Source organism: Lissotriton helveticus, chromosome 5_1, assembly GCF_964261635.1.
Source record: "Lissotriton helveticus chromosome 5_1, aLisHel1.1, whole genome shotgun sequence".
In the NCBI taxonomy this organism is placed as follows: domain Eukaryota; kingdom Metazoa; phylum Chordata; class Amphibia; order Caudata; family Salamandridae; genus Lissotriton; species Lissotriton helveticus.
The window spans coordinates 881,763,301-881,907,479 of NC_136065.1; positions in this window are offsets into that span (position 1 = coordinate 881,763,301).

Sequence of the window (144,179 nt, forward strand, 5' to 3'; positions counted from 1 at the left end):
TCACTAGCCAATGGGCCAGGAACCGGGAAGATGTGTCAAGCTCAAATGCAAAGGCGGGGCCCACGGGACACTCGCGGAGTGTGGGTGCCTGGGCTTTAGTGCAAAACAGTGCTAGGGGCTGGGGCCTCTCGTACCCCAATGCAAAACTTACTCAGGCTTCAGGAAAGGAGTGCAGGTTGCAAAATGCAGGATGTCCAAGATGTCCAGTCACACGTCTCTCGTGTCTGTCACGGGTCTCAGCTTTGCTGTGGATATGGGTCGGGGTCATAAAAGTCTGGAAGTCTAGTTCTTGTGTCACAGAGTCTTCCGGTTCCGACGGGAGCCTTGAAACTGCAGACTGGCAAAGTTGCTGTTGGTGCCTGTTTGCACAGGGTGGTCACTCCTTGACCAAAAGGGAGATGTCTTCCATCTTCCAGTCAGAATGGAATGTTGATGGTCCAAGATATGTCTTTCAAAGATGCGTCCAGGATAATCTAAAGTCTTGGGGACACAACTCCTATATACTTATACTAAGAATGGGGGCTGGATTACCTGACTAGGTCCCTCCTATGAGTGGACCTGAGAAGGAGGTGGTTACCCCCCTTTCCCTTTGTCCAGTTTCACGCCAGAGCAGGGCTGGAGTGCCCCAGCAACTGGTTTGAACCGGGCTATGCATGGAGCGCCTTGTGTGCCCCAGGCAGTGTCTGGAGAAGCATCTGCTGATGCAGCCCTCCCTGCCCCAATACACAAAACCCTGTCTGGGGAGGTGCTGGCACCTCCCAGGACAGGAAACCTATTGTGCAGGCCTCCCCTGCCACAGTTTCATCCAGCAGCAGGAGGTCAGACTTGTGTCTGTGGCAGCAGCATCCATTTTGTGATGCTGAGGCTCTGTTTAACTTTAACCGGGTAAAGCAGTAACTACATGTCTTCTCCCTCTAGAAGGGTGGAATGCTACCCCCACCGCCAGGACTGCTGGGGGGTAGTATTCCAAAGTATTTGACACCTTACACGACATGTTTTGATAAAGCCAAACCAAAGCTAGCATTAACCTCGAGGATTATAATGCACTTTAGAGTATATGGTATGGCTATATCATAGAACAGCAACAAGGAGATGGTTCCGAAAGCTGCAGAGGGACTAAGCTCATGCTAGGGCACCCTTTCACATAAAACCAAGCACTCTGCCTCCAGGATTGTCGAGGCCTACCTTAGAATTGGCTTATAGGTGTATATGTGTCTATATATAAAGGTATATATAGATATACTATATCTAAGTAAGGGGTGATTACACGACCTTACCCAGGCTGTGTGAACAGACCTGTGGTGTCAGTTTGGAAGGCAAACCAGGGGTGGCACAATACATGCTGCAGCCCCTGGTAGGCCTAAGGTGCACCTATGCCCTGGGTACCTAGGGTACACTATACAGGGGCTCCCAAGGGTGACCCAGTAATAATAATAATAAAAATAATAATAATAATACTTTATTGTATAGTTAGTAAAAACCATTACAAAGTATAAATACGACAATATGCTAAAACACAGAAAGTTTACACTGCTCTGCGAATAATAAAAAGTTATTAAAAATAAAGAAGTCTTTCAAATTTGAATATTAACATGTTCCAGATTCAAGACTTTGCCAGTATTCTTTGCTTTTTCTCAAAAATGTCAATGAATTTGACTGCCCTGCAAATGAGTTGCGGATCTACTGAGCATAAAATTTGTATGATCGCAGACCGGCAGGTACATATTCCATATTCCTTAAACTTGGTTTTTAACCAACTCCAACGTTCCTGGATCAGAGCCGGGCAAATACAAATCAGGTGGATAAAGTCTTGACTTCCTGCGCCACATAAACCGCATCCATCACATTCTTGGGGCTTCCACTTTGGTGACTCGGCATTTGTTGGGAAGTTACCCAGCCTTAAATTGAGGTGTTTACGTTTGATGAAAGGCGAGAAAGCAAGGTCTAGGAAGGCTGCCGGTACAAATTTTTTATAAGATTGAATTGTCATCCAGGCATGGGACCGATGACTGAAGGTTATTTTATCGTCGAGCAACGAATGCCTGTTGGCAGCCTTCTTTACCAACTGTTTAAAGGAAGGTACTGGAAGCTTAGATTCCCAGAGAGCAACCAACTCGGTTGATTCTAATGACAGTTTAAGGTATTTGGCGTAATGAGAATTGGGACTCTTGCTAATTGTTTCCCACATAGCACGATTGATCGCTATCTCTTGATTCATCCATACATTGTACCAAAATTTTATGGTCTCGTACTTTTTCAGCAGCACTTGGGATTGCAGACCAAATTCAAGTCTTACTTGTGCGGGTGATGCATTTCTTGGTAACGCAAATACTCGCTTGTAGATTTTCATTTGTACTTTGTCCAGAAGTTGTGCACTCTTGCCATGATGTAATACTCTCCCATAAGCTATTGTTGGGAGTAACTTAGCTTTCATTATTGTTAGCAAGGGGAGACCAAAGGACCTTTAAATTTGGTCGCTAGGGTACTAAAGGCATGCAATAGTATTGTGCCCTTCTTTTCCATGCTGTTAAATTGCATGGTGAAATCGAGACACTTGTCCAGTAGTATCCCAAGATACTTGTAACTTCCAACCACTTCTAGTTTAACATTGTCTATTGTGAAGGTTGGTGGCACTTTGCGTCGTCGGGTTATAATCATGATTTTTGTTTTTGTACTGTTTATTTCTAGCAAGTTCTGTTTTGTATAGCGGGTCAATTTGTTTAGAAGACGTTGCAAGCCTATTTTTGTCTGGCTTAGTAGGACCACATAGTCGGCATAGGATAGGTGTGTTACACGGAGATTACCTATCCGCGGCGGATGAGCATTTGTCCGGTCAAGGCTTACTGTTAGGTCGGCCATGAATAAATTAAAATGGTGGGGGGCCAACACACAGCCTTGCTTTAGTCCATCAAAGGTGTTGATCTTCCGGGTCAGCCTATAACCATTGTCGATCTTTACCTGCATCCAGGTGTTACTGTACAGGTCGATGATCAGCGTTAGGATTGAGTCTGGCAGGCCCTGCTGCTTCAATTTTGTCCATAGTAATTTTCTGTTGACACGGTCGAAGGCCGCCTTAAAGTCAATGAAACAGGTGTAAAGATCCTGATGGTTTTGGAGACTTTTTTCACCCATCAAGCATAATGCCATTGCATTTGCCATGGTGCCTGTTCCGTGACGAAACCCTGTCTGATTTAACAGGATTTTGCTGTTCGTATCCGACCATTGTGCTAGATCGGCTAGCACCAGGGATGCGTAGTATTTTGCTTCCGCATCTATCAGGGCTATTAAGCGATAATTGATTGGATTTTTGCGGTCTCCGCCTTTGTAGATGGGATTGATGATGGCACCCCTCCAGCTTTCCGGGACCCGACCTGAGTCGCTAATTGACCGAAACAAAAGATTAAATTTGCATGCCAAGAACTTGGGGTCCTCTTTATAGATTGTCTGCGGGATGCCGTTTGGCCCCGGCGCACTCTCTTGCTTGCCTTTCTTGATTATTAGTGATATTCGGCGATCGTCATCTGTCCACATTAGTTGACCCATATCTTTCTGGAGGTAGATCGTGCCATTGGTGCTAGAAAGAGCCATGACGTAATAATCTGGTGTGCCAATGGTTTTGTCGAGAATGTGTCGACTATGTGTTGGGCCCAATCGTTTTCATTGATGCATGTCATACTTATAGGTTGCGCTGTTCTATTAATGGAGTTGACTTGCATCCAGAAAGCCCTGGAGTCTGATATTTTTATGTTATGCAACAATTTAGCCCAGAAGTCATTGGCTTTGTTCCTTTTTTCCATCCATACCAGCTTCTTGTATTGTCTCCTTATCGATCGGACTTCTTGCCAGATGCTTGGGTTTATCTTTGGACCTTGTGCCCATCTTGTGAGCTTCTGAAGATGTTTCTTCGTATAAAGTGTAGTTTTTGTGAGTTTGGTATCGGACGTAGGATAGGTCTCCCTTTTAGCATTGCTACTGGACCTTGGTAACTTTTCCAGGAAGTCAGACCAGGTTTCTGAGCATAAGTCTTTCTCTGCGATGGATGTTTTAAATAATTGAAATAATTTCTTAGCGTCCAATGCTATTTGAGGCAGTGTGTTACTCGTCCACTTTAACCGCTTCAGGTTAATTGTTGAGATTATGCCTGGTATGGTTGGCGCCTTTATGTGTCTAGAAAAATTCAGTTTCATCTCGATATGTTGCATTGAGTGATCACTGTCTAGTGAGCAGATTATTTGGAATTTTTTAATTGGACTCAACAGGGGTAGTGTTACCAATGTATAATCCAATAAGGAACTTGTATTATGGCCTATATAGGTTGCGGCAGGGGGTTTATCGTGAATAGCTCTACCGTTTATTACCCGTAGGCCAAGGCGTTCAAAGTCCCACATCAGTTGCCTACCCACTTTATCTTTCTTCATGACCTATACAATCTCCTCAGGTTCAACATCCCACATTTCGTTTGCTACTGAGATGCCGTCCTCATCTTCCGGTTGATGTAAAAGGTTGGTGTTGAAATCACCCGTAACGATAATCTCCCAGCTTGGTTGTTCAAGGCGGGTGTTGGCTACAATATTAACAACACGTTGGAAGAGTTCTATTTTGGCTGATTTTTCCGGGTGGGCGTATAAATTAATTAGGATGATTATTCTCGTCTTGCCTTTTATTGTGCTCTCCAGTTTAATGATTTGCATATCTGTTGCTGATGCAGCCATTTGCGAGGCGTTGATCTTCAGTGCAGTGGATACATATATTGAAAGTCCCCCCTTGCTCGCCCATAGTGCTGCGGACGCGTCGCACTTTCACGGAAACATAGTCTTCCTGGTAAGTCAATTGGTTCCATTGTCCACGTTTCCTGAAGTGCTATGATGTCATATTGGTCCCAGGTAGCTGTTTTTCTACTATGGTTTAAGATGTTTTTCGCTCCTGCGATGTTCCAGGAGAGCAACATTATTAGGATTTCTTTGGTCTTGCCTGCCTCGCAGTGGGTTCAGTTACCATTAATGCCCAGTGCCTGTCTCTGGTGATTGTTGATGGGAGTTTCTGCCTCCCTGGCGCCCTGTAGTACTGAGTGAGTAGTTTGGTTTTTGTAGTCATCTCTTTTCCCACATCTTCTTAGCAGGGGTGACGGATAGCCCTTTTTGACTGAGGTAGCCTCCATACACTATTAAAGCCCAACAATTTCTGCGGCTTTATGCCATACGATTTTGGATATGGAACCAGGTTCACATAGGCTTGATTTGCCCATGACCATTTGGTATTGCGAGCCATCTGCTAGGAAAAAGAGGAAAACTAAAACGGTCTATTCCTGGTATCTCTAAGAAACAGGAGCCTACTGATCGTTCCACTACCAGTGCACAGAAGTCTACTGGAGCTAGTATTCCGCAGGTGGAATTGACATCAAGTATTGATCCTGATGTGAGAAGGGTCTAATTATCTTGGGAAACTATTCTAGCTCAAGTTAAAACTATTGTATCCTCTGGGAACACTCCGTTTTCGGTCACTATAAGAGCCTTGGAAAGGGTGTTCAGGGAATTGTCCTGCAAACTAAATAACCTACTGTCACTTACAGTCCCTCTGCAAGTACATGATCGAGCGCCTGCAAACAAAGGTCCCAGCACTAATAAGATTAATTGCAATATAGAACAAAGGCCCATGTTCTCTGCAGAGTCATCTGCTTCAATTGCAAATACGCATGATTTAGCACCAGGGGCAGGGCCTATTGCAAGGATTCTGCTCAGGAACAGAGCTATGCTTGAGACCATAGAAAATCATCATGTAGGGACTGAATCACCATACCACCTAAGTATTTGTGATCCCAAGTCCGACTAGCTACAGAGTCTCACTTGCTCTCCTAACCTTTCCAGAGACCCAAATAAATTGGCACACCAGAACATAACACTCTTGACCCTAAGATAAACAAGAGACACGAAATAAGCTAATAATATTTATTTAAACTATCATGCTCTAAGATGCATTATTTGCGCCACAATTAAAAATCAAATGCAGACCAAAATTATCATTGGCATGGTTAACAAACCATATACTATAAAATTCCCTGTCATGTTATGAGATAGATTAGCTTAAACCTCCCCTTACCTACTGAAGCTAAATGATTATAAATGATAGATCTCTGGGTTAATGGCGGACCCCAGACCTCAGCATACATAGATGGATGCTCTACATCTCCGCTGATGCAGTTCTTTTGCCTCAGGACCTTCATTCAGTGCTTGTTTTTTCAGAACCCCTGTCCTCAGTTATATGACAAGATATATGTGCTCACAAACAGCAGTTGCATTCTCTTGTTATGTCTAAGTGATAGTGTCTGACCTGGGAGAATAACAAGGGCATTATTGTTTGACCTTGTCTAGTGTGTTCAGACCAAATCCCAGGTAAGGAACAAAATACGAAAACATGTGCAGGTTCTGTGTGAAAATATAATGTGGCACAAAGGGAAGCATGTTCTGTAGTAATGTGTGCAAAATCAAGGCAGCCTACAACATGCACAGTTATGCTAATATAGAGAAAACTACCATGGGCCATGCAAGAAACACACATCACCCTACCTTTGCTCAGGATAATAGCACAAGAAAAGCACTAAACAATATGAATGTAGCTAAAAGATAAACAAACTCAAAGCATAACTTTGAAACTCACATTCTGTAAGTTAGAAAAAGTAATTGTCAATTTGTAAAAATAATCAAATCATGGTGCTTTGGAGAAATCCATTGTGTCACTCACCAATTCATAGGCCAGGGACTCCATAAAGGAGCCTGATTCAGCACAAGATGACTGATCGACAGCCCAACTCACAAGTTTCAAAGAACAGACATGATCCTTGTTCCCAGCCAAAGATGGAAAAATACCGGGCCACCTGCACCCATCTAGTAGAGCTGGTATTCCATGATCCATGTGTCAATGCCATATTTCCTTGAAAGTGAGTGACTCAAACCTCACATTGTGAAGAAGTCACACACCCAAAGGACGGTACTGAAAATGGGTCACTAAGGGACTCATTAGCAGTTCAATGTCCAAGGCAGTGAGTGTCTGCAGAGCCAAGCAAATATCCATTGCCCATTCAAAGGGCAATGGATATTGGTACTGGTTGTACGCCGGTAAATGAGGCAGGCAGAAATGTTAGGGACCAGTCAAGATCTAACTCTTACAGTAGGAATATTCCAAAAAGCTGAAGAATATGCTCATGATAGAATTGAAGCCTTTGTAGCTCCAGATGGCTTTCAAAAACAACATCCATTGCGAAAAAACGAAAATAAGATGAGAATGCCACAAATGAGAACTAACAGCAATGGGAATCCTCTGAACACACTGGAAGAAATTGAATGTATAAAAGCTGATATTATTCCAAAGAAAGTTTGGAATAAAGTGACGAGGACGGGGGCTGACAACTTAAAAAAAGTATGTGAGCTTGGCAGTATTAGAGGCATTACAAATTTGATGCACTAATTCGCCAAAATGCAGGTGAAGGTTTATATTTAACAATGACTGTATTTCACTAGAAGTTCTAACCACTTGCAATTCATCAATGCCTGTTCTTTCACTAGAAGTTCTAGCCACCTGCAATTTGAAGGTTTCATGAGCAGACGTTATAGCTACTTCATGTTGAAACAATAATGACTTGAGTCTGGTTAGCTTGTTGAAGTCTACCTTCAAAGTTAGAATAGAAGGACACAATGACCTTACTACGATCACATGCGGAGGGGGAAACAAGACGTTGTTACAACAAATGACGAGCTGGGAAACAGATAAATGATAGAGGGCTCCAGCTTCCATCCCGCAGCAATCACTAAGCATTAAGTAAATCCCTTTTTAAAGGACTGTAATAAGGGGAAGAATTGTGGGTACTGGAATTCCTTTTAAAAACCAGGCCAAATTTGGCACTGAAAGATTGCATATGCTGTTGATTTTAATGCGTTTGGAAACCAGGGAAGTCCGACAGAAGAGTTATATTCTTCTCCAGTAAGGAAATCTTCCTTATTGGCACATTCACAATGATATGTAAAGGGAAGTGACAATAGTTCATGAATTAAGCTGTTCCCAATGGGTTCATATGTACCAAAAGGAAAATGTTGTGTGCAAGCTGTGAACTGAAATTATGTGATAGGTAAAGAAATAACGCTGTGTGTCAACCACACAGCTGAAGGTGTTTCAGCTATATTAAATGGAAGTTGTTCTAATTTATCTAAATGTAGCATTGTGTAAGTAGTGTCTTTCATCGCCATCAGTTGTTATTTACATGTCAAATTAAAGTGCAGGAATAGATTACTGCAATTAAAGTGGTGCCATGGTACACGCTCATTTTTAAGTGTTCCAGCTAAACTGCAAAATAGATCTAAGATGACTTTGCCCATGATACAATGTTGTCATGTCACTTTGCATTACATCAATAACAGACGACACAATGTTATTTGAATTATAAATATAAGAAGACAACATATTAAAACAATCATCAACAAGAGCAAGCACTTTATCCAAATTATCTTGGTCAATTTGTTCTAAAAATGCAGCAGCTTCCAACTGGGAAAATTACCAAATTTCATTTTAGGTAGCATAAATAAATCTTTTCGAATTTAGAGATTTGGGACACAAAAGATAATCTGATAAATTCATATCTTCAGACAGGAGAGAAAGTTGTAATTTCACTGCAGACAGTGTGGAATGCTCCAACCATTGTTGACACCATTTTCCCACTGAATAGGTGGTAACAATACTGCAATGAGGTTATTGAGAGTATTGGGGATCAGGTCTGCTTGATCTGAACCCAGGTGTGGAATTAAGAAAACAAGCATGACAACCATTATTGTCTACTAGTCACAATAACCAACTGCTAGGACCTGAAAGTGTGGAATTGAATGTACCATTCTGTATCATGCTATTGAGTTGGTCTTCGGTATAATTTGTAACATTTTGCTAATTATCAAAGAGGGTAATAGAGAGAATTGTTAGAGCATTACTCTCTTTCATTTTTGCAAATCCCAGACATGTGGTCTGCTGGATCGTGTCATTCAAGAACATTATTTGTGTGGGAATTAGGCGTGCTCAAAATAAGGTTTCTGTTACATGGATCTGCCAAGATTTTGTTTCCCATATTGATTTCAAATTGAATGTGTTGTTCTAGTAGGCTAAATGGTTGACAAACTAAGCTGTATATTTGAGCCTGGTCTGTGCGAGCATATATTTTTGGGGTGGAGTAGAAATTAACTTGAAATAATATGACGTTGGGTCTGAGGTGTTCTATTCTTTAAAATACATGATTTGTGAGTTTTACAACTCCTTCGTGGAGCAATTGGACAATGTTCTCATTGTGTTAAATTAAAATGTGGACGTCCACTACCGGCCCTGTGTAGGAAGTTACATGTCATCATAGTTAGCAGAATTAAAGTCTAGATCTTATGATTCTAAAATAGTGTAATACTACACCTTTGAAAGCATAGAATTTACAGTTTCAACATCCCAATCATCTGAATGTAAACCAGGTACTATTACATCACCCATGGAAACTTTGAACACATATGGTATCAGCAGGATCTCCGTAGGGTCGAATATAATGAAAGTAACTTTAGCCCAAACAATCCCATGGATCACTGGAATGGTTAAAATGTTGACAAGGGAAAAGTCTCTTTTCAGTTTATGCAAAACTGAATGGGGAGGCCAACATCCCTTCGACCTGCTCTGTAGCAGAATGTCAATGAAAAAACAGAGATGGTCCCCACTCTCCAAAGGAACAGGGCAATGTAATCAGACTATCCAGTCAAATAGAAACCCCTTTGGTTATCTTAAAACAGATCTCACACACTCTTCATACTCTTCATGCACTCTTACTCATCACTTCTTATATTCCCCAGGACATATCGAGATAAAGCCCCACAGAAAAAAATCTAAGACCCACATGCATCAAGCTAATTTGCGACCGGAACCATTGTGAATCGGTAAAAAATGCTGTTTCAGATCGCAAAATAGCTAGTTCTGATGCATTAAGCAAATTCGCAAAAATGTGTGCATTTCGCAATTTTAGCAATTAAAAAACATACAGAATCGGTAATACCGATTCTGTATTTTATGAAGCGCAATTAAGAATTCGCTAAATGGGATGCATCACTTCTTCGCAAATACAGAACTAGCCAAAAATCGCTATTTGCATTCCTTAAACTAGAAGAAATCAAATCAGGTGGTAAAAATTACACATGAGCAAAAACAGGTGGAATCCTCAGCAAACTACTTAAACAGTCCTAGAATGCATCACAATGACCCACAATAGCAGCGCTCTACGTTGTGGCGAGGAGGATGAGGCTGAGAGTAGAAGCGCACAGGAAAGAATATTTAGAGTGCGTGTCACATTGCTAGGGCAGACAGAGGAGGAGATCTATGATAAATATAGGCTGAATGCTGCAGTTATCCTAGATATAATTGCTGAGTTAGACCCTATAATGCAGCGGCAGACCCGCAGGGCACATGCCATACCCACCCATGTGCAGGTCCTGTGTTCCCTGCATCTCCTAGCTTCAGGGACCTTCCAGCGAGTAATTGCAGCAGCTGAAGGGGTCTTCCAAAGTGCCCTGTCGCGCTTTTTTAACAGTTTCCTAAATGTCATGTTGCAGAGGATACACCACCACATCAGGTTCCCCACGACACCACAGGAATTGATGCAAACCAAATTAGATTTTTATCAGGTTGCACAGTTCCCACATGTGATTGGTTGTATCAATGGGACGCATGTACCCATGTGTCCCCCTGCAGTGAATGAGTTTATCTACCATAACCGGAAATCTTACCATTCACTCAACATACAGGTAACATGCAACTCCAAAACACTCATCACTGACATAGTGGCAAGGTACCCTGGCAGTGCACATGACGCCTACATATTCCCGGCACAGTGGTATACACAGACGTCTACTTTTAGGGGAGTTTAGAGAAGGATATCTTCTAGGTAAATATAGCTAATGCTGTATTTCAAAACCGTTCGCCATGGTGACACATAGCAAAGACTAATGCATGTTCATCTCTCACATCCTGTAGGTGATAGCGCATACCCTGTGAGGTCTTACATACTCACCCCATACCTGAATCCTGCCACACAAAGGGAGCGATGTTACAATTGTGCGCACGTAGCGATGTACAATGTGATAGAAAGGACATTTGGGGTACTAAATCACGATTTCGCATCCTACACAAGACCGGGGGTCAATCAATCAATCAGGAGTTTGTTAAAGCGCGACTACTCACCCGTAAGGGTCTCAAGGCGCTAGGGGTGGGGGGGGAGTTGGGGGGGTGCAGGTTCCATTCCATCAAGGAGGGGGTCTGTCGAAGAGCCAGGTTTTGAGGTTTCTTGCGAAGATGGGGAGCGATGTTGTCTGTCTGAGGTGGAGCGGAAGGGCGTTCCATGCCTTGGCCGCGAGGAAGGAGAAGGAGCGGCCTCCCGATCTGGTCTTTCTGGTGCGGGGGACCACAGCGTAGGAAAGCTGGGCTGATCGTAGGGTCCTTTGGGGTGCGTGGAATTTGAGTCGGCTGTTCAGGTATGCTGGTCCGGTGCCGTGGAGGGCCTTGTGTGCGTGGGTGAGCATCTTAAAGGTGATTCTCGCCTCGACGGGGAGCCAGTGGAGTGTGCGCAGGTGCTGGGAGATGTGGCAGTGTTTTGGCAGGTTGAGGACCAGTCTTGCGGCGGCGTTCTGGATGTTCTGTAGCTTGCGGATGAGGTTTTTGTTTATTCCGGCGTAGAGTGCGTTGCCGTAGTCGAGTCTGCTGGTGACCAGGGCGTGAGTGACTGTCTTTCGGTGTTCAAGGGGGATCCATTTGAAGGTCTTACGAAGGAGGCGGAGGGTGTGGAAGCAGGAAGATGAGACAGAGTTGATCTGGCGGTCCATTTTGAGCTCGGAGTCCAGGACTACAGTATAGTCCAGAGAAATGCTGTAAGATTGTGGCAACGTGTGCTATGTTGCACAACATAGCCACCAATAGAGGCATACCCTTGGTGGACTCTGATAGTGAGTCAGAACAGGACATACAGCCGACACAACCACCCCATGCAGCAGGCGGCCCAAATGCAGCAGAGGGCAGACAAAGAAGAGCAGAAATCATGCAACATTACTTCTGAGGTGAGTAAGCGCAAGACAACACAGTATTTGCTTGAAGGTTTAATGTGACAGTTGTGTGGTTGTGTTAATGCACACATACCATGTACAGACAATTACTTTCCATTGCCTTGGGACAGTGGGAATACGCAACACATATCTGGTTGCCTTACCAGATTGTTTGAATGTCTAACACCTCCTGTGACACCCTCCTGTGGCCCTTGTAGTAGGCCCAGCTACATCTGACATGGTGACTTCTGTGCCTGCCTGACATCTGCTACTGCGCCTCCTGCTATGTGCCACAGGCTCAAGTAGGCTGCTAGGGCTGGAGGCCTCCTCACTGTCCCCCCTCCATGCATGAGGTACCCACTGGCTGCTGCTGTCTGTAGCCCTCTCTCAGCAGTGGTGACCTGGATTAGGTCCCTGGCCACATCCCAACAGCAGTGGGTCAACTCAACCTGCATGCCGACTGCACACCTGTAAAGCTGAGCTGTTGTAGTACTCAGCCTGTTGATAGCCCTGGTGTATCTGTACATGGCCCCATAGAATGTTGTTGCCTCCTGGCATTAGAGACATGCTCAGCCAGGATGACCCTGCACATCAGTTCAATGGCTGTTGCTACGCAGTCAAGTTTCTCACCGTGTGCCCTGAGCCCCTCAACAACTTCAGTTGTCTGCTCCTTCATGCAGTCACGTATACCACCCGTGTGTGTGACCATTGTTCCCAGTTGCTCCTGCATAATACGCATGTTCTTTTGTTGCAGGCCCTGGACCCTCAGCATCTTGGACTCCAGCACACTGCAGGCAGCTTCAACATCATCCCCAGCAGACCTCAGAAATGCACTTGGCCTTCGCCGGCGGAACGGACTGTGACGTTGCGGGGTTGTTCCCTCTGGTGGTGAGGGTGGTGGTGAATGGGCAGTGCCAAATGCGGGCGCTCCTGTCTGGGTGTCGTCATCACTATCCAAATCCGGCAGTGGTTGGACTCTTCTCCTGCGATGAGTGGGAACAGGTAGGGGAGAGGATGCTTGCATTTCTAGTTCCTCATCTGGCTGTTCTGTATGTCCCTCAGAATCATGGACGTTTGGCACGTCACTCTCCTGTGTTGCATCTGTGAGGGGAACAGTGCAAGATCATGTTTTTAATAATTAAATTGAGGGAGAAATCTATTCATCCTGAAGAAGCTTGCTCTAAATACTGGGAATCCACTGAAATGCATTGATGCAACTTGAACACTAAATCTGATAACTATTGAGTGATGCAGTAGATATTAATGATTTTATCGAGATTCTGCATTTTAAGAAAGAATGAAAACAGACTCATGTTTTTAGGAAATATGTGATTGTCTAATTCTCCTGTATGTTAGTGTTTTATATTTGTTTTCCATTTGAAATATTGGGATTGTTGTTTGCACAGGTCCTGTTTTAGCAAGTATCTTGTGTTCAAATTATTGTCAGTGTTTGATATTTGAAATCTTTTCATCATTGTAAGTGAGTATAACATGGTGAATTTGTATTTGTATATGTTTTAATTCTTAGGACCATGTATCCTTTTTTGGCAATATATTTTGAATGTCTAAAAGTGATTGTATTATTGCAAATTCTAGACATATTGACTCTTTATATTTAAAGAAATTAGATTTTTTTATGTGGAGCTTTATCTTTTTTTTTTTTTCCAAGACCTTTATTGCATAGTTCAAAGTGACACAGCATAGAGCCTACAACCCCGAGGGCCAGCTGCGCCACATACAGGTACTTAGTAAGATACCCTGAGCAACACAGCCATTCAGCCGACATCCCGGAGGTTCGGCGGCGTGGTAGTTAGGCGTGCACAGAATAGTCAAAATCATGTACCGGATAGTCCAGAGGTCTATGATATTTTCATTGCAACCAAACATATCAAATCGAAGCAGAGGAAACAAGTATATGAGCCATTGCAGTCAGCATTCATCGTCACAGAGCACACACAGCACGGTAGCAACAAGTGCAACACTCACCGAGGGGTGACCCGCCTGGTCATAGCCATATCCGCCGTCGTGGAGGTACATAAGTCGCCCCTATAGGTATTCCATCACCCCCATTTCTTATCCCAGACTCCGGGACAACCTCTAGTTTTATAAACTGATTTTTCTGACAACATGCACACATCCATTGCAGCCACCCACCGGAAAAGGAGTGGTTTGTGTGGTGTACCCCACTGCATGGCTATCTCACGCTTTATGAGAAGGAAGCTAAGGTTTACCCAGCGCTGTTCTAACGCAGTTAGGTCTGTGGGGTCCCATATAGTAAGAAGCGCGCATTTGGGAGACAGGGGGACCGGTTTCCCAAGGGCATCAGTCATTTTCAGGGTCGCACGGTTCCAAAGGTCTTGGACTGCCGGGCATTCCCACAGGATATGATAGAAAGTGCCCGTTGAGCCACATTGACGGAGGCAAAGGTCAGACGGACGTCGGCCTATTTTGGCTAAGAGGGGACCCGACATGTAAGTCCTGTGTAGTATTTTCAATTGTATCAAGCGGATTCTATGATTAATGGCTGACTCTCGTGGGGACATCAATGCTGACTGCCATTCTGCGTCTTCCATATCGCCAATGTCAGTCTGCCACTTAGCCCGGAGGAGGTGAAAAGAATTTGGCATGTTGTTGCACAATTTACGATATGTGTAAGAGATCGCCTTAGCTTGTAGGGGTTCGGACAAGAGTCTATCCTCGAGGGGTGAGGACTGTGGAAGGGAGGCGAGGTCTGGGATGTTGGTGAGTATAGCGTGTTTAATTTGGAGGTAGCGGAAGGTCTCAGAAGTCGCCAGGTTGTATGTGTCCTGGAGGTCTTTGAATGTCAGTAATGTGCCCTTGTGGAGTAGGTCGCCAATAGTGGATATGCCTATTGTTTCCCATTTATCAAAGCCACTACAATGACAAAGGGTGCCAAGTTTGTATGAGGTCCAGAGTGGTGTGGATAGCGTGAAGGTGTTAGTCCACCCGAGTCGCTTGTTTGCGCGGTGCCATATGGACAGCGTGTGGGACATCGGGCCAATATAACGAGTACGGGAGTGTTTGCCGTATAGAGCCTCGAGGTACCCACCGCAGCTTGTCTGGTATTTCTCCAAGTGGAAGGCAGGGTTTGTAGGCGTGCTGTAGAGCCATGAATTGGTGGCGACCAATTGGGTTGCCCAATAGTAGAAACGGATGTTGGGGAGGGCGATACCCCCGTCATACCATCCTTGCGTGAGAGAGATGAGGGCAATGCGGGGGGAGCCGCCATCCCATAGGAGGAGGCGGATGTCACCTTCGATCAAATTAAAGTAGGAGTCCGGTATTGAAAATGGACAGTTTTGCAGAGCATAGAGGAACCGAGGAAGTGCAAGCATTTTAAATAGGGCAGCTCTACCGGGGAGAGAGAGGGGATGCGACCTCCAATGTGAGACGTCTGTATGGAGTTTCTGAAGTGGGCCTTTAAGGTTGCGGTCATGAAAAAGGTAGGGATCGGGGGTGACAAAAATCCCCAGATATTTAAAACCATCCTGGGCAATTTCGACTGAGTAGCCTCTCGGGAGGGGGGGGGTGGACCGCGAAGAACATACAGCACTGATTTCGACCAATTAATGGAGAAGCCCGAGTATTTGCCAAAGTTAGTAATCACGTGCAGCAGGCTGTTAAGGGAGGACCGGGGGGAGGAGAGATATACTAGAATGTCATCTGCGTATAGCAAAATCTCATCGACTATATCAGCACTCCACCGAAGGCCTCGGATAGAATTATCAGTTCTAATCCAGTGAGCTAGGGGCTCCAAAGTGAGGGTGAACAACAAAGGAGACAGCGGGCACCTTTGTCTTGTACCTCTGTGAAGGGGAAAGCGCCTGGATGTATGACCGTTGACATAGACCTGACCCCAAAGATCGGTGTATAGTAGCTGAACCCACCGTATAAATTTAGGGCCAAAACCAAAACGTGGGAGTACTTCAAAGAGGTAGGACCATTCGATAGAATCGAAGGCAAGTGTTGCGTCGAGGGAGAGGATAACTGCGTCTTCCCGGAGATGTTTTATCCTACTCATGACATTATGGACACGGCTGAGATTGAGCGCAGTGTCGCGACCCGGGAGGAAGCCCGATTGATCTTGGTGTATCAAGGCGGGGAGGACGGTCATGAGTCTAGTGGCTAGGAGCTTGGCAAGGACCTTTACTTCAGCGTTAATGAGAGAGAGAGGGTGGTATGAGCTGCAGTCAGCAGCTGGCTTATTAGGCTTACGGATAACCACGATCGAGGCCAATCGCTGGTCTTGCGGCGAGCAGCCTATGTCCCAGCTGTCTTCGAACATTGCTTTAAGATTTGGGAGGATCTCGCCCGCCATGCCCTTCAGGAACTCAATAGGGACGCCGTTGGGGCCCATTGCCTTGCCGGATTTAACAGAGAATAAGGCGTTACGGACTTCTTCCGTTGTGAAGTCCGCCTCAAGCTCCTGCATTTCGGACTCAGAGAGAGCGGGGAGGCTCATTTCGGCTAAGAGTAGTTTGGATTCTTCCGCACCATAATGGGCTTTGGCGGTGTAGACCCCCTCCAAGTGGGTGGCAAAAGCCTCTGCTATATCGCTCGGGTCTGTGACAGTAGATCGGTCAGGAAGGGTTAATTCCGGGATCCAACGGGAGCCTTGCTCACGTTTTTCAAGCCAAGCGAGCATCTTACCCGCTCTGTCCCCCAGCTCGTAAACCCGGTGGCGGGTTTTGAGGAGTTTGGCTTGCGCCTTTTCAAGAGTCAGTGCCCTATGCTCCAGTTGTTTCGCTTGCAGGCGAGCCGACACCTCTTCAGAGGGGTGCACGTTGTGGAGGGATTCCAGGTGAAGTAAGTCTGCTTTTACATACACCAATTGTTCATTTTGTTTACGGAGGTAACCGTTCTTAAGGGCCAGCGCTGAACCTTTGATTACTGCTTTGTATGCCTGCCAGAGTGTCGTGGCCGAAGGTACAGACCCCACATTCTCGGCGAAGTAGTATTCGGTGTGTGCAAGCAGGCTATCGTGCATGTCAGGGATTTTTAAAAGCCAGGGCGTGATTATAATGGGACCCCGCATCCTCGGGCGGTGATGTGTGAACTGGATCGTGAGGGGGAGGGGTCGGAGATTCCTCTGGGGAGCCCCTCTGGATGACGGAACAATTGTAAATCAGTAGTGGGTACGAAGAAATAGTCTATACGCGAGCTGCTATTGTGAGCGTTGGAATAGTGCGTGTAGTAAGATGTGTGAGGGTGGGAGCGGCGCCAAAGGTCCTCGAGCCCCATCAAGTGCGCAAAGTTGGATAGGTCTGAACAGGACTTGTGTGAGGGACGGTGGGGGTGTCTGTCTACGGCATCGTTCATTGTCATATTGAAATCCCCCCCAATGAGCAGGGGCCCCTGCGGAAGATCGAGCATTAGGTGTTGTAAGGTCTGGAGCGCATCCGCACCTAGGGCTGGAGGGACGTAGAATGAAACAATATTCAGTGGTTTGCCTTCCCAGGTGGCCTCTATCGCTGCATATCGACCAAGGGGATCAGCCCGCGTTTTTGTGCATGTCAGGGCTACACTCCTGCGCACCAGAATACCGGTGCCCCTGGATCCGGAGGTGAAACCGGCATCCACCAGCAATTTGTAACCGCCTCGGTTCAGCGCCCGGCACGTATTACCCATGAGATGCGTCTCTTGGAGGAGGACCAGGTCTGGAGAGCAGCGTTTAAGATATTGCATTACCACCCCCCTTTTTATCTTATTGCCAAGACCATTAACGTTCCACGTCATAATGGTCAGGGACGTCATCGGAGAGGGCATCATGGCGGTTTAAACAAGTGAGAATGTGCACGGATTAATGGTGTGTGGCGGATAGGGTATCGACCAGAGACAGGAGTTCCAGGGGAGTGGGTCACCCCAGAATTCGGTGGGGGCCCGGCAGGGCCGAAGTGTGTGTAATAGGTAGATCGTGACGGTGTAGGGTAGCAAAGAAGTGGGTCCAACGGCGAAAACTCGCCAGAGGTAGCATGTGGGGTTGTGTTGCGCCGCGCGTCGCGCTCTACAATCCAGAATCCTCTGCAATGAATAAGCAAGAACAAGAACAGAGACCATAAGAGTCTCGACTTCAACTTCCCAACATTCCCCATCCCTCCCAGTCCCTCCCCCCCACTGTTACCCCCCCAACAACCCCCCACCCTGCGTCCCTGCCCGCCGACTTAGAACTATCCACTCCCCAACTAGGCAGAGTGCCTGTCGCCCCCCGAACATTAGAGAGGAGTGTGGAGAGCCAAGGGTGCCCTCGTCGGCCAATAGTAGGATAAGGTTATCTAGTGCGAGTAAACAACTAACAGAAACAAAAGCATTCACATGGTAGATGTCATTGAGCAAAGTTAGACGGGAGCCGGTCCCGTGCCCGGGGTCTCATGGTGGCTAAGCGCCGCTCAGTCTATCATAGGGCATTCAGCAAACCACTTGATAGGGGGAAGCAACATATATAACCAAGTCCGGTGATCGCAGGCTTACCAACCTGCACTGCACAGTATCTGCGGAGCAACCCCAGGGGCCAAGTGTTCTCCCTCATTGTGGGCTCTGACAGGGAGGACCCTCTCACCAGTAGGAAGAGTTCAACAGTGATATGACTAGGTCGAGCAACAACAACGGGTATGTGGACCCAGGGGAGGAAAAACCATAAAGGATACATAGGAGTCAAAACTTGGATGAGGTAGGAAGTAAATTGTGCTTCAAGTCAATGAGTCTCTGAGGAAGATGGTCTGAGATATGCCGTCTGTCCGATAGCGGAGTCGGTCCGCCAAAGTGGAAAGCATAGCAGCGCGTAGAGGAGTGGCTGAACTGTTCAATTCAACTTGGGATGTTCGACGTTACTCTCCCTGCACATTGTCCGCGAACAGGTCTTGACTTTCCGGCAGCGCCTCCTCGGTGGAGCGATCAGTGGACCCCCTGTGTCGGGGATGAGTGGAGTTCGATTGTCGCCATCCCTCGAGCCAGTCCCAAACATCAGCAGGAGATTCGAAAAACCAGGTCTTACCCTCCGCCGCAATGCGGAGTTTCGCGGGGAACAACATAGCATACTTGATGGATTGTGCCCGGAGTACCTTCTTCACCTCGAGGAAGCTGCGTCGATGGGCCTGCACCTTCACGGTGAAATCTGGAAAGATCATGATGTGTGCATTGTCTATTCGCAAAGGTGGTCCCGCACGCGCTGTTTGAAGGATGACATCCCGGTCTCGGAAGTTGAAGACACGGGCCACGATGGGGCGGGGAGAAGCGCGCGGCTTCGGCTGGCCTCCAGGAACTCTGTGGGCCCGTTCTATGGAGAAATAGTTGTAAAGGTTCTTCGGTTGGAGGTGTTGGAGGACCAATTTCTCCACAAAGAGGTCGGTGGCCGGCTCCTCAAGGTGCTCGTGAACACCAAGGATGCGGAGGTTATTGCGTCGGGCGCGTCCCTCATAGTCATCCAGGAGCACTTCCATCTGGCGTTGCTGTTTCTGCAGATGGGCCACCTGTTGCTGTAGTGTGGCGGTGTCATCGACAAGAGCAAGAGTCTTAACCTCAATGTCTTTCACCTTGGAGTCCATTTTCCGCAGGTCGGCGCGTAGCAGCGTCACCTCCACGTTCACTGAATCAATCCGGGTCTCGAGTGAAGAGCGGACCCCCGCGATTGCCTCCATAACGTTGTCCAATGTGGGGGAGGACTTTCCCTGCAGAGGGGGGGTTGGCGGCTTGAGGGTGGCATCTGGAGTCACCTCTTTGGGGTCCCCCCTGGAGCCCACGACAGTTTATTGATTTGCCATTGGTTGGGGGGTCTGGTACCTTTGTTGGAGGCCATCGTCGTGTCGGTCCCCGCTTGAGGATCCGGTGGGGGAAGTACGGAGGCAATCCGGATGGAAATAGAAGAGAAGGGGGCGAGGAAGAGCCCCTCACGGAGAAACTTGGGGGAGGCGAATGAGCGTGGTCCGCGTCCGCAAAGCCGTGGTTGAGGAGGGGGTCGCAACTTCCAAGTTCTGATTGGCGGTGGCCACGTGGAGCAAGGAGTCGGTGAGGAGTAGTGAATCAGGTGGACCCCCTGCCGCGGAGTCGGCAGGCTGAGTGTAGGCCAGCAGGAGGCGTCCAGTCAGGCCAATCGCGGGGGGCCGCCACGGAGCCCACTGTAGTCTGTCCAGCCGAGGTATGGAGGAGTCGAGGGGGTGGAGAGGAAGGAGAGCATCTTACCAGGCCTCAGGAAGTCCCCCCACGACGTCTCGGCTGGCCCCCTCGATACAGCAACCCCTCTCTGTCAAGCCCCACTGGGTCCGGGCCAGCGGTAGGCCGTCAGCAGTGGAGCGAGACCGTTGGCCTCAAATTAGGGCAAGTCCAGGGAAATCGGCTCCGGGAGTCTGTGTTTGTCGCCGGCGCTAGGCCCAAGCCGGGGACTTGCCCAGACGGTGGTGCCGGGCGGGTGGGGGAGGTCGGCTCAAAACTAGGCTGGATCTGCTGGGCATCGCCTCCTGGACACTCGACCAGGATATTTGAAGGCGCCGGAGACTGGGCGCGGGCCGGAGCAGCTCCGTAGTAGGGCACTCGGGTACTGTTTAAGCGGCGGCCATCTTGGGCCAATAGGCTCTGGCCGTCGGGACCCGTCCACGTCGATACCGGCTAGGCAGGAGGCCCCAGAGGTCAGCCGGGGGCTGCAGTGGGGGCACAGACAGATGCTTGATCGACCCCGGGCGAGGCAGCAGCACTAGCGGAGGTCTGGAGGTCGATTGGCCGTTAGGGCTGAGGAGCCGCCTCAGAACACGACCATTCTCCTCGGCAGCTAGCCACGCCCTCCATGTGGAGCTTTATCGTGATATGTCCAGATGAATATAAGAAGTGATGAGTAAGAGTGCATGAAGAGTATGAATAGTGTGTGAGATCTGTTTTAAGATAACCAAAGGGAGTTTCTACTTTACTGGATAGTTTGTAGCAGAACGTTCCAGGTGAAAGTGGCCACTAATCAATAGTTTCAGGTTTCTTTATTTTCTGCAATGTTAATTAAAACCATTGCAATATTAATACCTAACGCCTTAACCGTGGTGCCGGCGTTCTAAAGGGTGAGCGGGGCTGCGTCGGCCATTGGTTGTGCGCAGCACTGGGGAGGGAGTGCTCGCGACTGCCAACGGACGACGGCAACAGGGAAGGGGTGACAATAAAAATACAATTTTCAACAGACTGTCTGTATGATTTCGTCCACTTTTGCTGCCTTTTGTGGTTTTGGAATTGTAAATGGCAATCTTTCGATAAGACCAGTAAAGACCCAAAGGTAAGTTCTTTACATATATAAAATCTGAATTAATTATGTTCATAATAAATGTCATTAAGTAGCTGTATACTGTGAGTTGCAGTCTCGTATTTTTTTGCTCCAGCCGTGTGTTCCCTTTTATCAAGTTGTATTGAGTGTGTTATTCTTATTGTCTCCATTTATTACAGGGATTATCCCTGTGCTGCTGGCGGTATGTCCTTAGAGTGATCCGGCTTAAGACATATTTCCGACAACAGGAACTGTGGTGTCAGTGCCTGATAAAGCTTTTGATGTTTTGGGCATTTTTTGTTCAGCCAGTATAATGAATTTTACCGCTCTGTAGTTTAGTTATATGTTTTCTGGATTTAAACAGGCTAGCACTGCTTGCCTCCTGGTACGAATGCCTTTATGTTTGACAGCTCCTTTAAGAAGCTGTTGCCGTGCAGCAGAATGTTCCAGGTGGAAGTGGCCACTAATGAATAGGAAAAAAAAACATCACCAATCCAATCCATACGAATAAAAAGACCAAGGAGAGTATGGTCCAAACATATATCCAAGACGGAACTAGATAAGTGTGTTTCAACCATGAAAAAAAAACATAAATCTGTGCTGGAGGCAGGTGCAAAACAGAAGAACTGTCCGATGAAAAGTCACCTTGAGGCATATAGTACACGGAGGTTCTTAGCTGAAAAAATGGAGGCTGGGATTCAACATCAGGACTCGAACATCCAATAAAAAAGGATCCACTCTTTGGGGATTGGTATAAATGACATCAGCTGCAGAAAATGCAGTAGTAGAAACAGTCCTTATTTCGGTCATGTTGTTGGCAGAGGACTCAGTCATCCCCCCTTCCCCAGCCGGAAGCAGCCGCATCAGTGGTGCTCATGAGCTGCGAAGGAATGTCTTGTGTAGACACACTAACACGTGGAGGCACACAATATGGAATATAGAATTGGCCACATTGTGTAATTTGACATGTTCGATGAACACAAAGGGTTTGTCCTAAGAACCGGGATGCTGTGGCAAGATCACAGTTCTCATACCTTGTAAGGTAAGGACTCAGACAGTAGTACAACAGGATGGACAAAAACTCCTTTTTATTCATCACCTTCTCTCAAACTAGGTCTCCAACTTTTTGAGGCCTTGCTAGAAAGTGTAATCCTTTTGGCTGCACTCAAAGAGGGAGATTTGGGCAAGTATTTGCTTAATTGAGTATCACAGACCTGTTGTAGGTCCTGTAAGATAACACAATGCATATCTAAGTCAAAGGTTGTGGTAGCCACCACAATGTCTGGACCATCAATTGATGCCAAAAAGTACTTTGTACAGGGTCCATCCACCCAGAGATCTTTTAGGAAGGCTAATAAGTGCTTCTTGAACCTCAGAAAGATGGTTCAACCAACCACACGCTGCAGCTAATACTCTAGCCATTGAGGACTGCTGTAAGTCATGGTTCATTCTTTCCGCAAAGGAATTGCTCTCTGGCTTATATGTAGAAGAATAATGTACCTGCACCCACAGGGTTCTCATTGAATCACAGTACGCTCTATAAGTGAAAGCCAGACCCGGGCCCGAATGGAATGCACAGCATGCATATGTACCAACAAAGACTTGAAAGTCTTTAATAACAGTTTATGCGTCAGCCGAGAACTGTGGCAAAACCCAGAGGAATCTAGAGCAAGAATCAACTACAAACAAAATAAATTTAAGCACAGTATCTGAAATCAGTGGACCACAATGATCCAGGTAAACACAATTAAAAGGCATATTGGAAATCAAAAGGTGTGTCTGTGGTGGACAAGCCATTGTGGAGCTTTTAATCTGTTGATAGATGGCAGAACACAGGACATATTTTCTGGCCTGCTGGTATAAGCTTTGCTACCAATATTGTTGTTGTAGCAGTACAATTGTGGCTGCCACACCTGTATGCATGGAAGCAACACCTTCATGTACCACTACTGCCAAGGCTTGTCTGTGGTCTTGGTTGGGAATCAAATGATTGCCAACTCCAGGAATAGTTACAAAAGGAACATTCTGGTTACTGAAATGATAGGAGTATTTAGAAGGAAAACTCTTTGGTAAAGGGGTGCTGTGTTTAAATGCATTCACAGTTGCCAAAATATTGTTATCAATATGAGTCTTAGAGTGTATAACTGCTGCTCTTTTAGCTGTGGCTACTGCTGATATGGCTGCTTCATGAACCAGAGAATTCACTACAGCGTGTGCTGCCACGCTGATAACTTGGTGTATGTATTACATGAGTTTGTGGCAACCTATCCATAAGGTCCGCCACTCTACACCAAAGCAGTTTTTGCTTAATTATGCTACCCTTACAATCTCGGAATCCATTTTGTTGCCAATAAAGGAGATTATCATTAAAGGACTGTACGCAGTAATATTGTAATTGTATTATATTTGCATTTACATAGTGCTTACTACCCCTGAAGAGGCATCGAAGCGCTTTTTCTGCGGGTAGCATGCTACGCCGGGACCAATGGAGGATTAGTCTTGAATTAGTATATTGAAACATGCAAGGACATTTTAAGTGGTGGATAGGTTAGTCAGTTATTTGGATTTGGAATGATAGCAGAAGGATAGAGGAGGAAAAAGGTTTGTATTCATATAGCGCTTGTTACCCCTGATGGGGTGTTGACGCACACTATTCAGGAAGCCCTTAAAGGATCAGTTGTGAATTAATACGGTGAAATATGAAGTAAGTTCAGTGGTGGATTTTAGTCAGTGTTTTGTAGTGAGAAGGATAGCAGAGGGATAAAAGGGGAAGAAAGGTTTGCATTCATATAGCACTTGTTACCCCTGATGGGTGTTGAAGCACTTTTCTGGCGAGTAGCACACCACTCTAGGACCCATAAAGGATCAGTGGTGAATTAGTATAGTTGAATATGGAATTTGAGACGTGAACATGTTAGGCTGTTAATTTCGATTGAAAAGGATAGTGGAGGGATAAAAGAGTGAAATTTTTTTTTTTTGTTTTTAGCGGTAGGAGGAGGTTTTTAGATGAGTAAAAAGGAGTTTTGGAGGGGAGGAGTCATAGGGAAGAGTTTAGAAAGGTTTGTTTTAGGGGCTCGGTATAGTAAAAGAGGTGTCAGATGATGCAAGGAAGGGTAGAGTAGGAGAGAGTCTAGAAAGGGTTATTTTGGGGATCATAGTAGTGGTATGGGGTTTGGGATAAATGAGAGTGGATGTAGAGGCTATATTGATAGATGTATATGTTGAGAGATAGGGTAGTGCACTGCAAAGAGTAGTAGAAAGATGAGTCAGAAGGTTGGACTAGAAGAGATATTGAACGAAGTATTGACTGAGGAGTACGGTAGTGCATTTGAAATGCTAAATTAGTAGAAAGTGATAAATATATAGATCCATAAGTACAATAAGTTTGTGAATGTGGATGGTGTGGGCTGGGTAATGCTAAATGGGTTAATGGGCAGCATTTCTAGCCCTGGCCCTGGTCAGTCTCGAACAGGCTCAAACAGGCAACTTCCCTTGTCCTCTCTGCCCTTAACAGACTCAAATAGGCAACTGCCCTTATCATCTCCTCCCTTAACAGGCTCAAACAGGCAACTGCCCTTGTCCTCTCGGCCCTTAGCCTCAACGCCCTAACCCTGGCCTTTTATAGCCCTAGTAATCAGGTGACCTCTTCAGCCAATGGGAACCCTAGGCCTAACACTATTCAATCACAACACTATCCCTAAAACTGGAACCAATAGGAAACCAGGCCAATCTTAGCCCTAGTCCAAGCGCCCGATCAGTTAAAAAACCCTGATCTCTATGTCCAATAGAGGCCCTAGCCCTACCAGTAGTCCCGACCCAAGTCCAAGTAACCAATGGCACAGGAAGCCCTAGTCCCTACTTCCAATAGAAAGCCTAACCCTACTCTTAGTCCCACAAATAGTCCAGCAACCAATCACACCAGAAGCCCTAATCGCTACTTCCAATTAAAGGTCTAACCCTAGCCCTAGTCCCCCCCTATTCCCAACAACCAATACCATAGGAAGCCCTAGTCCCTACTTCCAATAGAAATCCTAACCCTAGCCCTAGTCCCAACCCTACAATGATTGAATCACAGACACAGAAACCAATAAGAACCCTCAAATACCCAACCAATGAGGACATTAACCCTAATCCAATAGATACAACCACCAGTGAGTGTACAGATATACCAACCACTAGCAGACCATATAAGGTCCCTGCAAAGAGGGTTTAAAGACAAAGGGCCATATGTAGGTAGTTTAATACCAAAAATCTGTAAATTTCCCGTTACCGCCGGTATTTAGCTTTTTCTAAGGCAGGTGGCTGGATTTAAGGATTCGGTAATTTACCAATTCGGTAATTTAAGGAATCCGTAAATTACCGAATCCTTAAAATATCGAATCAGTAAATTACCGAATCCTTAAATCCTATGTAGGGAGCACTCAAGTGAGTGCATTTTTGATTTAAGGATTTGTTATTTACCACCAACTACAAGTTGGTGGTAAATATCGAATACCTTTAAAAAAGCAATTGTGTGCTTTTTTAAAAGTGCCATGTGGCAGACATACATGCCCTTAGGGCATGTATGGGCGCCACATGTGCACACACGCACGATTCAGGGGTGCAACAGGGTGTGAATGTGACACCCTGCCACCCTTGAATATGCTCCCCCTATTACCGATTCGGTATTTGCCGAATCAGTAGTAGAGAATGGCTTCCCATTCATTCCTATGAGCCCCCAGGCCCATAGGAATGAATGAGAAGGTATTCCTTATTACCGATTCGGTAAATACCGAATCGGTGATAACAAATATTATCGAATCAGTAAAAATTACCGATTTTTTACCTACATACAATTTACCGATTCTTAAAAACCGAATCGGTAAAATTCGGTATTTAGGAATCGGTAAATAGAAGTTACCTACATCTGGCCCAAAGTCTTCATCAACAGCTGTTAAGGATATAGCCCATTGTATCCACCTAGAATGGAGGGCTTCAGCACTAGGAATTCCAGCTTTGGTGACAGCCCTCAATGCTGGACCAGGAGTAACTACAATAATGTGTTTTCTCTGAGCAAGTGTCCATTCTTTAGGGATGGCCACCTGCACAGGAGTCGGTATGTTTTCAGTGGAAGCAAAATGCATTTCCTCTGCAGAAGAAATCTGCAATTCAAATGCTATAGGCGCGGTTTCCCTAATTCGAATTGCGCGAGTAAAATTCAGATGACTAGGTTTGTAGTGTTGACAAATGTAGGTAAGTGGGGTATTTCAAGTAAGTCAGATTGTAAAGAACTGAGCATATCTGTGTGTTCTGTTGTTTAATGTGAAGTGGAAAAATCGGGTTGTATCAATGCATAACGAGGTTTGATGCATATGTGTTGCACATAATCAGGTATCTATATTCGGCCTAAATTCAAAAATCCTAGCAGGGACTGTAATTTTTTAAGTGTGTTCGGAGGTCGCAATTGTGTACATTTCTCCAGAATATAAAGGGGAAGATTCCTTCCCTCATTTGTAAGTTCATAGCCTAGGAAAAGGGCTCTCAGAAAAGCTATATTAGATTTCCTAAAGTTGAACTTGTAGCCAAGCTCAGCAAATCTCAAAATGATGCGATCTACTCTGCCCAAGTGGGGATTTAATTAGTCATCCATCAAGTAAATACCATCTACATAGGAAAGAGTGTCAAGGTTGAATGTCATGAAGGATTGACAGAATTTGTGCTGCAAAAACTCCTGGGCTGTTCTTATAGCCCATAGGATGGCCTCAGGAGCCAAACTGTGAAAATAAAATTGGAAATATCCAATGTGGTTTATCTTTAAAAGGTTACATTGAAAATGGGTATCATACTATGGGTGTTTTGCACTGCTAATGCGCATGTATGACTATTCAAATGTCTATGATCTAATGTGATATGAATGATCTAGTTTTACAACAGGAAAAAGAGGATTAATCATTTGAGATACAGAGAGTTCAATTGCTCCCCTATACTCCAATTGGGAAAGAATTTATATAACAAGCTATTTGGCATCCTGCTTAATAAGATATTGTGGTTGTAGCTATAGGATGGACCGCATAGGATTACTATGGTATGGGGACTCTTTATCCCAACCAAAATGATAATGGTAAAGTGCAGGGGCCAATGCAAGGGCCAATTCGGATGCATAAGTTTGTTTAACTTCAACAGGGACAAGGTGAGAAAAGGAAGGAATAATCAAATCCTCCCCTTGGGGGGATGCAAGTACAAATGCTGCGGTCCAATTAACCTCCACCAAGAAAATGTCATAAGACTTGGTTACATTTTCCCAGAATATTGCTTTAATGGTGCATTGAATGTCACCTTCAATTTGAATGACTAATTAATATATTCTGCCTGCAGGGGCTACGGGTGTATCTGCAGTTTTAATCACAACACAACTTCACGAAGAGGGTCCAAGGGAAAATTTATAGACCTGCACGGATTCAATCCCCAAACACACTGTTGATAAGAACAAAAAGGAATCCGCGGGGCTAATCAAGTTTGAACAAGGTAAGGAGCACAAACAGTATTGGTTTACAAGTGTCCTCTAAATTTAGGAGGAGTCCTTTATAAAGGACGGAATCCCATCCCCACCGAAGTGGCATGCTTCATCATCTGGGACCTCCTCTTGGTTGCAAAACCTAGTGCAAACAAGGGCTACAACCCCCTCCGTAGGAAGGGGGAGCTCAGGGATGTTTCAGATAGTCAAATCTAGGATCTACTAAATCCACTAGAAGCAAAGTAAAATGGATGTTTTATAGGGAGATGGTTGCAGTGCGTGTACTGATGGAGTGAAGGTGATTTAACATTGGATACCAGGCAGAAAAACTCCTTTATTATGATCTATCCTGGTGTCAAAACTAAAAACAGTGCTTATGCAGCTTCAACCAAATAACTACATTAGTCCGAAATAAAAGTCTACATGTTTCAGCCGTTGCGATTTATTATGAACCTGGGGCGGACCCACCTTGCAAGGCAAATTATCGTCCCATCTCTTTACTGCCCTACTTGGCTAAGATACTTGAGGCTTATGTAGCTAAATGTCTCTCCAATTTTTTTGAGGAATCTGGCTGCTTCGACCCCCACCAAGCAGGGTTCCGGCCGGCACACTCTACAGAGTCAGTGGTAACTACAGTCCTGGATACCCTCCGGGACTGTTCTGATAAGCGTTCTCCACAGGCTCTGGTGCTCCTTGATTTGTCGGCCGCGTTCGACATGATCGATCATAACATCTTGGTTGACCGTGTTGGACAGGCCGGCATCAGGGACACGGCGGCCTGCTGGCTGATGTCCTTCCTGGAGAATCGCTCCCAAGCAGTACGCCTCGGAAATCTAGTTGGCTCCAATCAGTCCATCACATGTGGAGTTCCACAAGGTTCCTCCCTGTCACCCCACCTGTTCAATCTCTATATTCTCCCACTAATTCAAGCCCTTAGAGATAAACAGGTGAGGGTTTTTAACTATGCTGACGACTTACAGCTGCTGTTTACGAGTGACAATTCTGAATCGTCCATCTCGCACTTTCAATCAACCATGAGGTTCATCAAAACATGGATGGACCAAAATCAGCTGAAATTAAACCCAGGAAAAACGGAGTTGGTTCTCACCGGAGATAGCCCCAAGCATTGGGGACCTCACTATTGGCCATCGGATCTGGGTGTAGCCCCGACCCCTTCACCATCGGCAAAAACGCTTGGGGTTACTGTGGACTGTGACCTTTCATTAAAAACACAAGTGGGCCAGGTGGTCTCTAAATGTTTTTTTCAGCTAAAAAAAATCCGGAAGGTTCGGCGCCTTCTCACTCTGGAAGCAATTACCCAAGTGGTGATTGCCACCGTCCTGTCACATCTGGACTATGCGAACTCCATTTATTTAGGTCTCCCCCTTTATTTGTCCAAACACCTCCAGATGGTACAAAACTATGCTGCCAGACTGATTTTGAACCAACCCAGGTGGCATGCAGCCACTCCCTTACTCATGAAACTCCATTGGCTCCCAGTCACTCAATGTTGTGCTTTTAAAACAGGTTGTATGATCTTTAAATCCCTGTATTGCAAAAGTCCCAAATTTATTGATCAACTTATCACAAAATATGTACCTTCACGCAGCCTACGTTCATCCAATCTTGGCCTCCTCCAGACGCCCCTCTTTAAACTTAAGCGCTCTGGCGGTCGCAGGTTTGCTACACTGACTTCTTGTCTGTGGAACACCCTCCCTCTTGAGATTCGGACCTGTCAGGACCTCTTATCATTTCGGAAAGCCTTGAAGACCTGGCTGTACAGACAAGCATATCACTAACTCTCCTCCTCACACTCATGACCATGTTCTGTTGATATCAGCGCCAAGAAACTAATTGGTGATAGTGCGCTCAATAAATGACTTATTAACATAACATAACATAACATGATCTTGGCCTTCCTCAGGACCTAGGTAGCAAATTGCTACTGCAATGAAAAAAGTGGAAAATAAATACAAAATAAATACAAAAAATATATCCGATGTATGTGGTTGGAAAAAATACAACCTACATTGTCCTATGTCTTCATTGTTAAGTGTAATGTCACATGACTTTAGACGAAACCTAAAGGAAAAACAAAGAACACACATTTATATCCCGAATGTGAAAAAGTGAAATCAGATTTGAAAAATATACTTGAAAAACCAATACTGTGAAGAAAGTACTCAGCGATGACAACCTCTTTACATCGCTAGATACCCTGAGGTGTATCTCATATCTGTTTTTATAGTTTACATAGAATGTAGCAGTTTTATGCTTACCCTTTGTTTCACGGGTGCACCCCTCACCTCAGCTTGTCCACAGCTAAGGATGTGAGGCACCGCTCTAAATAAACGATAAAATATACAAGCCATATTGCAAAATGCATCAAACATTCAGTAGAGATGGCTATCTAGCATGTGTCAACAGATCACAAAATCATGACTCAAAGTGTGGGTGTACAGCGAGAAATCTGCCACCTATTTCTCTTCCACCCTAGATCTTGTTGTTAATATTGTTATTATCGTTGCCCACCAGAGTAGTTAGTAATCTTGGAAGTGTGGCTCTGAGCTATGCTGGAATGTGCTTCCTCAGTGACAACTTTATAGTAATGTTTGTGATGAGAAGAAGCTTAATTGGCAAGATCCTTATTGCAATGATAGCACCCCAGCGGATCTTTTTTCCGCCTTATTTTAAAATATATAGAAAAACAGAAACAGTGTATTCCATAATGCTATACCGTCCATGATTTATCTTAAATCCTTCAAAAACGTCTATGTCTAAGTGTGCTATATAGAAACCTTTGTCTTACAAACAATGGTTGATAAGGATGCACGCCAGGCACTTTGCTATTTCTAAACACGCCGAGTGAACAATGGTATCAGTAATAACTAAAGATACTCGTGTGCGTCGTCCTGTACATTAGCTCTCATATACAGAGGCTCAGCACTCAACACGTCTCCCAACCCATTTTGGGTTTAATTTTTGGGAGTGCTTTTTTTTGGGTGAGCGTACGAGATTAAAAATTGATTGATAAGACAAAGATTGTATCATGTGGGCATCGGTCAGAGTTATAGTATCTCAAATCATTCATGTTGCTCTGAAATGCCATATGCAAGCAGTATGTTCGGAAATACGAAGGAAAAAGAGCATGCGCATTTACTCACCTGTCAGTCGGTACCCTGGACTGGAACCGGAGCTAACCAACTGCCTGTGAAGCTCTAGTTTAAATAGTGGAGATATTACAATTGAATACTGGTGTGTGCCGGCATTACAGTGCTTTTTTGATGACGTTCATTGGGACGTTTGAATGAAGGCGTGGACTATTAACTACAAAACGGGGGCATAATTGCTGGAAATTGTAGTTCTTTCTGGAGTGCATAAGAAGGCATGAACTACGAACTACAAAATGGGCGTTAGCTTTCTGGGAGTTGTAGTATATTGTGGTCAATGAGACCGAATTTTTCTGAATCTTCAACTGGCGCATAGGTGAACAGATGTTTGCAAAGATTACTTTTTTAAGGGTGTATGTAATCAAAAGTCATTCCAAGCCAATATAGGAATACAAGTTCTACATCGAAGTGTAGTATACATTGAGTGAGCTGTCTAGTTGGAATTTAGTAGTTGTGCACAAAAAACAGGTCTTTAGTCTATGAAAATAAGATCAGAGACAAATCTTATGATTAGGTATACAATTAGATGCCGGTGTGTGCCGACACTGTAGCGCTTATTTTGTCTCGTCCTTAAATGATGTTTAGAACGAGAGCATCAGCCAAGGACTACAAAACCGATGCAGGCTTACTGGGAATTATAGTACTTTGTAACATGGACAAGGGGGCTTGGACAATAAACTACACTATGGGCATTAGCTTTCTGGGAATTGCATTGTGTTGTGGTTAGTGAAGTTGAATTTTACAAAAAGTCGCTTTTATGAAGTTTAAACCTGCGCATGGATGTACAGATGTAAGGAGAAATGTATATTTAAGGATAAAATTTGTCAAAAATGATTCCAGACAGATTTGGAATACAAGTTGTTTATCAAAGTATAGTGTAAAACGAACAAGATATTCAGCTGAAGTTCATTCGTTGTACACAAAAATGGAGTCCTCGGTCTTTGGTGTTCAAGAACAGGTCTTACAATGAGGTCCACAGTATATCATTGTTAAGCCCCTGGGTATCACTTTTAAGTTTAAAAAACCATTTTTTTTCTTTCACATACAGAAATTTTGAAATGTCTGACACATGGGAAATAATAAATGGTTGCTCTGGAACCGTCCATTTAATTTCTTCTGCACAATGTTTTTTGTGTTAAAAAATGTCCAGTAAGTCTGGTGGCTTGATTTTTTCACCTAATGGTGCTTTTGTGATAATTTATCCTCATTTTCACCTTGCGTGTGGTCATACCCACATAGCGAAGTGAACACGGGCATGTTATCAGGTATATGACTCCCTCAGTATTACAATTGGTGTGTTTTCTCTGTATCCATGGTTTTGTTGTACCAATGACTATCGTTGATGAGTGTTCTGTTTGAGGACAGGCAGTGCACGAGCCACATGGATAATACCCCTGGACCACTGGCATATCCCACAGAGTGTTAGGTGTGGTCTGTGATTTTGTCTTGGGTCTGGTGTAGACTCGATTGTCACGAAGGTTAGAGCTTCTTTTGAATCAGAACAGTAATAGGGGAATGTTCTGATTTTCCATGTTTAGAATCCACCAGTTTTTCTTTACACTCTTTTGTATGCCATTTGAGAGTGTACTAAATGTGTTGACAAATGTTAGTCTTGTCATAGGTGGTTTTAAAACTGGTGGTTACAAAAGAGCTTCACGGTTACTGTTGGACGCTCTCTTCAGATTTAGGATAATGTCTGTCCTGTAGTTGTTGAGATAGTTGTTTAGCATGGAGTTGGAATTTTTCTTTTTCAGAACAATTCCTCTGAATACGCAGGAATTGTCCCACCGATAAATTTTCATGAAGTGACCTGGGCTGGGAAGTATTGTAAGTCAATAATGAGTTCCTTGCCATAGGCTTTTTGTATGGTTCGCTTCCCAATCCCAAACCTGAATCAGACGGAAGATCCGAAGATCTAAAAAGGGGAGACTCTCTTTGTTATATTCAACTGTGAATTTGAGATAGCTGTTCCTTGTATTCAACCATGACTGAAATTCCAGAATGGTTGCAGCATCCCCTCACCAAATGACGAAAATGCCGTCAATGTATCTTTTCCATAGCATAATCCGGCCGTGGAAGGGATTGTCGTTGGTCATTATTTGTTCTTCCTCAAAGAGATGGACGTACAAGTTTGCCAGGCTGGGTGCGAAAACGCTGCCCATCGATGTTCCCGATGTCTGAAGGTAGATTGTCTCTTCGCTGCCCAGATTATGAAGCATGCCACTTCGGTGGGTGACGGGATTCCGTCCTTTATAAAGGACTCCTCCTAAATTTAGAAGACACTTGTAAATCAATACTGTTTGTGCTCCTTAGCTTGTTCAAGCTTGATTAGACCCGCGGATTCCTTTTTGTTCAAATCTGCAGTTTCAACTGGAACAAATGTATCAGTTGCTTTCGCTACCAGAAACTCCTGGACATCTGGAGTACTATGGTGACCGCATTGTCGAGGAAAATCACCAACCAACTCCTGTTCAGGAGGAGGGTTCTCACTGTCTTTGGCTTATTTAGTAGTCAAAGCTGCTACTTTCTTTTTCTGAAACAGAGCTTTATATTGAGGAGTTCTGTTATTCTTTATGTTCATGTCAGATGACCGTCGGTTTCACGTACTGTTCTTGTCTGAGGTCTGATCTCCCTCTTCTGGCGTCTGCTGATCAGACGATTTCTGAAAGGAACGAGGAGAACATGTATCAAGAACCAGATACCCGTCTGGAGTCTTGATTTTAGTGGATCATGAAAATTGTACCATCTCTCAGAGGACTCTGGCGGTGGAGAACTTCAGCGAGGTATACCTTTCTGTTGTCTAGATTTATCCCATGTTTTTTTTAGCAAACTCACAGGCAGGTCTGGCATCCTTGTCAGTACTAGGCTTGCCAAGTCGTGCTACTGAAGGTCCGGTTCCCAAACTATTGCGTTCAAGTGACGTATGTACATTAGCAATAACTAGAGGCAACTCATGTTCTTGTTCGTCAACCGCCACCGCGGTAAGTCGATGGTGTATAGCAAAGGAAGCTGCTTCACCTTCAACATTAGAAAGAACAATTTCAGAGACTATGGAAAAATTACCCATCAAGTTCAACCAAAAATCCAGGGCAGGACCCATCCCAGGTTCATTCTGTATCTGTTTGAGTACTTTCGGTAGAATGGCCATCGAGGGAGTGCCATCACAGAGAATATAGACTGTGGCAAAAATAGTCCCCCAGGTCTTGCAGTCTGCTAGAGTTGAAACCAGTTCAGTGGGTAAGCACATGTGCTTGTCTTGCAGTACTGTAAGGGGAAACACAGCTTATTGAACGATTTTTTGGGTAATTCAAAATAGAAGTTCCTCACGATTAGTAGGACATTTGCCTATTACTGAATAAACAATTACAGGACTAATTATAGGCACTGCAGGAAACTGGGCTTGTACTTGCAGGGCCAAGTTTAGCTGGACCAGCCAATGATATGAGCAAAATGAATTGAGTTAGACGTTTGTACAAGACAAGACGAACATTGTACAAACCGCAGGTTTGCAAAAGATTAAAATAGGCTAAATCTGATTATGGTAGAGACCCGGCCAATGTTAGCCTAGTAGTCCCATCATTACTGAGAGGACCCATTCGAACTGTCCAAGGGACATGGGGAAGGGTGCCATTAAAACAAGTCAGGTGTTTTCAGACGGTAGGGGAATTTCAATTAGTGCAGAATATCTGTATGCAGCAGGTGCCAGGGGAATTGCTTTAATGGTGCATTGAATGTCACCTTCAATTTGAATATCTAAGTGATATCATCTGTCTGCAGGGGCTACTTGTGTATCTGCAGTTTCACTGTAACAAATGTATCAGTTGCTTTTGCTACCATAAACGCCAGGACATTCTGGCATACTATGATGACTGCGCTGTCGAGGAAAATCACCAACTAACTCCTGCTCAGGAGGAGGATTCTCACAGTCTGTGGCAAATTTAGCAGTCAAACCAGCTACTTTCTTTTTCTGAAACAGGGCTTTATATTGATGAGTTCTGTCTTTCTTTATCTTCACGTCAGAGGAGCGTAGGTTTCTCTTACTGTTCTTGTCTGTGGTCTGATCGTCCTCCTCTGTCGTTCTGCTGGTCAGACGATTCTTGAAAGGAATGAGGAGAACGTGTGTCAAGAACAAGATACCTGTCTGGAGTTTTGATTTTAGTGCGATCATGAATATTCTACCATCTCTCCGAGGACTCCGGTGGTGGAAAACATCTGCAAGGTTTACCTTTGTATTGTCTAGATTTATCCAATTTTTATTTAGCAAACTCACGATATGGTCTGGCATCCTTGTCAGTACTAGGCTTGCCAAGTGATGCTACTTAAGGTCTGGTTCATAAACTATTGTGTCCTCGTGATGTATGTACATTATCAATAACTATAGGCAACTCATGTTCACGGTCAGCAACTGCCAATGCGGTAAGTCGCTGGTGTATAGACAAGGAAGCTGCTTCACCTTTAACATTAAAAAAAAGAATTTCAGAGACTATGGAAAAATGACCCATTCATTGCCTCCACAAATCCAGTGAGCATTGCTGAGTTTGAGGACATATTATTGGTGAGGAGAAGCAGGTGAATTGGCCAATTATCTAAATCAATAAAGGGTATTGCGTGTTAATAAACTGCAGATACACTGCCTTGGCGCACCACCTGGTTAAACCTGGTTGTAGGCAAGGCATTGTAGGATTAACTGCAAGCATTATTCCATTGCGATTTTTCTGGAGACCTTTCCCTCCCACTCCACTTGGCCTGTTGGCAATGAGGGAGATTAGTTACCATCGAGCAGAAGCAGTGGGTGCCTCTACTGTTACTATCCAAAATAGTTACCCGCCACTTTCAGAATTGGACATTAATGACTGACTTGTTCAACCTTTAGACCAATAGAGGGCCACTGGTTTATTACATGATTTGGAAGCAGGAACTAGCTTTAATGTCATCCAGCACCTGGAAGTTGCTGACCCTCCATAAATTGCACCTGGTGTTGTTTTCCTTGCCTCTGATATTATGTTGCAATTCCCTGCATTTGAAAGCCTCATTGCTGCTCCGTGTGCGTTCACTAGCAGTAATTCCTTGTCCAAGTTTGATCATTTTCCTTTACTAAACATGTCTCTGAAACCTTGCCAAACTGGCATGCCCTTACTGTTGCAGTTTTGTGGACAGATTTGACATGTGTATGTTCCAGGAGACGTTGGCGTTTACTCTCCAATTTCGATCTGGGTTTGCTTGTTTTGATTGACCGGCCTACTCCTCTGGAATGGAAAAAGTCTGTTGTTGGGAGCCTTGTAAGTTTGCTGAAAAACACCTACATATGTTCACCCAAAGTTATTGACTTAGGCTCTCCAGATGTATTGTGTCATTTTGTAATTTCCTGATGGGATTTCACTATGTTTATTGAATGTTTATTGCAGGCAGAAAGGTAGAACGACCAGCTGCTATTGGTGTTATTAAGGCTCACCTGCCTTACCTCCCAGGTGCTGTATTCAGGATTGTGGCGGATGATTTTATCTGTAATGTTTAACCCCTAAGCATCGCTTCCAATGGTATTAGTGGGGAAGAGGGTGAAGTGTGGGAAGACCCAGAGCTATTTCTCAAACTGGTTAAAAAATGTTCTGTTGCTGCTTTGTCACTGAACGCTTTTACTCTCAATCTTGGCCTGTAATGGGAGAACCCTTTTAGACAAAAAAGGGAAGGTCACCTTTTATCGACAAGGAGGCACCAGCTATACAGATTACATATTGATTGATATTAGGTTGCAGCCACAAGTAGTTGACATGAAAGTGGTTTCCCTGCAGGTTAGCGACCACAATGCTCTGGATATTTCCTTGAGTGCATTGGGTTCCTGTATACCATTTCACGAGCATAAACCATTCAATAGGAGGCTACTGTCAAGTAGCAACCACCGGAGATTGAAATGAAGTGTTATTGCTGCCACACCGATTATCCAGTTACAGCTGTATGCAGTACTTGCCACTGCCTTAAAAGCAGCAATGGTCCTGGGCGGGAACACTTGTATATCGCCCATGTGGGAGGATTATACAGCCATTCACCACCACATGTTCTGCTCCCTGAAGGAGCTCCTTATGGTGGAGTCTGTCTCTTCCAGAGAGGGCCTAAGTGGTCCAATGCTACACTAAGGCCTGTAGGCTAGCAAGGCATGACCTAACAGTTGGTATTAAAAAGGGACTAGAGCCTCAATCCAGGAAGCCAGGGCATTTCACAAGGGCACATTAGCCAAGGCCAATGTGAGATTATGAAATGGCCAAATGTTAGTCATTACTGCTGGCAGTAAAATGGAAAGACCACCACTCTTTTTGGCAAATATTTGCCAACAGAGTTCCAGATCCTCCTGTCTCATTGCTTAGCAATAAATTGTATGCCGACTGGGTGGAACATTCCACAGGTCTTTATACATGTGACTTGGGAGTGAATAGGTTGGAGAAATTGCTAGCCACTGGGACTGTAGTGAGTGCAGTTACTGGGGCATCCTAAGTTGCAGCAATGCCCTGTGAGGAAGTTGGTATGACTGCTCCAGCAGAACAGGCAAAGGAAGCTCAATTATTCAGTTTTCCATGTGTGGCAGCTGCTCTCAGCCTGGCTAATTGTGCTATTTGTCTTATCATTGCAAGTGAAGTTGCCAATGCTGTAGTCTGGTTTATTCCAGGGAAAGTGCCAGGGCTGGACAATGTACCAGGTAATCTGATTAAAGCTGGGAAGGAGATTTAGAGCTCCTACTTTGCTCTATACTTTAATAGCATTATGAACGGGCTACCTATGCCACAGCTGCGATCATAGCGGTCTAAGTAAAGGGGTCAAGGTCCTTCTGATCCAACTATCGGCCAATTAGTCTTATCGACAGCTTGTGGAATCTCTTCAATCAAATCCTGTTGAGTAGACTACAAGATTGGATAAATGATGTAGGCATACTGACACCCCTGCAAGCTGTGTTTAGGGCAGGGACAATTCATACTGACCAAGTACTCCAACTAATCTAATGGAAATGTGTTACATTGGGGGGTGGACGCCCCTATGTAATTTTTGTCGACCTATGGTTAATGTTTGATCTCATTCCAAGGGAGGCCCTGTAGAAAGTGCTGACCGACTTGGGTGTCTCAAAATATTTAATAGATGTCATCAGTAGGCTCAACTTGAGTAATTATGCATAGGTTAGGTGTGGTTCCCTTGGGGAGTTGACTGACCCCATTCGAGTGTCCCGGGTGTCCCGGGTGTAAAGCCCCAACCCTGTTTTTGCTATTCATAAATGACCTGGTGTCCTTATTGGAGCTATGCAAAAAAGTATGCCCGAGCCTGGCCAATAGGAAGGTTCCGGTTCTCCTGTTTGTGCATGACAACTGGCTGGTCTCGAAATCATCCATGAGTATCCAAAATTTGTTGACCAGTTAGGTGTTTTATGCAGGTAGAAAGGGCTGGAGATCAACCGTAAAAAAACCAAGTACATGGCACTGAATCCCTTCCTTACATCTTGATCACATCCAGTCTTCAACGGCGTTCCCTTGGAGAGAATGCGTACATTTGAATATCTAGAGTACACTGACAATAAGCATTTTGGCTGGTCTCCCCAAATTCAGAAGTGCAAACTTAGGCCGGAGCAATACACTCGAGGTATCTAGAGGGCGTTACAGGACTCTAGCTTCCACCCAATAGCCCTACCTCTGCAAAATTACAATTTACAAGCCTTGGGAGTGTCATTATATGTGGGGAACTCTGGGGACATAAGAATGCAATTGACATGGAGTTGGCGCAGAACCATTTTATACGATTGCTCACCAAACTTCCTGCTAGTTCATCACTTATCCCACCTCCAGTTAGATCTATGTTTCAGATACCTGTTCACCGAGTTACACTCTGACCCTTTTTGTACTGGTGTAGAATCTGGTCCTCTGCAGATTTAGAGCCCATCCAGATGGGTTTAGCTAAAATCTTAAAGCTCTCTGGGGCCGGTAGGATCCTATGGCTGGGGTATATAGCATGCTGTTTAACCCAGATTGGGCGTGAGTACTTTTGGGTAAACCTAGAGAATGCATGTAGTGTATCCAACCCCACTTTCAAGGGGATGTACTGGAGCCATGTAAAGTGAGGGCTCCACAGGTCCAGGAGAGTGGGCTCTTTGACCTCTGCCTTTCCAGAATTCAAATATGTTCCTTCTCTGGAAGCATACATGGTCGCAATTGAGCCCCTGGATGCCAACACTCTGTATATTAAATTCCAGATTGAGGCACTGAGCCAAAGGAATGTATAGATCATGTCCTGCTTTTCTGTCCACATTACCATGCCTACAGGAGGACATGGATTCTGTTATTGTGTCAACAACTTGGGTGTTGGGGACTATAGAATTGCATCGAGGATATTTAGAACATACTCAGCTCAACCAATTGAATTTGCTGTCTACCGTTTCCTACTACACATGTGGAGATGTGGACAGAAACATGGTTTCTCTGGTGCCACTAGATTAGATTTGGGAGTTGTGTATGCATTCTATGCCTGTAATATCCAATTGGTTCTTTTTACAGGAGTGTTATGTTGTACTTTTGCTATGGATTTGGATCACTAGTTAAAAACAAGAACATATGTGTATTAAGTATTTCTTTCTTTCCAGAACCATGAATGATTGTATATTATATGCTGCTATTTCTTGCTTTTCTATTGGATTTCTTTGAACACTATTTATCGTGACAATTTTAATGATATCACTGCACTGAAATATCATATTTTATGTGCTTTTATGGCAAATTTGCTGAATCAGGAAATTGATTGATATTAGAATACTGGAATTATGAGAACTCCACTGAAAACATTAGAGTGGCTTAAGGACAATATTGGCTAGCACAGACCGGCTGCTCCAAGATTTCAATGTTTGGCTTTCTGTATCTCACGTTTTAATGTAGTACATTCTTCTCAAGTGGGTGGAATGTTCTAATATCTTTATATCCTTTCTGCCTCAACCCTTTAAGATTTCAAAAAGTCAGACACGTAGGACGGACCTTTACCGTTAATGCAGCTTGGATTTGGTATGAATTACCTGGTCCCCTACGATCTCATTCTGACCTACTAAAATTCAGGAAATCACTGAAAACCTGGCTATTCCCTCACTAGCACCCGCTCTTCAGTTTCTTCATCAGCTGTTTTCTTACATAGTGGTTATAGCGCCGGGATATCATTTTTGTTCACAGGTCGCTTTATAAATAACCTTTACAATTATAAAAATGGCTGTTGAAGTCTCTAAACCTTGCTATTGGATTTCGCCTGCAACTCCAGCCTCGAACTCCATTTTGGGGGCTTTAACAAAGGTTATTGCCCTCCGCAGAGGGTTGTGTTGCTTAAGTGGTCCACACTGTGAAGACTGTTGATTGCCCTCATTTGTTTGTATCACAAACAATATGCACCTGTGGAAAAGTTGGATTGTTCGTATGGTTGCACCTCTGCACATGTGCACCCGCATTTCTGTTATTTATATACTTAACTGCTGGGTAACATACATGCTGTCTACTGTAATAAAGATGCTGCACATAACTCATTTTTGTACAGTTGATGCATTTTTTATTAAATTCAGTGTAACGGAGAATGTAACAAACAGACGTTTTGCACTAATTCAAAGCAATGATTTTTACTGTATACTAAAATATTATGAGCACTGTCGACACTCAACTTTCAGAAGAACTATTTTTAATGCCTGAGTCTGGTTTAATTGGTTCATGCATCTATCATTCCATCCTAAACCGAATACCCGGCAATAAATTGACAAAAATATGTGAAAAGTACTTCAGTTTAATATATTTGTAAAATAATTGATCGCTATATAATGCTGTGGGGGTAATTAGTAATGAGATAACTCAGGTTGAGGAAGAACTGGCAGCTACAAATGATGCCTTAGACGCTGCCATGAAAAGGCCGTTAACAGAGGACGGGAGCACGCTACATAGTCCATTAGCCGCAATGAATAAGGGGAATGAAAAGGACCCTATGGTAGAAACCACAAGTGGATGTGGAAACAATACAGCGAATATCACCGGCATTGAAAATCCCTGTGTCTTATCCTCTCCTCTGGAAATCTCAGTGTTATCCGATTCTCTGGATTTAGTTTTCCACCTGCAAAAAAAACTAAACAACTCTCGCAAGCAAAGTCCATGCCTACAGTAACTCAGCCAACCAAAGAAAAATCCAAGTCTAAACCGAAAAAAAGGAGGGAAAATGGTGGGGGTGACAAATAGTCGGGGGGGGTACTGACACGGATAACCATGCCCAAAAAATTCTAAATCTGGAGAATCTTTTAAAAAAATTGCATGGTAAAATGGATAGTATCGAACGCCGACTGGTATCAGAGATCGAATCAGTTAAAAGGGATGTTATACATCTAACGGAACTGGTCTCCGAATTATCTTCTCCATCCCCAAAAATATTGAATAAAGCACTGAGACACAGAAAGATTGCCTTGGAGACCCTACTATAGCAGACAATAAGCATACAAGATCTATGCCCTTTACATCCCCACAATGGAATGACTGGTCATCAGGTCAAACAACTAGGGCAAACAAAGTGGGTACTGCTAATTCAACAACATCTACTAAAGAAAATAAACCAGAAAGGATAGAGGAGTTCAAATCATAAAAAAATAACTTTGGGGAAACGTTGCACTTACCCCCACAGGCGACTCCTTATGTGGTCATTCTGAAAAATGTCCCAAAAGCTATGGAAACTAAAAGGGAAACATATGACACATTGAAGAACCAAGTCGTGCACTGGATCTCTATGAAGTCGAAACTCAATGCTAACCTACTACAGCAAAGCATCATAATGTTGAGAAGAGTGAACTGGGTGGGGAGTTCTAGGAAAACATGTCAGGGAGATTGCATCGTAGTTAATATCCGTAGCAGGGAAATGGTAGGAAATGTGATAGATATTCTTTGTAACACCTTGGTGGAGTCCATTGTATATCCGGGCGATTATATCACTGCTGTTCCGCTTGGACTTCTAAAGGCCAAAAAATGAGTATTGCTACAACAAAGTTAATAATTTGAGAAGGTATGATGCACTGGGGTCTATCTCTATGTACAACAGATATACTCCACTAGAAAGTTGCAGAGATATAGATTGACAGATGATGGACATTACTGGGTCACGAGCAAGTAATTATAAAATTCCTCTTAATTACAATAGAACACAGCACAATGAGTTTTTGTACTGGGAAAGGGGTAGTAGGCCTATTGTTCAAGAGGATTGTGCTAGCCAGCGAACCTGTGAACAAAGGTTACTAGATAGTGAAAAGGAAGTAAAGAGCAATGTACATGAAGATGGTATCTGCCATATTCCATATGGAAACCTACGTATAATGTCGTGGAATATAGCAGGGGTAAAAAATAAATTAAATAATGAAGAATGGTTAAAGAAGCTTGAGAATTGTGCCTTAATTTTGTTGCACGAAACTTGGCATACTGAATCATTTTTTATGAATCGTTTTCAAACTATATGTACACATGCCATACCTTCTAGAACGGGCCGCGCAAAAGGTGGCTTAGCTGCCGTAATTTCTGTATCCTCTCCCCTTACGCTAAAAAAAGAACATACAGCGCCTCAATACTACCAATTACTCTATTTTAAGTTTGAGAAGAAACAGTCCATTGTTGTAATTAATTTTTATAATAATATCTTCGTTAAAACAAGATTTAAGGTAATTAACTCTCTAGATGAGGATTTGGATGGCTCCCTAAAAGGGATGAAGGGCGAACATATGTTTATTTGGGCTGGAGATTTCAATACCGAAAAATATGAAGCCATAGCAGGAGAACAATGTGGGTATCTTGATCACTATGGAGATTGTATTTTTCATTTCCACATGACATCTATGGTGAAGCCATCAACTTTGCCATATATAAATATAATTTAGTGATCATGGAATTAGACGATTCTGGCGGACAGCCATCCATTCAGACATTTGTAGGGGCCAGATCGTCTTCTACCATTGATCACTTTATTATTTCAGAACAGTGTAGGGACTTAGTGGAATCATTTATAGTATCAGCAAGTTTATTTAGCGATCATTATCCCTTAACCCTGTCCTTGAAGCTTAATATATCTCAGCCAAAAAGGGGGAAGTCAGCCGATATTAACATTGAGACACAAGGTAATAACGGAGTGTCAATAAAATGGTTAGGGGTAAATCCTATTCTGTTTATGGATAATCTCATTGGGAAGAAACAGCATGATATCGATACCTGCCTAGATAGTTATTCCACTAATTCAGATATTATTGGTGCTTTCTCCAATATTATTATAGAAATAGCAGATGACTTAAAAATAAAACAAAAGAATAAAACGCATAACCAGGAACCCAGATGTTTTAACCAGGAATGTTCAAGGTTAAACAAAGAACTAAAAATAACCTTAAATACAAAACCCAGGAATAACTCGGAATTAAGTAACCTAAGGAGAAAGTATAAAATTGCTCTGAACCGTAGGAAAAATTAGATTCGTGAGGAGGCTTGGGAAAAACTAATACAAGCTGCAACAACTCACAATACAACCCTACTTTGGAAAAAAATCAATTACACTTATTTTAGAGATATTTTAGCAGCAAAGACAGATGTTTTAGCCTCACCGGAGGAATGGATAACATATTTTGAAAGTATTTTCAACCCAGGAGGTGCCACAGCTATGCAAAAAGAAATGAGGAACTTCATTATAGTCGAGCCTGTTAGACTACCCTGGTTAACCCTAGATGAAATTAAAGGGGCACTTAATAAAAGTGCTAGTGGTAAAGCCGCTGGACCCGATGGGGTCCCAATCGATGTCTTTAAATCTGAAATTGAATTTTGGTCACCCATCTTAATGAACTTTTTTAATGCAACCCTAGATGGAATGCTACCTACATCTTGGGTTGAAAGAATAACAGTTCCCATATTTAAAAAAGGGGATAGAGGGAAGGCTAAGTGCTATCGTCCCATATCCCTCCTTGACTCTACCTCCAAATTGATGGGGAGAGTCTTGCTGGGAAGGCTAGAAGACTGGGCCTCCGAAAATAACATACTATCAGAGGCCCAGTATGGATTTAGGATAGGTATTGAGACGATAGAACAATGTTTAAATTTGGATTTATTGGTGGGAAAGTATACCCTAGAAAAAGGAGGGGCTTTACACCTTTGTTTTGTAGATCTCACCAGTGATTTTGACCTGGTTAACCATGGTAAACTATGGCAAACACTGGTCGAGCTAGGTGCCCCGAAAGATATTGTTATCTATCTGTCCCAGATTTATAACTATTATCCGGAGGTCGTTTTGGCTTAAAGGGTGAATGTACGCAGGATTTTAGGGTAACCCGGGGAATAAGACAGGTGTGTGTCTTAGCTCCCCTTCTATTTTCATTATATATAAATTATGTCAACTCTTTTGTGCAGAATCTCAAGGTTGATGCCCCAAAGGTAGGTGCTCGTCACACCCCAGTGCTTCTTTATTTCAAGGACGGCAAATGGTCTGCAATGTCTGATAGAAAAGTTTGCTCACTTCATGAACGAAAAGGATCTAAAGCTTAATTTGACAAAAACTTTCACCATGATTTGTGGCAAGAATAGAACAGGGATTAAAAAGCACCATGTGGGCGGCACCGTAATTGGCAGAGTCTCAAGTTTTATGTACCTGAGCTTATTGTTCAATGAGTATGGTACATGGGGCACGCATATTAACTTATCAAACTTAAAATGTATGCAAGCAATTGAGGGCATATTTAGATTTTCAACAAAAATAGGAAATAAACCAAAAAGGGAAATGCTTACATTATATAGAAGTAAATCAATCACAACTGCATGTTATGGCGTAGCTTTGTGGGGAAGGTCTAATATTGCAACCCTCATACGACAAGAGAATACGTTTTTAAAACGTTTGATAGCAGTTCCAAGTTCCAAACCAAATTGTCTAGTCCATAGTGAGATGTCTGTCCCTTATATTAGTGATTTTATAAGAACAGTTGGACTTACTCTATGGCCTGGAATATGGACGAAAGAGGAAACAAGGTTTACTAAGGATATAATACTGGATTGTTTGGCTCTGGACAATAGTAGAAAAATACCTTGGCTTGAATATATTCAATCCCTATTGAAAAGCTGTAAATTAACTCTAGAGCGTAAAGAGCCTGTGTCTATACAAGGATATAGTAAAAAAGAGTTAAAAATAAGGTTTTATGCCTCAATGGATTTGGTAAGGGATGCTGAATCAAGCACGAAACAAACTATCATTTCCTACCATGAGCGTCCACTTTTTATTGGCATACAACCTTATCTGATTAAAGTAAGAAATACCCAACATAGGTTCTTTTTAACAAGACTAAGGCTTGGTACCCTACATTATTTAGTCGCATTTCTTAAGTCCAGAAAAAGGTACTATATATTACCAAACTGCCCATGCAACGGAAAATCACCTCAGTCCACTCTGCATTTCCAATTATTCTGTAATTTTCACAGGGACATTCGCAAACTCGTTTTGAAACGTCTTTTTTTAGCTAATACAGTTAATCATTCTAAGCAGGCTTTTAATTTTATCTGTAGTTTTGAAAATGACAAAATTATGATTGCTGCTAGTAATTTTATACAAATGTCCATTAAGATAAGAAAGGCTTACTCCTATCTAGAGGCATTAACTTATGAACACTATGATGACTGAAGTTGGAGTTATAATGTCCTGTATCCTAAAAGTATGTGGCTATCTCGAATCGAATATACTGTATACACTCTTGAGATGTTTTATTAATTAATTACTTTTTATAACCAATTTTAAGGTACTTACTAAAGGCTGAAATCTTTAGATTACTAATCAACAAATGGACTGTATCTATGCACACAATTTTGAAGATGTACAAGAATGAAAGGCATTTTTATTAATCATAAAATATTTTTTCTATTTATATTTGTTATTAGAATGCTTTTATGGTCATGTATAACGTACCAAATAAAGCTTTTTGAATTTTAATTTGATTGCTATATAAATGAAACTTTGCAGTTCAACAAATCGAACAAGCAGTAGTTTAAAATTAAAATACTCGAAATAATACTTACAGCTCTGTACCTTTTATTGTTCATGCTATTAGTGCACGAAAGGGTGCCTCAAAACCGCTACTGCCACTGTTTATGAACGAGTTGAAGGCTCATCTGATTAAAGAACACTACATCATATTGAAGTAACAGTCCACAGACCAAATATTAGTAGTAGTATTTTTACTCGCTCAATATATGATCATTTTCAAAATTACATCAGGCGTTAATAAATAAAACATATATATGAATAATGTAAAATTACCAACATTAAAAATAATAAAAGTATTTAAAAAGAGAGAAGAAAACTACCTCATTAAAAAATGCTTGCAAAGCAACCGTGCAGCTTAAGAAAAAATCACCTCATAGAGGTTCCCCAACTAAATAATATTCATATGCTTTACAGTTCCAGTTTTGCTTGTGACCTGTTCCTAATGCACCAGGCAAAAACTAGGTACCTTGAAAAAGAGACACCAAGTAATTCAGTATTTATTTATTTATAAAGTTTTTTATAGCACAAACATGACCCAAGAGGCTATCATAGTGCTTTAAAGTGATCAGGAAGGAAGAAAGAGCAAAACAAACAACAAAATGAAGAGCGCAACAGGATGTGGTGGGTCACAAAATGAGGCAGGAGACCACCATAGGGACCAAGCCGCACACAAAATATACATGATCATAGTAGTCTAATATTTGACATGGGTGTAGCAAATGTGGGCTAATATGGGAGGCTACTAAAGTACATGAGCCTAAAGTACATTGAGCAAGAACTTGCTCAATAGTGGTACTTTGACTTTTAAGTGACACGTGTGAGGGGTTCCGACTGATTAGATGGGGCAGGTTGCAACAGAGTTAGGAGATGCCCTAAAAGGGGCCCATGTTGATATAGGTAGGCCACATAGTGTTGTGCTTCCATAGTCCAACCTGGTATCTCTAGGGATTGAACCACTGATTTAAAGTCGGTAAGGGTGAGGAAGGGTTTAATTTTGCTTAGGCTGTTCATTTGGAAGTTGGCTCCTTTAGTGGCAGAACTGATGTGATCCTGCATGTTCAGGTTCTTGTCAAGGGTTATTCAACGTGATCTAATTGAATCTATAATGTGTGTAAGGCAATTAAGTGCTGCTAGTTTCTTCATCTATTCTCCGATATCCGAGGACTGTTTGGGTGCGGCGATTTAAGAGTTTTAGTTTACAGTGGTTGCATGTAAGTACATTTTGAGTTTTTTGGAGAGTGTTGTGGAGGAATCATATATTTTCAGGAGTAGAGATTTGCAAGTAAAATTGGGTGTCCACAGCATACATGTGATAGTGGATGTTGGTGAGCCTCAACATTTCAGTTAGAGGCTCTAAGATCCTATCCTGTCCTTGAGCTTTTACCCTTTTCATGCAGCCAACAGCAGCCATGGTTTCAGCTAGAGAGAAGATTACTAAATCCCCACTGTGCTCATCCTGTAAGTTACTCTGCACCTCCCCATCCACATCAGATCCCTTTTTCCCACTGTCCAATGAGTATAGGTTGGTCGTAGTCCAGAGGAAGTCCATGTCAAAGTATTGGTAGTCAAACAGACAGGTGTGCTACAAGTGGCATTGCCACATTTTTGGGAGTTTTCAACCCACTGCCTTAATTATTAAAATTCATTTTACCCAAATATAGTTTGATATTTAAAAAAATAAATAAATATTGACCAGAGAGAAACTAACTGTACAAATAAATACTATACACAATATACAGGTAGTACCATGATTAATACAGTAAAAATTTGAAAATTAATATATTAAAATATGGAAAAAGAGCTTATGCTGTTGATATGTACAGATACATTATTACAACAATTGATTGCAGTGGTTATCCATCCTGCCAGTGGGTAGGAACCTCTACAAAGCTAAAATTACAGTCAGACTCCTGCATTTTATTCCCTGTTTAGTCAATTCAATATTGGGAGCCAGATCTTTTTTCTGCACTTCCTAGCTTGTCACCCATTACATTTTTATAAGGTTTGCTCTAGATGGTGAATGGCGATTAATCGGGCCAGCCATGCTTGGAACGTTGGGGGGGGTCAGAGTCTTTCTATCTAGATGCAATAAGCAGTCTAGCAACTGTAACTGAAATAAATACGAAGCAGGTCTGCCTAGAATCCAGCTCACATCTGTTATCATATCCTAGTAACATTATGGAGGGGGTGAGATCAACCCTCCTGCCCAGTACCTTCTCCCAAAACATCCCCAGGTCACTTTTTAGAGATAATAGTTTGTTATAACCATAAAATATATGTACCACCTCGGCCGCGCCAGTCCCACTTCTGGGACACTTATCATTTTCCCTTTTTTTCCACTCAAATCCTTTGGCCAAAGTAAAATAATGATTAAAACCTGTTTTAAGATGTTGTGCCTTCAGATTAGCTGAGAAAATGTTTTTTTTGTTTTTTTACCAGCTCTAGGTCCATATCTGAATTCTCCAGTTTGCTGGCCCACTTTACTTCACTTTTCTCTTCATAATCTAGCAGTAGATCCAGCAATATACCATATACATGTTTTACCTTACAGTCCATTTTACCAAGTGCTTCTAGCAGGGGGATCTTGACCAGAGATTCCGCCAGTCTGCGTTTATTAAAGAAACGGTTTACTTGAAGGTTTTTGAAATAAGACCTGTCGGGTATGGCATAGTCCCTCTGTAGTTCAGAAAAGGAGCACAGTTGGTCTACTAAGCAGATGTCCCCGATTTTTGTAAGGCCAAGCTGCTCTCATTGTTTCCCCATCATATCATAGAATATCGGGGGTAAAGGTTCAGAGCACCAGAGTACCTGGTATATTTTTCAATCTTCATAAGCTTTTGGATTTTCCCTCCGATTTTCAAAGGCATTGATGATAATTTTGAATCGAACTTTGTTGAAATAACTGGGTTCTAGTTGGTGCCCCTACCGCTTCTCCAACTGCAACTTCATAGATAGTTGGGAGGTCCCCAATTCCTTCAAAGCGCTCGCTGGAGCCTCTTTCACAAAAAGTAAATTCATTTGTTGTAGTAAAGTGGACCAGCAGTACAACGTAAAGTTAGGAGCAACCAGCCCACCTCGCGTTTGAGGGAGAGTACAACATTTCAAGGATCTTCTGGTTTTGCTATACTGCCAGCTGATTACATTCAATATAGATCCTTCAATTTCCACGGGCAGAGACCTAAACAAATATAATACCTTAGGTAGCATTACCATTTTGAGGACATTAATCCTGCCGATGATAGTCAGGTGTAGTGCATTCATATGCCTCAGATCGGATGACACTTTGCTGATCAGCGGGTTGAAATTAATCAGGGTGATCGTCTCTACCTTTGAATTAATCTTTACCCCCAAATATGTCACTGAATGTCCTGAAAGAAAATATTATCTGTACATAATAACTGTGTCTTCGTTTTGTTCAATAAATATCCTGAATTACGGCCATACATTTCAGCCATACTTTCTAATTCTTTTGTAGCCATCTCAGAGTTTGTTGTTATTATATCAATATCATCAGCATATGCTAATACTTTTGTTTCATAGCCGTTGGTGATAGCCGGAGTGATTACCTGGATGTGTGATATCTTCTCCATGAAGCAATCAATATAAAGGGCAAATAAAATGGGGGAACACGGGCACCCCTGCCTTGTTCCTCTGGCCACTGTTATTGTGTCCAATCCTTTGCCCATTAGCAGAAGTCTGGCATAAGGATCTGCATACATTGCCTTGACAGCCATCATTACCCTAGGGCCGAACGCTTTGGCTGTCAGGGTTCCCCATAAATGCTCCCCATAAATACTCCCATGCCACACGATCAAAAGCTTTTTCGGCATTGAGGAGGATCATAGCAATCTGACCACCGGTTTCTCTGGCGATACCAAACACTGCTGCAGCTCGTCTTATATGGTCGGTTGTACCCCATCCTGCTATGAAACAATGCTGCCATGGCGTGACCAGACGGTAAGAGGTAGGGTTATCCAGAGGCTTATCTTTTTTAGGAAAGATGACAATATTCGTGCCCCTCCAGGACTCAGACGGGCAGCCGGTGTATTGTACCCCTAAGAATAGATCTAATAGCAGAGGGGCTAATACTGTTTGAAACGTTTTGCGGAACTCCAATGGGATCTTGTCCGGGCCGGCAGCTTTCTCTGAGGTGAGCTGCTGTAAAGCATTTTGCACCTCTTCTAATGAAAAGTCAGCTTCAAGCTCCTCTTTAGCAGCCACATCTAACTTCCTTCCTTCTTTATACCGATACCCCCAATGGGGAGCGCCTGATAGCCCCTGGCTGCCATCATTAGATAGATCTTGGTTGTAGTCCTGGAAGGCTCGTATTATATCATTGGGATCCGTGTGTGTTTTCTTCTCCTTTTTTATTGAGAAGATCTGATTCTTAACCCATTTTTTGTCTTATCCACAGAGCTAGAAGTTACCCCGCAGCCTCCCCGAACTTTTAGCTCTCAGTCCTGTGGGTCTGATATTCTGCTGCGAATTTCCGAGTATAGTGGGTGTTTATCTCTGCCTTGGCCAACATGAATTCTAGCTGAGTTTGGGCTATGTCTGCCCCTTGCACAGTCCTTAGCAAATGTTCCTTCTCGAGCTCAGTCAGTTTTGCTAATAGTCTCCTGTTGTTTCTTAATATGAGAGACAAAACTAACTATCTCCCCCCCTTAGTCCTGCCTTAAAGGCGTCCCTTACCATGATACGTGATGCACTGTATCTGTTGGTATCAAAATAGTCATTTATGCACTTCTTAATGTGGTCAATAAAGTTTGGATCTACCAATAGTTTCCTATCGAACGACCATTGATATCATTGCTTTTAGATTCTGCTATATTGTGATCTCAAGAACAAGGGGATTGTGGTCCCACAGCAATTTCAGTAATTTATTTGTTCCTGCCTTAACCAGACTCTGGCTTGATATTAAGAAGTAGTCTAAACGGACACATTTGTTATTCGTACAAGAATAATATGTATGCATGTGGTAGATGGGCCCTAGTGGAGCTAAAGGTTGAGCTAACCGTAGGGGTAACTAGACACAATATTGAATTCAAAATATAGAATGAACAGAATATCGAATTCAAAATATAGAATGGACATAATATCAAATGGACATAATATAGTGGTTAATAATATCGACATGCAGGTAAGTAAAATCGATTGTCAAAATATTGAAGTACATAATATAGACATGACAAAATGTCAAATTTTTTATAATATTGAATTTTTGTAAAGTGTTTTGTATGTTAATATATGTGTTAAAAGTGTATATTATTATTGTAATTTTTTTACATTTTTGCGTATTTTAGTTCTGTAGCAGGTTTTGGGTTTATAGGGGAATAGGGTGGGAAGTAATGTAATCTTAATTAATAAATTAAATATTTTATTAATTAATGATTTAATATTTAATAATGTACATTGTTAATTAGGTTAATTAATGGATTATTAATTAATTATAATTTGACTAATAACAATAATACTTAATTGGTAATTATGTTAATTGTGTTAAAAAATGAATTGATAGGTAATTAAAAATATTGATATTAAAGATTACAAACTATTTTGTAAATGTGTTAATTGTGTACGTTTTTTCAGGGGAGGTTGAGGGTTGATAGGGGAGTAGGGTGGGAAGTAATTTAATGAAATGGTATAATAATTAAAAAATAATATTTATTAAAACTTATTTTATAATGTTAATTGTGGTAATTAATTTAGATTTGATCATTATTAATTTGGATTGTTAATTGTTATTAGTTAATTAAATAATTAATTATGGCAAATAATTATTAAATTAGTATATTGAAGGTGATGTTTAAAGGGGAAAATGGTGGGAGGTAAATTACTTTAGAAAATTAATTCGTTTTTAATTAATGTTGATTAAATTGCTGGAGTGGGAATAGTAAATTTTACCCTCCTGCTATCCAACGCTTTCCCTACTGTTCCACTCGCTGGAGGGGGAATAGTAATTTTTACCCTCCAGCTATCCTACGCTTTCCCTACTGTTCCACTCGCTGGAGTGGGAATAGTACAGTTTACCCTCCCGCTATCCAATGCTTTCCCTACTGTTCCACTCATTGGATTGGGAAAGTAATTTTTACCCTCCCGCTATCCAACGCTTTCCCTACTGTTCCACTCGCTGGATTGGGAATAGTAAATTTTACACTCCCACTATCCTACGCTTTCCCTACTGTTCCACTCGCTGGAGCGGGAAAAGTAATTTTTACTGTCCCGCTATTCAACACTTTCCCTACTGTTCTACTCGCTGGACTGAGAATAGTAAATTTTACCCTCCCACTATCCAACGCTTTCTCTATTGTTTACTCGCTGGAGTGGTAATAGTACATTTTACCCTCCCACTATCCAACACTTTCCCTACTGTTCCATTCGCTGGAGTGGGAATAGTAATTTTTACCCTCCAGCTATCCAACAATTTCCCTACTGTTACACTAGCTGGAGTGGGAATAGTACATTTTACCCTCCCGATATCCAACGCTGATGTAAATTTATTTTTAGAGATTACATATATTATTTATTAATTTTAATATTTATAATTAATTTTAAGTATTTTTTATTTAATTATATTGATTATTTAATTAAGTTAATATTACTTTTAACATATTTTAAAAAATCAATATTTTTACAAACTATATTTTAAACAACTATATTTTTTCTTCAGTATTTTTGTACTAACCTGTTTGTAGATAGGGAGTCGATATTCTGACCTTCGATATTTTGGCATCTACATTCTGTCCAATCTATATTTTTGTTGTCGAAATTTAGTCAGTGATCTAACAGTAGGCACCATATATGGCTCAAATCAAGACGATGCTAAAGAGCTAGAAGACCTGGAGCTGGAACTAGCCTCTTGGCCCACTCCCCTGATTATGTGTCGGGACCTAAATATTCATCAGGCAGTAGGGAGGACCTCGATTAGTGGATATCAAGGAAGGAAACCTAGAGTCCATAGGGCTCTATCCTCACTTATTTCTAGCCATGGTTTGGCTGATGTCTTGGATTCTATTTTGATATTTTCCACTGATTACAGAAATCAGTTTTATATTCACATGGAATACGTATAAATTCCAATACTGAGCTAGTACTGTGACTGAGGATTAGCAGTTCAATCTGTGTGTATTATATTTACTGTTTACAGCAAATCTTTTTTTCAGTAATACTTCCCAATGACATCAAGCAAAGCAAGTAGCACACCTCATTAGTTTAAAGCTGCATTTGTACATGAATTAGCACACAGCTCTCTCTCTCTCTCCCATTCTCTCTTTCTATTTATCTATCGCTCTCTGACACAAATGTAGCTGATATCCATCTCTACAGCATGCAAAAGATGGAGAGGTCAGAGTGCAGAGTGTGTGGGCATTTATGTGCTTTCAGTAGTAATGTTGTCAGGTGTTTCAAATAATGCCATTACCCCAGTTATTTTCATTTTGCAGTGTTACTTAACATAGAATGATTTACACATAAAATATGTTCAGAAAGTTACAGTAGTATTTTTACAGGTGCTATTTGAGTGGTACATTTCCTCAGCCCTTCAAGCATGGTAGTAGGATAACTCACTTCTTTTACTAGGTGTAAGTCTACATCCACAGTTACTGATTTGCACCTAAGCAGAAGTTTCTTCCCAGGCATAAAAATATGGGTGCAGTGATCTCGACACATAGATTAACCTTTGTGAATTGGCCCTAGAAGTAAGCCAAGTGTTAGCATGAAGGACTCTTGACATTCAGGAATAATCCAGCAGTATTACTGAGTATTCACATTGATTCAAAGAAAACCCTTTTGGAATCAGACTTTTAACATTTCTTTAACAAAACCTACAATCAGTAGAAATTGCAAGATCATCAAAGCCTAAGTGTGCAGTCAGACTGTGCAGTAGCATACTGTAGATACACCCTCAAACACGGTATTTACAGTTATAATGGGTCAGACATCCTACAACTCTCCTAATGAGTATTTTACTATTTATATGCATTTGTTCTATATGCTTCCATCCATGTTTATAGCTTCACCCCTGCTATATGTTGCAAATCCCTCCAAATACTGGCCACACGGAAAGGAGTTGTTTTTTGTTTGTGAGGGCTATTGACTCTGTGTAGAGGTTTGGAACTATTTTGAAATGTTTGTTAAAAAGGAACCCTACTAGTTGTGTTGTACAGCTTATACTTTCCCAAGTAAAACTGTGCATTTGTTTGAAAACATAACCAAAAGAACTGTGTGAGACTGTTCGGATATGTTGGTAGAAGTCCTAGGTGAAGCACACTATAGGTACGCCTAACCTTACAGGGTGACAAATGGATGTGCAACCTTTCTACATGACAACGCTGACTCCCCAAGTAAATCATGGTAACAGATGTAGAACCCTTTCGCTTAGTCACTAATGCATACTCAAAGCCATAGACAAGAAATACACAGTAAATCATTTCAATATTTATTGAAGCATTGTGATATTTAGGTAAAATACCTGTGCTGCAATAATTAATGGAAAGAAACTGGATAATGTGATTAGCATTATGGGAATGGTGAAAAGGATGAACAGTTCAACGATCTTGTTGATTTCACAGGATCTATGCTTCCATACAAGTACTGTAATATAGTTTACTCCTACCTAACGTATTCTAAACTATCCTGGGCTTGATGTCATATATAACATCTTCCATATTACCATGGCAAAACCCCAGTCAGGCCACCATTGTTTTTTATATTGTGATAGCTCTGTCACCGAGCGGCCAAAACAAATAATATCTTGAGTGATGAACTTTGCCCTTGTACAGAATGTTCAAGGTGTTCTGATAGAGTGCCTACTAAGGGGCAGTGCAAGCAAAACTGTGTATGTAGAATATTATCCTGTATGTGCACGCACAAGAATGTGTGTCAATTGCCATTGTGTTCAGGGAAAGAAGGTAACTTAAGAACATGAGCATGAAAATTTCAGTTTCTTAACTGGGCCTAGTGTATCCACGTGACACCCACTCCTTGGACCTGAGACAACAACAAAAAATTGCTAAACCTATACATAAAACCATAAAAGGTATTAAAAGGCACTATGCTAGTTTGAAGGTAAAAACATACAGCAAGCCAAATTTAAAATTATATAAGATAAATCAAAAGGCAGTTAAAAACTGTACGATACTTAAAAACAATTTTGGATGTTCAAAATATGTCAGAATTAAAATGTCCCCCAACTCAAAACTGCCAGATTGTTTATGTGTTCAGAGGAGTAGGTGAAACATTGCTGTTTCCAGCAACCGCAGACGATGTCCTCAGAGCCACCCAATGCTTCAAGCCCATAGTACAAACATGTTCCAGTCAATCCCCATTAGCATCCGCCAAGGGAGTAACAGCCGGTCAAAGGGATTTGGAGCACCCTGCTGACACGTCACAGCTGAATTACCTCATGCATCATGGTCGATGTGGTTCAGTGTTACTCGCTTCACACACAGTTCTCACAGTTTGTCAGTAACAGCCGGTGTTTATTTGGCAGAAGAGAAGCCAGGGTCTAGATCACAAGGAGCCGAAGCATCCCAGGAGGGCCCATAAAACCCATTCAGGAGCAGTGGCAAGCGTGAAGGACAGTGGATCAAGTGAGCTGTGTGGGCACCCATCATTGGGGCAATGTCTGGAGATTGAACCTGTTGCAATCCCAAACATATTTACACAGCACACTTGAAAGTGCACAGCAGACAGCGGAAAACAGGCTGCATGCAGTGCAGCCAGACTGACCAAAAGGATAAGAACCAGTAGTCATTAAGATCTTTAAACAAGGGTGTCCCAAAACACTGTATCATGCATTCATGACTCAGGAGCATGTATGATAGTGCTATCCCCATTTGGCCTCATGATGGGACATCCATTGTAGAGCAGAAAATAATAAAAGCACAGTCCCGACATCTAGGAACAAGACAAGCGCTAAGCCTCCAAAAATGCATGCCAAGCACAGAGTTTATGAGTGACGAAATAGTTTTAAATACCATCTGGAAGGTGCTAACCAACCTAGAGCCAATTGCCCGAGTGGAAGTAATCCATGGAGGTTCCGCCACCATCGAGGGCAGATGACAGGCGAAACATCAGTAAACGCCAACTTTGTTAGCAAGTACGATCCTGGCAGCATTGAGAGTCTGATTTTGCATGGGTAGCTGATTACAATCTGGTAAAAGCTGGGGGGTGATACCATATTGCCGCCCGGGTGAGGGAGTATACAATGGCAGCGCTCCCTACCTGAGACAGCCTGACAACGAAAAAGAGATCTAAAGGGCGCCAGATTCAACAAACACATCAAAAGCAGAAGTGCATTGGATGACAGCTCCAGCTCCGAACAGAAGCGAGGAGGCTCTGCAGCATGCCCAGTGAGTCTGGCATGACGGGCCGAAGTCCTGCCCTGCATGTGTGGACCTAGTAACCCTGGGAGGGCATGGAGGCAGCCAAACATTGCTCCCTGCAGGTGGTAGTGTGGAGGGGGATCCATGAGACCGGGCAGAGATACCAAAGACACAGAGGGGCAACTCAGACTGCACTGGTTGAAATGGAGGCGCTGTGCCTGACCTTAACAGGGCAGCCTACTCCACAAGCTCTAGTGGCAGAAGGATCAGGAAAATGCTGAGGGGAGCTACCAGTTTACCAAAGAGAGGCTTGAGGATTCGTGAAGAGCATAGGAGTCATAGTAAAAATGAGGAGTCATTTTGATCACTGGTAGGTGAAACTACCCTAGATCACCATGCCTGACTCTAACATGGCGGTGCCAACAAATTTTGATATAAAGCCTCAAACACTGTAAAATGCCCTGGAGGCCTACATATAGAGGAAAGTGGCATTTGACACTGGGAGACCTCAAATGAAAATCAAAAGCACCATATGAGGGGGAGGGGTCTGTTCGGATCTTCCCCACGACCACTAAAACATTGGCTCTCTTCACTATGTAGCAATATAGGGAGGGCTGAACATACACAGCTGCCAGAGATTGAAAAGGTACGACTCCAGATCCAATCACCCTTCTAGGAAAGCAACCAGTGAGGAAGCACAAGCACCTTGGTGTGGTGAATAATGAATGGATGTCCTGGTAAAGAAAGGGAACAGAAGAGACCATATATAGGCATTGATTGTACCAGATAAGGGGAAGGATACGCCATCTGGGGTATAAGCACCAAGGTAGGAAACTCTTCATGCTAGAGCCTCTTTCAAGTTGAAAACACAAAAACTCTACCACAGTAGATGACAGAAGCCCGCTACATTGAGGGTATTATGCTTGGCCTTCCCCCACAATGAGAGGAATCACCTTTATGCCACAAAAAAAACTGCAATCAAATAGGTCAAGCTACTTCACCAAAGTGGCGACACGCAGAACAATGCAAACTGTGGCAACAGAGAGACTATGGCCCTAATGAAAGAAGAACTTCTAACTTCCCTTGGAGAATTTAAGAAGGAACTCAGGGAGGAACTGGAAACTGACCTGGAGTCATCCCTCAACATATTAAAAACAGAATTATGTGGTAAATTACAAACCGTTCAACAGGAAATTGACACTGTCGGTGTGAGGCTACTAGACTTGGGAACTAAAACGTTGGATCTGGGGCAGCATACACACCACGCGGAGATTCTTGCACAATCTTTGAGCTCAGCTTCTAGCTACAATACTTAAGAATGAAGACCTAGAAAACAGATCACGACAATATATAGAATAAGCGACTTGGAGGAAGGAGCGGAGGGGGTGGATCTCGTGGCCTTTTTGATAGGTCTATTTGCGGAGACTCTTTGAAACGCTCAATTCAAAATAAAGTTGGAGAGAGTACATATTGTGGGGAGGCCAGCAGTGGAAGACAAAAAACATTCATGAGACATACTAGTAAAACTGCATTTATTTAACCCCTTCGGGGCTGATGACGAGCTGGGCTCGTCATGGAGTAGGGCGCTCGCACGCTCATGACGAGCCCAGCTCGTCATGAGCCCCACCCTCGGGGGAAGCGCCAGCGCTCTCCCCGAGTCAGCCCGATTTCGTTCGTTTCTGCGGGGATGGCAGGGGAAGACCTTCCCCTGCCTCCCCCCGCCCTCCCCGCCCGCGTCATCAATGACGTCAGCGTGCGAGGCGCGCTGACGTCACTGGGGGTTCCTGTTGTTTACCGACGCGCAGGGAAGCCATTTGCTTCCTGCGCGTCGGATGGTTCTGAGGTCAGTTTTGCGGCTGGGGCAGGGGGGAAAGTTTTCAAAAGGAGATCGAGTGAAAGGAAAGGCTTTTCCTTTCACTCGTTGCAAGTTTGGAGCATTCTGCTGCACGTTCGTGCGATCGTGCAGCTGGAATGGTAGTGTTTTTTTTTTTTTTTTTTCATTTGTGGACAATTTCGTTGTTCGGGGAGCGGCCCCTTGGGGAAGGGTCGCTCCCCTTTGTGGGGTAACATTACTTTGTACTTGTTTTCATGCCTCTGGTATGACAAAATGTTGATTTGTTGGAAAAAAAAAAAACAGATGGGGTCATTTCTAAAATGTGAATGTAGTGCTCATTTTATTGAAGGATGCAAGTGCCTCTGTCCTTCATCTCTTTTATTTTTTGTGTACCTGAAGTGGCTGAAAAACACACCTGTGCTGCCTAGGCAAAGCTCACTAGTGTTTTTGGGCTGATGAATGTTTTTTTTTGTGTGCTGCTTTTGAAACACATGCTTTGTCTCCAGTGACCATGTGTGTGTTACTATGCCATGTGCGAAGGGGTCCCTTGAGTGAGCTGTCCATCATAGTGGGAAGCTCACAAATGTTTTTGGGCTGTTGATTGTTTCCTGAATTTGTGCTGCAACTCGAGCGCCATCTTTGTCTCCATTGACCATGTGTGCGTTACTATGCAACTGCACAAATGTGCGCAGGGGTCCCTTGTGTGAGCTGTCCTTCATAGTGGAAAGGTCACAAATGTTTTTGGGCTGATGAATGATTTCCTGAATTTGTGCTGTAACTCGATCACCTGCTTTGTCTCCAGTGACCTTTGTGTGTGTTATTATGCCATTGCACCGATGTGCGCAGGGGTCCCTTGAGTGAGCTGTCCATCATAGTGGGAAGCTCACAAATGTTTTTGTGTTGATGATTGTTTTCCTGAGTTTGTGCCGCAACTCGAGCGCCATCTTTGTCTCCAGTGTCCATGTGTGCGTTACTATGCAATTGCACAGATGTGCGCAGGGGTCCCTTGTGTGAGCTGTCCATCATAGTGGGAAGGTCACAAATGATTTTGGGCTGATGATTGCTTTCCTGAGTTTGTGCTGCAACTCGAGCGCCATCTTTGTCTCCAGTGTCCATGTGTGCGTTACTATGCAATCGCACAGATGTGCGCAGGGGTCCCTTGTGTGAGCTGTCCATCATAGTGGAAAGGTCACAAATGTTTTTGGGCTGATGAATGTTTTACTGAATTGGTGCTGCAACTCGATCACCTGCTTTGTCTCTAGTGACCTTTGTGTGTGTTATTATGCCATTGCACCGATGTGCGCAGGGGTCCCTTGAGTGAGCTGTCCATCATAGTGGGAAGTTCACAAATGTTTTTGGGCTGATGATTGCTTTCCTGAGTTTGTGCTGCAACTCGAGCCCGATCTTTGTCTCCAGTGTCCATGTGTGCGTTACTATGCAATTGCACAGATGTGCGCAGGGGTCCCTTGTGTGAGCTGTGCATCATAGTGGGAAGGTCACAAATGTTTTTGGGCTGATGAATGTTTTCCTGAATTTGTGCTGCAACTCGAGCGCTTGCTTTGTCTCCAGTGTCCGTGTGTGTTACTATGCCATCGCACCAATGTGTGCACAGGTCCCTTGAGTGAGCTGTCCATCATAGTGGGTACATTTAGGAAAGATGGTGCACTCCGCTAGTTGGTGGGCGTTGCCAAACGGGGATCTTCTGTGTGAGTTCACATGCCTCTTATGTGTATAAATGGTCAGAGACTGTTGAGAGCAGCAGATGGGGAGAAAGAAGCTCCTGGTCATAGGAACTGTTTTAGGATTGCGCTTGTGAAAATCAAGGATGCAAGTGCCTCTGTCCAGCATCGCAGTTAACCACAGTAATTCTGTTGTCCCCCTCCCCATGAGAATCCCTGATGACGTCAGCGCGCACAGCACGCGCCAACATCTTCAGGGATTCCCAGGCGGTCGGGAAGCCATTTGCTTCCTGCGCCTGGAGGTGTTAGGTTGGTTTTGAGATATTTGGGGGGGTTTGCAAAGAGGCATCAGGGGAGAGGTAAGTGATTTTCCTCTCTTCTGATGTCTCTTTGCAGGGCATTTCTGGCTCACGGTCGCGCACAGCATTGCGATTGTGCGGTGGAAATGCCCCCACTAGCACCAGGGATTTTATTTTAGATTGTAGGAAGTGACCCATTGGGCAAGGGTCGCTTTCAGGTGGGTCGAATTTTAAATTTAGATTTTCTGGCCTCCCCCCCGGTGGGCAAATCAACCCGTACTTTCGTCCGTTTTGCCCTTTTTGATGGCCCATCTGTGTGGATGTGATTTTGGGGGTAAATTTGTGTATTGTTTATTCATTTGTTATGTTGTTTGTGAAATGTAGTATTAAATTATTTTTTTTCTTCTTTGTTGTTGATCCAGGCTTTTGCTGTTTGTATTGGTGTAGGTTGTGGTTCGGTTAATGCTGGTTTTGCAGCTTGTGTAGTTGCATGTGCTTGGTAAGTAAATGTTTTTTGTACTATTTTTCCTAGATAAATGTGTTGTTATGAAAAGTGAAGTTATTGCTGTTTGTGTGGCTTTGTGTTTCTTGATTGTTAACTTTTTTTTTTGTATTGCTGCTTGATGTGTACTTTGTCTAATCTATACTTTTTTTTTCTTTCCAGTGGGATTTCCTTTCTTTTTGCTGTGTTTCAGCAGAGTAGGTGCTGGTGAGTCTTCTTATATTTGGTTAGATTTGAATTGTTTTTGAGTGTATTGTTTTTTGTGTGTAGACTCTACCTTGTTTACTTCTTCCTTTGCACAGTGTAGGTTGTTGTTCACTTGTGTGTGTAGTCTTCTTGATTTGTAAGGATAATGGCTGCTCGCAGGATTACTGCTAAGCAGGTTGTTAGTTTGCTTTTTGAGTCTTCCTCTGACCATGGTCCAGACACTGACTCCGATTCGGAGCATGAGGTAGGTGCAGAAGATTCAGGCAGTGAGTTTTCTCTTCGCATGGTATCATCGGATGATGATTCTTCTTCTAGTGCTGATGAAGTGCCTGTGGTAGAGAGGGACATTGATGTGCCGGTAGAGAGGCAAGAGCCATGTGAGCGGCAGCCTAGGTCCTCAAGGTTTCCCTTTTTTTCTCGTCGGGAACAGGCAAGTGTGGTAAAGGCTGCGCCCAAAAGGTTTCACATTGCTGTGGTGCGCCAAAGGTTATCTGGTGCTGCTAGTCTTCCTGTTGTAGAGCAGCATGAGGCATCTGGTGCTGCTAGTCTTTCTGTTGTTGTTGAGCAGCAAGTGGCATCTGGGGATGCGAGTTCTTCTGTTGATGTTGAGATGCAAGAGGCAGCTGGGGATGTGAGTTCTCCTGTTGGTGAAGAGATGCAAAATGTATCTGGGGATGCTAGTATTCCTGTTGGTGTAGTGATGCAAGAGGCATCTGGGGATGCTAGTGTTCCCATTGATGTAGTGCAGCAAGAGGCATCTGGCCTGCAGGCTAGGGTGGCTTCTTCTCCTCATGTTAGTGATGACGTCTGGGTTGCCCCTGGCATGGTGCAGCCGGAATTGCCAGACTTCACTGGTGTTCCAGGGTGTAGAGTGAATACTGACAATTTTTTGCCAATTCAATTTTTTCAGTTGTTTTTTGACGATGAGTTTTTGCAGGAGATTGTGGACCAAACTAATTTGTATGCAGAGCAGTATTTGAGGGACCACAGTGACAGCCTTAAGCCCCATTCCAGAGCTACCCATTGGTCTCCCACATATGTTGAAGAGATGAAGAAGTTTTTGGGATTAACTTTTTTGATGGGCTTGCTAAGGAAGCCATCAATGTCTTCTTATTGGTCCACTAGTCCCTTGATGGCAACATCTATATTTCCAGCAGTTATGACTCGTGATCGATATATGCTTCTTCTTCGCATGATGCATTTTGTTGATAATGATTTAGCGTTGCCACGCGATCACCCTGATTGTGACCGTCTTTTTAAGATTCGGCCTGTCCTTGATCACTTTGTTGATCGTTTTCCTGAGATGTTTGCACCTGGAAGAGAAATAGCTGTGGACGAGTCTTTGGTATTGTTCAAGGGCCGCTTGGTTTTTAGGCAATACATTCCTAGTAAGAGGGCACGCTATGGCATCAAACTGTATATGCTGTGTGACAGTGAGACTGGATATGTTTATAATTTCAGGGTGTACACCGGTAAGGATTCCAGCATTAACACTTCTGCTTGTCCGTCCACTTTTGGAGTGACTGAGAAAATTGTGTGGGAACTAGGTAGACGATTATTTAACAAAGGCCACCATTTATATGTAGATAACTTCTACACTAGTGTGCGTTTGTTCAAGGAGTTGGCCAAAGTGGGCACTGTTGCATGTGGCACGATGCGCAGTAACCGGAAAGGTTTCCCAATAGAACTTGTTTGCAAAAGGCTTGTGCGGGGACAGTCTACTGCATTGCCATGTGGGAAGCTTCTAGCTGTGAAGTTTTCAGACAGGAGAGATGTTTACATGCTGACTACTATCCATGACGAAAGCACTGAAGCTCTGCCAGTTCGGGGTGAGACTGCTGAAGTGCGTAAACCTGTGTGCATTTTAGACTATAATAGGCACATGGGTGGTGTTGACAGAGTAGATCAGAGGTTGGAACCTTATGCTGCTCTTCGAAAGGCTTACGTTTGGTACAAGAAGTTGGCTATCCATCTTTTCCACTTGGCATCCTTTAATGCTTTTGTTGTTTTCCAGAAATCTTGTCCTGAGTCAAAGATGCCTTTTGTTAAGTTTCAGGAGACTATAATAGGCAGCCTTGTACTAGTGGAACAGGCAAGTGTGCCAAGATTTGGAGTGGTGGAGGAAGTGGCTAGACTGAAAGATCGCCACTTTCCAGAATACATTCCTCCCACAACTGCAAAAGACAATCCCACTAAAAGATGTAGAGTCTGTTGGCGAAGAGAAGTGCGGAGGGAGTCTCGTATGCACTGTCCTGACTGTCCTTCAAATCCTGGATTGTGTGTGCCAGCTTGTTTTAAATCGTACCACACACAGAAGAAGTTTTGGGAGTTTCATTGAGCTTGTAAGTGTACTGTCTGGTCTGTTTTCTGTAATATTTTTTAGTTTGCTTTTAGGTTTGCATTAGTGCAAAGCATTTAGTTTTTGAATTTCTGTTAGCAGATTTGTAGGTTTCTACATTTGATTTGTGGTATTTCTTTAAAAAATTCTAATTTCGATGGTGGTGTGTGCAGGATTGTGCTTGGATTGTTGGTGTGCGTGGACTGGCGCTTGGCTGGTGGTGTGCGTGGTCTGGTGCTTGGCTGGCATAGTGCATGGATTGGAGTTGTGCTGGGGGGGTGAGTGGATTTTTGCTTGGCTGGCGGAGTGCATGGTTAGGTGCTTGGCTGGTGGTGTGAGTGGATGGCGCTTGGCTGGTGGTGTGCGTGGTCTGGTGCTTGGCTGGCATAGTGCATGGATTGGAGTTGTGCTGGGGGGGTGAGTGGATTTTTGCTTGGCTGGCGGAGTGCATGGTTAGGTGCTTGGCTGGTGGTGTGAGTGGATGGCGCTTGGCTGGTGGTGTGCGTGGTCTGGTGCTTGGCTGGCATAGTGCATGGATTGGAGTTGTGCTGGGAGGGTGCGTGGATTTTTGCTTGACTGGCGGAGTGTATGGTTAGGTGCTTGGCTGGCGGTGTGAGTGGAGTGGTGCTTGGCTGGCGGTGTATGTGGAGTGGAGCTTGGCTGGCGGCGTGTGTGGAGTGGTGCTTGGATGGTGGTGTGGGTGGACTGGCGCTCGGCAGGCGGTGTGTGAGTAGTTACTTTCTGTTGGTCAATACACACACTGCTAGTTGAGTGACACTCCACACAGTCCATCATTTTGTGTAGTTGCAGTGTCAGAAATGTGGGCGTGTGAAAGTGATGGGCCCTTGAATGGCGCTGTTTGCTGGTGTGAGTGTTGAAATGTGATGGGTCCGCGGCTGGCGGTGTGAATGTTTTGTATGTGTCACGCGTACGAAAGGTGTATGAATGGCCTGTAAAGAGGTTGGTGCCTTGACGTGGCTTTACAGCTCACAAGCTGTGAGTCAGTGGTTCAGTTTATCATACTTTCAATTATACGCAGTGTATTTCATTTTTGATGAAATTACTTGCGTATCCAATTGTATGTACTGAATCATCACTCACCCTCGTGCCAAATCCAACCAGTATGTGTGTGTGCTTGCGGATTAGATGGGTGTGCAGTAATAATTGTTTTTTATCTCTTTCTGCAGTAGGGTGTACCTTGCCCCTTATTGTGATTGTTGTTATGTGTTGCTTTTCCATTCGGATGGTGTCAATGGTCTGGTTTGTATCAGGTATGAAAGGTGCGTGAATGGCCTGTAAAATGGTTGGTGCCTTGTCGTGGCTTTACAGCTCACGAGTTGCGAGTCACTGGTTCGGTTTTTATGCATTTATTTATTGACAGACCATTTCATTTTTTTGAAATATCTTGTTAATAAAATTTTATGTACTGAACCAACACTCGCCCTCATGCCAAATCCAACCTGTATGTGTGTGTCTTTGAGGAACAATGGTGAAAATGTTAAGTTCACCAGCTTTTGCTAGAGGGGTTACCTGGGTTTTTGGCCCCGTGTGAGACAGCCATCTAGGGAAACCTACCAAACCCACACATTTCTGAAAAGGAGACACCCAGGGGCTTCCAAGGAGGTATGGCTTGCGTGGATCCTCCAACGTTCCTTTACCCAGAATCCCTTGCAAACCTCATTTTGTGTTTGGAAAAATCAGTTTTTTCAGACGTTTTAGTGTGGGAAAGCGTGGCATCACTAGGCTCACACAAATTACCACCCACCCAGCGTTTCCCAAGGTTTCCCGATAAAAATGGTACCTCACTTGCCTGGGTAGGCATAGTGGCTGCTTTAGGAAAAGGCCCAATTCATACTGTGGCGACCAAAACATTACCTTTAGCCAAATAATCTTGTTTTTTGAGGGGGTCACCTGAGCTTTTGGCCCGGGGCTTGGCGGGCATCTTTGGAAACTACCAAACCCAAACAGTTCTGAAAACTAGACACCCGGGGAAGTCCAGGGAGGTATGGCATGCGTGGGTCCCCCAATGTTTTCCTACCCAGAAACCCCTGCAAACCTGAAATTTTGGTCCAAAAACCCACTTTTCCATACTTTTTTGGGTGGGATCTCGCTGCCGGAACAAATGTCCTACCACCCAGCGTTTCCCTTGTTCTCCCGAGTAAAATGATACCTCACTTGTGTGGGTGGGCCAAAGGCATGTGACTCAGGCTGGGGTGCTTAATTTGTAAAACTTAAATAAGACTAAAAACTACTTTTTTCAAAATTCTTTTTTGGCGTGTTCTGCTTTGGGGCACCCACACAAGTGAGGTATCCTTTTACTCGGGAGAACAAGGGGAACGCAGGGTGGTAGGACTTTTTTGCCGGCACGGCGATCCCACGCCAAAATGTTTGGAAAAGTGCTATTTTTACGGTTTGCAAAGAGTTCTGGGTAGGAAAACATTGGGGGACCCACACATGCCATACCTCCCTGGACTCCCCCGGGTGTCTAGTTTTCAGAACTGTTTGGGTTTGCTACTTTGCAAAGAATACCACCGAGCCCCGGGCCACAAACTCAGATGCCCCCCCCCAAAACCAAGGTAGTTTTGCAATGAGGTAATGTAAATTCACCACCGTACGATTTGAACCGTTTCCTGTTGCAGCCACTATGTCTATCCACGCAAGTGAGGTACCATTTTTTTCGGGAGACCTGGGGGCACGCTGGGTGAGTGGAAATTTGTTGATCCACGCAGATTCCAGAACTTTCCACCACAGAAATGTGAGGAAAATGTGTTTTTTTGGTCACATTTATATGTTTGCAAGGGATTCTGGGTGACAAAACCTGGGGGTAGGCAGACGAGTCACCCCATCCTGAATTGCCCTGGGTGTCTAGTTTTCAAAAATGTATAGGTTTGCTAGGTTTCCCTAGGTGCTGGCAGAGCTACGGCGCAAAAACAAAAGGTAGTCTTTTTGTCCGAATCGTGCTAAATTTCACTGGGAAATTGAGGTGCGACCATGCTGCGTTTTTCGCTGTTTCATGTCGCAGCCACTATGCCTACCCACGCAAGTGAGGTACCATTTTTTTTGGGAGACCTGGGGGCACGCTGGGTGGGTGGAAATTTTTTGATCCACGCAGATTCCAGAACTTTACACCACAGAAATGTGAGGAAAATGTGTTTTTTTGGTCAAATTTTTATGTTTGCAAGGGATTCTGGGTAACAAAACCTGGGGGTAGGCAGACGAGTCACCCCATCCTGAATTGCCCTGGGTGTCTAGTGTTCAAAAATGTAAAGGTTTGCTAGGTTTCCCTAGGTGCTGGCAGAGCTACGGCGCAAAAACAAAAGGTAGTCTTTTTGTCCGAATCGTGATAAATTTCACTGGGAAATTGAGGTGCGACCATGCTGCGTTTTTCGCTGTTTCATGTCGCAGCCACTATGCCTACCCACGCAAGTGATGTACCATTTTTTTCGGGAGACCTGGGGGCACGCTGGGTGGGTGGAAATTTTTTGATCCACGCAGATTCCAGAACTTTCCACCACAGAAATGTGAGGAAAATGTGTTTTTTTGGTCAAATTTTTATGTTTGCAAGGGATTCTGGGTAACAAAACCTGGGGGTAGGCAGACGAGTCACCCCATCCTAAATTGCCCTGGGTGTCTACTTTTCAAAAATGTATAGGTTTGCTAGGTTTCCCTAGGTGCTGGCAGAGCTACGGCGCAAACACAAAAGGTAGTCTTTTTGTCCGAATCATGCTACATTTCACTGGGAAATTGAGGTGCGACCATGCTGCGTTTTTCGCTGTTTCATATCGCAGCCACTATGCCTACCCATGCAAGTGAGGTACCATTTTTTTCGGGAGACCTGGGGGCACGCTGGGTGGGTGGAAATTTTTTGATCCACACAGATTCCAGAACTTTCCACCACAGAAATGTGAGGAAAATGTGTTTTTTTGGTCAAATGTTTATGTTTGCAAGGGATTCTGGGTAACAAAACCTGGGGGTAGGCAGACGAGTCACCCCATCCTGAATTGCCCTGGGTGTCTAGTTTTCAAAAATGTATAGGTTTGCTAGGTTTCCCTAGGTGCTGGCAGAGCTACGGCGCAAAAACAAAAGGTAGTCTTTTTGTCCGAATCGTGCTAAATTTCACTGGGAAATTGAGGTGCGACCATGCTGCGTTTTGCGCTGTTTCATGTCGCAGCCACTATGCCTACCCACGCAAGTGAGGTACCATTTTTTTCGGGAGACCTGGGGGCACGCTGGGTGGGTGGAAATTTTTTGATCCACGCAGATTCCAGAACTTTCCACCACAGAAATGTGAGGAAAATGTGTTTTTTTGGTCAAATTTTTATGTTTGCAAGGGATTCTGGGTAACAAAACCTGGGGGTAGGCAGACAAGTCACCCGATCCTGAATTGCCCTGGGTGTCTACTTTTCAAAAATGTATAGGTTTGCTAGGTTTCCCTAGGTGCTGGCAGAGCTACGGCGCAAAAACAAAAGGTAGTCTTTTTGTCCAAATCGTGCTAAATTTCACTGGGAAATTGAGGTGCGACCATGCTGCGTTTTGCGCTGTTTCATGTCGCAGCCACTATGCCTACCCACGCAAGTGAGGTACCATTTTTTTTCGGGAGACCTGGGGGCACGCTGGGTGGGTGGAAATTTGTTGATCCACGCAGATTCCAGAACTTTCAACCACAGACATGTGAGGAAAATGTGTTTTTTTGGTCAAATGTTTATGTTTGCAAGGGATTCTGGGTAACAAAACCTGGGCGTAGGCAGACGAGTCACCCCATCCTGAATTGCCCTGGGTGTCTAGTTTTCAAAAATGTATAGGTTTGCTAGGTTTCCCTAGGTGCTGGCAGAGCTACGGCGCAAAAACAAAAGGTAGTCTTTTTGTCCAAATCGTGCTAAATTTCACTGGGAAATTGAGGTGCGACCATGCTGCGTTTTGCGCTGTTTCATGTCGCAGCCACTATGCCTACCCACGCAAGTGAGGTACCATTTTTTTCGGGAGACCTGGGGGCACGCTGGGTGGGTGGAAATTTGTTGATGCACGCAGATTCCAGAACTTTCCACCACAGAAATGTGAGGAAAATGTGTTTTTTGGTCAAATTTTTATGTTTGCAAGGGATTCTGGGTAACAAAACCTGGGGGTAGGCAGACGAGTCACCCCATCCTGAATTGCCCTGGGTGTCTACTTTTCAAAAATGTATAGGTTTGCTAGGTTTCCCTAGGTGCTGGCAGAGCTACGGCGCAAAAACAAAAGGTAGTCTTTTTGTCCGAATCGTGCTACATTTCACTGGGAAATTGAGGTGCGACCATGCTGCGTTTTTCGCTGTTTCATGTCGCAGCCACTATGCCTACCCACGCAAGTGAGGTACCATTTTTTTTCGGGAGACCTGGGGGCACGCTGGGTGGGTGGAAATTTGTTGATCCACGCAGATTCCAGAACTTTCAACCACAGAAATGTGAGGAAAATGTGTTTTTTTGGTCAAATTTTTATGTTTGCAAGGGATTCTGGGTAACAAAACCTGGGCGTAGGCAGACGAGTCACCCCATCCTGAATTGCCCTGGGTGTCTAGTTTTCAAAAATGGATAGGTTTGCTAGGTTTCCCTAGGTGCTGGCAGAGCTACGGCGCAAAAACAAAAAGTAGTCTTTTTGTCCAAATCGTGCTAAATTTCACTGGGAAATTGAGGTGCGACCATGCTGCGTTTTGCGCTGTTTCATGTCGCAGCCACTATGCCTACCCACGCAAGTGAGGTACCATTTTTTTCGGGAGACCTGGGGGCACGCTGGGTGGGTGGAAATTTGTTGATGCACGCAGATTCCAGAACTTTCCACCACAGAAATGTGAGGAAAATGTGTTTTTTTGGTCAAATGTTTATGTTTGCAAGGGATTCTGGGTAACAAAACCTGGGGGTAGGCAGACGAGTCACCCCATCCTGAATTCCCCTGGGTGTCTAGTTTTCAAAAATGTATAGGTTTGCTAGGTTTCCCTAGGTGCTGGCAGAGCTACGGCTCAAAAACAAAAGGTAGTCTCTTTGTCCAAAGAACGTAAAATTTCACTGGGAAATTGAGGTGCGACCACGTTGCATTTTGTGCCGTTTCCTGTCATAGGCACAAGGCCGACCCACACAAGTGAGGTACTGTTTTTATCGGGAGACCTGGGGGAACGCTGGGTGGGTGGAAATTTGTTGATCCAGGCAGATTCCAGAACTTTCCACCACAGAAATGTGAGGAAAATGTGTTTATTTTGTCAAAATCTTAGCTTTGCAAGGGATTCTGGGTAACAACACCTGGTGGTAGGCAGTCGAGTCACCCCATCCTGAATTCCCCTGGGTGTCTACTTTTCAAAAATGTATAGGTTTGCTAGGTTTCCCTAGGTGCCGGCAGAGCTAGGGTGCAAAAACTACAGGTAGGCACTTTGCCAAAAAAGGGTCAATTTGTAACTGCTAAATTTAGGTGTGACCACGTTGCATTTTGCGCCGTTTCCTGTCGCAGGCACAAGGCCGACCCACACAAGTGAGGTACCGTTTTTATCGGGACACTTGGGGTAATTCAGATTTGTAAATCAACTGTTATTACCAATTGAGCTTTCATGCATTTCTCCCTTTGAATGAAAGACATTGTGTAAAAAAAAAATCTTTATGAAAAATGACCAATAATTCTCATGCTAGTATGAGTATTCCCAACTTTGAAAATGTGCAATTATATACTGTTTCTGAAGTCTATAATTTGTACCCAATTCAGAAATACATAGGTGTCTTTCATACAGATTATTCCATGTATACATTTTCCAAGACAAAGTGCACTATACCCAGTAAATGAAAAAATACCATTGCAAGTTGCTGCTCAGTTTTTGGATCTGGGTTCGTCGGGTTCTTGGTGAAACTACAAGTCCTATATATCCCCACAACCAGGAAGGTCTAACAAATGTAACGGTATATTGCTTTCCAAGAGCTGTCAAAATTAGAAAAAGTTATAGGTGAAAACGTTGAGACAAAAGGCTGTTTTTTTCAACAAAATTTCAAATATTCCAATATCTAACTGTTAGTTTCTATAACGAAACCTTCATGGATTTAGACAAATGACCCCTTTCTGAATTCAGAATTTTGTCTACTTTTCGAAAATGTAAAGCTTTCCAGGATCCATTATTGCTTTCAAACTCATTTCTACCATTAACTGGAAGGAGGTGGAAAGCTCTAAAAATAGCAAAAATAGGCTATGTCCCAGAAAAATGCCAAAACTGAGTGAAAAATGTCGGTTCTCTGACAAAAGTCTGTCATTCCCTGACAGCTGAGAAAATGGAGATTTCAGCCCCACAAACCCTTTTGTGATACCATTTTCAGGGAAAAACCCAGAGGCTTTCATTTGCAGCCCGTTTTTCCCATTTTTCTGAAAAAAACAAAAAAATCACTATATTTTGGTTAATTTCTGGGACCCCTCCAAGGGAATCCACAAACCCTGGGCGCCTTTAGAATCCACATGATGTTGGAAGAAAAGGACGCAAATTTGGCATGGATACCTTATGTGGTCAAAAAGTTACAAGGGCCTAAGCGCGCTCTACTCCAAAACGCCAAAAAAAGCCTCAGCACAGGAGGGGAAAAGGCCTAGCAGCGAAGGGGTTAAGGTCAAAAAAGCTATTCTACAAGCAGTGTGGAAAAAAGGACACAGCGGCTTTCAGGGATTCTCATGCGCCTTATACCAGGACGTAGCGCAAGCCACTTTGGTGCATCGTTAAATGTTCCACTCAGTGACAGAAAAACTTAATTAGGAGTGCGTCAAATATCAATGGACATTCCCCTTTGGTCCTGCATTTGAATACCACAACAAAACCTACCATTTATTAGAGCCAACAGAGTCTCTGTTGGATATACCTACTCATGAGATGCAGCAATCTGGAGAAGAAACTAGTACTTCAACAAATGGTCTCTCAGGATCCCAGAAGGAGACTACTTGGCTCTCCTAGAAATGAGCAAGGTATCACAAGAAGTAGTGATGATCCGGCAACAGTGATGTGTTATTTGTTGTACTGTCTTATGAATATGGCCCATCAATCAATCAATCAATACATTTGTAGAGCGCGCTACTCACCCGTGAGGGTTTCAAGGCGCTGGGGGGGGTGGAGTGCCGCTACTGCTCGAAGAGCTAGGTCTTGAGGTGTTTCCTCAATGTGAGGTGGTCCTGGGTCAGTCGTAGGTGGGCAGGGAGGGATTTTTACGTCTTGGCCGCCAGGTAGGAGAATGATCTTCCTCCGGAGGTGGTTCTTCGGATCCGTGGGATGGTGGCGAGGGCGAGGCTGGCGGAGCGGAGTTTGCGTGTTGGAGTGTAGAACGTGAGGCGGTTGTTGAGGTATGCGGGGCCTATGTCGTGGAGCGCTTTGTGTGCATGGGTGAGGAGCCTGAACGTGATCCTTTTGCTGATGGGGAGCCAGTGCAGGCCTCTCAGGTGGGCTGATATGTGACTGTGGTAGGGGGTGTCGAGGATGAGTCGTGCGGATGCGTTCTGTATGCGTTGGAGTCTTTTCTGAAGTTTGATTGGGGTTCCTGCATACAGGGCGTTCCCGTAGTCTAGTTGGCTGGTGATGACTGCCTGGGTGACCGTCTTTCTCGTTCCGGTGGGGAAGGTCCGAGGATGAGGACCTCTGTCTTGTCTGAGTTCAGTTTCAGACGGCTGAGTTTCATCCATTCAGCGACGTTTTTCATTCCTTCCTGGAGGTTGAGTTTGGCGGTGGCTGGGTCTTTGGTGAGGGAGAGTATCAGCTGGGTGTCGTTGGTGTATGAGATGATGTTGAGGTTGTGTTTGCGTGCGATGGTGGCGAGGGGGCTCATGTAGATATAGAAGAGGGTTGGGCTGAGCGATGAGCCTTGGGGTACGCCACAGATGATCTCGGTGGCAGCGGAGCGGTAGGGAGGGAGGCGGACACGCTGGGTTCTGTCGGAGAGGAACGAGGTGATCCAGTCCAGGGCTTTGACTTGGATCCCGATGTTGTGGAGGCTGGTTATTAGGGTGCGATGGCAGACTGTATCAAAGGCTGGTCTAGGAGGATGGGGGCGGTGGTTTTCCCGTTGTCGAGTAGGGTCCTGATGTTGTCGGTGGCTGCGATGAGGGCAGTCTCAGTGCTGTGGTTGGCTCGAAATCCGGACTGGGATGGGTCGAGGGATCCATTGGCCTCGTGGAATGCGGTCAGCTGTTTATTGACAATCTTCTCGATCACTTTCGCCGGGAAGGGAAGAAGAGAGATGGGGCGGAAGTTTTTGAGGTCTTTAGGGTCCGCTGTGGGTTTCTTCAGTAGGGTGTTGATCTCTGCGTGCTTCCATCTCTCTGGGAAGGTGGCGGACGCGAGGGAGTTGTTTATGACGTTCTGTAGGTGGGGAGCGATGATGGTGTTGGCTTTGTTGAAGATGTGGTGAGGGCATGAGTCGGAAGGAAAGCCGGAGTGGATGGTGTTCATAGTGTGGGCGGTGTCTTCGGTGCTGATGGGAGTCCAAGCGCTGAGGGTGGTTGTAAGGGGCGTTGGTTCGGTTGCTAGGGGTGGAGTCTGGGCGCCAATACTGTTGTGGATATGGGTGATCTTGCGGTAGAAGAACATGGTGAGGGAGTTGCAGAGGTCTTGCGACAGTGTGATGTCGTTGCTGTTGGCATTGGGATTGGAGAGCTCTTTTACGATGCTGAAGAGTTCCTTGCTGTTGTGTGTATTGTTGTCCAGCCGTTCTTTGAACGATGTCTTTTTGGTGGTGCGGATCAGCTGGTGGGGTTTGCGGGTGGCGTTCTTGAGAGCTGTCATGTTTTTTGTCGTCTGTTCGCGGCACCAGGTTTTCTCGAGGGCTCTGCAGGACTTCTTTGATTCTTTGAGGTCATCGGTGAACCATGTTGTTTTCCTGTTGCCGGGCTTGCCTGGAGGGTTCTTCAGTGGTGCAAGGGCGTCGGCGCAGTTGACTATCCACTGTGTGAGGTTGCGGGCTGCATCGCTGGTGTCAGTGGTGGTGATAGGTGGATTCTGGCTCATTTATGTGGTTAGCTGGTCTGCGGTGACTTTGTTCCAGCATCTATGAGGGATCTGTTGCTGGCGGTGGTTAGATGTGGTCTTCTTAAAGGTGAAGTGGATGCAGCTGTGGTCGGTCCAGTGTAGTCCGGTGAAGTGGCTGAAGGCAATGTGGCTGCTGGCAGAGAAAATGGGGTCGAGCGTGTGGCCTGCGTAGTGGGTGGGGGTGTTCACCAGTTGCTTGAGTCCGAGGTTGGTGAGGTTGTCGAGCAGGGTGGTGGTGTTGTTGTCATTGTTGTTCTACAGGTGGAAGTTCAGGTCCCCTAGGAGGTTGTAGTCTGATGAGGCGAGGGCATGTGGGCTGATGAAGTCGGCGATGGCTTCACTGAATTGTGTATGTGGGCCCGGGGGTCTGTGGAGGAGGGTTCCTCTGAGGGTGGTCTTGGGGTCGGTGTGGATCTGGAAGTGTAGGTGTTCGGCGGTGGTGAGGGCATCTTCAGGAGTCGGTCGTGACGTCGATGATGTTCCTGTCAATGATGGCGATTCCTCCTTCGGTTTGGTTGACGCAGTCTTTTCGGGTGATCTTGTAGCCTTCCGGGATGGCTATGGCGATGTCGGGGGCAGAGGAGGCGTTCATCCAGGTTTCTGTGAGAAAGGCGACGTCTGGTGCTGTTGTGTCGAGGAGGTCACAGAGTTCGACGGCATGCTTGTGGACGGAGAGGGAGTTGAGCAGGATGCACTTGAGTTGGTTGTTGTTGTTGCCTGGTCTCGGTGGTGGGGTGTAGGTTCAGACACAAGTGAATTTGCATGTTTGGCAGGAGAAGGGTCCGTGGGTGCGCTTCGGAGTGGCTTGGTAGCAGGCGGCTGGGCGGCCAGTGTTGAGTGCGTGGAGGGTGGTGGTGTCGTATCTCAGTCGGGCTTCTTGGTTTCGGCGGGGGCCAGGGGTTCTGGCGCTGGGCACGGTCCAGGCACGGTCCAGGTGCGGATGGGCACTGACAGGCTTGCCTATGGCACGCCAGCAGCGTGCCCGCGGCGTGCGGCCTCCATAAGAAGGGTTATGGGAGGGAGGAGCAGCTGGGAGTCTGGAGCGGGGTGGCGAATGGGGCTCGAGGGGGGTGGGCCGCAGGGTGGCAGCGACGGGAACCGCGAGGGAGGAGAGCGGGTGTGGGGAGGGCACGGGCACTAGGGGCAACGGAACAAAAGAGAGAGGAGACCAATAAAGTTAAAAGGAAAGGCAGGAAAAAAAAGGCACAGAAAGAAAATAAGGAAAAAAGCAGTCTGAGGCAGACGAGAGGACTGCAGCAATCACAGGCGACACAGCGGGCAGCGGGGCAGCGGCGGCACAGAGGGACCGTGTGGCGGCTGAGGGGGCGACCTACCTGGTGACAGGGTCAAAGGTCGCTCCCTTCACCACCACACGGCCTCCATAAGAAGGGCTATGGGAGGGTGGAGCAGCTGGGAGGCGGGAGCAGGGTGGCAAATTGGGCTCGAGGGGGGGTGGGCCGCAGGGTGGCAGCGGTGGGAAGCGCGAGGGAGGGGAGTGGGTGGGGGGCAGGGGGGGTGGAGCATGGGCACTAGGGGCGACAGAGCAAAAGAGAGAGGAGATCAATAAAGTTAAAAGGAAAGGCAGGAAAAAAGGTACGGAAGGAAAATAAGGACAAAAGCAGTCTGAGGCAGACGAGAGGACTGTAGCAATCACAGGCGACACAGCGGGCAGCGGGGCAGCGGCGGCCCAGGGGGACCGCTGTGGTGGCTGAGGGGGCAACCTACCTGGTGACAGGGTCAAAGGTCGCACATAAGATACTGACAAACTAATTGTCAAGGACTTTCAGCTGAGACTTGGATGGTAGTGCTAGTACTTTGGAAGTGCAAAGGCCTTAATAACTACTACAAGTGATGTGCCTGGTGGTGGTCTCTGACCAAGATGCCTCACATAATATAATTTTGCTTAACTTGACTCACAATTTGGAGACCAAAGGTCCAGATGTTTTCTAATTTGAGGGCTTTTTTATTTTTACTTCTTCTGTCGAATCAGGCACCAAAATGGAAGTCTACTGGGCTCCTAGAGAGATAATAGATATCCCAATACACATTGGCGGTTCTCACAGAAGATATGGGACGGAAGGGAGGGGGACCCAGGACAGGACAATGAAGATGATGCAGTGATCAGGGGTCGCAAAAGGGCAGGAAACCCAAATTACAAAGCTGTGGGAATGATTAATACCTTGTCCCGAAGTTTAAGGGGGCTCAAGTCTCCACTAACACCACTGTTGTTTAGTTCCTATAAAACCTATACAGAATCTGCATGTTCAGATGACATACACTTTAGGATTGGTGTCAGACTGATTCTAAACATCCCCACCAGGTATGTTGTCCTTTTTGTATCAGCTACCTCACAGTGCCACTAGAAACGCCTCTTACCAAGGAGAAAACAGTTCTTGGGAACCTTTGAACATGACAACCCTGATCCCTCAGGACCATTGAAACAGTGTGCTACTTTTTGCCCAGTCACTCATGCTCACTTAGTCTCAGAGATACACACATTAACGGGCTGGACGTTCTTCAATAAGTATTTATTGAACAGTCGTTATTCTAGTGTAAAATGGATGAGCGGCAACAACCACAAGACAGTAACAGATATAAATGATTAGAGGCACTATGAAAGTAAAAGGATGATAGAGTTCTACCATAATGCAATAATCATGAATACATACAAGTATATAAAATACATGATAATAAAAGTCAGTACTCCTACGATGCCTTCCTAACTAGATGTACCTTGATTGTGTGTTGGTGGTAAGTAAAGAATCCCTCTAGGATAAAGTCAACCCCATTACCTGGATTGAGAGACTGTGGGACCCCGTCTTGGTCTCGAGTTGGACACCCCGCAAGGGATGTTAGACCACTGCCAGCTACAACATCTGGATGCAGAAACTTCAGCATCTTTGGTCAGTGTGCCGGCCGGGAAGTCCTGGTCTCCTCTGCCTGTCTTAGCAAGATGTGAAGTATATATACCCATAGGTCTCCCCGGGGTTCTACCTTGCTGTGCTACTTTGTCAGCCTTAGGATCACATCAGGAATGAACTTTGTACATAGATATTTATACAGGAGATGGTAGTCCTGCTGTGTTTCCAAGAATTCTCATGCATAATGTATGAGGCTTTTACCAGGGAAAACCTTGTGTTCTGTATGCAGTGTTGTATCTAGGTAAAAGGTCTGTCCCTAAGAACCATTATGTATGTATTGTCGGGGAGAATATAGGGGAAGGGTTATGATGTTACCTGAGCCTATATTAGGGTACCTATATGGAATATAACACGCACTCCTCAACCGACAGGACAAACTAATTCAAATACTAAACATGCTACTAGGCTGACCATGCATTGTTACACAAATAACTATAGTATCTATAGTAAAACAAATAGCCGGGCTATCAAAAATGTTTAAAAATTCTAAAAAAACTTTTTTTAAATAATGGAAAAAGGAATTTGTCACTCAAGCCATAGCTCCAATATAGCTCTAATATGTCTGTATGTATAGTTTGAACTACTACACGCATCTGAAAGCCGTGAATGTCCATAAAAAGTGTCACTTTTTTTAGTGCTCCAATTTTAGTTTGTTTAAAATAAGCAGAATTCCATCGAGCACACAATAAGCCAATTTTTTATGTGTCCTGGCTGGTAGACGCAACATTATTGTTGCCTTCCTTCGCAGACAACGATCCCTGTAACACCTTGCAGATTACGTCAATTGAGCACAGATGATCTTCTGTACTGCCTGCACCCAATGCTGGGGCAGCTTGTGTGCCGTCCAAGGCCTGGGTGTCAGTGGAGGAGCCAGTATTTATTCGGACAGGAGCCGTGACTACATGTGGAGGCTCTAGCATGCCACCATCAACAGTGGAATACGTTGCGGACACTGCAGAACATGGGCCGTTATCGGGTCCAGTAAAGCATCAACGTCCGATTGCGCACATGATGGGAGTGTCAGACAGAGATCAAACACATATTCTTCTCTGCAAAACACGCATCGGAGGACAGATAAGATGCAACCCATCCAGACTGGTCTAACTGACAAGAACCAAGATGCACTTAGTTCTCTCAGACGAGGTGTGCCCAGAAGTTGTCCCATGTGATCACGGTATTAGCGCTCCTGGAGTGCTTTTTCTATCTCCTTGGTGACTGGGACTTCCATTGTGTAGCAGTAAAATGACAATCAGGATACCTGCTATTAGAAACAGGATTAGCGGAAGTCATCCACAAATGCTTCCGAATTCAGAGTGTATAAAGTTTGGTATAACTCCGAGAATCATCTGAAAGGTGCTTAAAAGTCCTGACCCTGCATTCCTAAATAGGTGGGCAATACCCTTCATATCAGACATGGGAAAGATATGATTTACCATTTCTGCAAAATAGTAGGGAGGTTTGTACGTGTGGGTGCCTGTATCTCGGATGAGGACCTTGCGATCTGTAGCTCAAAAGTCTCTTGCGCGGAGGTAAAGAGCACTCTCTTCTGTAGAAGCATGTCTTTCATTATACTTAAAGTATCAAACCGTATTAAAGAAACATTTAGTAAAGGCCATAGCGGCACCTTCCTGACTGTATGTGTTGGTGGAAACAATAATTGCATACAGCAAGTAACCCTGGAGCTCACGGTTACCAGATATGCAATACCTGGAAGTATCCCACAACAACCTTGATAGTTCAGCATCAAGTAACTCCCTTTGAAAAGTAGCCTGAACACTGGAATACTCATGGCTGCCGGGGCACCCCGCAAGTGACAGGATAAGTTATCTACTGAACCAGTACAGGCCTCATGCAGCATTATATCCTGGCATATGAAAGATTAACTTAAAGCGTTCTCACAGTTTGTACCACTTAGAAACACTTCTAGATCCCCACTCCTGCATCAAAATAATTATGTAATTTCCAAGATTCCTTGATGATTTCCCTACCCAATTCTTCATATCTGCCTGCCTGCTGTTGTTCTAGGCAATACTGAAATTGGAAGATTGTGACTGGTAGAGTTAAATGGCCATGGATTAACCATACTGTGGACGGGGATTCTGCCACTGTAAAAGTGAATCTGTGCAGTTTTTCAATATGCAGCATTGTATATTTTGCTCCCTTGTGTAAAGGATACACGACGATTCTGCAGGAGCGTCAGGAATCCGAAGTATAATCCACAGCCTTCCCCTGCAGCCTTCCGACTCTATCAAGCACTAGAGCACAGGAGGCAAGCCAGGGGAAAACAGGGAGACAAAACAAGAAAAGGTTGGGGGTAACAATTGGGTGTTGAGGGTCTTCAGACTGGTCGTCTCAACCTTCTTGTGGGCTTGGCAATCAAGAGAGACTGTAATGCAAAGAGTTATATTCTTAAATCTGAAGAGGACAATCACATTCCCAATTACACAACATAACCTTTCATACCTATCTGGTTGTATGTTAATGTTCCTGAATGGATATGGGAGAACCTCTGGAAAGGGATATAACTGGAGCTGCAGTGTAGAAGACAAAACCCTCATAAGTCTAATGACTCAATGTATACTTGTGTTATGAGTGACTAACAAAATATCCTGCTCACTCTGATCTTCTGTCTTAACTGCCACGAAGCACACCCCAAAGGTTTGTTTGAATACAAGAATTTCGGTTGCCAATATCCTTGATAGTGGGAACAACATCTACAATAAACAAAACAGGGCATCAAACACTTCAATACAGTCTTACTGATACCAAGTACAATGTGCAGCGCAATAATGCGCTGTTACCGTGTTTCTGGAACATGTAGCTGTAGCCCAATCCTCACTGGTCCACGCAAGATATCAAGTCCAAATAGGTGAACTATATCACCAGAGCTGAATCACCCCCAAGGAAATGGTGTCAGAAGGGATGGGCAGGGGTAAAGAAAAGCCCTAACTGACTAAGGAAAGAGCACCGGTAATAACCCGGCCGCCAGCGGATTAGAACCCGGCTGGCAGCGGAGCAACCCGGTGTAGGAGAAACAAGGAAGGGTGAAGGTTTGCCCGGCCTGTCAGCGGAGACAAACCCGGCTGACAAGCGGAGCGGAAATGAGGCCAACAGCAGAGAGAGGATGCCCGGCTCGTCAGCGGAGCACAAGCCCGGCTGACCAACGGAGCAGTACTGAGGCAAATGGTAGGGAGAGGAATCCCGCCGGATGGCGGAGTTAAACCCGGCCGCCGGGCGGGACACCAGAACACTGGAGAGGCAGCAAAATCGGGAAACGACACGGAACGTGTCAAACTGCACAAGCGCGGTGGTGAGGCACTTGGCAAACGAGAGGGACAGGCTGCGGAGGCTCACAAACGAACCAACAGAGCCAAGGACACTCTCGATCCAGAAGAACGCCAGGACGTAGGAAAACGGAAGTCAGGCACAGGAAGTCAGGCAGCAAACGAACCCAACGGAGCTAGACGCTAGAACGTGAAGCGTCGCTCCCTGGGTCAAGGACACCTAAATAGTGCACAATTAAAGGGACAGCGCACTGGGAGGGGGCTTGAGGCATGACACCTTGTCTGTTCTTCTGTCAGATTGTATGAAGAAAACAGGGCATGTAGCCAGTGTGCAAAGATTGCAGCGTCCAGCTCAATAACATAATGGAACGCAATTGTGATTGCCCATGCTGTAGTATGGACAATCTTGTTCTAGTACATCAATAGCAGAAGATACAATTTTGCCCAGTGATTATATCCTGGAAGTTAACATAGTAATACCATTGTCAACTACGGCTAAAGCTTTAGATAAGTTAATCTGATCTTTTTCTCGTAACCTCTCCTCGGCTTCTTGTTTTGAGATTGTCCAGATTTAATTATAGACAGCACAATAGAAACATTTTGATGTTGCTTTATTGAACCCAATAAAAAATCCTGTAGGTTTACATCCTCTGTAAGTAAGGATAAGTGTTGTTTCACCTGTGTAAGTGTTGAAGTTTTTAGCCAATCTTGGCATAACTTCCCAACACGTTAGACGTCACTACACCTGAATGTTCTCTCTGCACATACCGTAGATCTGGACTGTGGAAACTAAACCCTTTGGTTGTACATTTGAATCTTTCCTGACATCTATGAGTGTCTGTGGGCAAAACCAGCCATCCCTTCCAATTGGGGTCTGATCTATTGTATTGCATGATGTCATCTCGCCTAAACAGTTCTCTTGATGTAAGGTTGCCCCCTTTATGTGATGTTTTGGAATCCGTGGTGCATTCAAATCCTTACTTTTGGCTATTCCAATACAGGTAGTTAGTTGCACAGTATCATTCAGAAACATAATCTGCTGGCAAATGAGGCATGCTCTAAATAGCGCTTCTGTTCCCTGGACTTGCCAGTCTCTAGAACCCCAGACTGATGTTGTGTCTATTGTGTCATTCCACAAGTCGAAACCTTGTTCAGACAACTGGGTAATAAAGGAAGCAGAGTAAATCTGTTTGGTGTTTGTCAACATATTTTTCTGTGCGGATGTTGGTGCAACCTTATAATAATATCAGGCCGGGTCGGACATGTTAAACCCTGAAAAAATATGAAAGTTTCTGTGCAAACGTTTTGGAACTGTTTTTCGGTGGTGTAGGGCAATGTTCCCACTGGTAATATGTAAAAACATTTATGGGATTACAGATTTATGCGAAAAATTATGACCAAAATATTGATATCAATACATTGTGTTGAAATCTGATGTGTCTTCCAACATTTCATTATTAGAAAAGGCAGCAGATTGTTCTAAATCAGACAACATATTATTCACAGTTTCATAATCCCAATCATCTGAGAATGTGCTGGAGGTTATGATATCATTTAAGGATATTTTAAATAAATGTGGTATTTTTAAAAGTTCGGTCGGACCAAATATATTGTAATCAACCTTGTCCCACACTATACCATCAGATATAGGAACTGCTGAAATGTTCACTGATGACAAGTCTCTTTGTTCACGATGTGATGAAAGGTGAGGTTTTAGAATCAGATTCACTTTTGATGGTGCAGAGCTTTGTCTAAGATAACTTCCATTAATTAGCATGCTAAAAACATTTACTAAGCCTATCCAGAAAAGAAAGAAAAGTATCCCGGTGATTACTCAAAGTTCTATCCAAGATGATACCAGGTATGTCTATTTAAGGAAGATGAAAAAGTCTTTGATTTGCTGGTGATGAGTTTTTTGGGCTGGCATCGTTTCAGGTTCACTTGGATACAATGAAAAGGTATAGCAGTCTATGAAATAGCCAGATACAGTTTGATCTATTTTTGGTAGTTCTGCAGGTTTTTTTGAGCTTGTAGATAGCTCTTGTTGAGGCATGTTTATGTAGACATTATTGTTTGGTCTTCCATTTTGAATTTAAGTTTGAACTTCATTTTCAAAAGGAACTAGTTCCATGGCATTATTGCATATTCCATCATTCTGTCTTGGGGACTCTTACAATGTGATGAGTCTTTTTGTTTGTACTTCCTGTATAGTAGCGAGAGGAGGGCGTCGGCTACTCAGGAGTCCACGTGTCCTACTATTTAGTAGCGGCCACATAGTGTGGTTTTATCAGGTCAATGGAGATAAAACTTTTCTCCATTTTCCCGGCAAATGCCCAAATACTTTTTTGTCTGCTATTTTTTCTCTGACTAGATCCCCAACTTTTGGGACCCGGACAGGTCTTGCTGTGTCTGCCTTGACTTCGCCAGTGGCGGTCCTCTTTACCTGGCCATTGCTTTGTAGTGCCCTGGATTCATTCAGTTCCTGTAAAACAGCCAAACAGCCAAACTTTTAGGGATGTCAAAAGGTTTTTCATCGGCCACTGTGGTTTCACAATCAAGATCAGGTACCCACATTCTAGTCCCAAATAGGTCCTCATAAGGAGTGACACCCCCAAGAGAACTTCTTGGCATGTTCAAGGCTCTTTGTACTCCATATAAATGTTTGACCCAACTACCACCTGAACCTAATACTCTAGCTGGTAAAGATTGCTTTAAGTCCAGGTTTTCCCTCTCCACAACAAAATTTCCCTGTGGATGGTACAGAGAGGAGTACAGCAATGCTAAACCCAAACCTCCCATGGCTTCCTTGTAAGCCTGAGAGCTAAATGCATCTTTGATAATAGTTAGAGTGTCAGCCGCTGGGGCCACACCCATAGGAATCTCGAGCAGGAATCCACTGCAACCATGACATACCTGTAAACCCCATCTGTTTGTAAGGGGCTGCAGTGGTCCAAATAAACTCATGTGAGTGGTTTGTCTGATATTAATAATGGTGTCTGCGCTGGACGTGTTATGGTGAAGCCTTTCATCTACTGGCAGATGTTGCATTTCAAGATATAATCTTTAGTCTGCTTTGGTAATCCTGGCCACCAATAACGTTATTTCAGCAAGGAAACAGTTGTGGGAACCCCTGCATGCGCGGAACCAAAACCCTTGTGTGCAGCTAATATTAAGCGTAATCTGCAATCCTTGTTTGGAATACTCTATCCCCTACTCCAGGAATCTGAGCAAATGGAACGTTGTTTGCATCTAACTTGTAGGAGTACTTGTGTGGAAATCTTTTCAGAAGTGCCGATTTATTGTGTGTAGCAATAATCTTACGGTCTATTCTTGTTTTGAACGCGTGATTGCAGCTATGGAAGGCGTGCCTACAGCTCCCTTTGCGGCTTCATAAGCCAATGAATCCCCTCCAACATGAACGCCATACCGTTGATTACTCCGTTTTTGTAAAACGAATCACACACAATTAGTGTGGAAAATGCTCGATCTGTATTTACCAGTGCCAGCAACAGAGGTTTTAATTCTGCTAGCTGTGCCGTACAATCTCCTAGATACTGTGTTTTTGTACAACTTGGATTACATTTTCTATCCTGCATGAGTCCATTAACGATTGCGCATGAAGCGCTGTATTATAGTTTACTTCCAATGGTCGGCTGAGCGGATCCGTCAGTGTAAATTATGTATTCATACTGATCCAGAGGCATTATTTAATTCAGGAGAGGATATTCTTGCTTGTATTGCAGGAATGCTTGTGTTTTTAGTCTTGGGTCATACCTGTATTCTACGTCTGTTGCAGTGAGAGAATTAGCCCATGATGTCCATCTCGGATATAAGGCTTTTGCATTAGGAATGCTGGCCTTTGTCGCAGCCTCTAAGGCAGGTACTGGAGTCACAACAATAATTTTTTACCCCTGAGCCTGTGCTCTTTCTCTCACTACAGCAGTCTGCACCGCTGTCAGAAGTTTTTCTGTTGATGTGAAACGTATCTCAGCATTTGTGTAAAAATGTGACTTGTGTATGCTACTGGTACTGTTTCACCTTCATTATATGTTAGATAAGTGTTCCCTGATTGACCCGCAACTATACGTATAACCAGGTTGTGGACATTCATGCATGTTTTTAAATGTTTAGACGCTATCATGTCCTCTTGTAGGGAACGTAGGATATCTGTGTGTTCCTGTGTCCATTGCCTAACTGAAAAATCAGGTCTTATTAGATCGCAGAAAGGTTTAACCCTTTCTGCATAATCTAAAATGTATGTTCTGCCAAAATTCAGGAATCACAGGATTGATTGTACATTTTTCAATGCTTTTGGAGGTTGAAGCAGCGCACATTTTCTAAAAAGTTAACTGCTAAACTTTTTCCTTTCCTTGATAGCTCATATCCCAGAAATAGGAAATTGAGGTGGGCTATCTTTGAGTTCTTAAAATTACATTTATAGCCTACAGAAGCTTATCCCAATATTATGGTATTCACTCTGGTCAAGTGTTCCTCCAGGTCATCATCCATTAGATAAATATCATCCACATAGGACAGTGCCTCTTCATCCAGATTTTGAAGTAATTCAGTTACTCTGGCTGAGTTCAACCCCAGCCTGTTCTTATACCGCTTGGAGAGTCGACAGAATTGACACTAGGAGCCTAACACAGAGAATACCGGCTTTCAGGCACTATATTTTGGCAGAAGAAACCATTCAAGATGTCTAGTGTAGTTTTGTATTTTTTTTACACATAATGGTATTCATTAATGCAGCAGTGTGTGCATTTTGCACTGCAAATATTTTTGTTCAAGTTTTTAAATGTCTGTAATCCAAAACTGGACGATATGAGTTGTCAGATTTCATTACGGGAAACAAAGGATTATTAATTTGAGAGGTGCAAGTTTCAATCACCCATTGGTATTCAAGTTGATCTAAGATCTCCCTGACCTGCTTTTTAGCTTCTTACTTTATTGGATACTGCCTCTTTGGAGTCGGAGTAGTTTTCAATGGTATTATGTGGTGGGTTGAATCCTCATCCCATCCAAGATGCTTTTGATGTAATGCAGGGGCTAGGGATACCGCCCACTCCCATGCATATGTGTACTTAAGATACCTGGGAACAGGGTCGGGAAAGACTGGCAAAATTACTGTTTCCCCCCTATGGCAATCCATAATGAATGCTGTTTGCCAATCTTGTTCAGCTAAAAGAATGTCATAGCCAAAAGTCAAGTTCTCCCAAAGAGACTTTCAACTTTCCTGGACTTGTCCGCTTCCATCTGGAGTGTTATTTAACATAACCTATGTGAGACGTTTACCCTAGTATCAGGTGTTTCCACCGTGATATAATCATTCAAGTCCGCTGTCACAACAAATTCCATCAGGTTCCGGCGAGCTATTGTTACTTCTGTCGCACTGTCTAGCATCATCAGAGCCCATTCCCTGTTCAGTAGTTGGGTCCTCAGAATTCCGGACATGGCTGATCTTTAGACCTGCAACTTTTTTCTTTTTGAATTGAGGTTTTGTTTTTGGTTTGTCTTCCTTTTAGGAAGTATACTCTGGAGCGTGTTGCTCGTCTCTGGACTTTGTGTGCTCTTCTTGTCTGTCTGACTGTCCTTCCCTCTCTGAGTTTTTCGTTGAACCCTGAAAGGAATGAGAGGAACGTGTATCAGTATCCTGATACCTTTCAGGTTTTCTAATATTGTTCCTATTCCTAAGGTTATACCTCCTTTTGAAGAGCTCCTGTGGAGAGACCTCCTCTGAATTGAGATCTATTTTCTTTATTCTTTTGCTATTTGTTATTGTTCCACTTCTTTGAACAAACAGGTGCCTGCTTGAAGGTGTCCTTTTCTGGCCCACCCCTCAGCTGAGGTTTTACTCCTTTTCCCCCTTAATTTTCTCTGCCTAATTCTGCATATGCAACCTCAATTATTTTGGATAATTCATGTTCCTGCTGTAAAGTACTGGACTCCCTTAGGCGGTGACGGATTGCCACTGATGCTGCTTCCCCCTTAATATTTGCTAATATTATAGCTGATACCTGGGCAAAATTACCAAGTAATTTCATCTCTACTTTTAGAGCAGGTTCTGCTCCCTACTCATTATATATTTGTCTTATTACATCTGGTATTAGTGCTAACAATGGGATACCATGGGTTCTGGTATATATGGCAGTGAAAACTGTACCCCAAGAGGTACAATCCTCTATTTGTAGTGTTATCTCCATGGGCAAACAGATTGTTAACATTCTGTGTTTTTCAAATGGGCTTGTATTCAGGAATACTGCTGCCAGCTGTGTTATTTTTTGAGCCACCCAGAATGGGTTATGTTCATGTTTTTGGGGAATTTTACCCATCACTGCATGTAATGTTTGTGGTGTTATTTTAGTTACTGAATTCTGAATTGGACCTGTTACTGTAGCTATTGCTCGCTGAACTGTGAGAGTCCTCATCACGAACTGTGTCATATTTCTGTACAGTTTTATTAGTTCTTTATGAAGTGTAAGTAAGTCTCCTGCTTGCATTGTTTCAATGTCAGGATGTGGTGTGTAGGCCACTAATACCGGTCATGTTGCTCCGTCTCTTCCGAGCGGGCCGAGTCTTATGCTATTTCTTCTAGAGGGATGGAGCCTTTAAACCAGTATAACTGTTCCTGGTAAGTTAGTGGAACTTCAATGTCCTCATAGTGACAATATTTGTCGGAAATTTCATCTTCTGTGTAGTAATGAAATGCCTTTGCTATTGCATTCACAACTAGGAATGTAACACATGAATAGAATAACTCTGTTCTATATGATTCATGTGCCTCAATCACGAATGTTACTTGTCCAGCCCTGGCTGTTAAACCATGTGCACCTAGTTTTATGGTGAAGGCATTCCTAACATTTTCTGCAATGTGAATTGCATCTGCATCTTTTTCTCCAGCTGAGAGGTGTAGATCTTGTACTACGTTATCTACTGGCTCAGTCATTGTTTTAGTAAGGAAGAGCTTTCCGAAGGGAACTAAGATAAGGTGTTATGCACAATTTAGGAACAATGTGTGCTTCAAGCTTGATTAACCAACAGCCAATAAATAGGAGTTTTCCTTCTCAGCTGCAGCAGATTTTATACCCTCCCACTCCAGACGTCTCTGGGGTAATGTTAGTAGGGGTCTCTGAGAATAGCATGACTGAACTACTCAGTTTTGATTATTAAATAAGTACCCAACCAACGTTGGCAGCGCGTTGTTATATAACCCCAGATCCATCAAAGTCATGTTTTGCGAGTCCTTAATAGCGAATCCTTAAAATTCGCTATTATATGCATGTAGGAATCGCAATTTTTTTTGCGATTTCTACTGATTCCTTATTTGCGATTCGCTAATTGCGAATCGCAAATAAGGAATGGCTTTCCCGTTCATTGAATGAATGGGGAGTCATTCCTTATTTGCGATTAGCAGTTAGCGAATCGCAAATAAAGAAGCAATTTCAAGGGTGCCAGGGTGTCCAAAGGACACCCTGTTGCACCCCTGAAATGGTAATGTTCACTGGTGTTGCGCACACACATGTCCCAAGGACATGTGTGCGTGTAACATACAACTTAGAAAAATGCACTAAAGTGCATATTTCTACGTTTTTGCTATTTACCACGTAGTTAGACTTTGCGGTAAATAGCGGCCCCAGATTGTGAATTTGCAATCTTGGGATGGTTCATGCATTGCATTTAAGGAATCGCAAATTGCGCTTCCTTAAATTTAATCGCAATTTGAGAACTCGCAATTATTTGCGAATTCTTAAATTGCGAGTGCATTAACCCTTGATGCATCGCAAAAATGCTTGATGCATCTACCTGATAGTTCATATAAAACCAATGCAGGATCTGCGCGTTCGGACGACATAAACTGTAGGATTGGTGTCAGACTGATTCTAAACACCCCCACTGGGTATGGTGTCCTTTTTGTATCAGCTAGCTACCAGTGCCACTAGAATCTCCTCTTACCAAGAAGAGAATAGTTCTTGGCAACCTTCGAACATAACAAGCCTGGTACCTCAGGGCCGTGGAAACAGAGTACTACTTTTCACTCAGTCGCTCATGCTCACTTAGTCTCAGAGATACGCAAAATAAATGGTTTAGACGTTTTTCAATAAGTATTTATTGAAAAGTTGGTATTCTAGTGTAAAATAGATGAGCTGCAACCACCACTAGACAGTAACAGATATAAATGATTAGAAGCACTATGAAAGTAAAAGGATGATACATTTCCACTATCTTGTAATAATCATGAATACATACGAGTATATTAAATACATGATAATAAAAGTGCGTACTCCTATGATGCCTCCCTAACTAGAGGTACCTGAGTGTACCTAGCATGTGTGTAGGTGTTAAGCCAATAATCCCTCTAGGATAAAGTCAACCCCATTACCTGGATTGAGAGACTGTGGGACCCTGTCTTAGTCTTGAGTTAGACCTCTGCAAGCTGGAGCATCTGCATGCAGGAATATTAGCGTTTTTGGTCAGTGTGTCAGCCGGGAAGTCCTGGTCTCCTCTGACTGTCTTAGCAAGATGTGATGTATATATATACCCATAGGTCTCCCTGGGGTTTCTACCTCACTGTCTTACTTTGTCGGACTTAGGATGACATCTGGAATGAACTTTGTACATAGATATTTATACAGGAGATGGTAGTCCTGCTGTTTCCAAGAATCCTCATGCATAATGTAGGAGGCATTTATCAGCGAAAATCCTGTCTTCTGTATGCAGTGTCATATCTAGGTAAAAGGTCAGTCCCTAAGAACCGTTATGTATGTAAGGCAGGGGAGAATATAGGTGAAGGGTTATGATGTTACCTGAGCCTATATTAGGGTACCTATATGGAAAATAACACCACAAGAGTTGGAAATTTCTATTAGATCACCATTTTGACCGATCTCTACAGGAAACTCATCTAAAAAGATCAGATGACCACAGGTTAAAACACAAGCTCTACTGTCTGATTTAAGGCATCAGCATTGCTGAAACAGAACGGAGTGGCCCTACTCTTTCATATTGCTTTTTTCATCCGGAGGAATACAAGACTGATAGAGAGGGTAGCTATGTGTTGGTCAAGTGTTGGTCATGTGCTTCAGATCACGCACCTAACACCAGTCAGGTGACTTACTGTCACTCATTCCAGATGGTGCTGGGGGGCTTTGCATAAGGGTAAATCATAATAATTTGAGATCTCAATTTGACATGGCACTCGAGCACGGACAGTACTCACCCACATAGATCTGCAGCAGTAGTTGCCCAAAGCCTTAAAATGGACTATACAACACCTAGGCCTTGTGGATGCATGAAAAAAACTGCACTCTAAAATTAAAATTATACTTTTGTGCACACTCACAGTACATACTCAAGGTTAGACTAAAGTTCCCTAAGTCAGTCACTGATGACAGACGACAGATCCGCACCCATATATTTTATTGCGATCTCTGACCATGCACCAATCTAAGTAATTTTAAGATGGAATGTCCCAACACCGAAGACGGCCAAATGGTTCTTTCCCAACTCATTGGTGAGAGATAGGCTATTGAGGGATGACCTCAGGAAGGCTATCGGACAATATTTCTACTTAAATTCCCCCACTGAGACAAACTCCTCAAAGAATTGGGATGCTTTCAATCCAGTGCTAAATGTATTCAACTAATTTCCAAGCTTAACAAACAGAGAAGGCAAGAAAAGATACAATTAGAGAAGGAGCTGAAAAGGTGTGAGCAGGCACACAAGGAAAATCCAACACTTGCGCTTTAAAGGCAAGTCACCATACTGAGGGGGAAACTGAATGCGATCAGCACAAGCTGAGCAGAACTAACTCTGCTGAAACTATAGCAAATCTAGTATTAGCAGGGCAACAAGGTTGGGGCACATTTAGTAAGGCAACTACGGGTTAAGCTAAAAAGGAATATATTGAGGGAATCTGTGGGGAATCAGGGGTACTAGTGAACTCAAAGGAGGGAAAAGCTAGCTAGAGACTTTGGCACAGTCTATGAAACTTTGTTCACAGCCGAATAAGCAAATGTGAGTGCATAGCTCAGTTATTTTGACTCAGTAGACCTACCTCAAGTGATGACAGCTCAAAATCAGTAGTTAGGAGAACCAATCACAGATGAAGAAGTGCAACAAGCAATTAAGACCCTGAAACTCCATAAATCGCCAGGACCAGTTGTCCTGACTTCACACTTTTATAAGACCTTCTGCTTTGAGGTAGTCCCTTAGCTGACCCTCCTTTTTAATCACATAGTGTCACAACAGGCAGTTACACCCTTGATGATTGAAACCCTGGTGACAGTTATACCCAAACATGGGAAAGATATCAAACTCTGCAGCTCCTATAGACCAATCGCTCTGTTAAACCTGGATAAAAATTTATACTCAAACATTTTAGCTACACACCTAGAAGATGTGATTTCAGACTTGAGCCACCCGGATCGTTCAGGCTTCATCAAGGGCAGACAACCCATGATAATGTTAGGATAGTAACACATTTGATCGAAAAATCCACCAAGAGGCACATATCAGCAGTGCTCTTAGAACTTGACAACGAGAAGGTGTTTGATCAGGTGGAGTGGGCCTTTCTATTCTATGCACTATTAATATCCGGCTTTTATAATACTGATATAGCTATGGTACTAGTGAATTATTCAACACCCCATTCCAAAGTTTCAGACAATGAAGTGCACTCAGTATACTTTAAACTGGGGAGAGGGACTAGGCAGGGATGCCTCATCTCCCCTTTACTTGTTGCATTAGTATAGAAACGTTGGTGCTGAAAATACAGCCAGCCCCTGAGATCATGGGCATCTTTTTTGGTGGTGTGGAGCATAAAATCCCGTTATTTGCTGATGATGTTTTGCTAACCCTCATCACACTTCACATCCTTGGAAGCTCTACAGATCAAGCTTCAAGACTTTGAAGCACTAGCAGGGTTCTGCATTAACCTGACAAAATCCTACCTGCTAAACCTGACACTACCAAACACGGAAATAGCAACGATAGTAGATGGAACTCCTTTTCAATGAGCAAAGAAAGATATCACATATTTAGGTATAAAAACTACACCTACATTGTCTGCCCTGTATCAGGCTAACTTTCCTCCCCTCTTACAACAATTGAAAATTGACCTCAAACATTGGCCTCTGATGTATCTCTCATGGATGGGTCCACTACATGCAATTACGATGTCAGTATTACTGAAATTTCTGTATCTCTTTCAAGCCTTGCTGAATGACATATGACAGATTTTCTCTCCATATTAAGAACCCTGGTCATTCGCTCCTTCAGCAGAGAGGGAGAGCAGGCCTGCACTGCAAATTACTCAGGTGACCAAAGATGGAGGGAGGACTGGCTCTGCCTGACTTCCAACTTTACTACTAGATAGTCCAACTGCGAGTCATTTCTAAATGGTCCTTACGTGAATCAGACAAAAGCTGGTTACACATGGACGATAGTGGGTAGGGTCATATGGAATTTTCGCCGGAAATCTAAAGGGCAACGCCTGCCAAATGCATAGTCAAGCACCCCCAAAGGGGGCCACTCTTGCTATCTGGGATAGGGTTAACAACACAGCTGTTTGGACAATGTTTCTTTCCCCGTTCACTCCAATTGACTATAATCAGGCTTTCCCACCGAATCTCAAACCTAGCCTGCTCTACACATGGCGGGAGGGAGGTTGCCTCCCCGTGGCCAACTTATATCACAACTGGGATGTACTAAAATTTGAAAACTGTAAATGTAACTTCCAACTCCCCAATTCTGAACACGTTCACTACCCACATTTGAAGCATTTGGCATTAACTCTGAGGCTAGAGAGGTGGTATCAAGTAACCTCACACCAACTGAACAATTCTCTAAGAAAGCAAGCATTCGAGAGGTACCATCACATTCTTATACGATCTCCTACTCACTTCACAACACAACACACAACCACAACATATATCTCTTTTTCGGAACAAGTTCTGTGCAAAGATATAATAAGGCGAAAAGGAGGATACTCTGGAATGACATTCCCAAAAACAACCATTCAGTAGGGATGAGGAAAGCTCATTCAAAGATATTTAATGGTTGGTATCTCTACCCAAAAAAAATCATAGAAGATGTTTCCTGACACCTCTGACCTATGCTGGAGGGGATGAGGTCTGTTGGGAGACTTTTGCCACATCTGGTGGGATTGCCCAACCATTCGGACTTTTGGGGCAGAAATATTGGCACAGATCAAGTAGGTGCTAGGGTACCCAACTCCAGATATTTCTGAATGCATACTGTTGGGCATCCAAGATGACTCTTTGAAACATCAAACCAAACGTGATTGGGCCATAATGTGGTTATGTTTATGAGAAGCAAAATTAGGGATAGCAGCAGCATGGAAAAATAAAGTATTGCCATCTTTGACACAATGGCATGCACGCTTATGGCAAGCACTTACTACAGAAAGACTTACTGATATTTAAAAAATGTCATATATGCCCGGGGACCACTAGTGACATACCTCTCAAGAGGTCTTCCACTAACCACTTGTTCCCCGAGAACGAGGGCACTACACTTACTCCAATTCCAGTATAGCAGACCTCCTAGATTATAATCATCTCTAGTCTGGAGCTATCCTACAGAAACTTGATCCATATAAGGCACCATAGTTAGTCCCAGTTTACCTGATTAGAGTTTTTTTTTTTGGGGGGGAGGGGGAGAAAGAGGAAGAAATGGTTCAATTTAGAGATAAAGTAGTGCTTATTTTCCCTTGGCGTATGCCCGCCTAAAAATACACTGCAAAATGTGATGCTTTCCCTACTGATTTGTATGAAACTGTACTGTACAACGGCATCTTGGTTTAAAATGTAAGGTTGTTGCATGGAGAGAGACACGTCCATGTTAGATGTTTCATCTTTGCAAAATTCCAATAAAAATACATTTGAAAAAAAGCATGCTGACCCGCAGTACTAGACATATTAAAAATACAGTGCAAAAGCTTTCCAAAATGGGGAGGGAAATTAGTACAGTATCTCAGATGAGGACCTTGCAACTTGAAGATCAAACGCCTCCTTTGCCGATGTTAAAGCCACCACTTTTTGGCACAATAAGGCTTTCAGTCTGCTTAAAGTATCAAAGCACACATTTGTAAGCTAAATCGAATACCAAAGCTTGAAATCCCTTGCTCTGCAGCTGAGTGGAAACAGTTCTTGGTACAACAGATCACAAACGCAGAGACTATTACCATATAGGCAATGACCGCATGCCACAGCAGCCTTGATTATTCAGCATCAAGTAACTCCCATTCAAGAGTAATCTGAAAGCTGGACGGATCACCGCAGCCAGACAACCCTTCAATAATGTAACAAGTTTGCCTTGGATGCATTACATGCACCATGAAGTGAAACTTCCCCGTACACTAACGAATGTACCAAAGTACTCTTGATGTCAGTCCTGCTAATTAAAACCCCAGTCTCCCAATTCCAACATCAGTATTAGAAAGGTAAGATCCATGGCTCATCTACATACCCCTCTCCTGGAGCCTCATATCTGCCCACTTTTTCAAATTCTTTATTTCGGCTTGAAAAAATGCCATAAAAGAGTCACAACACAGTTCATTATAATATACATTAAATCACATTTTTGATTGCATTTGTTATGGTTTAAAACATATGTGAGTTAAAAGAAAGAATTAAAACATGGAAAATAGGTTTCCCCAGTAAAATTTTCATCTAAGCACGATACAATACCAAGATACCAGGGGTCCTGATGGCATTACTAAGGCACATTTGGTCGTATACGCTTAATTCTTTAGCATTACAGCTTTAGGCCTTTTTTCCTCCTTAGAAAATAAATTGAGTGCAGGAATCGGCTGACACTAAATACTATTGTTTGTGCTGTGTCTGTTTTAATCATTCTTAGGGCCTGATTGCAGGATCTTACTCCTATTAACAAACATAAGGGCTTGATCCATTTTCTTCTGGCCAGTGTGTAAGCTGGGCAGAAGAAAGGGATATGAAGGTCATCATCTTTCTGTTTGCCTTCACACATAGTACAGATTTAATCTGCCACTGAAACTACAGCATTGGGCCCTCTAGTCCAACGTGCCAAAGTTGTTTTAGTCAAAAGATTCCCGTATCTTAATTTTAAGAAAAGAGTTTTGGCAAGTGGGGGCTCATTTCATCAAGGAAAGCCTCAAAAAGAGGCTCAGCCTTGAAACTTAGAAAATTAGTCACAAGAGTTCCAGCATTGGTCATGTTTGTTACTATGTTATACACAAAGCTCCAAAAGGCCCTTTTTACAACTAATTTTGGGTTCGGCGGTATACATTCTGGGTCATCCCAAAAATGGTTTAGGCCTATTTTAATAAACCAAGTTTTGACATGTTTTAGCCAAGGCATAGTATTCAAATTATCCAGTCGCATTATCTCTTTTAACCCTTCTCTGTAATCATACAGTTCGGGAACCCGCCAAAGTCTAACCCATAGCATCAGTGGTCTAATTATTGTATAGTGGTCTGTTCTTTTGATGTTTAGATTCAGCTGTAGTGGCACTAACGGAGTGCCTCTTGCAACCCTTACCAGACTCCTCATAAAGTTGTTGTCCAAAACGGAAAAGGAGTCCTTCGATATGGGCCCCCAAATTTCTGCGCCATAAAGTGCTGCTGGTTGGACCTTAAATTTGAATAATTCAACCACTGGAGACACAGCCTTGCTAGTACTCAGGCCTTGTTTCCTAAGGATAGGTTTTACGTTCTGTGTGAATGCCAACTTACTTTTTTCAATTTGGGGCCTCCAAGAGAAATTAGAATCTAGCGTGACCCCCTGGATATGAGAAATTTGGGACCGATTCCAGTTTCTCACCATTCAGAATTAAGCAGCCTTTATCTGGTTTTGGTGGATTAAGGACCATACATTTTGTTTTTTTACCCATTGATTTCCAATCCTTTTTTACTACAATGATCACTAAAGGAATTGAGTAGTGCCTGTAGACCTTTCTTAGTTTGTGAAATCGAAATCGTGTCATCTGCAAATAATAATGATGTTACCTTTTCACCGTTCAATTTCGGTGAATCATTTGCACATCCCTCTAGGTGTACAGGGATGTCATTCACAAAAAGGGAGAAAAGTGTAGGGGCCAATACGCAGCCTTGGCGGACGCCACGCTCAATAGGTATTTTTTGAGTCAGTTCCCCGTTTGGGCCCCATCGTACTCTGGCAAAGTTCCCTGCATGCAGTTCTTTTATCTGTGCTAACAGTCCACTTGGGAGCCCTGCTACGCTCAATGTCCTCCACAAGAGGTCACGTGGCACTAAATAGAACGCTGCTCTCAGATCAACGAAAGCAACGTATAAATGGCCCTTCTTAATATGCACATATTTCCAGTATATGCAGCAAAATCTAAAAACTTGGTCGATTGTGCTCACTTTACATCGGAACCCAGCCTGGTATTTTGTTATAATTGCGTTTTCCTCCAGCCAGTCATTGACACGAGTTAAGATGTGTCTCGAATAGATTTTCTGGAGAATATCCATCAGGCTAATTGGCCGATAATTAAAAGGATCCAACCGGTCCCCTTTTTAAAAATTAAAACAAATTCTGCCCCCCTCCAGCTTTCAGGGAAATCTAGACTATGGGATAGCTTGTTGCATAGGCAATTTATGTATGGTGCCCATACCTTTAAATCGTGCTTGTACAAGTCCCCAGGTATCTTGTCTAGCCCTGGCGCTTTACCATTTTTTACTGAATTTATTGCTGCCTCAGTTTCTCCTAATGTGAATACCAAACAATCTATGGGATATTCGAGGCACAGGGCATCGTCACCGGGGGCTCTTGGCATGGAGTCATACTTTTTGTAAAGGTTCGTGAAGTGATTAACCCACGTTAGTTCGTCAAGATAGACGTCCTTTGTTACTCTTCCTACGTGGTTGCCGTTAGCGACTAACCTCCAGAACCCTACACTGTCCTTTGATTTGACAGCTGTCAGCATGTCTGCCCAGCTTTCGTCCTCCTAAGCTTACCTTGAGGCAATTTGTACCTGCTTATAGTTTTTCCTTGCCATTTTTATATCTTCCCCTGATTTAGATTTAATGGCAATTAGCAGCGCCCCCTTGGATTCCCTACATGGTCTATCGTACCATGGTTTACTGTGAGACAGATTCTGTGCTTTTTGTTGGGTTTTCTTTGGCAATCTTGTGACTATTGTTCTTAAATCTGAAAAAAAGTTTTTGTGAAGTGACATAAAACAACCAGAATTTCCTTCGTCTATAGAGGAACCTACAAATGATCCAAAGGCTCCTGCAAAAAGTGCATACATTTCGGCGAGAATCTCACCATGGTCCAATATAAATGGCCATTTAAGTGCTCTCCTGTTATTACTAATGTGGATTTCATCACTCATTCCACTGTTTGCATCAATTGATGGCACACACTCTGCTACCTGAAACAAGGAAGCTTCTATCAGTAGACTCAGGGGGAAGTGGTCACTTTCTAACCTCTCCTTAACCTCGAAATCTATCATACTCTGCCAAATGGACATAGAGATGATTACAAAATCTAGATTGCTCTTACAGTTATTTCTAGTAAATGTCGTTTTTTTTGCACTGTCTGACGTGAGTCGACCATTACAGGCCCTAAGGCCATATTCCGCAGCCAATTTCATTAGTTGGACTGCCAAGACTGTACATTTGACAGGTTTAATATTCTCCAGTGATGGGATATTATTCGCTTGGTCCTCTTCTTCAAAAATATCACTAAGCCCTTGGACTGGTTCATAGTTATAGTTTAAATCGCCAGCTATGATAACGTGTTCATCTTTTTCAACTATGCTAGCCGAAAGGGAGTCTAGTTTAGCTAACGTCGGAGATTCTTTAGATGCAGGGGCTGGTCTGTTGTAGACATTTATTAAGTAGAATATTTTCCCTTCACGTGTGGTGATTCTTAGAGGTAGTATGTCAGGTGTGTTTGTGTCTACTACATCTATCTGTATCCTCAGGGTTACCTTCACCCAGGTTATTAGTCCACCTGAGGGCTTTCCCCTTTTAGATGGGATAGCACCTATTCCAATGGACTTAAACCCTACTCTATGTGGTGTAGCTACCGCCCAGGATTCCTGTAGCAAACAGAAGTCACTGGAATCAATGAACTCTGCCCATTCCGGGTCCCTCAGGTTCTTGGACACTCCAGCTATGTTCCATGAAACTAAGTTCAGTGGCTTATTCTTTATGTTTGTGGCATCAGATGGTTCCCCAAGTGCAATTTCCCCGTTTGATGGCATCTCTATTGGCAGTTCCTCTGCCTGTGGTGCCGGATTTCCACAAGTCCAGGTTTTATCATCCTGGAAAATGGCATTATTAATGCTCCTATGTTCTGATAGCAGGGCGCCATGTTGACTCTCTCCCTGGTCACTTTCTCCTGCCACTACCGCTACCTCATTGCCTATTAATGGATTAACTGCGTCTAATTGTCTGATGTTTGTATGCGGTGTGAGGTCCTTTTTGTTTCTCATATTATTAGGGACTACTAAGTTTACTTCCGTGTCGATTTCGCTTTGTTTTGCCCTAGTGGGGGGATTCAATCTTTGTGCTCCAATGTTAATGTCGGAAGGGTGTTCGACCAAGTGATCCAGTCAGTCAACCGCTTCCAAGCAGCTGAAAGTATTGAAAGTTGGCAACCCCATCCACTGACTTGGGTTTCCCAAATTCCCACCGCACAATCTACCTGAAGCATTATGATTCACCACAGTCCACCCTTCACCACCCTCAAAGTGCATTTTAGGTGGATAAAAGTAGGACAGCGGTCTAATCTGTATCACATTGCTTCCATTAGGTGCATGAGGGCTCCAGGAGCACAAATGGTGCACCACACAATCGCCTGATATGGTCTTTCTTGTTGGCCCTATCCATGGAACCCTTCGAACCATTAATATTTTACTTTTTAAATGATGTGGTAGGGGCCTTTGCGCATTTAGCCAATGTAGAGCTTTATTCTTCAGTGACCAAAAGCTCTCATCAACTTGGATAGCCAATTCCGGGACCCCCGTCAAGACAGATACATAAGGGCTAGCATCTGGTGGCAGATCTATGTAACCCCCCCTTTTTTCCTCCTCTGGGGATTCCTATTCTGCATTTGTTGGTTCATTTTTATACAGTTAGCACCCTGTGCTGGGGTGTCTTTCGCTATTGGAGCACTATTTGTAGTATTTGCGATGGCTACACCTGCAGTGATTGTAGTTGGTACACTTTTTTTGTTGGCAACAGTGCTTATTAGTGTGGTACCTGTACTCTGCTGTGTTGGATGTTGTGTGCTGTTGTCTATTAGGGGCACTGCGGGTGCTGTGGCTACGTGTCCAGTTGTACTAATCGCTGTCACAGCTATGCTCAGGCTTGCTAGTGTTATGATACTTTTTTCAACCTCCAACAGTTGGTTTTCCATTCGTGACAGTCTTACTTCCAATGGCATTAGGAGTGATTTGAAAAGATCCCCTATTTCCCTCAATAAAGACCTTTTTCCCTCCCCATCCGTCGTCCCTTTTCCCTCATCAGCTTTCCCTACTCTACTTTCTATGTTGTTTATGAGTAAGGTTTCTTGGATCCCTTCAGTTAATTCAAGGTTTACAATGTTTTGATCCTCCCTCTGTTCTATCGTCGTTGTTGCTAACGCTTCACCTGGACCATCCCTCTCTATAACTAGTAAGGCATTGGCCTGTGCCACAGCCACTTTTTGTCTTTTCCTAGCGTAGACAGAGGGATTGGGGCGTTTGCGTTTGGGTATGGCCCCCTCCTTTCTCCCGCGTAGTTGCATTTGACTTGTGCGTGTTTCATTCTCAGGGGTATTAGGCTCAGGGGCAGGGATCACTACGTTATTACTAGTCCCGTCTGGATTTACTGGGGATATAACTTCAAGTGGTTGATTTTCAAGGGGCACATGTAATGGAGTGTGTGTGGGAATTAGTGATAGTGGATTAGGAGGCGTAATTGGGTGTATTGATGTTAGGACAAGACCTTCAATGCGTTCAGGGTTTTTTGCTGCGGCTATATGACCCAGAGATGATCTCTTGGCCATTGAGGGATCTTGGGACAATCTCCTAGCCATTGCAAGGTCTAATGAAACCCTTTGTTGCATTAAATTAATACCCATATCTATTACCGAGTTAGTCCTAATGATAAAGTCATCTAGTGTACCTGTTAGTTTGGCTCCCCCCTTCAACACCTTGCTTCTACTACCTTTGGGAGACATTTCTAAGGCCATTTAGTAGCCAGGTATGTAGTAATAATAGTAATAATAGAAATAACAGAAATACAATCACCATATAGAGTATCGGGAACAAATCAAAGCCAATGTTAGGGAGGTGGCCCGGCCCGCGCACGTTCCGTGTGCGCGTTGTAGCGTGAGGCTAAATAATAGATGAGGGAGGGGCGGGAAAAGGACCAGCTGCGGCCGATCCCAGCCGCACAGCAGGCTGGTCCTCGCAGTCCCGCTAGGCGTCTCTAGGGTAGTCTCTGGGCGGGGCTCCTTACTGCCTCTGCAAGTCCGTGGCAGCACTCTCAGAAGGTTGGTAGACGAGCGGCTCGCGAGTGGATTCGGTTTCAGGAAAAAGTCCGTCGGTGAGTGACCAAATCAGCAGCACACCCTCGCTGCGCTAGCCAAATCACCCAAAGCACCCAGTCACAGAGTCACAAAACACAAGTCAAGTAAGGCTCAGAGCTCCCGTTATTAGTTACCTCTCTTTTTTTCCCCTCCCGAGCTGCCCATTTTTACTGCTGCTCAAGCGCGATGTTTTCTTCCAGCCAAAAAAAAGGGGGTACCTGAACTTGGCTGAGCAACTTCTGACTGCCAAACTACTCGAGCGGAGCAGCTCGCATATATCCCTCCACACAGCGTCAGGGTTGTCTCTCTGCACCGAGAGCTTTAGGCAGCCTCAGGGAAGTCCAGGGGGCGGCTAATAAATTCCTCCTCTAACCGCAGCAATGCTCCGCTCCGCTCAGCGCCTCCACTCCTCGCACCGCTGCTACCGCAGTTTTCTCCTCATGGGTGCCGGTTAGAAGGCAAACAGAATACCTCAGGTGAGACCAGCTTCGGCTCCAGACGCGGCAAGCAAAGCTACGCTCCTCCGCTCTCTGAGTTGCTGCTACAACAGTTTCCCCTCGCGGCTCGCGGGGCCCGATAACCAGGGATGCAAAGTGCCTCAGGTGGGTTGAGAAACAGCGCCGGCTTCCAAGCACGGCACAGTTCCACTCCTCCGCTCAAACCACTACTCCAGCAGTTTCTCCTCGATAAAAAGAAGATGCTGCTTAGGTATTCTCTCTCTCGTCTTTACTAAGCTCCCGGTTTACTGCTCCTCATGGCGATTGAACGGGACACTGGCAGGTCGGATTCCGGACGGGACTGCTCTCACACACAGCGTCTCACTCGGTCACAGTTGCGGCCGCCATCTTGCAAGTAGTCCGTTGTCACTCACTTGTGCTGAAGAGAAGAGAACAAATGCAGCATCTGCCCACTTGATTGTGTTGTATGCTGTATTGGAAGTGATATGTCAAACTTGGCAGAGAAATAAACCTGTGGATTATCCAATCCGCTGAAGGTGTTTCAGTAATAGTGAATGGTAATTTCTCAAACTTCTTCATGTTTATTATCGTATTTGTTGCATAATTCCTTGGCCATTATGATTTTTTGTTTCATGAGATTATATGGCAGAACCAATATAATGGCATTAAGGTGTTTCCATGGAATGCAACCAACCCAAAGTGTATGTAGAGTCCAACTCAGCAACATTATAGCTCTAAGTTGCTACTGCCCATGTTGTAAAGAAGAAATTTCATTCTGTATGATGTCAATTGCAGAAGACACAATGATTCCCAAAGAGTAAATTCTGGTGGACAGAGTAGTCATAAAATGAACTACTACTGCCAGAGCCCTATTTAAATTTGTCCCATTCATTTCGTGCATTCCCTCAGCAGCTTCCAACTGTGAAATATTTTACACTTCATTGTATATTTTATACAGAAAGCACTTTTGATGTGGTTTTCGAGGGCCCAGTAAAAAGTTTATCCTGTAATCCCATGCCATCAGAAAGAAGGGACAAGTGTTGTTTCACCTGAGACAAGGTTATGACTTTTAGCCAATCTAGGCATAACTTCCATGCACTGTAATGTGTTACCATCCCCAAGTGTTGTGACTGCATGTATCATGGGTTGGGCCTACTGATCCTAAATCTGTAGGTGTCACCAAATAAACGTACCTGACATCTGTTAGTGTGTAATAGCCACACTAACCATCCCGTTTGATGGGCACATGCAGAATTGTATGAGCCATTGGGAGCATGGTGTCTAACATTTCCTCCATGTAATTTGTGAATTGTTGCCAGTTTACAAATCGTGCAAATGTGGGAATATTTGGTGTGTTTAAATCTTTTATCTTGGCAACGCCAATACAAAAAGTTTGCTGCACAGTTTTGTTCAGGAAAATCTTTTGCTGTGGTATAAGGCATGCTATAATAACGCCTTGTTCCCTTGAACCTGCTAATCCTTAGCTCCCCAAATGGATTGTAAATCAGCATTGTCTTTCAAAAAGTCAAACCCTTGAACAAACAGCTGGGAAATGAAAGATGCAGAATAAATAAACTTAGTGTCAGAGAGCATAGTTTTCTGAGGCCGTGAGGGAGTGAGTTTAAAGTAATAAGATTCTGGTTCAGCTGGATTGTGACCAGAAAACTATGGAAACTTCCTTGCAAATGCTTTTGAGTTACCCGGTGGTGATGTAGGGAAGTGTGCCCATTGGGTGTACTCAAAAACTGCACGTGGAGTACTTGCTTTATGGCGGGAAATAGTGACCATAAACGAGAAAACAGAACATTTCATCATAATTAACCATGCCCTCATGAATCTAATTTTCATTAAAAGCAGATGAAGGCTGCAGATCACCAAGCATTTCATGCACTTTATCAATGTCCCAATCATCACAGATAGCACTAGGAGTGATAACGTCATGCAGAGAATTTTTAAACACATAAGGAATACGAATTGATTCGAATGGTCCAAACATATCATATGAAACCATATCCAAAAGAATGCCATCAGGAACCGCAACAGCAGAAATGTTTAGCAAATGTCTCTTTTCACTTTGTGTGATGAAGAATTGGATGCTAAAACAAAGTTCACCAGTTCAACAGCAGAGCATTCTGAGAGATAGTATCCATTCAGAATCAAGCAAAAAACTGTCACAAAATCAATCCAAATGAAGAGAAAAAGTAATGAAATTGTAATCCATATGTATATCCATGGCGGTTCAAGGCATGTCTTTTTAGGCAAAAATAGAATTCACACAGTCTACCGTGTGGAAACACTGCTTCAAGCTGATTTGTTTTTGTGCAATCCAGAACTAAATTTCCTCCTGTCTGATGGGGATTTTGCCCACGACTATATTGATGGTTTGTGGATTCATTCCAGTTGTAGCCAATTGTGCTCCTGCAGCTTGAGCAGCCCCTCCAGGACTTATTTTCATTGTTCACATGCCAAATTGAGTTAAACATCTATATGTTGTAACCAGATCTGTATATAGCATACGCAGGTCTGGAGCTGTCAGATTGTCTATATATGGATAGGGTGTGTGACCGGCTAAGACGAGCCATGTTGCTCCCTTATTGCTAAGGGGTCCTAGTCTAACATTGTTGTTTGTATGTGGTAGGGCACCTCCAAACCCATTTTGATTTTCTTGGTAAGTTAGTGGTATTTCTGGTGCTTCATAATCTGTGTAGTTGTTTGGAAAGGTATCTGTAGTGTATATGTGAAACAGTCTTGAAGTTGTATTTGCTTCTAGGAATGTAACCCATAAACAGAATATCTCTGTCCTGAACGCTTTGTGGGCCTCAACCACAAATGTAACATCTCCACCTGTCTGAGGCAGACCATTTTATATCAGAATCTGTGTAACCCCATGTCCACAGTTAGTTGGTAAGTTAATTTCTTGTTTTTCCTCACACATTTGAATATGTGGAATCAGAGAGGTATCCTCTATAGGGGGAACTTTTGAAAGGGTCAAACTTCAACAACCTACAGCCAAAACATAGGGTTTACCTACTCAACTGAGGAGGATTTTTTGCCCTAACACCAAGGACTTCTCCTGTTAGTAGGTGAGTAGGGATCTGTGGGTATACAAAAGAAAGCTACTCAGGTGATCCATTAAATAAGAACCCAAGCTAGAAAGTTGGGCGCCATATGATATGACTTATACTTTCCCCTAGTAAAACTGAGAATTTATTAGATAATATAACAATCAGACCTGTGCAAGACTGAATCTGTGCACACCATCTGGATATGCTAGCCTAAGTCCTGCTAGCTCACAGTGCACCATCAGTACCCCTAACCTTACTGTATAACAAATGGATGTGCAACTTAGTTCCAAATGCACACCCAAAGAGATACACAAGAAATACACAGTACAGCATTTCATTATTTATTGAAGCATTGTGATTCTTGAGTAAAATACTGTGCCGCAGTATTCAAAAGAAGGAAACAGAATAATGCGACTAGCATTATGAATATGGTGAAAAAGATGAACAGTTTAACCATATTTTTTTACAGAGGTTATATGCTTTTAAACAAGTACTCAAATATATTGTACTCCTACCTGGAACATTCTCACCTACAATGTCTAAGGTGAGAAAATCTGTCATATCCCTGTTGAGTGATCTAACTCCTCATTACCTGTGGCTTAGTGTCATCAAGCTGCTCATCTCGGTGTAGAGGTGGACAGTATCCCTCGTATGTGGTAAACAGGAATCAGCTGAGCTGGAATTCGGGCGTGGATCGACCTCTCATTACCAGCAAAATGCTCCTCTCTCTAAACAAAGGCTTGATGTCATATATAATAAACTCCTCCATATTACTATGCAGAAGCTCCAGCCTGGCTGCTATTGTTTATTCTATTGTGATAGGTCTGTCGCTGGGAGGCCAAAACAAATAACAACATTTTGCGTGATAAACTTGGCCTTTGTTCAGAATGTTCAAGGTTTCCTGATAGAGGGCCTACAAAGTGATAGTGTAAGAAAAACTGAGTTTGTAGAATATTATTGTGTATGTGTACGCGAATGAATGTGTGTCAAATGTCATTGTGTTCAGGGAGAGAAAGCAACTTAATAACGTGAGCATGTAACATTGAGTTTTTTAAGCAGGCATGGTGTATCCACATGAAAGTTTCCTTACACCATTATCCTTTTTCCCCAGTTCTCCCAATGTTCTATGTCCATGTCTGTATTTTATACAGGTCTGTTGTGCTCCAAGGGGGTCACCATCGACATAGAGCCCACTCTTACTGTATTTGAAAAAGTAGATTCTGCTGCACTTTAATTCTCCAGGCTTTTTGGTTTTGGACTATTCGGGTTTTGATCTTTGCTGTGAGTGTTCTCGCTGGAGTCTCACTGAAAGGTATGCTAAAATGGACTTGAGAGCCAGCTTCTCCTGCTTGCTATTTTTAACTAGGGTCTACCACTACACAGCTGCAGACTGGTGGCCGATGAACTTTAAAAGTGGTGGGGTACAATACTTGCCTCAGATTCCATTTAGAGAGCCTAACTTCTTGGTCAGTTCAAAGGATCTCTCACACTCACTTTACACTTAGCCTTAGTCTCTCACTCATTCTCACTCAGTGTCATTCACTCACATTCATTTTGTTTCATAAAACTTTATTCGGTTTTACAGTGTGAAAACCATAAAAGTCATGGTATTTATACACATCACATAAAAGAAGTACATTAAAAAAGTTCTCAGTTCATAGCCATAAAACAAGAAAAGTTACAAATAAAATATGGCAGGTACGATAAATATATTTCTGTGCTTAAAATAAAGAACACACAAGAGACATACCTTGAAACTATGAGTACCTCCTCTCCCTGAAATAACTAATATTCCAGTCAGGCCCTGGTTCTCACCAAAGATTTCAGACAGCCTTCAATAAAGATAATAAGTCTGGTTTCAATTAAGCCTCTTTAAAAGGGGGAGTTAAAAAAGTCTCTGAGGCACATCATAGAATTTACAGAGGAACATGAAGTTTAGCAGGACCTGTGGAGACAGGTTGTCACAGCCACAGGGTGCTAACACCTGTCCTCTGGTACACCCTTTTGGAATGGCAATTAAAAGATGGAAAAAATGAAGGCGAAACCTGGACAGTAAAAACCTCTCATAGGTGGTCAGTGTTCCCAGAAGGTATGGCTCAGGCAGTGGATGGGTTTATTTGGGTAAAAAATGTACGGACGCCTGGTTTGCATACTCTAGCTTGCTGATGCAAATAAATGATTTTTGACCAGTTCCACATCCTTTTTTAATATAATTGAGGGTTTTAAAAAGAGTTCCGGGCGACCCAACTCTGTAAAGCGACCTCTAACATACTTCAACCATGGAATTCTAGACATAAAATGTAGGGTTATACAGTCCTTGTTTGGCCAGCACTTGAGCCAAAACACTACAGGACGCAAGGCAAGAGTATCACATAAAAAAGAGGCCCCCAGTTCTTCATGAGCTATCAGGTTCGATAAACAGGTTGGCATTCCCAGCAGGCGCTTTCCAAAAATGTTCTCTGCCACCTGCAGGACATCTGCTCTGGTATACCTCCAGACTTCACTACCATAACATACAGTTGACACACCCTTAGCCTGATAAATTTTCAGCATGACTGCAATTGGGCGCTTGCCCATCTTAGCAGCAAAGCTGAAAATTCAGATGAGCTACCCCTTTTTCCTTAGAATAGGGGCCCCTTATTCAAATTCACTTATTCTCATTCTCACGTGAACTCACTTTTAAATACTCTGTCTTACTTAGTCTGTGCAGTCCCATTAGGCAGTCTCATGTATTTTTGCCCGTAAATAAAGGAGAGATTCCCTTAAACTGGACAAAGTAACACTTCAGCTAAAAAGTCAAAAACAATACCAAGATTCATGTGTATAAAAATAATTCTTACAGTTTATTGATAATACAAACAATTAAAAAAGTGGACAGTAAAGAGACCACTCACCACTTATTAAAACAAGAAAATGACAAAAAAAGATACACTTAAATTTCAATATTGACCAGCAAAATTGAAACAAAAAGACAGAAAAGAGTAAGACATTGAATTCGTACAATACTGGGTGTATATTCGTACTCTATTTTTGACACCTAAATTATGTATTCTATAATGTAGTATATCAACAAAGATGTCCGAGTTGTGAATTATACTAAATGGTGCGTCGACGCGTTTCGGTGGTTTTCCACAATATTCTCCACCTTTGTCAAGACTACATATAATATCTGTCGTTGTGTAGGGGTCAATAAAATCACCCTAGAAAAATAGATAGCACCAACATAAGTTGCAGTGAATACAAAACAGTTTGTGATTGTCACAGGCGGTTTCTTTCCTGTCTCGGAGATCTGTGATAAGCAGGTAACAATAGTACAACAAAATGTTATGAAATTCTCCCTGGTACAAGCTCAGAAAAATAAAATCAATACTTGTGTTTCTTTTCAGAAATAGCAGATCGACATGCATTGCTAGGTTGGATGGAAGCTAACTATACGTTTCCCCTACCCTTAGTGTACTCCCTTCTATAATACATTGTATCAAGGGATGTATATACATTTGTCTCACTGGATCACTAATTTCTCTAGTTTTTACAGGTTTATCCTTATCACATTCGTGAGGGGTCCCAACTCTCTTTAAACCCTTCATTTGGGAAGGAGCTTTCGTTTTTTTGTAACTGGCGTTCTTTATGCTAAGATCAAACTGTAACTTTAAATAGACCTATATTTATAATTGGTACTAGATAGATTCCATATACCAGATTAAGAAACCAATGTCTATAAGTTAATACCTATGTGTTCCATATGGTATCATTTAGCGTGAGTAGGAAATTGTATACTAGCTATTTCCTATTTGATTTTTAAATTACTTTATATACCTTAGTATTTGTTAATATTAAGTTACCTTAGGGTTTGCTTTTTGGAAATTGATGGGTATCAATTGTTATCCAAGTCTCACTTAGCATCATTGATTTGCACACTCTCACTCATTCTCGCTCGGATCCACACAGCCTCACTCATTCTCACTTAGTCTCACTGCGTCCAACTCATTCTCACTCATTCTGATTCACTCAGGTTCAGTCTGTCTCACTCTCTCAATCAGACTCACTCATCCCCAATCATTTTGACTCACTCAATCTCACCCACTTTTATTTAGTCTCTATCTGACTCACTCTAATTCACTTAGTCTCACTCTAACTCCCTCTAACTCCTACAGTCTCAATTATTCTCACTCGTTCTCACTCAACCTCAATCTGACTCACTCATAATCAATATCACTTACTCTCACTTAGTTCCACTCATTCTCACACATTCGGATTCTCTCAGTCTCACTCTGACTGAATTGTTCTCACACATTTTTAGGCCAGTCACACTTATTCTCAAGCATTCTGAATCACTCAACCTCACTCTCACTCACTCAGCCTCATTCAGTCTCACTTATTCTCACTCTGTACTACTGCATTTCAATGTAAGAAATTGGGTTAGTTGCTGAGGGGGTGTAACCCTTCTAAAGCAGAAACGGCAATCCTTCTCAGGCTGAAGCATAACTAACCCTAAATTAAATTGTGCTAAACCCTCCATTAGCTTGGCACAGAGCACTCAGAGGCAATGTGTAACATATTTTTGCACCACTTTAAACAGTAACACTGTGAAAACATACCACAAAAGGAGATCGCAACAGTATTATAAAAATAGACAAAAACAAGTCTAAAATGACAAAACTCCAATTAGTAGAACAGACGATATTGAATTATAATGTGTGTGTGAATATGGTGCCAGACCAGGACAAAGGCACAAGTTCAAGCCAAACGTGCTGGCTACAGGGACCCGGTTAGGCCCGTTGAATAAAGTATTTTAAATCCTAGGTTGTGGAGCATTGCATGGGTCCGCTTTGAAGATGAATCGTGTGACTGAAGTGATGCAGAGATTCCGAGATGGAGTGAGGCTGCTGTGCAAGGTCCTGTTGCATCGACACCGAAGAACATATCACAGGGCATGCAATGTGAATTCTGGCATCGGGAATGCGATGCACAGTTGAGGCAATACATCTGTTCCAAGGATTTGCAAGGCTGCGATTGTCATCATTGAGGCTCCCATCAACGAGAGCTGCAAGGGCCTGCATAAAGGAGGCGTCATGCAGTGGCCATTCTGAAGGAAATAGATGCTGCTACGGTGATGCAAGTATTTGTGACAGTTCAAACCCACACATCAGCCAAGATACGTATGTTCTGCTTGGGGCTGTGTCATACAGCAGAGGTGATGCATTTGTTCCACTGGATCCACAAAACTGGCAAACAACCTTAGAACCACTTCCAAGGGTCCTAGACAGGGGTGGCACCACTTGACAGGGTAGACTCACAGAGGGCAGACTCCAGGTACAGATGCAAGGTTGTTGTAAGCCTGTTATGTTCCTGAGGCTTCAGACCAGGAGGCCAGCCAACATGCCCTTGGAGTCACTCTGGGTTCTGGTTTCAAGAGATGTAGGTCCAATCCGTCTCTCCCAGGCAAGAGTGTAGCAGGAAGCAGGTCAGCACAGCAAAGCAAAGCAGGAGTCTAGCAGAGTGCAGTACAGCATAGTGGTTGTCCATCAGCAGCACGGTAGTCTTTTTTCTTGGAGTACTATCCACAGGTCCAGGAGGGTGGGGAAATGGTATTGTCTGATGTCCAGTATCTATATCCAGTTGTACCTTTGAAGTGGGGGAGATGTTTCTAGAGGTTTCCCTTTGAAGTACCCAGGCATCCTGCCACCCCTGCTCAGGCTCCAGGCTAACCACATGGGGCAATGAATCCCTTTGTGTGGAGGCAGGATACAGCCTATTCAGTGTGAAGAGACAGCTAGTGGCGTCTCACACTGATTCTCCATGTGAGCAAAGAGCCCAAAAGCTTGATTCAAGCTCTCTGTGCCACAGCAAGGGTCCAGGACATTTGAGGTACCACTTGGGGGTTAAGAACTTGCTGCAATTGAGTCCAAGAGCTCATTGGGGAAACTTTTTATGTCCCTGGGCCTCAGATTTGTAGGCCATCAGACTAGCCCCTGGAGTCACTCTGGGGTCCAGCATAGAACATCAAGTTGCAGGTCCAGTTCTTCCCCCTGGGGCAAGAGGGGAAGAGATAGTAGGTCAGCAAATCAGGGCAGTAGTATATTTAGAGCAACAGTCCACAGAGTGGCAGTCCTTTTGGCAGTGCAACATTCCTTTTTGCTGGCATCCACAGGTCCAGAGGTTTACAGAAGAGTTGGTCCCTGCAGCCCAGTATTTATAGCCAATTCTACATTTGAAGTCCCCAGGCATCCTGCCTTCCTGTTCTGGCTCCAGACTAACTACAGGGGGTATGTAGCCCTTTGTGTGGAGGCAGGATAGAACATATTCAGTAGCAAGTGGGTTGTACCCAGCTCCTACCTCCAATCATTCCAGTGGTGGCGCATCCAGGCACACCTAAGCTCCCTACTGTATGCGGCTGTCAAGGAGGAATACACTAAGCCCACTTGTCAGCTACACCCAGTCATGTGACTTTATATTTCATTTTCATAATTTCAATTTAAATTCCGACTTCACCATAAGTTGGGATATTAAATTGTGATTCCAGAGACACTAAACTTGAACCAGTTACCGCACTCCATTTGACAATTACACTTAAAAAATGCAAAAACTGAAGTTCCATGGTTATCCTATGATAGAGATAGGCATTGCAGTAGTGAAAAAACAGGTAAGAGTTTTTCACTAATAGGACATGTAAATCCTAAAAGAACATGTCTTACTTTTTAAATACATGGGGGCATATTACCAACAACTAGCGATAATTTTTGTCTCTAACTTGTTTAGAGACAAAAATTATCGCCGCAAATCGGCGATTTTTATCGCAGATAAACCTTGCTATTAGCAAGGTTTATCGCAAATGCGATAAAAAACGGCCGCAATGCATGAATATCGCTGAAAAGTCAGCGATATTCATGCATTATCGAGCAAATGCTCTTAGCCATGTTATCCACCTCCCATTGGATAACATGGCTAAGACCTGCTCAGGGCAGGTGTTAGCTTTTGGAGATATTCGCGCTTAGCGCGAATATCTCCAAAAGTTGGTAATAGGAGATAGCGATGTTAGCGACTGTTTCCAGTCGCTAACATCTTGGCACGCCCACTTTGCATGTCATTAGTGATAAATATCACTGACATGCCAAGTGGGGCCCATGATGGTCGCTATCTCCTATTAGCTGTCGCTAACTGGTGTTAGCGACAGCTTGGTAAAAGGGAGATAATTTTATCTCCGCTTTCTTGGCTTTTAAAGCCAAAAAAGCGGAGATAAAACCCCTTGATAATATGCCCCATGGTACCCTATCCTCTGGGCTGTCCAGGACCTGCCCTAGGGGTGACTTATATGTATTAAAAGGAAGGTTTGGGCCTGGCTAAATGCTTTTTTTGCCAGGTTGAAATAGTAGTTCAAAACTGCATCCACAGGCTCTTCAAGGGCTGACCTGAGATGTTTGAAGGGCTACCTAAGTGGGTAACACATTCAGTGCTGCAGGCCCACTAGTAGCCTTTAATTTACAGAGCCTAGGTACCTGTAGGACCCCTTTTCGTTTCTAGGGACTTATAAGTAAACTAAATATGTTAGTTGGGTGACAAGCCACTATAACAACGCTTAAGGACGGGAACACATGCACTTTAGCTCTGGTTAGCAGTGGTAAAGTGTTCAGAGTTCTAAGGCCAGCACAAACTGAAATTAGAAAAACAAGTAAGAGAAATGCAAAAGGTTGGAGGGAAGACTAACCTAAGGCGAACAGGTCTAACACTCACTCATTCTGAGTCACTTATTCTTACTCAGGCTCATTCTGACTATGGCTTGCTCAGTCTCACTTGTATTCACCCAGTCTCTTTTTGCCTCACTCTGACTCAGTCAGACTTACTCATTCCTACTCATTCTCAATTAGGCTCACTTGGTCTCAGTCTCATACTCAGTCTAACTCAGTCTAACTCTAACCCACTGAGTATCACTTTCTCCCACACATTCTGACTCACTCATACTCAGTTTCACACATTGTCACTCAGTTCTACGCATGCTCATTCGTTCACAATCACTCAGTCTCACTCTGACTCATTCAGTCTCACTCAGTCTTAGTGATTTAATCAGCCTCACTCTCTCAAGTGATACTCATACTCTCAGTGAGTCTCCCTCAATCGCACTCATTCTTACTGTGTTTAAGTCATATTCATTCTCATGCAATGAATTTCACTCTGACGCACCTAGTCTCATTCAGGCTCACTAATTCTCGCTTAACCCCACTGATTCCAATTCATTCTGACTGAATCATTTCCACTGATTCTCATTCTTAGCCAGTCACGCTCATTCTCAGACTCATTCAGTCTCTCACTCACTCAGTCTCACCCTGAATCACTCAATCTCACACACAGTAACTTTAGATTCACTTTCATTTTCCCTCACTTTCTCACTCTCATTCATTCTCATTTGTACTTACACTTCCCATCACTCCTTCATTGATGTTCTCTCAATTTTACTCACAAACACACACACATTCATGAACACACAGACATGCTCACACATACACACACTTTCTAACCCATGCACGCAGTCTCACCTATATGTACACAGCATTTAAAAGATTTTTCTCAGTTTCTTGCTGCCTGCACTGGCCCCATTTGGACTCTTGTCAAAATGTATTTATTGGTTTTCGATAGGTACATCATTATACAACATCCAAGTATAGTTCCTGTTTCACAGTACATGGTATATATTAACAGGTTCAGTCGCTACTTTCCTCAGAACTCTCACTTTACAATCCTTAAGTTTGTGCACTGCGCTGTAAATATATATAATAAAAACATACCTGCACCCCATAACCCACCACTGTCTACCCCCGCCCACAAATAAACAGGTGGTGAATGGGTATGTCTGCTGGTGTGTATGGGTAACTATTTCATGTAATACATAGCTGAGCTGAAGGAGGTAGGAGTTAGGTAAACAGAAGGGGTCCATCATTCCATAGTTCTCAAACCCTCAAAACTGGAAGAGGTAGAGTTCCCTTGTGCGTCCTGGGCATGCCAGCAGCGGAAGCCCCCTAGAGGGGAACGTAACCAACGGGCCTCAGGTATATTTAAAATTCTTAACGTTGTCGCTACAACTACCTTCTGTATGCCCCATTGTGTGAGCCTGACACAATCTGGTATGCCACTGTGTCAGGGAAGGGGCCTCCTTCCTCTTCCAGGCGTATGCTACTGCCTGCTTTGCGGCCCTAAGACATAGAGTATGGAGCTGTCCTCCACAGATTGATATTTGAGGGAGTCTCCTCGGAGGTCTAGAAGCACAAACCTAGGAGTATTTGGTATTGGATATCCCAGGATATCTTTAATCTGGGCCAGTATTTCTTCCCAAAATGGGCTGACCTTGGAACAATCTCACCATATATGCCAGAAGTCCCCCAGTAAATCACAGCCTCGCCAGAGAGATCTGAGGTATTGGGAAATATTTTCTGCAGTTTAGTGGGTTAGAGGTGCCAATCATAAATAACCTTATAGTGAGCCTCCCATATTCCCATGGAATGATTAAACCTTGGTATGTCCCTCCAGAGCCCACTCCACTGTGCCTCCAAGATATGGTTGCCTAGTATTCTTTCCCAAAAAGCCACATGTCACAGTTGAGGAAGGGCAATAGGGAATAAAGAAAATAAATAGATTCATTTTTAGCCAATTCCACTTTTAACAAAGCGTTCAATGGGTCGGAGATCTCTACTGGCGGCTTTCTGGACCTCTATATGGAGGACACAGTGTCTGTGTTGGGTGTAGTGAAAGTGCTCCGACATCTGTAGGTGGAAGTCCCTCTGGCAATTCTCAAATGTTAAGATGTCCCAATTGTGAAAGAGGTTCGAAAACATGAGGCCTCCCTTCAAGCATCGAGAGTGCCTGAATGTAAAAATGGGGGGAACACTGTATTATAATGGATCAGTGAAAGGGGTAAAGAAAGGTGGTCCACTCCGTTCTTCCAGTAATTGCATCCATACCTGCAGAGTAGTCTTGGTGGGAGTACTGAGATACACAATTGGCGGACAATCTGTTTGGGGTTTCCAAAGAAGATCCTAAATGCATATGCCTGACACTGCTCTGTCCATATAGAGCTGTCTTTGTCAGACTCCTACGCTGACCATTCTGAAATTACTCTTAACTGGGCCGCTCTGTAGTAAAGCTCCAAGTCCGGTAATGCTAGCCCTCCAGCGCTCCTTGGGAGTCAGAGTTGTCCAAAAGAAAGACAAGTACTCTTCCCCTGCCAGATGAAAAGTATAAACAGAGATCGCAAAGCTGGAAGAAATCCACAGTCTAACTGAATTGGCAGCCCTTGGAAGAGATACATTAGTCAATGTAAGGCCTTCATTTTGATAACCTTTATACACCCTGGCCATGTGATGTATCTGTCGGCCCATCTGCTGAAATCTTCTTTGAGTCGTTGGAAGAGTGTTGGGTAGTTAGCCCTAAAGCGATCTGAGACCCAAGGCGTAATCCTAATGCCAAGATAAGGTATTTCCTTTTTGTCCCTCAAAAGGGTGTAGACGCCAACAGGATGTCCATTTCCCCTTGCCGCAGAGTGAAGTTGAGGAAGTAGGATTTGGATAAATTGACCCAGAAACCATACACCCGTTTGAAGCCCTGAAGCTCTGACTGTACCGCAACTGGGGTCAAGCTAGGGGAAGTAAATGTCATCTGTACATCAACGGGGAACAGGGAAATCTTGTGTTCATCCTTGCCAAAGGGAATGCCCTGAAACAAAGTACTGAGGACAAATAATAAGGGTGAGAAGGGGCAACCCTGTTTCGTTCCCCTTCCTAAGTGGATGGATTGTGAACCCACCCCGTTTTCCAAGACCCAGGCTCAAGGCTGTACATAGATGGCTTTGATCATGGCTATAAATTTATTTCAAAACCCAATTTGATGTAGAGTATGCAATAAGAAAGCCTAGTCCACTCGGTCAAATGCTTTTTCTGCATCTAACACAAGTAGAACTGATGGAACAGATTTTTTAACTGCCTTTTCAACTAGGTGGACGACCCTCTGAAGGTTGTGGGTGGATTGCCTGCCACTAATAAAGCCCGACTGGTCTGGGTGGATCAGTTTGGGCATAAGGGCTTCCAGCCTAGAGGCTAACATTTTGGTGTACAGCTCAGCGTTTATGTTGAGTAGTGTTATTGGCCGATCTGATGCACACTGTTGTGTGCCCTTTCCTGGTTTGCGAATTACTTAAAAGTGTCACAAGGTTTAGTATGAGCTTGGAGCTGAAAGTCTTATAAAAGTGTGCTGTCAAGCCATCTGGGCTCAGGGATTCGTGGGGTTTAAGTTCGTTTATGGCATTACGACTTACTCCTCCTCTATAGGCCCTTGCAACAGCTTGTTTTGTGCCGCCGTTATTTCGGGAGAGTTACTTCCTGCAGATAGCCCGTCCGTTCTGTCTCAATATGAGGCCCACAGTGTAAAGAGTGTTATAGAAGCCCCTGAATGCTTGAGCCTTCTCCCTGCCATTAGTGACCATCTCCCCAATTTTCGTTTGATGTTTCCAATGTAGTCTTTTGCTTGTGTTTGGCGCAATTGCTGAGCTAGGTGAGCCCCTCCTTATTACCATGTTCGTAGGTCGTGTATTTGGCCCACAAAAGCGTGAGCTCTGCTCTGTTGGTATAAATGGCATTAAGATTGCCCCTGAAGGCTGTAACCTTTCTATGCAGGGAAAGGGTTGGGTGGTCCTTTTGGGCCTTTTCTGCTTGTTGGAATTCAGCCTCCAAGGCTATCCTGTGTTGTTTGATCAACACTGACTTTAACTCAACCCATTTGCCCCTTAGGACAGCCTTAAAGGAGTATTCAGTAAGAAATATTCCCTAATGGCTTTTCTGAGTTCGTCCCTCATCAATCACGATTAAGGGAATCCAGGTACAACCAGGGGTGTTATTTTAACGGTCCTATGTCCTACCGTATAGTCAGTGCCACCGGCGCATGGTCAGAAATAGTAATCAGGTGAAACAAGACTGTTTGCAAAGCAGGTGAAAGGCCCTGATTAATAGATACATAGTTGAGCCTTGAATAAGGCCGATGAGAGTGCGAGAAATTAGTATAGTCACACTTGGCAGGGTGCAGTGTGTGCTTCTATGAGGAGCATAGAATTGATCTCTTTTCTCAGGGCTTTGGAAAATGTACCTGTGGGAGCTCTGTGTGTGTGGAAGCTATCTAAACCTGCTTCCCAGGTGAGATTGAAATCCCGCATCAAAAAATATCCCCTATGCAAATCCACCCAGTATCAACAACATGGAGGAAAGAATGGCACTGTGATTCGAGTTGGTAGCATCTATAAACGCAAATGTACACATGTGGCCTTGTGATTTTCCTTTGACCATGACCACCCTCCCTTCTTTGTCATACTTGCAGCTTTCCCGTTGAAATTTCAGTGAGGAGTGAAAAAAGAGGGCCACCCTTTTATGCTTGGTGAGAGCTAAGAATCTGTACATCACGGGACATGCCCTGTGCCGCAACCTATGCTCTTCCGCTCTTTCCAAGTGAGCCTCCCAGAGCGCTACCACATTATGTCTACCATCTTGCAAGTATTTCCACAATTTGTAGCGCTTGGCAGGAGAGTTGAGCACCTTGATGGTCCAGGTAAGTGTAGTGACAACCATTGTTAACCATAAGGGGTGTCACTAATCGCACCATTCTCATGCCAGTCCGATCTACTGGTAGTCTCCTCATCCACTCTAGAGACCGCAAATACCTGTGCAAGATCCCCCATATTCCCCACCCATCCCCATAACATGTACATACTGCTAATCCAATGCACCAACTATTCAAATCAAATCCCCAACATTTACTTCGATACATGCACAAATGGGATTAAGTTCCCCTGTGAAACGCGTTCTCAATCGCAAGACTTCTCAGAATAGACGTCTAGGTCAGTAACTGCTAGAGCAGACTAAATATGGCTTGAAAAAAGATAATGTATATTAGTAACCATCCATCAATTGAAGATAACAGTGTAAGAATCAGAGGCCAAGCCCTCCCGCCTACCTCCACTTCAAGAGCGCTGTGTGGGTCATTCAACAGCCAAGTGTCTAACCCCTAATTAGGCAAGAATGAGTAGACTTGCTGCTTAGAAATGTCATCATACCCCATGTGAAAAAAACCTGAAGTAGGGTATTTCAAGACAAGGCTTTATTTTCTCCATTGCAAGGGGGGTCGAGGCTGTGACTTCCATGGATCCCCTTCTCCAGTTCTCAGCACCATCACTGGGAAACGCAGTGTGGTATAGCCTGAAAGAGGGTTGAGACATAGTGGTTCTTGTTGTGAAGGGCGAATGTAACGCCAAATTGGTATGTCCATCTACATTTCACATTATCATTTCATAGCTTTTCCAAAGCTTTTCAGTGACAAGACGGGACTGAACTGCTGGTGGCTCGCCAAGGTGAGGGGGCAATAATCTGAAAGAGGGTGCTAGAGGCGCCCTGAAAGGATATGTCTCCTGCCTTTCGGGCTGCCTGGAGGAATGCCTCCTTCATCTTAAAGGAATGGAGCTTAGTGAGCACATTTCTCAGACTCCCAGTGCAGCACGAGCCCCAGGGTCCTACCCTATGGACTCTGTCTTTTTTGATTTTCAGACCTGTGGAGCCCAGCAATTCTGCAAATAAGCCTGTAACAAAGACTTCCAAGTCTGGTCCTTCTGCCTCCTCTCCCAGGCTCTGCAGTCGAAATCTTCTCCCTTCATGATCTATTCTCCAAGTCCTTGCACTTTAAGTGCGATGCCCGGTGATGTACCTGAAGAAGTTTCACAGAGTCCTCTGACTGGCCAATGCATTGGTCGAATTCCTGCATCTTGGTTTCAAGATCCAATGTGTGGGTGTCCACCAGGTCTACATCCTGTTTGAGTGAGCTTAACTTGGTTTGTATGTCCGAGCGAAGCATCTCCAATGATGTGCTCAAGTCAAATTTGAGTCCTGCACGTAACTCCCTCTTAAACTCCTGCAGGGATGCAAATAGGTCTTCTTTTGTGAGCGCCAAGTTGTTCTCCATCCCCCCCAGCGGGTCTCCTAATGCAGAGTTGCTTGTGTAAGATAGCTTGAGACCCTGTTAGCTTGGGATTTCTTAGGCAGCCTAAAGTCGATAGATATGAAAGCCCAGGGTAGCCGGGAGCTGACAGGAGCACCAGGGAGAGAGCTTCCTGCAGGCAGCATCCAGAGGGGGTCATCACACTGAATGAGCCACCATTTTCCTCAGTGAACCTGGTTAGTGTCAAGACTGACGGCCCGGGGCCAGGGATTCCCAAGCAGCTCCTATCCATTGTAAGTGCTCCAAGCCTCCTTGTAACAACGAAAGGGTTTGGCTAAAGCGCAGTAAGGCTGCGCCAGATATCAGTTTAAACAGAACAGAATGCCAGTACTGCTATGTGAGTCAACCAACTTCAGATGCGCAACGACTTCAAACTATTGCCGCATACACAAGACAAACATATGTCAGTCTTAATCTTTTTTATTTTTTGAAATTTCACAAATAGTTTTTTTCTTTTTAGACAAGATTATCAAATTGATCAGGGCAAAGGGAGAGGGACATATCTTAAAATCTATTCTCAAAAAGGTGGTGTATAAGGATTAGAAAATAAACCAAAATTGCCAGAAAAAGATAAATGTCGAACAAAGAGAGAATGGACCTCAATCATACGGGCTCATTTGTCATCCAACATTCATTCCGTGAAAAAGTCATACGCAAACCTCTTTCTCACCAAATCAGACATACAGATAGAATAGGATAATTGCAAAATTAGAAAAAGAAGTAGAAAAAACGTGAATACCCTCACCTAGATTCTAGAGAATCTATTATTGTTATGGGGGGTGGGGTATTAGTAGAATTGTTTCACAACAATTTTATAAATGACAACAAATAAATCAAAAAAGCAGGCCATCAGAATTTTTAAACAATCTAAGTGATTCACAAACAGCATTTTCATGTGATTGGCCTGGAAAGGAAAGAAAGCGTCGACGCGTTTCGAAACCCCTTAGTAGCGGGGATTCTCCTCAGGACCTTGGGGGGTTCACTCCTGCGAAAGATAAGAAACAACAGTCCTTACTATCCTTACTCCTGAGGTAAACCTTCAAATTCGAACGGATAAGCACAACCTAAAATAGTTACCTTGTCTTCTTTATATTCAGAAAAAGAGGAGCTCCTGTTCCCAAAATTCGACAAATCAAAATTAGCAATATCCTGTGGACTGTGGCACCGATCGTGTGCTGTTGGTGAAAGAAAAGCTATGTTGCAGTTTGTTGTTCGAAAATGCAAGATGGTATGTAGCAGCATGTAATCTCTGGGCATCAAATATGTAATCTATAATCGGGCGATTACCTTTTTCAGGAATTCTTTTATATGGTGCCAAGCTCGGCTTGCTGGTTAATCTTTAGAACCCGATACATGTTTGATGGAAAGAAAAAACAGATCACTAACTACCGTCATTTGAAACACAGGCAGATAGCATTCAGTCTGTGCATTATATGTGTCATCGAAAAAGTCCCTTAAAAACAACAGCCCGTGGCTAGAAAGCGGGGTGGATCATGCCGTTTTTTTGCAGGGCTTGTATTCCGTGCGCAATGTCTAGGCGTGGGTAAACACGTACCTCAGTCAAGAAGCGGGTCTCCTCCCCATGGCGCGGTGTCTGTCAATCAGCCGTCGCCCTTCGAGATTAGTCAGTGCCGGCACTTATTATATGACGTAGTTTTGTTCCCTCAATTTTTCGGGAAATGTAGTTCCTTTAAGAGTTCGAACGAAAGAAAATACATGCGCAGACCCAATCTCTTGCTTGCGCTGAACCTTATTTTGGAACACACGTGCTGAAAGGTCATTCAACAGGATATGTGTAATTAAATGCCAACACTTCGTGTTTTTGTACACGTAAAGGAGCATGTTGGACTGTGTAGTCCAGATCACATTTTAATATGGCCTGAAGTGGTAAATCTTAGAGATGGTATAATTCAGACATCTCGTTCAGTCCTGTGACTGCCAAATTGTATTTCAAAATAAGGGTCGCTTATCGAGATGATAATTTTGCCTCCAGGTCACCTCCTATTGGGTCGGGTTCCACCTTGGAAATGACTGTCTATTTTAGATCATTTTCAGTGTGTAAATGGTCCATCCAATGTTGTACAAGTGGTGCAGTAAGGATGTTTTTTTTTATTCGCGATCTATGTTGGTTTATTCGCTGTCTGACTACTTGGCTCATTTTTCCTATATAGAGCCTATTGCATGGGCATAGGATGCCATAAATTACGTACTTTGTTTTACAGTTCGTAAATCTGGAATGTCTCCGACTAATGCCATTATGCTGGAACAAATCTCCTTCTATCGTCAGAGAACACGATACACATGTACCACATTGATGGTGGCCTGTAATGGGTGGAAGATTCATGTATTCTCTGAGAGATTGGGGCTTATGTTTTGGCATTGCTGCTCTGACTATATGATTTGCCACACTCTTATCCTTTTTGAAAGCAAAGAGCGGTGTTTCTGCTAATCGTCCATCCAAATCTTTAACCAAGTGCCAGTTTTTGCAGATTTCTTCTTTTAGCCAGTTAGATGTTGGGCAAAATGTAGACACACATACTATTCTGTTTTGGACATTTTTAGCTTTTTTTGTCAGGAGGGTCTCTCTAGGTGTCCACCACGCTCGTTTGAGCGCGCGTTTCAATAATTTTGCTGGATACCCTCGGAGTAATAGTCTTTCTCTTAGGGCATTGGCGTGAAACATGTATTTATCTTTGAACATGCAATTTCTGCGTATACGCAGAAATTGCCCCAGTGGTAGGGTTTCTTTGAGACTTCTCGGATGGTAGCTTGAGAAGTGTAAAGCTTTGTTACGGTCCGTGTCTTTTTTATATAAAGTTGTGACCAGAACCCCATCTGTGCAATATACTTCCACGTCCAAAAAAGATAATCGGTATTTGGACTGCTGTACACTGAATTTTAAGTTTTCCATCTGATTATTAAGACATTGATGGAACGCCAGTAGTTATTCCTCCGTTCCTGACCAAGTGAAAAAAATATCATCTATGTATCGGAGCCACCCTCCGATCAATTGCATAAAAGGGTTATTTTCATAGATGAATTTGTCCTCAAATTTGCTCATAAATAGCACTGCTAGTTCTGGGGCGAAGGGGCAACCCATCGCCATTCCGCGGATCTGGAAGTAGAAGTCATCCTAAAATTTAAAAAAATTCTTTTTGAGGGCAAGTTTGGCCAAGTCAAGGATAAATGCAGTTTGTACCTTCATCGGTCTTTCTCTTATGTCTAAAAAAAGCCTTAGTACTTCCAGTCCCTCCTCCTGGGGGATCTGGGTGTATAGGGATGTAATGTCCATACTTACTAAGTAATCTTTGCTTTCTTCAAAGGGTAAATCAGTCAGCTTATTAATGAAGTCGGCGGTATCTTGTAGGAACGATTTAACTTCCGCCATAAATGGCTTAAGGAAAAAATCAATAAATTTAGAAACAGGCTCAAAGAGTCACATCCAGAGACGATGGGTCTCCCAGGTGGTTTTTTCTCATCTTTGTGTATCTTGGGTAACGCGTAGAATAAAGGTACACGTTGATGTGTTTTTTTTTTAAAACTGTTTCTTTTTGGCCAAGGATCCTTGTTCAGATGCTTGATCTATGATGGTGAATAGTTCTCTCTGTAGTTCCTGAGTAGGGTCCCTCTCTAATTTTCTGTAACAGCCTGTATCCGATAATTGTTTATTGATCTCAGATGTATAGGCATCGACTCCCCAGATGACAATGGAGCCGCCCTTATCGGCTTGTTTGATTATTATATCTTTATTGTTGGCAAGAGTTTGTAGAGCATCTTTTTGTCCTTTTGAAAGATTTTGTTTGATAAAACCTGATTTTTCTTTTCTTCTGATGAAATGGCAGACAGCATAGTTTTCTCAAAAGTAAGGACCTCCTTAGGTACCTTACTAGTTGGCGGGCAAAATTTAGATTTTTTCTTAGGACCTGTTGTTTCAGAATTGAATGGTTGTATCTGATCCGTAAAGAATGTCGTCAACCTTATTTTCCGGCAGAATTCAATGAATTCCGACTTGAGTCTAATAAAATCTGTACTCCTAATGGGAACAAATGATAATCCTTTTTCCAAGTGGCTTATCTCAACTCTTGTCAAAGTTTTGTTAGAGAGATTATAAATCGGAGATTTCAATTCTTGTAGTTGCTGTAATTCTGCCTTCTTGTAGACATTTCCCATGGCTGGACAAATCTGGTTTTCGCGCATGGTTTTTGTTGGCCGCGTCCTAAAAAAGGTTGTTGTTGTTGTTGTCCCCCTTGTTGGTAATTCTGTTGTTGGAAGTTCGGTTGGAATGAACCTCTTCTCGCGTACCCAGGTCTATAATTTGAATTGTCCCCTTCACTGGTGCCCGAAGAGGATGTATCTGAAAACGTTATGAAGTTATTACGGGATCTGCCTTGGTTGTCAGAGAGAAACCGTCTTGATTCTGATCTGGTGTAAAAATCTTGGTGTAAATATGGGTCTGCTTTCTCTAAAAAAAATAATTTTTATCTCTTTCAAAATTACTTTAAAGATAAAAAGATTTTTTCTTTAGAGAAAGCATACCCATATTTAGGGGAGATCCCGTAATAACTTCATAACGTTTTCAGATACATCCTCTTCGGGCAGCAGTGAAGGGGACAATTCAAATTATATACCTGGGTACGCGAGAAGAGGTTCATTCCAACCGAACTTCCAACAACAGAATTACCAACAAGGGGGACAACAACAACAACCTTTTTTAGGACGCGGCCAACAAAAACCACGTGCGAAAACCAGATTTGTCCAGCCATGGGAAATGTCTACAAGAAGGCAGAATTACAGCAACTACAAGAATTGAAATCTCCGATTTATAATCTCTCTAACAAAACTTTGACAAGAGTTGAGATAAGCCTCTTGGAAAAAGGATTATCATTTGTTCCCATTAGGAGTACAGATTTTATTAGACTCAAGTTGGAATTCATTGAATTCTGCCGGAAAATAAGGTTGACGACATTCTTTACGGATCAGATACAACCATTCAATTCTGAAACCACAGGTCCTAAGAAAAAATCTAAATTTTGCCCGCCAAATAGTAAGGTACCTAAGGAGGTCCTTACTTTTGAGAAAACTATGCTGTCTGCCATTTCATCAGAAGAAAAGAAAAAATCAGGTTTTATCAAACAAAATCTTTCAAAAGGACAAAAAGATGCTCTACAAACTCTTGCCAACAATAAAGATATAATAATCAAACAAGCCGATAAGGGCGGCTCCATTGTCATCTGGGGAGTCGATGCCTATACATCTGAGATCAATAGACAATTATCGGGTAGAGGCTGTTACAGAAAATTAGAGAAGGACCCTACTCAGGAACTACAGAGAGAACTATTTGCCATCATAGATCAAGCATCTGAACAAGGATTCCTTGGCCAAAAAGAAACAGTTTTTAAAAAAAATAAACATCCGCGTGTACCTTTATTCTACGCGTTACCCAAGATACACAAAGATGAGAAAAAAACACCTGGGAGACCCATCGTCTCTGGATGTGACTCACTCTTTGAGCCTGTTTCTAAATGTATTGATTTTTTCCTTAAGCCATTTATGACGGAAGTTAAATCGTTCCTACAAGATACCACCTACTTCATTATTTAAGCTGACTGATTTACCCTTTGAAGAAAGCAAAGATTACTTAGTAAGTATGGACATTACATCCCTATACACCCAGATCCCCCAGGAGGAGGGACTGGAAGTACTAAGGCTTTTTTAAGACATGAGAGAAAGACCGATGAAGGTACCAACTGAATTTATCCTTGACTTGGCCAAACTTGCCCTCAAAAAGAATTTTTTTAAATTTCAGGATGACTTCTACTTCCAGATCCGCGGAATGGTGATGGGCTGCCCCTTCGCCCCAGAACTAGCAGTGCTATTTATGAGCAAATTTGAGGACAAATTCATCTATGAAAATAACCCTTTTATGCAATTGATCGGAGAGTGGCTCCGATACATAGATGATATTTTTTTCACTTGGTCAGGAACGGAGGAACAACTACTGGCGTTCCATCAATGGCCTAATAATCGGATGGAAAACATAAAATTCAGTGTACAGCATTCCAAATACCGATTACCTTTTTTGGACGTGGAAGTATATTGCACAGATGGGTTCTGGTCACAACTTTATATAAAAAAGACACGGACCGTAACAAAGCTTTACACTTCTCATGCTACCATCCGAGAAGTCTCAAAGAAAACTTACCACTGGGACAATTTCTGCGTATACGCAGAAATTGCATGTTCAAAGATAAATACATGTTTCACGCCAATGCCCTAAGAGAAAGACTATTACTCCGAGGGTATCCAGCAAAATTATTGAAACGCGCGCTCAAACGAGCGTGGTGGACACCTAGAGAGACCCTCCTGACAAAAAAAGCTAAAAATGTCCAAAACAGAATAGTATGTGTGTCTACATTTTGCCCAACAGCTAACTGGCTAAAAAAAGAAATCTGCAAAAACTGGCACTTGGTTAAAGATTTGGATGGACGATTAGCAGAAACACCGCTCTTCGCTTTCAAAAAGGATAAGAGTGTGGCAAATCATATAGTCAGAGCAGCAATGCCAAAACATAAGCCCTAATCTCTCAGAGAATACATGAATCTTCCACCCATTACAGGCCACCATCAATGTGGTACATGTGTATCGTGTTCTCTGACGATAGAAGGAGATTTGTTCCAGCATAATGGCATTAGTCGGAGACATTCCAGATTTACTAACTGTAAAACAAAGTACGTAATTTATGGCATCCTATGCCCATGCAATAGGCTCTATATAGGAAAAACAAGCCAAGTAGTCAGACAGCGAATAAACCAACATAGATCGCGAATCAAAAAAAACATCCTTACTGCACCACTTTTACAACATTGGATGGACCATTTACACACTGAAAATGATCTAAAATAGACAGTCATTTCCAAGGTGGAACCCGACCCAATAGGAGGTGACCTGGAGGCAAAATTATCATCTCGATAAGCGACCCTTATTTTGAAATACAATTCGGCAGTCACAGGACTGAACGAGATGTCTGAATTATACCATCTCTAAGATTTACCACTTGAGGCCATATTAAAATGTGATCTGGACTACACAGTCCAACATGCTCCTTTACGTGTACAAAAACACGAAGTGTTGCCATTTAATTACACATATCCTGTTGAATGACCTTTGAGCACGTGTGTTCCACAATAAGGTTCAGCGCAAGCAAGAGATTGGGTCTGAGCATGTATTTTCTTTCGTTCGAACTCTTAAAGGAACTACATTTGCCGAAAAATCGAGGGAACAAAACTACGTCATATATTAAGTGCCGGCACTGACTAATCTCGAAGGGCGACGGCTGATTGACAGACGCCGCGCCATGGAGAGGAGACCCGCTTCTTGACTGAGGTATGTGTTTACCCACGCCTAGACATAGCGCACGGAATACAAGCCTTGCAAAAAAACGGCATGATCCACCCCACTTTCTAGCCACGGGCTGTTGTTTTTAAGGGACTTTTTCGATGACACATATAATGCACAGACTGAATGCTATCCGCCTGTGTTTCAAATGACGGTAGTTAGTGATCCGTTTTTTCTTTCCATCAAACAGGAATCGGGTTCTAAAGATTAACCAGCAAGCCGAGCTTGGCACCATGTAAAAAGAATTCCCGAAAAAGGTAATCGCCCGATTATAGATTACATATTTGATGCCCAGAGATTACATGTTGCTACATACCATCTTGCATTTTCGAACAACAAACTGCAACATAGATTTCTTTCACCAACAGCACACGATCGGTGCCACAGTCCACAGGATATTCCTAATTTTGATTTGTCGAATTTTGGGAACAGGAGCTCCTCTTTTTCTGAATATAAAGAAGACAAGGTAACTATTTTAGGTTGTGCTTATCCGTTCGAAGTTGAAGGTTTACCTCAGGAGTGAGAATAGTAAGGACTGTTGTTTCTTATCTTTCGCAGGAGGGAACCCCCCAAGGTCCTGAGGAGAATCCCCGCTACTAAGGGGTTTCGAAACGCGTCGACTCTTTCTTTCCTTTCCAGGCCAATCACATGAAAATGCTATTTGTGAATCACTTAGATTGTTTAAAAATTCTGATAGCCTGCTTTTTTGATTTATTTGTTGTCATTTATAAAATTGTTGTGAAACAATTCTACTAATACCCCACCCCCCATAACAATAATAGATTCTCTCGAATCTAGGTGAGGGTATTCACGTTTTTTCTTCTTCTTTTTCTAATTTTGCAATTATCTTATTCTATCTGTATGTCTGATTTGGTGAGAAAGAAGTTTGCGTATGACTTTTTCACGGAATGAGTGTTGGATGACAAATGAGCCCGTATGATTGAGGTCTATTCTTTCTTTGTTCGACATTTATCTTTTTCTGGCATTTTTGGTTTATTTTCTAATCTTTATACACCACCTTTTTGAGAATAGATTTTAAGATATGTCCCTCTCCCTTTGCCCTGATCAATTTGATAATCTTGTCTCAAAAGAAAAAAACTATTTGTGAAATTTCAAAAAATAAAAAAGATTAAGACTGACATATGTTTGTCTTGTGTATGCGGCATTAGTTTGAAGTCGTTGCGCATGTGAAGTTGGTTGACTCACATAGCAGTACTGGCATTCTGTTCTGTTTAAACCAAGCCTCCTTGTGGCACTACCTCCTCTCAGCCCCCTCCCTTAATTCTCATGGGGAGTCGGGCATACATGCATCCAAATCCCAGGTGAACTCCACTCAGCTTGCTCCCCCTCAGGCTCAGAGTCACAGAAGAGCCACCCTTCTGCTTCGCTCTAAGACAGACTCCCTCACTTATTGGAGGCAGTTTGATAGACTTGGCATCTTTTCCCCTGTTTTATTGCTTTCTGAACTCCTGGTTTTGACTCTGTCATGGTACGCCACTTGGCACTTTCTTCCTTCCTGGGGGACCACAAGCCCCACAAGGCATTGCGGCAGGTGCCGCCAACAGACGTCAACCGGGCCAGGAGGTGCCTAAAGGCAGCTCAGGGCTCCCACAGCACTGGAGCCCGTTACCACACTTGGCACTTTCTTCCTTCCTGGGGGACCACAATCCCCACAGGCATTGTGGCAGGCACCACCAATGGATGTCACTCTCACCAGGAGGCGCCTAAAGGCAGCTCAAGGCTCCTGCAGCATGGGGCCCATTACCACACTTGGCACTTTCTTCCTTCCTGAGGGACCACAACCCCCACCAGGCATTGCAGCAGGTGCTGCCATCTGACGTCACCCGGGCCAGGAGGCAGTTAAAGGCAGTTCAGGGCTCCCGCAGCGTGGGACACATGTAGGTTTGCCCGGGCCACAGCCGGGCAAAGTCTGGGCCAAGGGCGGGCAAAGTCCGGGCCAAGGGCGGGCCTGTCTGAGCCTGTCAATGACTGGCAGAGGCTAGGCTGGGCGACCCCTCTTTCATCCAATCCACCGAAGTCTTCATGGGACAACCTTGTACTACTGTCTTGGGCAAGTCTAAAGTAAAAGTTCCATGAAACTGCGCCTCTATTATTTCATATTTAACCACGGCCGAGGGAGCCCTGACTGAGGAGATTCAAAATGTTGAGGATCAGCTTGGACTGGGGGCTGAGCGTTTAGTACCTAGCACATCATCAACTGTCCCTTCACCGATCGCAACCCCATGTGAGGCTCCTGTCAATATCACGGGGCAGGCTGGCTCAACGAAGGGCCAGCAGGAGCCATCATGGGGGCCTCTGACAGCAGATGGGGGAAATATGGGTGGGGCTGTTTCCTCCCCACTAACCAGATTTTGGCCCCATCTAAAAAGAAAGGGAAAAAGAGAAGCACAAAATCCAGCTCATTCATGGCAGACCCCTGTTGCTCTAGGTTCGGGGTGGGAGGCTAGACATTGACCACATGTTAAATCCAGCAGTGAGTCAACTAGTGCGTGATCTTTTCCAATCGCATTTGGAACCACTTTTTACAATGTTCCTGGAGGATATTTTCAAGCTAGTCAAGACATTGGTAGAAGGGCTGGTGGGGAAAATTGCACAAATTTAGACTCAACTATTGCATTTGAAAACTAGGGGTGCGATTAAATTCACATCTAGATCCTCATAGCCTCGTAAATACCACTAATAGTAGAAAAGGAGGGGTGTTACTGAAGCAGGAAGGCCAGAGTACCCCACATTATGGCTCAGCCAATTACGATGACGTTAAGTCTGATGATAATCTAGGTGCTAGAGTGGTAAATTCGAATTCCAAGGCTACAGGAGAATACCTCCCCTCAGAAAATCAACCCCATGTTGGGCAGAGCAAAACACCCACAAACAGGAAGGTAAAGAGGATTGACAATAGCTGTAGGTTATATCTACCCCCTGAAGAGGAGTACATCCGCTCATAAAAAAACACTGAATAAACCATGGATCTGGGGAGGCAACCGCCAGCAAGTGTCTAAAGATAAAAGACCAGGGCCGTAGGTTGAAATGGTGTAAGGTAGTCCCGGACCTTTTTCTTAATGACATATGTGAAAATTGTAGGGAGGATATTGGTTTCTGTCTTTATTACACTAGGATGGGGGTAGAAATCCTCCCAGCTTTTGAAAGAATCTGTAAACATGTGGCTGGAGGTCTCATATGCCCAAGGACAAATTGCATTGAAAGGGGTGAGAGGTGGTTTAATCATGAATGTACTGAAGCCCACCAAAAGCTTTTTAATGCCCTTAAGCAAGTACCCCAAGACAAACCCAATTTAGCTTTCTTAGAAAGACATATAAGCTTGTGTTAGAAAACCGCAAAACTGAAATCAAACAAGAAGCCTGGAATGATTTATTTTTGTGGACGTTCTCAAGAACAGTGCTAGGTTCTGGGAGATTGTAAATAAACCTTTTTTTACTGGGTCCAGCAAATCCCCGATGGAATGTAACATACCGGAGGATCAATGGATCACTCATTTAAAACGCACATATGCTGATCAGCATGAGGTGGGAACATTTTGCCCCCCACACCGATTATGGGTACACACAGTCTGATCTTTAACAAAGAGGATGTAGGGATGGCAATAACGCAGATGACTAGTAATAAAGTCCCCAGTCCGGATGGCTTCCCGGTGGACCTTTTTAAGTTTGACGTGGTATTTTGGTCTACAATTTTAACACATGTTTTTGATGTGGCAAGTCAGTCTGGTTTACCAATCTCTTGGTCACAATCTATTTATCTATTTTCATACCTGTTTTTAAGAAGGGGCAGAGAGGAGACCCGCAAAGCTATATGCCCATTTCATTAAGTGATTCCGCTGTGAAAGTATTGGGGAGAGTGATCCTTAGCAAACTAACAGAATGGTTAGAAGAGGGTTGTGTATTATTAAATCTGCAGTATGGTTTCAATAAGGGTAGGAGTACAACTGACCAATGTTTAAAATATGCAGCTACTAGTTGGGAAATACACAGCTATTAAGACAGGGACCCTACACCTGACCTTTATGGACCTGTCCTCGGTCTTTGACAGAGTTAACAGATCAAAATTATGGGCCATATTAATCGAAATGGGAATGGACTGGTGTATAGTAAATTTCCTTTCAGATTTGCATAGGGACCTCTCTGCCAAGATAAGATACGATCAGTGAGGTAATTAGAACAAGCACTTTTGCATTGGAAGGGAAGTCAGACAGGGCTGTAATTTAGCTCTCCTTCTTTTTACCCTATATATTAACAATCTTGACTCCTCCCTGTGCAACGGCTGCAAAGACATCCCTCGAGTGGGAGATCGGTTAATCCCAGCTCATTTATAAGCAGATGATGCAGTTTTATTAGCTCATATAATGGTGGAATCCAGAGCCTCCTGGATTCCCTTGCAGTCTTTATGAGATCCCTGGATTTAAGTCTTGACTTTTCCAAATCACATGCCATGTTAATGGGTCAAAGTCTGAAAAAGTTTAAAACATACTTTTGCGAAAGAACTGAAATAACAAGAGCGACAGCTTTCACCTACTATGGGGTATTGTTTGACGAGAGGGGCACATGGGCACTGCAAAAGAAAGCAAAAAGGCTTGCTATGGCAAGATCAACAGTAGCAGTCCTGGGCTTTGCAAGCAGGATCGGGGCTAAGCCATTTGAAGCCATACTCAATATTTATAGAGCTAAATGTGTTGCAATCTCCAAGTATAGGTCTGAAATCTGGGGCTACAAGGAGGCCGAGGATCTACAAATAGTGGAAAATATGTTTCTTAGAAAACTGCTCTCGGTCTTGCAATCAACCTTCTCTTATATTGTTCATCAAGAATAAGGCATAAGCTTTGCTTCTGAATTGACAGGTTTGGCGCCACTCATGAGTTGGAAAACAGTCAGTCAAAAAACTTTTATTCAGCAATTGCTGCCATAAAAGCACAATAGTATAACATTTTTACATGCAACATCTTAAAATAACATTCTAAAGATTAAAAGGAAATAGAGAAAAAAGCAATTACAATAGTTACTATTTGACATTTGAGCCCCAGATGACAAGAAGGTGACAACGCGCCCCTTCATGTAATTAACCCATGATGATAGTTAGGCATTGTCAGATATCTCAATTGAGGGCAGTTCTTAGCAGCATATTAGGTAATCCATTTAAAAATATAAATAAACTAAATAAACAATCTGGATCAATTCTGAACTGGTGGTGAACCGTGAGATTGCCTGAGATTGCTAATCCCTGGACAGAGCAAGCAGCATCCCGTGGCTAATGTATGCAAAGAATTTAATAAAGAAATTAGGGCGCCCTGACCTCTTTGAGTCCCCCAAAAACCTAGGAAAGAGGACTTACCTTGGGTTCAAAAATATTTTTTAAATATGATGCATACTGAAAGGAAGGCAAAAGAGCTATTGAAACCCACGGTATGGGCCTATATATTGCTGAAAACAGCCTCAACGACAGAACCTTACATAAGAGTAGTAACAAAGCCTTACCATTGCTTTCTTTTAACTAGATTTAGATTTAATCTCCTGCACTGCCTATTGGCTGAACCTTAGGGCTGGAGTAAAGTGAAAGAATTGGGTCACTTTTCATGTGATGACTTCTCTATCCAAGATACTTTGCACTTTTATTATGTTTTGCGACCACTTTCATGATATGCGTAAACGTTTTTTAGTGCCTATTTTAAAGGAAAATATTTGTATTCAGGTAAGGCCTGCTTTAGTTTACTTACAGATGCTGTACAATTCTTGGGAGATTTTTAATATTGCTAGTTTTTTTGTTGTGGCCATCTGACAAAGGAAAAGAAGGGCCACTCTGTCATGAAATGCTGCAGCTCTCACTACTGCAACGATCTGTGTTTTAATGTGGATGTCTTTTTTATTGAATATGTTCCCTTTTATGAATCCTGTGATGAATTTCTCTTTAGAGTGATTATCCTCTGTGCTTCAGAATAATTTTTACCAAAGAATCTTTGTATAGGTTTATTTCGAATCATCTAAAAGTCAGAGTATTGTCTATTTGTTGAACTTTTAAGGTGTTAGAGATTATTTTAATATTGTCTCTGGGTAGGTTTTACTGCTATTCTATAAGATATTTGTAGTGTACTTTTATGGTTTTTAGTAACGGAATAAAGTGGATATGACTGACTGACTGACTCCTCGGTTGCTGGTTTAGTGTTCTCTGTTAAAGCGCAAGTGCTCCTGTTGTAAATTGTTGTTATGGATTGGTGATTCCATGATTAGTTATTTGATTTACGAGTCAGTCCTTAGTACAGTACACTGTGTGTGCCCAGGACTGTAAATCAAATGCTGCTAGTTGCCTTGCAGCATGTTTGTGCCACCCGAACAAGCTACCTGTCAAAGGTAACTCAGAGCTGCCACTGAAGTTTCTGTATTAAGTCTAATACTGCGATGTCGACTTTGCAAGTGCACCCACTTTCCATGCCCTAACCTTCCCTTTTCTTACATGTGAGTCACCCCTAAGGTAGGCCCAAGGTACCCCTGTGGGCAGGGTGAAGTGTATGAGAAAGGTAGGACATGCCCTGATGTGTGTAGCATTTCCTGATAGTGAAATGCTGCCATTTTCGTTTTTCACTATTGAAAGGCTATCTGGCCCATAGGAAATCACGGGAGTTCACTTACAATATCTTATATATATAACTTCCCATTGGGACAAGATGGGAAAAAAAAGTTTAGTATGCCTGAACACAGAAGCTAAAGATGCAACTTTTAGTAAAGGTGATTTTTACATTCTGTGTTTGAAAATTCCACTTTTAGAAAGTAGGTATTTTCTTGCTTAGCCATTCTGTGTGCCTCTGCTAGGATATGTATTGACTGTCTGGCTTTGGAGTGACAGAGCCTGGGGATGTGCAATAGCTCCAGAGAGTTTGGATGAGTCAGGGCTGGGCTGAATAGACCTGGGCTGCATTCAGAGTAGTGGGAGGAGATGTCCTTGCACCTGAATGGGCCTAGTCTGCTGTAGACAATGATGTCTTCTCCTCCTGCTGTGAAGCAGGGCCATAGAGGACCAAACTGGTTTGGACTAAGCACAGACACTCTCTGCCTGAGAGGACAAAGGCATTTGGAGTATAAATATTGGGACCAAGACCCCTGAACTTTAGAAATCTTTTGGAACCAAGCAGACTGCCAAGAAGAAGAGCTGGAGAATCTGTGAGGAGAGACTACCACATTTCAGTGTGCTTTGCTGTGTTGGCCTGCAGTGGCTGTTTCTATCTTGGGCAGTAAAAGGACTGGACTGAACTTACAGCAACTTCCTTTTTGTGAGTTTCTCCAAGGGCTTGAGGTAGAGCTTCAAGAAGTCTCAGGAACAGCAAAGACTTCAAGTTCATCTGTTACCAGCACTGGGGACTGTGTATTTTGTGCTGCAATAGAACAAAAGCAACCTGATGCCATCAATGAAGCCGCTACCAACTCCATGTCCTGAAGGCACCGGAGAGGGTACCGTGCACTTTGAACCGCATCCCTGGTCTCACCGACGACACCACCTGGCGCCGTCACCAAGCCGCAGCTTGCACCGTTAGCTGTGGGCACGGCACTCCGCACTGCCTTGCTTCACGCCATCGCCCTGGTATCCCCAACGACGCCGCTCCACGCCAACAATGACACCACTGCTTGCACCGTGGTTCGAGGGCACCGCTCGTAAGTTAAACGATGCACCGTACTCATCCCGCACAGCAGCATTGGCCCACCGACGCTGGTGCCATCGACTCCAGTTCATCAGCTGATGTCAGCACTTCAGAAATGAAGACCCTGCTGCTTTCACCGTTAGATGCCAGCTCCGCGACGAGTGCCCCATCACTTTGAACCGCAGCCCTGGTCTCACTGATGCCGCGGGATGACCGTCACTGAGCCGCTGCCTGCACCGCGACCTGAGGGTACCGCACGCCGCACTGCTGCACTGCTGCACTTCACACTGCAGTCCCGACGCCTGCAACCACGAGGAATTCGATCTCCAACATGTGTGACTTCAAAGGGCCCAACTCTTGGCAGCTCTAAGCCAGCCTCATATCCCCAATCTGCTGACGACCCACCACTCCACCTCTGCCTCACCCCCTGGACTGCCTCATCTCACTCTCCTCTCGTCATGTAGCGGAGGGGTCAAGACATCCAAGCGGTGCCCCTACCCCGGGACACAGATGCCACTTGCTGGTGGGCATTTATGGCATTGATGTAAAATGATGCATTGTCTTTCTGCTTAATACGCAGCGGAGCCCACACGGATAAAGCCCGTTTGGCCATCTTGGTTGGCCATGCCCCTCCATTTGGACTCCTGCTGTTCCATTTACCCTTGTTGCAGCCACCCACCTCCTTTCTGCTTCCACTGAAACCTTAAACCTATCCGAGCACAAGTACCAGGTTATACTGTCTGCAATCTGTGACCGCACCTTTTCCCGTCTCTGTGATGAATTGGTTGAAGATGGGGTGATAGGTTAATTTGCTTATATCCCAGACACTGTAGGCATAAATCTGCAGTGCCCTTGGCTAACTTTAACAGTGATGATTTAGCACATTACAGCATTGTGGGATACGGAGGCGTCCCTGGATCCTGAGAAGAGGGTGAAATTTCATCAGCTCTGGACCATCTCCCTGATGGCTCGTTTAGATGTCTTCTGTGGTATCCTAGCTATGGTGCTGTTCATGTCAAGATTACTGCATCTTCATTCACCTGCGCCAGCTATCATTGTGTGCCACTAGCTACCTCAGGCTGTACATGAACCCAAAGTAGCCAGGCATTATTTTTTTATACCAAGAGTGAACAATAGGTCATTATTCACTCTTTGGTATAAAACAACATTTCCCAAAACACTTGGCGGTGTAGCCTTGGGCCCCATAAAGGTGAGCCACCACTACATTTAGAGTAAGAGGTTCTGCACTGGTTATAAATTACCATATGTGCACCTGTGTGTGCAGCCGCTTGCAGGCTGAGTGAGTGGGACTACTGTTCAATTCATCCTAATATCTGTGCAAAGGTCGCCTTTCTCATATGAGATTATTGCTTATGTACCAACCTTATAATATAATCGCCCTTCAGAAATAAATATTTCTATTTACGTTTGACTGTATTGTGGGTCTGTAGGGCTCCACTGTGAATTTAGTGCTTCAGTGTAAGTCTGTGGTGTCTCATCGTATTCATACTATAGGTCAAATCTGCACCAAAAGGCCAACTTGCTTTTGTGCAACTCAGAGAGGGTTTCTCTCTTATTAGGTTAACAAAGGTCCAGAGTGTAAATATAATATACATTTAGCAATATTTGTGCTCCATGGTGTACAGATTGTTGCAGTATTTCCCAGAGTCAGACCATAATAAGATTTAAGCTTTCAGCTAACAAGTTGGGACAATTTAATTACTTTGTCGGCCTGCAAAGTGCCATGAACAGCAGCTAAAATCAGTCTTAGGAGTTAAAAAAGCAGAAAGGCAGGCCTCTCTTCGGAGGGAGAACTGGTTAGGATTCAGCTCCAAGATAATTCAACATAATTAAAGGCCATGAGTTCTAAGTCCAATACTTCTGGTGAAAAAGAACCACCCATCTCAAGATAGAGGAATTTGTTTTCCCCGTTTGTTTTGTTTGATTTGTGGGATGCCAAGAGGGTCCAGAGCATTGTTGGACTGAGCCTAGCCATACTGGTTAATCAATTAAACCCTTCAGGAAGACCAGTGTCCCATGGTGCCTGTGGGCTGAAAGTGCACTGTGCTTGAGGACTAGACTTCCAGCAGTATGCATTGTGCTTCCTTCTCACTCTTTGTACTCCTTGCGAAGGGCCAGTGCCCTGGGGGAAGAATTGTTCTGGCAGCTCCTTTCTCCCAGAGAGGGAAAATGCACAAAGGCTGTACCAGAGAGCTCCCAAAATAAAGTCTTTAGTTGGGGGGCTAGAGTCCCAGGACCATCGATGTGTGCTTCCCTCCTCCCCACTTGGCGGTGTCAGGGGGGAATGGGGGACACACAGCAGAAAGCATCCTCAAACACTACAAAGCAGGATGGGAAATACTAAACAGGTGCTGGTTCCCATACAAGCAGAAAAAAGTGCTTGGCATGTGTTGAGCTGACCGTGACCACAGGGGCTATGGGGCTCTCTTGCAGAACCCAATATGGAGCTGGCAGGTGCTCCACTTTGGACGAGAAAGACAGTATATACCAGGAGGCACTGCACAAAATTAAATCAAAAAGCTCAATGCACACTGGAGAGCATATTTGTAAAAATACAATCGAAACCAAAGCAGATATTAACCAGCTGACCAGCCTGATAGTAAGAACTAGCCTGAAGACTAAAGAGGAGTGCCCCAAAGCTGGGCACCAAACAGGAATGTGCTAGTTCTTGAAGGGTTGACAAGAGAGAGGCAGACCCCCACAAGATCCCCACATTAGGTGGCAGATTTCCAACATCTTGCATGGTGGCTGCACCACTTAAATGGTGCAACCACAATACAAAATGTTAGTAGAGATTTACAAAACCACGCAAGTGCTGATTTGTGGCACTTGCATTAATTTGCAAAAAGACAAGTAACACAAGCCAGAGCATAGCGTTGCCTTGCATTACACTGCATCGGGGAGGCGTTCCATGGGAGGAGTATGTGCATTCCCATGCATCCACCCATGAATTTGGCGCAATCCCATATCTACCAGTGTCAGTAAACTTGAATGTGCACAAAATGGTGTGCTTCCCAGACCCAGGTGTACTGAAGAGATATATCTATGTTTCTCCTTATTACTCCCTTTTTCTATGTGTGATGCATACCAGTAGCAGTCGGCAGTAGGTGTTTCTATAGGGCGGTGACGTGGGCAGGGGGAGGGGCAGGGTGGAGGGTTGTAATGTATGGATTACGGAATTTTACAGGTAAGTAAACATTTAAATAAATAAAAAGAATGTCGTTGCGCGCACTGCATCATCAAATGTAATGCAGTGCGCGCAACAAAATTCGTTTTATTTATTTAAATGTTTAATTACCTGTAAAACTCCATAATCCATACATTACTACCCCCCACCCTGCCCCTCCCCCTGCCCACGTCACCGCCCTATAGAAACACCTACTGCCGACCGCTACTGCACAAAACCAATCCTGCTCAGAATGCAGGCACCCTGTTGCTAGTGGTGTTACAAAAGCCGCCGCAATGCGTGGGGCTCCCAAGCTCTTGGGGGGCCCCTCTTGGCAGGTCCCTGGCCTGAGAGCTCTAAACTGAGTCCAGAGCGTCGGGCCTCCTGCATATACTTTGCAAGAAGACCCCTCTCAAGTTTTGTTACATCACTGCTTGCAGCAAGACACAAGGGTACCTGCATTGACGCTAAGCTGCACACAGTGCGTAAGAATGAGGCTTGGCTAACCTCACTCTACGAAACATCTAAGGTAGATTTGGAAAGAACTTGCAGTGTCCAGAGCCTCACAGTTTGGAAACTTTTGATAGATTGGAAGTAAAGCTTTCTTCGTCTCCTTGGGGTTTTTTTTTTTTTTTCTCCCCCAAAGATCCGATGATTATGCCCATCTACTCCAAGGCTTAGTATTTTAGTCTGCCCCGACTCCGCTATTTACATACTGGCCTTACAGGCATGAAGTTGCCTAGAGGAGCGTTAATAAGGTGCATTGTATCTCCTACCAACTTGTAATAACTTCTGCCTGGTTTGTGTAGCAGCTCAATTTCCAGGGCCTCGCTCCCAATGGCAGTGAGGTGGTTGGGTTGTCTTACTTGCACTTAAGGAACGTGTGTCGGGCAGATGAGGATTAAAAAAAAAAAAAAAAAAAGAATGAGGTAGAAGTGTGCCATATCTTAGTAGACATGGTGCATTTCTGATCTCTCTATTTCATGCAACATAGCCCAGCAACTTTTTTTTCTGTCCTGAGTTGCATGAAACCTTAGTAAATGTGTCTCTTTATTTTTAGTACCCATCCTGACCCTTGGAGAGTTTATTTAATTTATACCCTGAATTTACAGAGATGGGATGTTTGTTCTAGGGCTTTAGGAGCTTATTTACACGCCTCTGTTGGCACATTTCTGCCATGGTGCTATGGAGTCTGAATTGGCGCATGGCTGCCTAAATGGCACCTGCACAAAGGAAAGGACAGGGATGCGTCGTATTGCCGTAAATACGATGCATCCATGCACTTTACTTATGGTGCAGCGCGGCGCAACAAGCTGGCTTGTGACGCTGCATTGCGTCATTTTGTTGTAAATTAGCCCCTCAGTATGCAAAGACCTTTGTTATTTGGGGGCAGATGTTTCAACCGTTTTGCGACTCGCAAAGGCTGAAATTCGCAGAATTTCGGCCTTTGCGACTCGCAAATGGTCATTTTGCATGATTTTGAATGTATCAAAAATTCGCAAATTAAGAAATCGCAAAGATTTACGATTCCTTAATTTGCCATAGCATTTAAGGAATCGCAAATTTTGTGATTCCTTAAATGCTATGTATGAAGCATTTTTCTTTTGCGAATTTTGGTTAAGGAATCGCAAATTACCACCAACTTGTAGTTGATGGTAATTTGCGAAGTCCTCAACAAATGCACAATTTTGCATTTTTTAAGGTGGCATGTGACGCGCACACATGCCCATGGGGCATGTATGTGCGCCATATGCACACATATGTACATTTCCGGGGTGCAGCAGGGTGAACAACAACGACAACGACCGCAATACCACCACCCTGCTGGACAACCTCGCCAACCTCGGACTCAAGCAACTGGTGACCACCCCCACCCACTACGCCGGACACACACTCGACCCGGTCTTCTCTTCCAGCAAGGACATCGCCTTCAGCCACGCCACGGGACTCCAGTGGACGGACCACAGCTGCGTCCACTTCAGCTTCAGAAGGACCACGTTCCACCATCACCAGCAACAGGTTCCCCGCAGAAGCTGGAACAAGATCACTGCAGACCAGCTCGCTACTTCCCTGAGCAAGAACCCTCCCACCAGCTCAGCAAACCCCAGCCAAGCGGCCACCAACCTCACGAAATGGATCAGCGACTGCGCAGACGACCTCGCCCCTCTGAAGACCCCGCCAAGCAGACCCGGCAGCAAGAAAGCCCCATGGTTTAACAACGAACTCAAGAGCTCCAAGAAGAACTGCAGAGCACTCGAGAAAACCTGGCGCAGAGACCCAACACCGGACAACATGACTGCCCTCAAGCTCGCCACCCGAAAACACCACCAACTCATCCACGTCGCCAAGAAAACCGCATTCAAGGAACGACTGGACAACAACGCACACAACAGCAAGGAACTCTTCAACATCGTGAAAGAGCTCTCCAACCCCAACGCCGGAAACAACGACATCACCCCTTCGCAAGACCTCTGCAACTCCCTCGCCTCCTACTTCCACAACAAGATCGCGGACATACACAACAGCTTCAGCACTCAACCGACGTACGCCACGACCGAACCACCGCCCCCCACAACCACCCTCCGCGCCTGGACCCCGATCAGCACCGAAGACACCGTCCGCACGATGAACTCCATCCACTCCGGATCTCCTACCGACCCCTGCCCTCACCAAGTCTTCAACAAGGCCGACGCTGTCATCGCACCCCACCTGCGGGACATCATCAACACCTCCTTCAACACCGCCACCTTCCCGGAGAGCTGGAAGCACGCCGAACTCAGCGCTCTACTAAAGAAACCATCAGCCGACCCCACCGACCTCAAGAACTACCGCCCCATCTCGCTGCTCCCGTTTCCGGCGAAAGTCATCGAGAAGACCGTCAACAAGCAACTGGCCGCCTTCCTCGAGATGAACGGTTCCCTCGACCTCTCGCAGTCGGGCTTCCGGGCCAACCACAGCACCGAGACCGCCCTGATCGCAGCTACCGATGACATCCGAGCGCTGCTCGACAACGGAGAAACAGCGGCCCTCATCCTCCTGGACCTCTCCGCGGCCTTCGACACTGTCTGCCACCGTACCCTAGTACAGCGCCTCAGCAACATCGGAATCCAGGAGAAGGCACTGGAGTGGATCATCTCCTTCCTCGCCGGAAGGACACAGAAAGTCCGCCTCCCCCCGCTCAGATCGGAGGCCACCGAAGTCATCTGCGGCGTTCCTCAAGGCTCCTCGCTCAGCCCAACACTCTTCAACGTCTACATGAGCCCCCTCGCCGACATCGCACGCCAGCACAACCTCAACATCATCTCCTACGCCGACGACACCCAGCTGATCCTCTCCCTCACCAACGACCCCGCCACCGCCAGAGCCAACCTGCACAAAGGGATGACAGACGTAGCCAAATGGATGTCGAACAGCCGCCTGAAACTGAACTCGGACAAGACGGAAGTCCTCATCCTGGGATCATCACCCTCCGCCTGGGACGACTCCTGGTGGCCCCCCGCCCTGGGCAGCGCACCCAAACCAACCGACCACGCACGCAACCTGGGCTTCATCCTGGACTCCTCCCTCTCCATGACCAGACAAGTCAACGCCGTCTCCTCGTCGTGCTTCAACATCCTGCGCATGCTACGTAAAATCTTCCGATGGATCCCCATCGAGACCAGGAAGACGGTCACCCAGGCCCTCGTCACCAGCCGTCTGGACTACGGCAACTCCCTCTACGCCGGAACCACCGCCAAACTCCAGAAGAGACTCCAGCGGATCCAGAACACCTCAGCACGACTCATCTTGGACATCCCCCGCCGCAGCCACTTCTCCGGACACCTGAGAGACCTGCACTGGCTCCCGGTCAACAAGAGAATCACCTTCCGGCTCCTCACCCACGCTCACAAAGCCCTACACAACCAAGGCCCAGGATACCTCAACAGCCGCCTCAACTTCTACGCTCCCAAACGCCAGCTTCGATCGACCAGCCACGCCCTCGCCACCGTCCCCCGCATCCGAAGAGCCACCACAGGAGGAAGGTCCTTCTCCTACCTGGCCGCCAAGACTTGGAACTCCCTTCTGACCCACCTCCGCCTGACCCAAGACCACCTCGCTTCAGGAAGCAGCTCAAGACCTGGCTGTTCGAGCAGTAGCGGACCCCCCCCCTCCCAGCGCCTTGAGACCCTCCGGGTGAGTAGTGCGCTATATAAATGCTTTGATTGATTGATTGATTGATTGATTGATTGTCTTTCAGACACCCCTGCACCCTTGAAATAATTCTCAAATTGCGATTAGCAAATTGAAATTATCCTTATTTGCGAATTCGCAAAATGCGATTCCGCAAATAAGGAAGTGTAAGGAAACGCGAAAAAATAGCGTTTTTTTTCATGCATTCCATTTTGCTATTTCTAAATAGCGATTCCTTACAAATCGCTATTTAGGAATCGCAAAATGGAATCTTGATGCATCTGCCCCTTGGTCCTGTAATTAGTTTGTACCCAAGTTAAATAAAGAACAATGATTCATGTGCTAATTTTTTTTTTACATTTAACACTTCATTAAAATGTATTTGGTTGATAGTGATACTGTGTACATATGCATTTATGGTTTTGAAAGTTAGCACTATTGCACTATTCTGAAGTGTTTCAATATCAATTTGGCTGCGGATTAACTTGCATTCAGTTTTTGTGCTGGCATACAGACAAAGCAAATAGGTATATATTTTATTAAATTCACTCATCATGTTTTTAGTTTGATGAGGGTATTGACCTTTAAGTACTTAGGGCTCATTGGTGTGCAGATCGTTAAAAAAAGCCACTAGGGCAGAGGGCCAGTGAACATTTGCCTGACCTACGGGACGTTGCTTAAGTGTGCTCACTCAGTTGTGCAGCTCATTCGGGAAGTGTCACCATTGCCATTTCCATCTGCCATTTTGCACATTTGTTAAAATGTCTGTGGTTCGTGTAATAAATTGTCTTTCAATTTTATAAGAAAAAGCACTGAATGGGCAGGGAATTATTTAGCATTGTATGTTGCACTGCAGAGTTCTGAGTCTCTAGAAAGCATCATCTCTTCAGAGAAAGCCTTGGACTGCTCTGCGTCGCTAAAAAGGGATAGTTCGTTCCGAGTTGGTGGTTTTGCAGGACAGGGGCCCCAGGACATCAGTGAGACCCGACCCCATTTGTTACAGGTGGCGCCCCAAACCCTCTGTATACACTGTGAACAATCAACCTGGATTCCTCACACTGCACAAGAACAGTTTCTTATTGCTAAGAACATTTCTCAATAGGCACTATGCCAGATGGTTTAAGTGACCGATTTAAGGGGCCTATTACGATTGCGGTTTTTCCGCATACTCCGGGCGGCGGAAGCCACCGCCAGCCCCGAGGATGCGGAAAAACCGCAGCGGACCCACCAAAGACCCACCGCCACATTAGGATGGCTGTTGGGTCCTGGTTTCCGTCCGCAGCTTTACCGCCGCGGTTGGCTTACAACCGCGGTGGAAAAGCTCTAATATGGTGGCGGTGTCTCTCAGCCACGGCCAGCCATATTAGGATGGGTTTTAAAAAAATGCTTTAAGGCGGCGGGTTTTCCGCCGTGGAAAAGCATGTGGAATTTCACTGAGGGGGCCCGTTGCGGGCCCCCTGGGTGAAGGGGGTGGGGGGTGCACATGGGGGGTACCTATGGTACCCCCCTGCATTTGTATGCAGAAATCGGCATGCACCTGCCGCAATAGTAAAAATAGAGGATGTGACCGCAAGGGTGGCGGTCACATCCTAATGGGCCCCTAAGTTTCCGGTATCCCTTAACAGAATACAGTTTTTCTGATATTATTGTGTCTGCATTTTTGTCTTTAGGAATACGGTATGCACTAAGAGGAGGGGAGATTCCTAAAGGCCTTTTAATGAGATAGAAGCCGGATGTCCGGCAACATTTGTAGGCCATACGCAGTTACCTGTTGTGCTCTGCGTTTAAGGTTATTTGTGATTATCTGCTAGGAACTGTACATGGATGTCTCATACCTGACACTATCGATCACTGACTGAGCGCAAAGCTTGTCGATTAAACATATCCCCAAAACACAGTTTTGTCTATTTACGAAAAAGGTATTTCTTGCAGAGTAATCTTACTCAAGGGTCAGTATCATCAGATAGGGTAGAGTGGTGCTCTCACCCACTGCTCATGCAAAGACCCTCCGTAGTCAAAATGCACACACTTGAACAAAGAACTGAAGAAAAACAAGACACAGTTTATATGCCTGAAGCTTGAAAACATGCGAAGAAAAGCTGTCTCATAAATAAAGCTAGACAAGGCCATTTGTCAAAGTGCCATCCAACAAGTAGCATTGTGACATCTTGATAACCCTCGCGTTCCCATTCTTATCCAAGGCTGACATCAGAAATTCTTGACAGGCTATGATGAAATTACTGTTGCAGCTTTGGTGCAGCCGCAGCTCTTACCACTTGGTTCTCTGTGCATCCCCCAAAAAGATAAAAAGATTCTGAGGCACATTTCGGTGGTAGATGGAAAAGACAAATGCGTCTATGGTCGGCCCCCTACTCCCGTGAGCCATATTTAGGTTGCTAGAAAATAACACTTGCCATGAAATAAGTGCAGAACTTGGACAGGCTGTAGGAGGGAAAAAGAATGGCAGATTTGCGTTCGCTCTTCTATGCACTCTGACTCCGTTTTGTTATGCAACTGAGGGCAGATTTAAAATCCCTTTGCAACACTTTTGCACCGCCGTTGCATCACTTTTGTGATGCAGCGGTGACATAAAAAATGCAACAAATTTACAACGTGACGCATCAAGGGAGATGCTTCTCGGTGTAAAGCCCTGCATCACATTATAACTGCGTCAAGTATAATGTATGCAGGGTGGGCGTTCCCACGCAGGAAAGCATTGTAAAAGTGATGCAGTGAAATCTACAAGATTTCACTTAGCCAATTCTGGGATGCCACTGCATCAATACCTCTCGCCTGCTTAAGCAGGCATAAGAAGTGACGCTTTGCAGTGAGAACAGGCCTCAACATGCATTGCTGGAGTTGCGTCGTTCTTGTGACACGACTCTAGCAATGCGTGACTTTTGCGCCACCAGATGCGTCAGAATTTCTGACGCATCTGTCAATCCTTGCGCCATGGTGCGCCACACATCCCTACAACTGGATCAGTTTCTTGTAAATATGCCTCCTGGTGGTGGGGACTGTTCCTTTTTGTGGAGTTACCACTGTCTCCGCCTAGAGGAGCACCTTCTTGGAAGCTGTAACCGCAGCTGATACTGTGTCAGAAAGGCTTTCCAAGTTATATCAGCCGATCCAGTGCCATTTTTGCAGGCCGGCATTCAGTGCAAGACTACCTCGGTAGAAACGGTAAGCATTTTTTCACTTTTGTCGCGAAGAGAAAAATAAAAGATAAACATTTTCTACTTTTGGTGTGAAAGAGCAAATTTAAAAGTAATTCTCTGATGTCCAAGGACATTTTGAATGTGGATCCTGGAACTTTAGGACCTGGAGACATGTGAAGATACTCATACAAATGTTTTCCGAGGAAGGAAGTTTGGCCAGATGTACAACCATTTTTAGCAGTTGTAAATGGAAAATCAGGGCATCTGCGACCGCTAAAAAGGGTTGTAGCAAGTACAAACCCTATTTTGCGTGACGGTAATCTATTACTAACTCGCAAAATAGGGTGTGCGAGTTGCTATTAGGAAGGGGCGTACCCAGGGAGTTCCTTCTTAATAGCGAGTGGCAGGTGGATGTACAATTGCTTTGCAACCTCAAATGCAGCCGCAAAACAATTGCAGTTACCACAAATTTCAAACTGGAGGTAAGCCAGTCGCAAACAGGAAGGGGTCCCCAGGACACCCCTTCCACTTTGTGTCTGGCAGCAAAAATATTTTTTAAGAGCAGGTAGTGGTCCTACGGACCTGCCCTTAAAAAAACAAATGAAAAGAAAACTTTTTCTTTTTTTCTTTTAAACTCATCCCATTTTCCTTTAAGGAAAACAGGCTACATTTGAAAAAAAATATTGCTTTATTTAAAAAGCAAACCCAGACATGGTGGTCTGCTGTCCCCACTAGGCCACCATCCCTGTGACTGTAGCCCATTCCCAATGGGTCCCAAATTGCACATTAGTACATTCTGTTTTGCGAGTCGCAATTTGTGACCTGCAAAACGGAAAGGTCGTACATCTGGCCTTTAGAGTCATGAACGTTGGGCCAGGCAGTGAAACTTGGGGAAGGGAGTTAAAGAGGCAGAACTGGGGATAGTGGAACAGACAGAAGGGATGGGAGAGGATAAAAGATAGACAAAGTGCCAAGATTGGGAATGTAAAACTAACGAGGCAATAAATGATTGGTCGCAAATGCAAATGCCACAGCAGGATTTTTTTTACTTGGATCAATGCACAGCACGCAAACGAGAGTCATGGAAGAGAAAAAGATACACGATTAAGTGGTTCTATTCATATATTTTCATTGGGGCGCTGCCCTGCAACACTGTCAGTTAGTCTGTAGGCTTGTCAGAAATCTTTGGGAGGCCTGGGGAAAAAACAAAATAAGGAGTCCTCTGGACAGTTCTGTACTGGCCAGGTTCTGTAACCACTAGTATTAAAAGGAAGATGTAGTACAGGGAAAACGAAAACATGGCATCTGACATGTCATGGTATGTCCACATAAGCCGTCTCTTTATTAAGGAAGATGGACGGTTTGTTTTCAATAGAAAAATATATAGATACATTTTGCTAAAGGAGTGCTGGACCCCGGGTAAGATCAGTACTTGCGACATAATGTCCCTTTGCCCCCGCTGCTGCTTTTGACTGTCCTGTTTGGATCCGTGCGGCCAAACTCCAAATTACAATTTCAATTTCCCTCAAAAGCCTTTAAGTGGGCCTTGCAATGATTATGCAAAGACTCGACCTAAGGGTTTATTTATCCCTGTTATGGTTTTACCTTCTCAGAAAGTACTACTTCAAAGATGAGACATTTCTCAAAAATCTTTCTGTTTGTTTTGCAAGAAACCTGTAATTTAGATTTTTATCATATAGCCTAGATTCTGTGTTCTAGATCGGATAACTTCACTGTGCTTCTAAAATAAAACAGTGAATACGGTGTTATGTTTTTAATTAATGAAAGTTTGATTCACATGCATAATAAGATCAATTAACAATATTGGCCTGTATTGCTTTCTGTAATCGATCTTTATTACTCTCTGGTAGTTTACGTTATCTTCAGCCTACTTGTAGCAGCTTCTTAACTTTGACCTGCTTCTTTCGATATGTTTCAACACCACGTTTTGCCATTCGGTGTGTTTCAGAGCAGAAAATACGTTTTTGTATTTTTTAGTTTAGGAAATATTTGTTTCATGTTACTCCGTATGACCACTTGATTTTACTATACAGGTTTTTCTATTAAAATACTGGCCATCATTACTTCCTGTTGGTGTG